Genomic DNA, 144179 nt, shown 5'->3' with positions numbered 1-144179 from the left:
CAATAGTTCCGGCCTTTTGTCGCTCAGAGTTAAGTAAACAAGTAGTTGAGGTACTTTAGTATTCGTTGAGGGCATTGTTGATCGCGGCCTAAGAGGTTACGGCCAGATAACTCCTACTTGCCAGTTGCCGCCCATCGCTTTTGTTTGTTTGATATATTTTTTGTCTTTGTGACTCTAGTGGTCTGTGGTTGTTGGATTTGAGTAAAAAAGGTTTTATATGCGATAAAAAATGTTTTGGTTAATTTTTGATGCGCTGCTTAGGACCATAAAACACTTTTAATAAGATCTTGACCCTGTTTAGGTATTTGAGAATTTCTTACCTATTTAAGTAAGTATTAATTTCGTGACCATGCATGACAGTATAGTTCTCAAGTCAACTCAGATTGTGGTGCTTTATCAATTTGATGTTAACCATTTTTTTCTTGTTTTAGTAAATAATTATGTAGTTTTTTCTAAACTTAAAACTCAAAATAACTTTATTCATATAGGTAAACAAGTACACTTATGAACGTCAGAAAAGAAGTTAAATTAATTGTAAATTTACATTCACTATCAGTTCGCAAGCCAATGGCGTAGAACTCGCAAGAAACTCTCCGCCACTCTTTTTAATCGCTAAGTTTTGAGTCATACAAATTGTTTGAACTGGAGCAAATCAATCCCAAAGATTAGGATCATTTAAGTATTCGTCAAATTTATAAAAAAGCTTTATTTATTAATTTACGTTTAACGAGACGTTGATTTTATTTAGTGATAATTCTCTAATTTCGCTTGGGAGTTTGTTGTAACAACGAATACAATTTCCATATAAGGACTGGTTTATCTTCTGGAGCCTGGTTGGTCGTACACTCAAATTGTTTCTGTTTCGAGTATTTTACTGGTGAAAGTCACCATTTGTTTTAAAATCGTTTATATTTTTTTTGTACATACAACAAGGCTTCAAGAATTTATTGACCAGATAGTGTCATAATATTTAATTCCTTAAAATTATTCCGTACCGACTCCCTTGGGGAAACACAACAAATACCCCGAACAGCCCGCTTCTGCAGCACAAATATGGATTGAACCTCTGCAGCAGTAGTACACAGTAGCTATTATTGCTAAGAATTTTCTTGAGCAAGACGTATCTTTTTATTATAACAATAAAACCGCGTGCAACATTTGAATTACAATAGACGTAACAAACGAAACCATAAAAATTTATTCAAAACGGAAAAGTCACGATCTCACCATAAATAACTAACTCAACATTAACACCTACTTTCCATAATAGCCGATAAACCAAATTTAGTTTTCATGTTACGCACCCTCACTACTTATGTAATAAGCGGTGATCAATGGAGAATAATCCTATTGTGTCGCGAACAAAAAAACCGTGTCGGAATTATTTACGCTCTCTAATATCTCCATTACTGTTCATCTATAGTTTAAATCTAAAGCCTAGGGATTTACATTTTATGCATTAACCCTGACTTACAATATACCATCGCAAATGATTTTATTTCTAAATATATTTTTTTATACTACTAATGGTAAATTGTAATTTATTTATTAAACAACTCATTGGCATTTGTTATAGTTTGATTTTTAAAAAAGGAACGTTCAAAAGTGCCTTTTATATTACCCTAAGGAATATAGAACGGCTAGATAGTCCTATAAGATCGTAGCCGGAAATAGAAATTCTATTATTCAAAGCAACGCAAATGACATTATAATATACGTCACCATTAATTTTATCATTCACACAAACAGACGAAATCATCTAGTGCAATAATCAAGAAAATATATTATATAAATTAGGCAAACGCTGCAGCAACAATCGTTAAAAGTATTGCGACGGTAAAGGAAATAAACAAAAATCCATTTTTACGTTTCAGTCTGATATATATAAATTTATTATAGTCGTATAAATAAATCACATAGTAGATTTTACATTTAAAAGCTTTAGCGTATAAACTCAAGAACAAAAGACTGCACTTCGACTTACCCCTAATAGTTTGTGTTTATTTAATTTCAGTCAGTGGCAATAATGTCGTGTTTTCGCCGGCGTGGCTTGAGCCAGAGCGCCTCCGGGCAATAAATTTAATGAAGCGTAGAGATGGGAGCATTTTACTTGTATTATTCGTCTCCTGCGGGCTGAGACTGAAGCGAATGTCCATTAGTTCTGTTTTAACATGTTAGCGATGTTGAATCGTTGTAAATGCGATTTACTAGAGAGGGTGGAAAAGATGGAATCACAATCGATAGTCATAGTTCAAACGTTTCTTTCAATTTTATATTGTCAAAGGATTTCAGTTTGTGCTTATGTAACATGTAGTAGTATATTATGTAGGTACCATATGTATGTTGTATCTGTAGTTTAATTAAAATGTATCCATATAAAAGAACAAAACGGAAAAATTACACTCATTCCGCTGGATCTGAGACCCAAAAAGTATCTTAGTCTCCGAAACGACAAACATCTGTGTGTGTGTGTGTCCTGTTCCTCCTCCCGCCAATAGCTTTCTACTTTAATTCTCCGATAACAGGCCGACCTACTCGATGCCGCGTTTAGAGGTCTGTAGGCCTCGCTTCAACAAAGGAGTGAAGGCACTTTGCCCCATTTTGTCGAGTTCTCCATTAAATAATTTATTGTGAAACCAAGTATAGATTTTATTATTAAAGTCTATATTGTGGAGCTGCGGGGTTGTAGCCTGTGTTGCCCTCTCCTCCCTCTGGTCTCCCTGGTAGACTAGTGCGGCTCAGGCTACCTTCACCGCCCGACCTTGGGGCATGGGGCACTCAAGATGCAAATACTGACACTATATCAAAAATGTATGACATAGAAAAGATAGAAAACAATTGTAGCGCGATTACGTACAGTCAATGCAAAATCCCACAGATAATTCCCGCAAAGATCGATTGTAACATTTTGCTAACGGAAATTCGAGTACAAGTGAATTGTAAGAGAACAATGGCTGCATTAAGTCGCATTAGCGGTTAACTGATGATCAAACGAACGGCCGCGTGCGCCTGCGCGTCAAGTTTGATAACATCGTAATCCCTTAGTAACCTATGCTAGGATATTGTATCAAAATATGTATTTCGATGAATTCATCGTGATTTTAATAGTTTCATTAAACGCTTTAAAAAATTGCTTTTCGTTGATAAGGTTGCGGAAAACATAACTGTGCTATAATTATTTAATTTTTTTATTTTTATTACATACATACATTCCGCTTTTTACTTTGTTAATTTTTATTTTTGTATTCCCTTAAATATCATATTTGCAGTTCTGTTTTATATAACCGACCAAATGAAGGGCTCAACAGGTTCGACTCTTTTTTTTTTGAGTGATATGACCCGTGTTTTGAACCTGGCATTAACAATTGATTTTTGGTTCGAAGGTATGCTTTCCCAAAAGGTTTTGTTGTTGCAAAGGGCAAGTTAGTGGCGCATATAAATCTATGAAGCAAAACCTAAGTTTAAACGCGCATAACATCGCTTAAGAATTATACCCCTGATATTTCAAAACTATAAAGTGGATTCTAAATTCAAACAGTGTAGTGTTAGCTTATCACAGCTCAAACTAAAACTTGTTAAGCCGTCGCACGCTCATTACGCGTACATTCGCTACCACTATTAGCATATCAAATAGCCTTATCTGATGTTAAACTGCACTCGGCCACTAAGTATGCTCTAACACGAGACAATAACACGATTAGCGAAATGGTAACAGAAGCCGTGGTGTGGAACACACCAGTTGGCGATTGTTATCAGCGATCATGTAATGCTGAATTTTAGAAAGCTTTGTTACAACTATCAGCTGTTCTATATTTAAAACGCCGTTTTTGATTTTGTCTTCATAACATTTTTACAAATTTAAAGAAATATATATATAGCAAAGATACATGTTTTACAAGGAAAATAAGGTTAAATAAGGTAGGTACCGCAAGTTTGCGTCATTGTGCAATACACGAGGGATCTGTCGTCGAGGTAGAATACGAAATTCCACCCGTGTCACCTGGACGTCCGTCGTTCCATAACTGAGCGTTTTATAAGGAATTATAACCGCACTCCACCGCTATGTGGAACCAACTGTCCAATCAAGTGAACATATTCCACTTACGGTCTAGCCTAGGGTCTGGGCCCGTTTGCCTATACAATTTATTATTTTTACAATAATCAGTAAGTCATTGAATATAGAGTAAAACAACTTTCATCGTGCTACCTATATCTTTCATATGTTATCTTACATTTTATTAACAACATATTAGAATCAATCTCAATTTGTAATCAATAAAGTGGAACAAACAATACTAGGTATTAAAATACTTTTGTGATTTTATCAATAACCGTAAAGTGAACTCGGTTTAAAAAAAAAACATCGTACAAGCTTCTAAAAATCTTTAAAAAAAAATTGTATATGTCGTAAAATATGTATATAAATGATTAATGATGTGTAAATAGTTGAGGTGCGGTAGTTATATATAGTTGGTATATTTAGCAAGCGTAATATCGCTAATATCTGGCAGACAATCGGTAAGTATAACAAATGATAAAGTTTTATGAGTCCATACAACAGTAACAATAGGCAGAGATTTCGCCAGAGGTTCAGAGCTTTAGTGCATCCGATTTCCATACAAAAACTTCTATTTCCCGAGCTAAATGGCACGTGAGAGCACATAAAACTACGGGAAAACTGCGCACATTTGTACATAATACGAGTAATAAAATAATGGGTACTTTGGATTTAGGTGTGGTTTCTGGCTATTTTATTATATTAATGCTTGTACATTGTAACAATGTCGGCCTAGTGGCTTCAGCTGGCGACTCTCATACATGAGGTCGTAGATTCGATCCCCGACCATCAATTACATTTTGTACTTTCTGTCCCTATGCGCATCTAACACTCGATTTTAAGGTGAATAAAAACATCGTAAGGAAGGCAGCATGGCTAAAATATTTTGAAGCTGGATTTACAACTCTGAAGTCTAGTCTAGCTTGCCTTAAATATGTATTAACGAATGCAGATATAGATTTTCAAGCTCTTTAGATTCAACTAAAAACCTAACTAGTTAGCCGTATCTTATTTTTATATGTAATTTGAGTATTTAGAAATGTATAAGAATGTCGAAAATAAAATGTGTAGTCGAAGCACACTGTAGCGCCTAGCGGCTGCCATCTCCTGAGGAAGTGATTTGTCAGCTCCACCCCCTCTCGATTGAATAATTCAAATAATCGAGGTATTTATATGTAAATAGCGATCTCCATCTCCATTGGAAAGGGCCGATGGGTACATAAATTTGGCAAGACGAGAAAACTGCGACACACCAAACTGATTTATTCGCAAACTTGGAAAAAGTGGCATCAGGAAATGTTTGTCTAATCGCATTTATAACGTATAGGTTTCTAGCGGGTTTACTATGTTCAACACAAGATTATAAAATACATAGTTTCAAATAGAAAAGAGTACTATTTAACGAGTAAACATATAGAATATAAAAAGAAAAATCGATCGTCAAAACAAAAAACCGTTAAAAAGGGATTTTTTTCCTACAGACTAGAAATTAATATAATCTATGCAAATCCGTCATAGAACGTAGAGATTTGTCAAATTTATTTCAAGTCTTTATTTTATGTTCATACTTTGTAAAATATTTCAATTGTATGTTTATTATACAACTCGGGTTTATTCAACCATTGTTAGACGACAATTAATTAGAAAATTAAGTATTAACACGAGAGAATGGAGAATTCAGGTTCAATATCAGTTTACGTTCCCGTAACGAATATCATATGTTCGTGGCACACTATTAGTCATTGTGAACGGGTAAACTCATCAATCATTCCGCCGCTCGGCTAAAGTGTTAATAATTGTATCAACTATTGTACTATATTAGGAATTTTATTCGTTCATATTAGACTTTAGTTATTCCGTAGGTAAACGTTGAATGAAGAGTGAACTGCATTTTTAATTTTATTCAGTCCTACATGTCTGGAAGAAACTGTTTTTAGCAGTATCACCCCCATTTACCTCCTTTGATTTTTTTTTGTATTCTATCCTATTTTGTGATATTGTTTGCGATGTAAATAATGCTTCATTGTTCATCAATAATGTTCATCTGCAGGACATTTGCAGGTATTGTTAAATCATCGAAAATAATTTAAAATCAATTTTGGTAGTTGTTCGTCATTTGGGTTTGTTTTATATGACAAGAAAAAAGAGACTTTATTTTCCAATTTTTCCCTAGTGAAAAGTCTTTCATGAAATTGACTCATGCGCTCCGAATACATCAATCAATAATTATAATTCTAGATAAATTTAAAATAAGGCGTGTTTATACACAGAAGCAATATTAAGCAGGCTCAGAAATTGCAACCGTAGACATATAATTATGGTATTCACACTGAAAGTAATATAAGAAAGTATAAAACAATATCGGGTGAATTAGAAACAGAGAGAAATAAGTAAGTGAGCAACAAAACGCACTTTATCAGGTGGCAGTCGCTTTATCTCGCTAATGACCAACCCCTCCACAGTAATAAAAGTCGATATCAACTCTCATTCGACCTCGGTTGAACTAATTTTAATACTTTGTCGTAGTTAATTTTGTATTAAGTATCATAGTCCAATCATATAAAGCCAAGTTTGTTTTATTGATACTTGAACTTAGGCTTATTGAATATTTATGTTATCCTCCATTTAAATATGTTTCGACGGTAAACAATTATTTATTGGAGTAAAAACATGTCAACATTTTACATGTGAACTTTTTCATGACAAGTGTTATATTGAAATATTAATGCCATAAATTTATTATATTAAAACACGTCTGCCAGCTTAACGTGCTATTCAAAATTAAAAATGATTTATTCATATAGGTAACACAATGAACTTCAAAAACAGAAATGTATATGAAATGCTTCTAATTTTACATTTACTGTCAGTTATTAAATCAAGGGCGTAGAACGGAAAAGAAGAGCTGGCAATAAACTCTCCGCCAATCTTTTTATAACAGTTACTAGAGAAATAAATTTAATTCAAATTAATTTATTTAATTTTAAATATTCTTCAATAGTGGCTACGAGGTTTACTACTCCCAATAAGAATGTTACGACTTAATATTTAATAATCTTAAATAGGTTTGAGTGAAATGGTAAAAGTATTATTGAATGTAGCGATGCTCTCTTTTACGAGAATTGCGAGGATACGTAACAATTTATGGCTGGATTAAAGTGAGTCAGTCGCAGTACAGGCTCACTGAAGCGCGGCCGAGAATTAGCGGCAGCGGGAAAGAAAAATGATTGTGACAGTCCGGCGAACACTGCTAATGGAGTCTGCGTCTACGAAGCGTTCCACTTACATAGAGGGCGCTAACGCGAAGCCATTTCCAAATAATTAATAACGTCTAATAATTACAATAATAATTCGAGACGATTAAATGTATCGATTTGAGTTTTTGTTTATTTGTTTCGTCGGAGAAATGGGCTTTTTTGTGTTTATTTATTTTAAAAGATTAAACTTCGAAATAAATTAATAACAAAAAGTATGACGCGCTGTTAACGCAATACGGCCTAGCTTCATGTTTTAGCATCCGAATCTAAGCGACAGACAAGACACAGAAGACGAATTAGCAGACAGACACAAAACTGTCTTTGGAGTATCCCAAATTTAACAGACACATATTACAATTTATCAGTTTGAAATTATAACTCCCGCTGTTAGACAAATTGTAACTCGATTATATTTGTAAATTATCCTTTGATACATTATACTAGTTCACACCAAATCGTCGATAACATCTCCAAAATTCAAATCACCAATGGGGATAATAAATTGGAGAGCTCAAAGTAATAGGGCTCCACCCCAAAGATACAATGCTCCCCTCACAAATTAAGTGTAAAACAAACCTAATGAAATTTAAATATCTTTCGACGAGACTGTAATAACTGCACAAATAAAATCATGTCGGGGGAGAACAATCGTACCTACATTGTTAATATGCAACCTTGTCAAAGTAATAACGTATATTATAAGAACTTGCGGCTGTGATCATTTTGACAAGGGTGGATGGGGAGTTATAATTGGCTCTTCGTCTTATTGTCTTGTTAAGATAATTCAGTACATTAGTGTAATACGTTTAGTGGTCTCATGCGAAAACATGACAATCTGGTAGGGTTTGAGTTATGTAAATCTTTGATGGTTTTATTACTTGATTAGTGTGGATATTTTGTAGTAAATAAGCATGTGTAATAGAAATAGGGTGTTGAATTACTTCTTTCATTAATATAAAGTAGATTTCACTGCACTCGTTTAGTACTAGTTTTGTCAGGACTCCATTTAAATCCATAAAATATAAATTGAAATATAATATTCAGCGAAAACGTAGAACAACATTTTTGCAAAACGTCAACTATCATGATTGTTTACTTGTGAAATAAAAAAAAATATGACTATAATAAATAACGTAGTGGCCCTTTGTATCAATTTAAAAACATATTGCTCTTAATTATAGAAATCTGATGCAAAATTGTACTAGATCCGTAGTAGGACACACGACCAAAATTACATTTTTAGTACTTTCTCCGACAAAATGTATCTACGTCTAAAAAGTAACATGCATTCTAATGAGGATTTTTCGTTGTATGCTCTTCTTGTAATATTGTAGTTTCGTAGCATGTCTTAATATTATAATATGGAATAAGGGTCGCTCAGGAATGCATCAAACAGCTTTATTCCACCAGATTGGGTATAAAAGTGAGTAAATTCTTCAAAACACGTTTTCACCCCTCAAAGGGAAGGATACTAATTTCCTTGGAAGAAGCTTCTTTCAAGAAAGAAAAAAGTTACAATCGAAAAGGAAATTTGCGTTTTAAATCCTCTAATGAAGCCGAGAAGTTTGTAATGGAGGGGCGAAAGGCTGCAGACAAATTGAGGAAAAAACTCGGCGAGCTTTAACGAGAAATGTTGACTCGTCTTTGCAAAACATTCCTCTTAAAATTAGTTTTTTATTTATTCCTTTATAACGCACTTTGTGAAACGTCATTCGATTAATAGGGCTTTTTTCGCTTGTTTTGCTTAAACATTGGGCTATGTTATAAGCAGCGGTTTTATTTTCAATTTATATTATTAATTTACCGTTTATATATAAATTTAAAGTTTACACTATACAAGGATTAGATTATGTATAAAATCATACAATTCACACAAAATAAATACTTGTAAGATTATTTATATTTAACTAACGCGGTTGTCTCCTTATTCGATCATTGTTTCTAATAACTACGTCTTGTATTAAAAGATTTGCATTTCTAAGACATTTCTTCTGAATAAAAAATAGACTTCATTAAAACTGAAAGCTGGTGGTGTTACAGTACTAAATTTTCACACGTAACACGACTTTTTACGACTATTATACTTGTTTGTATTCCGAGAAATAAATAAATGTTAAAAAAATCCTACTGCACGTTTATCATAAATAACAATATGGATGTTTTATGAGAATTGAAGTAAAAAAAACCTTCCTTGCTATTTTAGAAAGTTTGATAGGTACTCATAGACGTACCTACTTATCTTATAATAATTTGTCGAAGTCCAAGTCATACGAATAAACAATCTAGTTTAATTTAAAAATAATAGTCATTGGTTTTGGCTTCAGCCTTTCTATAAAGAAAAAAAAACTAAGGACATTAACACTAAGTAGGTGATCACATTTTATGCATATATTTATGCTTCTTACGCGGCTTCCACAAGATGTGTACGAGTGTCCTGTATCGTATGTCTTACTTATTGCACACATTCAAAATTCATTGATAAAATTCATCCACCTAAGCTTTGAGAATACAAAGTCTAACATTGCTAATCTCTGGCAATGATGAATCATTTTAAACTTGCTCAAAGAAATGCAACGAAAAAGAAAGGCGAAACACCGCAGTCGCTGATTAGGACGGGATGCGGTCTTTCTTTGCATTACTCTACCCTTGGGGGCCTGTATGCTTTTCACCGGGAGCTCCAGATTCCGTTACTTATCGGTATTCCGTTCTATCTCTGAAGTTGCTCTGCGGGGCATGGTACTCTTTATTTCATATTCTGCGGTGCCGATTGGGGCAAGTCGAAGCCCTGGCTTAACAGTTCTTTTAAGGCGGCCTCACGTCAGCTACAATTCTTTGAAGCGTTGGCGAAAGCGGCGACATCTCGTGATGGCAATAATAGCGAACTTTAAATACGTATAAGCCTCCACGTCCTTCAAACTGGAGATTTCTGAACGAAGCCTGAGTACATTGCTTGATTTGCTAGAGATTGGCCTGCCTCCCTCCTGGTTTCCCACCAAAGTTGTGCAACGAAATTTCTATCTCCGTTCCATTCCTGTACCGCAAAGGAGAAATCCGACCTTTTTTTTCAATCTCTTTGTATGAAACTCGACATCGGAAGACCAAGGGAGAACCAGCACCCATTTAGCGGTTCGATACGTCGCAAGTTCGGACAGTTCTATCTTTCTTGGACATTCATAAGTCAAGCGTGACTGATGGCATCTCACAAATTGTGCTGCGCGCTTGTGCTTCCGAGTTGGCTCCGGTCCTAAGGCGCCTCGTCGGGTACCTGTCCTTGCTCGGCACTGTCCCAAACTGCCTAAAGACCGCTTCTATTTATCAGATCTCTAAAAAAGACGATCACTATCGTCCAATAGCCATAACCACCTTGTGCTCCAAAATATCCAATAGTCCAAAGTTTGGTCGTTATCGTCTCTTCGTCATCTTTCTTGTATACCTTACCTTACTCATAGACAGACTTCTTTACACAGAGGCAAAGGCAATTGAGCTTTCGCTTTTTTCCCAAAAACCACCTTTTTGCCGCTACTCCTCTCTTCTAAGAAACTCTCTTTTAAGCCACAGCCACAGGAAAGAGAAATGATGGGTCTCTTTGCCTCACCTACCATCTTTTACAATGGAGTGTTCGGATAATACCAGCTAAGTTCATCAGCATCACATCAGGCGATCGTGTCGTTCCTCAACTGAGCATATAAGGCATTTTTGCCGCACAGTCGAGGTATTTCCGAACCGATAAAGGGTTCCGACGTAGGGTCCTTCAAGGAAAAAGCGTAGAAATTCTTGAAAGGCCGGCAACTCACTCGCGAGTCCTGTGACATTGAGAGTATGCATGAGCGTTACCTAATATTAGCTCCTTACATATGAAATTGGCGTTTTGTCGTACTAGCCACTTTGACGTCAAATACCTCCTCTTTGGTTAGGAATTTCAAATTCAAATTTGTACAGCTATTTACTCATGTAGTTGTGCTTCGATAACCGTCATTCATTTGTTTTTTTCTTCTGTTTTTTTCTGTTTGCGTCACTCAAACAACAAAATGACAAACTTTACAAAAACAACAAACTTTACAAAATGGAAAACTTAAAGTATCGCATTATTTACGAGTACGAGTTCCGCCGTGGCACTAGTGCTGCGAAAACGACTCGAAGGGTGAATGATGTGTATGGCGGTCATGTTGCAAAAGAAAACACAGTTCGTTTTTGGTTCGAACGTTTTCGTTCTGGAAATTTCGACCTGCAGAACAAGCCCCGTGAACGGCCTGAGACCCAAGTTGATAATGAAGTATTGAAGGCTATTGTGGATGCGGATCCATCGCAAACCACGTCCGAGTTAGCTGCAGGCTGCGGTGTCAGTGATAAAACTGTTTTAATTCACTTGAAGCCAATTGGGAAGATTAAAAAGCTTGAAAGGTGGGTACCTCACGAATTGACTGAAGCAAACCGGCAAACGCGCGTCGACTGCTGCGTTAGATTACTGAACCGGCACAATAATGAAGGTATTTTAAAAAGAATCATTACCTGTTATGAAAAATGGATTCTTTACGATAATCGGAAGCGCTCAGCGCAATGGTTGGATCCTGGCCAGCCCGCCAAATTCTGCCCCAAGCGAAAATTAACCCCAAAAAAGTTACTTGTAAGTGTTTGGTGGACTAGTGCCGGTATTGTTCATTGCAGTTTTCTCAAATCTGGCAAGACTATTACGGCTGATGTCTATTGTCAGCAATTGCAACCCATGTTGGAAAAGCTTACGGCTAAACAACCTAGGCTGGTCAATCGCTCCACGCCACTGCTACTTCACGACAACGCTAGACCACACACTGCACAACAGACGGCTACCAAATTAGAAGAGCTTCAATTGGAATGTCTAAGACATCCTCCGTACTCCCCGGACCTAGCTCCAACAGATTACCATTTTTTTCGAAATTTGTACTACTTCTTGCAAGGGAAAAAATTTAACTCTGATAGGGCAGTCCAAATCGCCTTCACAGATTTTATTGATTACCGTCCGACTGTTTTTTTTTAGTAAAGGGATCAATGACCTACCTATGAGATGGGAATAGTGCATAGAAAACAATGGTTCATACTTTGATTAATTAAATATATTATATTTAAAAATATTCGACTTTTTGTTCTTCCCACACAAAACGCCAATTTCATATGTAACGACCTAATATAAGGTGCAACAACAGCATCTCTAGCAAAATACGCGTGACATACATTTCACCAATCACAATCGAATGCAACATTCCGTCTTGCATCTTTCTGCTTTATATTCTCACCTCCCAGGTTTCTTTACATTAATACTAATTCAAACCTAAGATATAATAAAACACATATTTTGTAACAAAATTTATTAATATAAATATTGGAAGATAAACCTTACATGACGTTTATGTACAGTTTGCAAACATTAATATAAATATAAATAAATATACAAACTGTACAATATAAGACAACCAATACGAGACATAAATTGGTTAAAATCTTGCATTTTATAAAAAAAAAAATATTTTTATTTTCAATGGTGAATTGGGCAGACAAGACTAAGTAGTCGGGAATTGAACTCATGATAAGCGAGTAGATAAGCCACTATGAGGCGTTTATTAGAGCTATCACGAAATTTATTTGTTAAAAATTTAAATTTATGAACAAATACAATTTAAATTGAGTTTATTTTAATAACATTGGTTGATATTTTTTACATTTACTATTAAAAATCCTTTAGACATACCAGAATTATGTATCAATATTATATTTCATTACAAGCACGTTTTTTCTTTAATTTATACAGCACCAATATCTAAATAAAACTTTTTGACTCACGTATTACAATATTATTTACATGCTTTTTGATGGATTGGATGTAATAAATACGCGTTTAAATCCGTTAAAGTTATATTTAAATGTGTAGTACTTAGATGTAATCTTATTGGAGAACAGCAGCGTTGGCGATGATGGAAGGAGAGTTAATAGTTTCGCCAAGACTTTCGAGAAGCTCCTTACGGTAGGCGTCGAAGTCACCATCCACCTAGAAAAAAAATTAATAAATGGAAAACCCAGCTATTTTTAACCGACTTCAAAAAGCAGTTTTTCGTGTGATATTCGAATTAGATGTTTCAGCATGATGATTTAGGGAACTAAGGAAGTGATAAATCCTATGCCGGGCCACAAACTCCTCAGAAGCTAAAAATCATATCGAGGTGTTCCTCGGAACATTGTAAATTAAATTTTCATACAATTATCTGTTTAGTACGTTAGCGATTTCCGGACAAAAAACCTGACCAAAGACATATATGTTTTTAAGTTTTCCTTCTACAAATAATGGTTTAAAGTTACGTAACCCAATATATCCGTAAAATCCAGATTTACGTTGTTAAAAACCAACTTAACGCAAGGCTCAATCCACGTAAAATCAAAATATGTTCTATGGTTTTGTGCACTAACCTCATTAATAGTCTGGTCCTCGATAACATAGAGGGCGCACTCCGTCTCACGAATAAGTCGTTCGTCGTGTGATACGATCACGACTCCGCCCTTGTATGCGTTGATTGCTTCTGCCAGCGCGTCTATACTTTCTATATCCAAGTTATTTGTCGGCTCGTCCTAAAATATTAAATAAAACTATAAGTAAGAACCAGAAATGCTGAAGAAAAGTAATAGAGTACTTATCTCCCTTTATCATAGTGTAGACACAATTTGAAAGAAAGAGAGGAAAGAGGCCCATTGTATGAAAAGAAGTAGTTCGTAAATACAATATTCTTGTTATAAAACAGAATTGTATTTTTAGACTATAGTCTATTTTCAAGAAAATTATCTTCATCAATCTTACAATTTCATTTCATCTATATAATTAATATTTTATTTACCAGAATAATAACATCAGGTGCCATCAATGTAAGTTCAGCCAATGCAACCCTGGCCTTTTGCCCTCCACTGAGATCCTTCATTTTGATCGTATGCGCATGACTAGCGAGCCCAAAAGTTCCCAGGGCTTTACGAGCCTTCTCGTACTGCAGACCGAAAAGCCGCTGTAGATATTCCACTGGCGATTCTTCAGCCGTTAAATGTTCTCCACTGTGTTGGTCAAAACGACCGATTCTCTGCATAAAAAATATAAACTCAAGACTCTTGTGACATGAATACAATTTTACATATAATTAAGGTAATTTAAAAAAATGATAGACTCAAAATCAAGGACGTGTGTGTGTTGCCAGAATATAAAAGAAGAAAAATGATTGTTTGATTAAAGCACACACACACATACATATATATAAAAGAAATACAAACACAATCAATTTAATAAAAAATGGGCCCAACTCAGCTTTAAGTTAATCAGCAACACCGATTTTCAGTGGACCCATACTATTTTGGAGTGACGGCTATATACACCAAACAAAACAACAATTAAAATGATGTATATTTAAAAACAATAAGAAAATGAGAACCAAATAAGATTCATAAATATAACGCTAAGGATCTTTAAAGAGATTGAATTGATCAGAATTAGTTTTACAGACTCGCTCTCCCATCGACATAAATTGCTTTATATGATAATTTTAAAACAAATAATAGTAAGAAATCGGAGGATTATTTGAGTTTTTAAAGACAACTTAAACTTAATATACTAACCAGTCTATGATTTCTCAAAAGCTCGCCTTGAATAGGACTCAATTCACCAACAAGCAGTTTGAGGAAGGTGGATTTTCCAACTCCGTTGGGTCCTACAATCGCGATACGGGAATTCAGATCTATACCAAAGTCGACCTCTATGAATAGAGGCTTTTGTCCAGTGAAATTGAAGTTAACATCTGAAAGAAATAAAAATATTAATTCGCCTAAAATTAACACATTAAACAGAATGGGCTCAACTCAGCTTTAAGTTGTTGTCACTTGCAACACAGAATTTTAAAAGTTCTCATCAACAAAATGACAATTTTATTTTCATGAGAGCATAATTATTATGCCAATTACACGTCGCCATCGGACAGCATTATTGGTAAAACTGAGCTTATTAAATAAAAAATGTGTGCGTGTAGTGTACAGACGTAAGAAGTGTAATTCTTATTTTTCGAAAAATGATCTACTATTGATACAACTTTACAGAAATTGATTAAATAAAGTTTAACAAAAGGCTTTTATTATCATAGACATGAATACAAATAATACAATTATTTCATTTTACCTCATTACTACTAGCATTATTACAGAATTTAATTAATTGTAATAGAATTATTACTATCATTGTTATCGTTATAATATATTTTTGTTATTAGTGGCTTCGAATCTCTTCGAATCAACCGTGGTAGGGACAAGAAAAATATGGCGCGTAACGGACTAATGTGACGCGTAACCGGAAAATGTGACGGTAATTTGTTTGTTTGTTTGTTTAAATAACCCACTATGGAGTCAGTTATTTATGACATTTTTATTTAAAATACAAATGTTTATAATAATACGTTGTTTTATTGTCATTGTAGATTTTATTAGTCCGGGCTATAAATGTTACCTAAACAGTGCATTTATTAATTTATTTTATAGTGTTAGTTAAGAAGATTGGTTTTTCAATTTCAAATTTTGTGGTTTTATGACCATTTTATAAGAAACATCAAATCTATCATAAATGTTTTAAAATTAAGAGAGCGTAAGATTTAAATCGAAAAATAACTTTCAGAATTTTCAACATGGCCAATTTAATGTAAATTAAAAAAATTAGGCGTTTCCACGTAAATTATATAATATTTAATCACCTTACAAACCACAATACACTTTATATTCAATAGAAAACAATTTGTAGTATTTGTGATATTGTGAATATAAAAGAAAATGATCTGATGTCAAAAAACAGTTTATAAATAAGATTATTTTGTCCATTAGCTAATAATGAATGAAAGTTTGAACGAAGGAAATACATACTATGTAATCCAAGGATCGGAGGCTGCAATGGCGGTGGATCTGGGAAGTTAAACTTGACAATGTACTCTTTAGGCCGCTGTAAGAGAGTGACAGGAGCAGCGTTGTCTTCGTTCTCTTCTCGCTGAGATTTGCTGCGGTTCTTCTCTTGTTTACGCGTAAGGGCTTCTTTTTGTTTCTTTTCCTGTAAAATTACAGAGTTTATATAAAGATCTTTAATTCAAATTTAAAATCACTCGTCCACGTGTACGTATGCATCAATTTACAAGACCCAGGACCAAAGTAAAACATACTCTACAAGACACATCACTCTCGCGGAAACAAATAATTATTTTCAAAATTTTGTTAGTTCAAAAAGGCACATTTACAACGCCTTAAGACAAAGCAATAGGACAGCATTTCAAATTCACGAGAATTCGTTCAAATTACAATAAATAGTGGTTTAAGCAATACAAGACATGTTTGAAGTGAAATTTCTGTATCAGCGTTGTAAAAAAAATTAACGTCACATTTTTCGGTTACGCGTCACATTTTTCCGTTACGCGTCATCTTTAACTTGTCCCTACCACGGTTGATTCGAAGCCATTCATAACATAATAACGATAACAATGATAGTAATAATTCTATTACAATTAATGAAATTCTTTAATAATCTCAGTAGTAATAAATTAAAATGAAATAATTGTATCATTTGTATTGATAATAAAAACCTATTGTTAAACTTTATCTAATTTAACTTTATTTAACCAATTTCTGTTCAAGTTGTTTCAAGTTGTATTGTAAAGTTGTAGTTGTATTCTTCTAAAAAAAAGGTCATAAAGAAGTTTCACTTCTTACGTGAGTACAATAGTACACGCACATATTTTTTTCATATTATATATAATCTCTGAAATAAAAGATTTATGCATCAATAAAAATATAAAAGAACTTACCGCTGCCTTCTTCGACTGTCCATGCGACTTCAAGTCCTTTAACCTCTTCTCCTGTTTCTCATACTCTTTTATCATTTCTTTCCGCTTTTGGGCGTACATTTTCTTGAACATTGAGTAATTGCCCTTGTAATAGAACAACTTTTGCTGGTCTAAGTGAATGATTTCGTTACACACGTTGTCTAAGAAAGACTGGTCGTGGGATACAACGAGCAATGTCTTCTTCCATCCTTGGAGGTAACTAGAAATTAATTTATATTAATATTTTTTTTAGTTTTTGTAGATAGACGAGCTTGACAAAGTTTTATAATAACGTCTTCGTAAAATATATGAATGAAAAATCCTAGGGTAAGAAGATTCAGAGCCTACATATAGCGCAAACATGACAAAGTTCTTTAAGTTTTTGACATACTCCGTCCTGTAATCTTTCATACAAACCCAGCAGTATGTTTTGGAAGAAATTAATAAACAGGAATTAGCAATTTTTATTCAGAGCTAATAAATCTGGTTTACTGACATACGAAATCGCGGATTGGTTTTATAATAATATCGCATGATAGGAAGAAAAAAATGTAACACTTACTTGTCTAACCAAATAACAGCGTTGAGATCTAAGTGATTCGTAGGTTCATCGAGTAGTAGCAGTGATGGTTCGATATATAAAGCTCTGAAAAAAAAGGAAGTAATTTACTGTAAACAAAACAATTTTAACGAGTTATAGGATGTAGATCTCAACTAAATTACTTGAACTTTAGTGTGGTTTTAATCTGAAGATTTTATTTTTTTTCTTGAACGCACTAGTTACAAGAACTACTGGGTCGAATTGAAAAAAAAAACTATTTTATCGGATATAAACGTGAATTTATTACATTATTTACTATCTATATATAACTGTATTTATTCACCTTGATACATTAGTTAACTATAGGTACGACAGATGGCGTTCATAGTAAGAATTTGTTACTAAAATATAACATTCTTCAGCAATCATCCTCACTGCCTCATCAAGTTTACAAATATCTATTTAATATTATAATAAGAGTTTACTAGAGAAAATATACAAATTATAGAAAATACATAACATCAAGACACACGAAAGCAGTAGTTTTGACCAACTACGCCGAAAATGGGTCACACGCTACGGAGAAATCCAAGTCTCATTGTCAAGCAAGCTGGAATCCCCAAGGCAAGCCCAATACAGACCTGACAACGAAGCATCATTGCAGAGGCGAAAAAAGCTGGAGTGAAGTGAAAAGAGTTGCCCAAGACGGATCAGGTTGGTGTTCTACGCTAGCCCCAATAATAGGACTTCAAGTCAACTTCCCGTCAATAGATGGCATTAATATGGCAACATTTCGATATTCTAATCATAACGACCGAAGGACTTGTATACATCCTCAAGCAATAAATTTTAAAAAAATATCATATCATATTGAAGACTCTCTCTATCCACAAAGTAAAATACTCAAAATAAATTCGAATTTATATTTGTTAAATATACTTATAACGACCGAATTGACGCGAATAAAACCGTAGCGCAACTAGTCCTAAAACTTACCTAGCTAACGAGACCCTCATACGCCAACCACCAGAGAAGTTTTTCGTCGCTCTGTTTTGCATCTCCTTACTAAATCCTAGACCGGCTAGAATCCTACGCGCGCGTGGTTCAGCGGAGTCAGCGCCAATCGCTTTTAACTCTGCATATACCTAAATTAATTGTGAGAATCTGATGATGAGTTTTCAAGCACCGTAGTATATCTCACGTAACGTGAAAATTCAATAAATTTGTTATTTATTAATATAAAAAAAGAAACTCAAGATAATATGATTAATAGGAGATAATTTGACATTAAAAAAAAAGGTGTCCTTAAATTGCTCAACAGATAATATATTTTTTTAAAGAATAAACAACACTCACGTCAACACGCACATTGTTAGTGAGACACCGAAGACGTTACAAAACAGCTATATAAAGGGTGAGTTCGAACTAAAAACCTTCACACATTTTTATATAAGTGGGAAGTTCGAGCCATAAAATCAGTTTCTTATGATAAAAAATAAGGAATGTACGTAGCGGCAGTTAACTACGACTCGCAACCATAACAGCATACGTGTAAATAAATATAGCAAATCAGTGTTGCCTAATGGCTGATCATGACTGTTCCCTGAGGTCGTAGGTTCGATCCCCGGCTGTGCATCATTAGACTTTCTTCCTATGTACGCATTTAACATTCGCTCGGTAAAGGAAAACATCGTGGGTAAACCGGCTTGTCTTAGAACCAAAAAGTCAACAGCGCGAGTTACCAACTTGCCTATTACATTGACAATCATTAAACAGATACATAAATCTGAAGCTCAGACCTAAAGATTGGTTGCAGCGCCACTTATTATTATTACAATAGATAATAATATAATCAGTTTAAACATAAATATACCTCATTTAGCTTTTCCTGTTTAGATAGATCTCCTTTTTCTATGATCGCTTCTAACTCCTTACACTCGTCCAGAAGCTCTGAAAATTGTGTTGATTAATAACAAAATGACTGAAGATTCTCGGCCTCAGCAATAGACTACAGTTAGTACGGTATTTATTTAGTTACCAGCCTTTTTAGACGACTACAAAACAACTTAGGAGAAATAAAAATAAATTTGTAACCATGGTAACAAGCATGGTTATAACTTTAATTCAAGTTTTATAAGTAAGTGTATGGTTAAATATATTTAGTTTAGTTTAAGTTTTAGGCCTAAATAGAAATAATTGTTACTTTTTAACGTGAGCACCAACATATAGCTTTTACAAGATTGTCGTTTTATTATATAATATTTTAATAACCGAAAAATACCGTTGGTATGGATATTGAATACTCAAATAGTAAACATTACATTTTTTTATAAGAAAAAAGACAATAATTATTGTTATGGCAAATCAGAGCAGCGCCCCTTAATTAAAAAAGGTTCCGTATAACCAAATAAAAATATTGTAAATCTATGCGTTTATTTAATATTGCGTCATACAAATACGTGCCTTATAGTTTCAAAATAACGATACTTCGACTTTACGTTTCGTAGAGTACTTGACAAAGTTTATACGATAATTTCAGACCAGATACAAGTGTTTTCAATATATAAATTTAAATCGTACATTAAAGTAAAACTGCTTGCTAAAGCGTATTAAGTATAATATAAATGAATATTTAAACGACCCTTGTGCTTGGATATAAATTGCAACAGGTAACACTACTGAATCTCTCAGCTGCATTTCCAGACTCTGGGGCGATCATCAACATCCACTACTGTTTTAATGTAAAGTGGGAACAAACCGTGATATGTGGTATCAAATTATTTCGGTATAATTAGATTTATTATTATTTTCTTATGTAGCCCAGTTCATTTTGGCAGCTTGAAAGCTTCGGTTTTCCATACAATTTGCTTAGTTTGCAACTAACACTATCGATATTTGTACGTGCTTCAGTGTACTTTAAATCTATATACTGCATAGTTTCTATTACGATAAGAATTTATTTAAAAATAGACTTACGTATTCTATGTATAAAGGGTATAATTTATGTATACAATACTTAGTGCATTCGAAAATACACCTTATCCTACAGCAATAAGATAGACATTACAATTCAACAACCATTAAAAACAATGAAACAAATTGCTTAAAATTTCTTACCCTTTCTTTTAACATCAGATTCCAATAAAGTATCGACCGCACTCATATCACTGGCAGTAACTTCCTGTTCACAAAGCAATATATCAATATGGGGCGGAAGTGGGAATGCTCGCTGTGCCAAATGTCTCAATAATGTAGTCTTCCCATGACCATTGGGCCCAACAAGACCATATCTCCGACCATTTGCAATCAATAGATTTGCATTCACAAATAAATCTTTTCCTTTCGCACTGATTGAGAAATTCTCTACTTTAATGTCGACTGCGTTTTCTAATGCTGCCATTTGACCTGAAAATTGAGTTTACGAGATATTATGCCACTATTTTGTTCTGAAGCCCGCAATGTATGGGACATAAATGGAAATAACATAAGTGTATACATTAAACACAGTTACGCAATGAATTGTAATATAGTTTTTTAAACTTTATAGTAGTGATAGAAATTCTAAAGTATATTTATGCCTCCGCTTGTAAGTTCATTTTGTAATTTTGTAAGTGACGATAATTTGAATCTCAAGAGACTTATTTAAAATAACAAGCGTTTAAACAAAGTGGGAACTCAAATAAATAAAAATTTTATCAGTAGTTATTAAATATTAACAATAAAATACATTATTCATAACTTTTTATTCGAATAGAAGTCCGTAGTCTTTTTTTCGAGCGACTAACGTCTATCATTTTTCAATAAATTTAAAACAATGAACAGTACATGGATGTATGCGAACGACAGCTTTGGGGATGAACGCTTCAAATTATAGAGAGTAGAGAAGGACGGGCTACATGTTTAAATAATGCCATCAAAATACAATCCCTGAGCAAAATCTTCAACTTCTACCGAGGGGACCAATTAACATTTATTTATTCAATGTATCGAGTATTTTTCAAGGGACCGGAGAAAAATTTAAAATTGTCGAAGGTCAACTGTACTTCATTTCTTTTCAATGAGACTTGTATTTCTAATAAAATATGTAAGCTAGCAATTTAGTATTTTTGCCTTTTCTCGTATCGATTTTTTTAATTAACGAATATATACATCACAGTTATTAAATATATGATCTATATAACTCGACGTTTAGAGTGCTTTTAATGGTCAACCTCGCTAACCTATAAATGTTTGTTTCTGTAAAACATGTTCTCTATGCATTAGTTTCACAGATCAAGAAGCGCGGACGTCAATAGAAGCCGACAATGTAACTGTTAAACTGTCCTGCATTTTCATACCACGAACGAGTTAAGAGGCCAACGTTATGTCGTAATCCAAAACATCTGGTAATAGAAGGCTGATTGCCTACTTACCTATTATGAAAAATGAGCAACTACTACAGAAATTTGATACCAACAACTAGGGTTGTAGTACCACCACTGGCCTATTTATAAAAGTAAATCGTTAAAAATATTTTAGAAGAGAAATACCGTACATCCATGTTTTGTGCCATGGATGTGCTCATTAAGTGCTTCATTAAATTACAGTTCATTTAATTAATATTGTTTAAATAATAAAAAAAACATACCAGCCGATTTTTGAGCTTGACTAACTGTGAAGTTTGCATCCAAGTCACTGTGACCCTGGCCACCCTTCTTTGTTAACATTTCCACTTGTTTCTCATACTCTTGCTGTTTCTTCAACTTCTTCTTCTCTTTATGACTCATTTTCTTTTCTTCCGCCTTTAATATCTCTTTTGGTTTCTCTTCCTAAGCACAATAAGTAATTATTAAATGAGGATTTAGCCAATAAATTGCAAGGATTTGATGTTTATGCAAAAAACAAAAATTGCTGTTTAGTTGTTACAAAATAATAGGTTAAATAAAATTTGTCTAACCTTTTCTTCATTAACATCTTCCTCTGGTTCAGGATCTTTAATTTCAAACTTTTTAAGTTCTTCTTCTAAATTATCCATATTATTTTTCTTTCTACTTTTTACTGTAAAACAATTTCCTTAATTAAACATTATATTATAATCAATATTCACTATTTTGAAAGGTTTTTTTTCTTAGTGTGTCCACTTACCGGAGCAAATATACTGGTTGTACCAGACCAAATTTTTATATTATTCACTTCTACAGAAAATAATTAGATTCTACCCTACCTTATCAATCTAGTCTCACAGGCTCATAGTAGGCTTGATTGTTGACACTCATAGTATGTGCCTCTAAAAGCAGCCTCTAGCAATATTTTACTATGTTTATGATTAGCTAAAATTTATTTTTACTCTTCTATATGAACAGTTGATGCCTATGTTCTTACAAATACGTTCAGATATATTAAAACAAATTTTCTGTATGTATTGTCCATATATTGTGTATCAAAGATTCAATTTAGATACTTACATTTACTTTTAACTACAGGTTTTAATTCTTCCTCATCTTCCGATTCGATTTTTAGTTCTTTATCACTTTCTTCTTCATCTGGCCATTCCTCTTTTTTCTTACCTAATGGAGAAATTGGACATACAATTTATTTGATGTAGCATTATTGTATTTTTAAATGTACTAATTTAATTTGTAACACTACCTGGATAAGTTTTAGTCCTCACCTAGTCATTCTATAAAACTAGGAGGTTATATGTTTGACCAGTTTGTAGGTGAAATTGTTAGAATTGGATATTTACAAATTTTGATTTATTTTTTATATTATTAATTCTCTTACATAAAGATGAATGATTACTCATCGTGCATTAACTACTAACATTTTATGAAACCCTTCTTAAACTAACCTTTACTTTTTGATTTCGGTGGTGGTACATTGTTGCTACTGCTAACTGATTCTTCATTGTCTGATTCATCATAAACAGGAGTAATCTTTTTATTTTTTTCTAGAAAAAAAGTTTTTGTGTTCAGTCAATATAATAAATGGCTGGTATAGTTTTTTTTTTAATGAAGTTAAGGTGTCAGATTTTCAAGGTGTGATACTACATTTTTAACAACAATTGAAATAATCAATTGACATAGAAAACCCTATCTCACAGAACATGTTTCCTATTAAAAATATTGATTAACAGACAGAGACTAGGTATTCCAGACTTATGCCAGAAAAATATTTACCATTTTTAGATTTTGGTGCAGGTGCATTACTTGACACATTACTAATAACAGATTTTGTATCTTCATTGTCCGATTCATCAGATTCTGCTATTGCTTTTTTTTTATTTTTTGCTAAAACAAAATAAATTATATTTCTTTTCAAACATTATTTGATGGAATGATATGGGTCTTGGCCACCTGAGCTTAGCAAACACAGAACAAATTAAAAATCACATGCCCTTCACTTTATAAAGATTAAATAATTATCAACATATGTTATATGGAACTACAAATAAAAGACCTATATTATGAAATTATAATTTCCTGAAATCAGTGCACAATGTTACTACTACCTAAAATGAATATAATAGAAGTGATATGTATATATATATATATACCTTTCTTTTTCATAATCGGTTGTGCTATTTCTTCTTCCTCAGATACTTGTTTAAGCTCTAAATCACTGCCTTCATCAGACCAGTCATCACCTTTTTTACCTTTACCTACAACAAAAGGTTTTTATAAAAAGACATTTAAATAATATAAAATCTATAAAAACTTAGAACAAAATATTTACTGACAAGGATGATCCATTATCACATTGTACTATATGTAGGTACACATTGATAAAAGCTTCCACAATCCTCTCACTAGAAGTTACTTAAAAAAAAAACAAATTTCTTGCATCCCTAGTGCATGGCAGATGCATTACTTTTAACATGAATAAAAATACCTTATATAAATATTACATTTAAAATACCTTTTTTCTTTTTATTCTTTGCTGCAGGTTTTGTATTCGTAGTATTGCTAATAATTGATTTATCATCTTGCTCATCATCAGATAAATCTACCCCTTTCTTTTTGTTTTTACCTATTTAAGTAAGAATATAAAACTCAAATAAATAATAACATCATTATTGCATTAAAATGCATACTAATTTAAACACAAATATGTAACAATATCAAATATTACATAAGTAAAGTGGATTGATATTATTATTTTTTATTTAAAAGGATTAAGTTTGAAAAAAGAGAAGTACACAGTGTCAGTGAGTTAAATGAAGATCCCAATACATTATACCTGAATAAGACCATAGATTCAACAATTAAAAGCAAAAGGTCAAATTCAATTCAATGAAACTTTAACCTATGTCAAATAATCAATAAAAATAAATACTAAATATAAAATAGTACCAGACTTAATTTATCATCTTGCCCTCTATCAGATCTTGTATATTGTACTTAACTATATAGTTTAGGCAACCGTTTAGTAATTTTAAATACAAAATTAGAAAACTTTACATGACCTAATCATTGTCATCTACCTTTCTTTTGAGACTTCTTTAAAGCTGGTTTAACATCTTGCTCATCCTCTGATATGTGAGCTTTGTTCAAGTCTCCTTCTGCATCACTGTCCACGACATCTCTCCCTTTCTTTTTGCCCTTTCCTTTGGTCTTTGAGGTTATAGCGTCGTTGGCAACAGATTTCTTGTCCTCAAAATCTTCATCTAAGTCTAAATTCTTCTTATTACCTCTTTTTTTGGACATCTTTTTAATGCAATAAGTCTAAAATATAAAATGTATTAAAACAGAAGACATCAAATAATAAAAATATTTAAGCAATATAGTTTGCAAAAGAGATAGGATCACGATTGTATTCACATTTGACACTGATCGACACAGACCGAGTAGAATAAAGATTGACATTTAATTCCTAGACTACGATATATTTATATCTTGGTATTTGATCACTTTTCATAATGGATATTTACAGACTAGGAATACAGATTACTTAATAAATTAATATTAAGTAATCTGTATTCCTAGATGTATCTAAAATTCTAAACATTGACATTTAGATGGTGTAAGTGTCTTGGGAAGTAAAAAAACTTGATGTCATTCAGTCAAAAGCTTTGAGAATTGTGACAGGAGTGATGAAATCTAGCCCAACCAATGCTTTACAAGTAGAATGCTGCGATCCGCCTTTAAAATTAAGAAGGCAACTGATCGATTCTTGTTCAAATCTATGCAGTTTTCTAACCTATTCATACATCCCGTTAATGCCTACACAAATCATTACCATGTCTAATAATAAGCTTTCGTAAACTTTTAACAATTCACAGCCGCATTCATCGATCTCCATCATTACCCATGTATGTATGTATGTTTGTGTGGACTCTGTTTCCGCACTTAGACGCTCAATAGGTCCATTGTGCGTAAAGTCCTGGCTAACTAAGCCAGCCTAACTCCAGAAGCACAGAAGTCTCCTGGGCACCTGGCAGGCTTCACGGAGCGACCTCACTGTTCCGAGGATTTCTACACGTTGCTTAGTCACAGCCTCGCATTCCAGGACTACGTGGGTGACTAATTCCTCTGCGCTGAAACAGCCTCTGCACAGGGGGCTGTCTGTCGCGCCTAGGACATAAAGATGTTTATTAAGGAGACAATGGCCCGTAATTGTCCCTATCATTGTTTTCAGATTTATTCTATCAAGTTTAGAAGTTGTTTGGTAAGCTGTCGGTTGACTGCTGGCAGAGCCATTTTGGACTGTCTGCAGCCCGCACCTTGTGACCAACGTTGATATTGGAGCTCTGTGGATCTCTGGCATACCCAGGCTCGCACCTGCGAGAAGGATAAGGGAAGGAGCGGATACGGACCTGCAGGCCTCATCTCCGAACCTCTTCTCGCAAGCTCATCGGCAGCATCGTTGCCAAGTGATCCACTATGTCCTCTGATCCACTGCAGGGTAACTCTGTTTGTCAGGGTTATTGCCTCCAGTGCATCGTGACACTCCAGTATCAGTCTACTGTTGGTCTTTTTGCTTACCAACGCCATCAGCACAGACGCACTGTCGGATACGAACTTAATACAAAAGTTATTAATTCCTAACCGCTGCACGGCTCTGGCTGCTTCAGTTATAGCGACACATTCGCACTGAAAGATCGAGCTGTATGTGCCCAAGGGCAGGTGTATGTTGATGTTGAGATCAAGAGAGAATATGCCAGCTCCAGAGCCACAGCCTGTTTTTGAACCATCGGTGTATATGCGCAGCTCGTTCAGGGATGATCTATCACATTCCTCTTCTCTCATTTGCACATGGTATCTTCTGTTAAGTATGTTCTGATTTGCGATCCTATCACATGGAGCGGCTAATAGAGGTTGGTACTCTGTCACCCTGTTAAGAATCGCTGTGTGTGTGCTGTAGTGATTTTTGCCCCATAGATCTAGCACCTTCAGCCTGATGACAGCCAGTGCCGCCTCCTGCTGTATGTGCAGGTCCAGAGGCAAAACTTAGGGCTATCTCCAAAGCTGCAGTAGGCGTTGTTTTCATGCAGCCGCTTGCAGCGGACAACGCAAGCCTTTGGAAGCGTCCAAGTTTGATTACTGCCGTTTGGAGCTCTGTTCTCGGCCACCAAACCAGGGCTCCGTAAGCTAGCATTGGCCTGATTACGGCAGTGTATAGCCATAAGGTAATCTTAGGCGATAGACCCCATTTCACGCCAAGCATCTTTTTGCATTGGTAAAGCGCAATCGTATTCCAGGTGTTTATTCCAGAGCAGTTTACTGTCTAGAATCACACCTAAGTACTTCGTGTTTTCCTTTAGTTTTAATTCTATGTCGAAGAGTTTTGGTAGTCTATGCGGTCCAAGGACTCTTCGGTTAGTAAAAAGGATCAGTTCTGTTTTTGATGGGTTGACAGATAGCTCATGTTGACTGCACCATCTCTCAATCAATCTGAAAGCCTTCCTCATGAGGTCACATAAGGTACTTTCAAAGTTCCCTGATACGAGGATTGCTATGTTATCCGCATACCCCACAGTGTAGAGATTGATAGCGTTGAGTTTTATGATGAGCTCATTTACCACTAGATTCCACAGGAGCGGCGAGAGGACACCACCCTGTGGGCAACCTCTACTGACAATACTGCGTGTGGTGGTATTCACGGTAAATTGTATAGCTCGCTGTCTTAACATGTTGTTGATCCATTCTGTAAGGGTCGATGGTACTCCACATGTCTCGAGTGCTCTGGTAATGCTTGTGGAATTGGTTTTGTCAAAAGCACCCTCAATGTCAATAAATGCGCCTAGGGTTGACTGCTTTAGTTTCAGGGAGTTGCCAATGCGAGATACAACGCTGTGTAGGGATGATTCAGTTGATTTGCCGGAACTGTAGGCATGTTGATTTGGATGAAGGAATTCTGATAAGGTTACCCGACTGCGTATCTCCAGGTCCCCCAACCTCTCCAGCGTTTTAAGAAGGAATGAGGTGAGACTAATGGTTCTGAAGGATTTTGGCCGGGTATAGTCGTCTCTTCCTGGTTTCGGGATAAATATTATTTTTACTTCCCTCCATTTCAGAGGTATATAGCGATGTGCTATGCAGGCTCGGAAGACTGAGACAAGATAGTCTACTATTAAGTTCCCACTCCATTTCAGTAGACCAGGGAAAATGCCGTCCAAGCCGGCCGCTTTAAATGGTAGGAACGAGTTGATTGCCCATGCTACCTTTTCATTCGTGATTATTCTGTCTGCTACTTGCCAGTCCGAGCTGACCGTGGCTCTTTCCGAGTAAGGTTGCCATGACTGCTCATTAGCAATTATACAGTCTGGAAAGTGGGTTGCCAGAAGTAGTGATGACATCACAGACTCCGGTCAGGCAGCTCAGTGAGAATGTGTCCTCGCACCAAATTTTGAGGACACCATCTGAGTGATGCGCTTTACCCCGGAACCTGATGTCATTGGGTTCTTTTGTTAGGGAAGCTTCAAAGTTCGCCATGAGCTCATCGTGAAGCTTACCCTGTATTTGTAGGCGGATATTTTCCGCCTGTTCCTGCGTCATGTCTAGGAAGGGCTCAGCCATCACAGCAACACAGAATTCGTTATTCCTGTACGATGCTGCGGCCTCCGCATAACTGGCCGAGGTCCCTCCCACCGTTCGGGGTCTATTAGATTTAATCCTTTTTCGTTGCCCCGTTGGTGTCACGGAATCCTCTGGCCGTTCGCGCTTTTGGCCCTTCGTTTCCTGGTTGACTCTAGTTTTCTTGGGATTGTTGTTGCTGTTAGGGTTATTGTCGTGCTTAGAGCCGTCTGGCTTTAGCGCGGCATTAGACCCTAGTGGCTTCGGTGCCCCTTTCCTTCCCCCAGATTCCTTTAAGGCTCCAGGGGCAGATTTTGGGGCCTCAAGTAGCTTCTGAGCATTGGTTGCCAGCTTCTGCTGATCCGCCGCTCTTCTGGCTTTCTTGAGCCGTCGCCTCTTTGATGAACTCATAACTGTGGTCATGGTTGGCTCCTGAATTGCGGATTTCAGGGCCGTCATGTCCATAGATGAGGATGGTGCACTGAACGTATCCTCCGTTGAAGCCTCGGTCTTCCACATCGGTCTTACCGCAGATGCCTCACCTTCGGACGCAGACAGTTCTGTAGCATCGTACGGAGTGGCCTTCTTTGGTTCAACCGGCGCAGTTGACCCGGCCGCAACGGTGGTCGCGTCCCTGTGCGGTGGTGTTATTGATCCAGTCGGAGAGGGTACGGTCCTGGGCGCAGCCCGGCTTGGCGTAACCCTAGTCGCTTCCCTCTCCTTTGGAAGCTTAGACGCTGCCCGAATAGGTGCATCTTTGCGAGTTGCAGGGGCATCACAGTGTCGTGCCACTGGTGACTTGCACCGTGACCCGTCCTGAGACGCAGCCCTTAGTTTTTTGTTAGTTGGCGCATTTTCAGGTGCAGCCTTGTTTTCATTCTTTTGTTGAGCCTCTTTATCCATGAGGTAAAAGGAAATATTTCACCGTCAGAGCTCTCCACCCGCCACGGAGTCCTCAGTCGGGGACGTCTCCTACTCAGCAGGTAGACGCCAGAGCTACTCCTTCGGTATAGAGCCAGGGCGTGGGCAGACAGACGCGTCCGCACGCTGCGAGGAAGTACGGAGCTGTTCGCATCACGAGACGATGACGCAAACTCACCCCGAGACCCGCGCTGCGCCGACGGACTTCTTTAATTCTCGATCCGGATATGATATAGGCGTCAATAAGCAAAATATTCTGGAGACAAATATTCGTTTCATGTGTAGCGTTTTGAGGAACAAAATTGGAATGGTTGGGATTATATTTTTACCTATGCCTCAAAAATCTCTGTTGATGATTGTGTTGGAGTTGGTCTAGTTCATTGGCAATATAGAATAATACAAAAGATTAAACTTCCTCCTGAATCCTCAGTTTTTACTGGCGAGTGTTTTGGTCTTTTAAAAGCTTTAGAACTAGTTATTTTATTAAAATCTAAAAGAGCAATCATTTTTTCAGACTCAGAAAGTGCACTACAAACTATTGAAAAATTTCCTTTCGAAATGAAACTTTATTATCCTATTATTTTCGAAATACGTGATAAGTTTTTAATATGTTTTCAAAGAAATTATAACATTATCTTTACATGGATTCCAAGTCACTGTGGGATTAAAGGAAACGAAAAAGATGATGAGCTTGCCAAAGAAGCTATAAAGAATGCAGGACATAGGCGCACACATGAATTATTATTGTTGTTGAGTCATCTCCTTATGGGCCAGGATTAAATTAAACGAGTAATTACGTGACTGTTATTTATTCCTTAACACTCGTCTAAGCGCAACGGGGCCCGGAGACAACTGACTCGCGACTCGTAATTTTCACACGTCGACAGTTGTCCCCACAACATCCCCCTTCTTTAAAAAAAAATTACATAATAAACATGTTTTAATCTTTTCTGTTTACACAAAAATGAATAAGTGTAAAAATGCATGTAGAAATAACAATAATATGGGTACAAAAAATGTGTATAAAACATAACGTAGTAGTAGTTTCACAAAAAATAATAATAAAAATGTTATTCGATTGCTTAAACACATTTTGATACAACGGGCACTTAAAACTTAACATCAGCAAAACGTACAGGTCTCCGCGTAACACGACCTGAGCGTGTCGACGTAGTCCGTAAGTCGGTGTCATGTTCGTCGTCATGTTTAACTGTCGCACTTGAATTCGATAAGAAATATGCTGGTTTCAATCGGTCAATAGATATTTGAACATTTCTGTTAGGAAAATCAACTTTATACACCTTAGATTTACGACTCAACACACGGTACGGACCATCATACGTTGGCTTTAATGGTTTATGTACCTCGTTACGAACGAAAACATATTCACAGTCTTTCAGATCAGAATGAACAAAAAATGACGAATTACTATGAGACTTGTGATCAGGTCTAAAACTGTTCAAAATGCCACGCAACTTTTGAACGTAGGTGAAATCATCACCTGTTGTGATTTCCTCCTTATTAAAAATATCGGACGGCAGGCGAAGTGTTTGACCGTACGTCATCTCGGCTGCACTAAGTTTACTGTCCGTTCGAATAGCTGCTCTAAGAACTAACAATACGGTTGATAATTCGTCAACCCAGGATGATGATTTTTGAATTAAACGCTCTGCTAATGAAACTTTTAAACATCTATGCCACCTTTCTATGGCGCCATTGCTTTGTGGGTGATATGGAGTTGTTCGGATTTTATTGATACCTAGCAACACCATAAGCTTAGCAAATAAGTCGTCCGTCTCAAACTGGCGTCCCTGATCGCTTGTTATCCTTAAAGAACAACCGAAACGCGATATCCAAGCATCATACACATACTTGGCTACAGTTTCTTCCGCTTCTTTCTTTCTTATGCTTCCGGCCAGTGTGTGCGTCTGTCTATCATAGTCAGGCAATATCTGAATCCTTCTGACGTTATTGGAAGAGGTCCAACGAGATCTATGTGCACGAGTTCATATCTTCCACAAGTTGGAAAGGCTTGCACGGCTGAATTAGTGTGTCTAACTACTTTAGTGCGTTGACATGCTAAACAGTTCTTAGACCAAATCCCAATGTCACGATTCATACATGGCCAAAAAAATTTACTAGACACCATTTTTCTAGATGAGCGTATGCCTGCATGTCCTTAATTATGTATTGTGTCAAAAGCTAATCTACGAAAATGCTTAGGTAAGTACGGCCTAATGTTGTTTGTCGATATTTCACAGAAAATAGGTTTGCTACACATGGGCATAACTATTTTCTTGAATTGAGTTCGCCTATTAACATGATGTGATGTGTCAGAGCTCCTCATCCCCACCTTGAGCGTCTGCCAACTCCTCATAATTAATAGAGGTAGGACTGTGTATTGTCTCTATGCGTGATAAGGAATCTGCTACCACATTTTCGGAACCTGTAATATGTTTAATGTCGGTAGTATACTCGCTAATGAATGCTAGCTGTCTTACCTCGTTTTTTTAAAAGCGTAAATTAAGGGCTTATGATCTGTGTAAATATGTAACTTACGGCCTTCTATTAAATCTTTAAAATGACGAATCGCTAAGTAAATTGCTAGTAATTCGCGATCATAAGTGGAATACTTGGTTTGAGCATCTGAAATTTTTTGCGAAAAATAACCTAACGGTTTCCACTTATTATCTACATATTGTTGTAAAACTGCTCCAACGCAAGAATTTGAAGCGTCAGTCATTAATGAAATTGGAACCTCGCAACGTGGGGCGGACAAAGTGACCGCTTGTTGTAAACACGCCTTGCACCGATCAAAAGCTTCATCGGCACCGAATGTCCACACAATGGGTGTTTTGTCTTTTTTTTCGCACCACGTAAATATTTATTTAAAACTATTTGATATCTAACTGCGTTGGGAATATGAGACGTAACTCATCAATCGTTTTAGGCTTAGGATAATTTTTAATAAATTAGATTTTGCTGTCCAAAGGTCGAATGCCATTCTTACATACTGTATGCCCTAAAATTCAATTTCTGATTTTCCAAAACAACATTTACTGAGATTAATAGATAAACCGAATTGACTAAAACGTTCAAAAACTTTGTCTAAATGTTCTTTATGTTGTTCTACTGACTCCGAAGCTATGATTACGTCGTCGACAAAAGTAAATAAAAAATCAAAACCTTGAAGTACCGAATGACCGTAAACCGTTGATAAGTTTGACTTGCGATACGTAAACCGAAAGTCATCATTGGAAATTCAAAAAGTCCAAAGGGTGTCGTGATCGCTGTCTTTTCAATGTCATCCGGGAAAATAGGTAAACAATGGTAAGCTCTAATAACGTCAAGTCGAGTAAAAATCGTCTTACCATCCAACAGATAAGCAAAATCGTGTAAACGCGGTACGGGATAACGATCCGGCTTCGTTATTGCGTTTAATCGCCTATAGTCTCCACATGGCCTAATCTCGCCATTTTTCTTAGGAACTACGTGCAGCGGACTAGACCATGGGCTTTTCTATGGGCGGCATATCCCCATCTCCTGCATTACCTTGAATTCTTCCCTTACACGTTTGTACTTATCTGGCGGAAGTTGTCGAGCACGAGCGTGAACTGGAGAACCTGTAGTTTCGATGTAGTGATACACATTATGCTTAGGACTATTCTTATAATTAACAGGTCTAGTAATATCTGGGTATTTACAAATTACATCCCAGTATGGATGACTTTTGTCAATAGTGGTCACAGAAGCTAAGTTACAATTCACAATAGATGCTGAAATATTTAAATTAGTCACCTTATCTATCAACTTGCGTGACCTTACATCCACTAACAAACTATATGCGCTTAAAAAATCGGCACCGAGAATTGGCTGTTTTACCTCGGCTACGATAAAATCCCAACGGTACGGACGACGTAAACGCAAATTGAGCTCTAGTGACTTAACACCGAAGGTTCGAATTTCGGTACCGTTAGCTGCGTATAGTTTGTAATCGGATAACTTAGAATAATTATTACAAGAACGTTTTCTTACCGGAAGAACAGAAACATTCGCACCTGTGTCTACTAAAAAATTGTAACCACTATTGTAGTCCATAACACGTAGGCGATGCGTTGGGGAAACAGCACAGATATCCGCCTCATATACCTGCGCACATTCTAGTTTCCCTTCGTCCAGGAACAGGGCTGCACACACTTGTTGGCGCGCTGCTTGAAACGGAAGTGGTAGAAACAGAGCCAATCCTCGTTCTGAGCGCTGCGGGTCTGGCTATGATTGCGAGACCGGGAACGTTGACGAACACTACTGGAGTCTCTCCTCCGCGAAGTGCTGCGAAATCTCTCTAAGTTAGCTAACCTAACACTCAGTTTCGCAATTTCAGCCAAAATATTATCGTCCACTCTAATAGGTTAAGGCGATGATAACTCAGAAATCTGTGGCTGCGAAGTCTCCATGATTTTGTCAGCCACAGTGGCCAGATTATCTATATCCTTAGTTTCCGTTACGGCTAGCACGGCTCGCACGGCAGTGGGAAGATGACTCTGCCACAGTATACTCAACGTATCGTCAGGTATTTTCTCCCGTCCCAGATCGCGCATACGGCGAAGAAGTTGTGACGGTTTTTGGTCGCCAGCTCCATTTCGCCAATCAGTTTTTGTATCTGGCGATTCTCCGATTCCTCATAAATTGTCAGCAACCTACTCTTAAGCGCTTCGTATTTTTTACTGTCAGGGGGCTTTATCAATAAATCAGCAACCTGCTGAATAGCCTCTTTACCTAGTTTTGACACAACAATCTGGAACTGAGCTTCATCAGCAATCTTTTGAGGGCCTATTACCGCTTCCGCTCTGATGAACCATACTCTTGGCTGGTCACTCCAAAATTCAGGAATACGGCTAGTCACAGAAATTGCCGACACATCACTAAACTCCGGCTTGAATTGCGATGGCCCCTGCTGGGCGGCAGTCTGAATGAAAGTCCTGGTACCGGATTCATCATCAAAATTGGCACTTAATTTGTCCACTGAAGTTCACTAAAGTCACTTGATTTTTAATATATTAGGGGTCTGGGTTCGTCAGGGTCACCAATGTTGAGTCATCTCCTTATGGGCCAGGATTAAATTAAACGAGTAATTACGTGACTGTTATTTATTGCTTAACACTCGTCTAAGCGCAACGGGGCCCGGAGACAACTGACTCGCGACTCGTAATTTTCACACGTCGACAGTTGTCCCCACATTGTCATGATTTAGAGAGGCATTCGAGGATGAGAGGAGAGATGAGAGGCAGTACTCAGCCGTATCCTCAGAGAAAGTCAACTCAGATAAAGATTGGAAAGTAGAGAGTTCCAAGGACGACTTCTTGGCGATTCAAGATATGTATTGACTCCATATATATTCACACCAATTTTAAATCCGAGGTTAACACAATAGAAGGCATACAATCATTCCAATATAAGAACAAGGAATACAATAGAACCGAGTTTAATAATAATTATTGTTATTTTTGTTCTTATTTTATAAAGATTTTTTTCAATATAATTTTTAACCATTGTTAGTATTAGTTGATATGGTTAATCTATTTATTGACACCTAACAGCAGGCGCTATGAAGCGTAATGTTCTTGATTCTCGTCTCAATGGAGCGAGGGCAACTGACGAAGTGACTACTGACTACGTGTTACGACTAGTAGTGTGTACTGGGTATGCTCAAACTTCGCATGACGATACGCTGTTTAAAAATGAAATAAACGCCAAAAACTTAGAGGTGACTTTGTGTTTTTTTATCGAGTAGAATTTATATTGTATTGTGTATTTAAATAAAGTCAACCATTGAAATTATAGTGAAAGATCCATACATGTTTAAAGTTTTTAATTCAAACATAACATACTTAGATAAAATAAACCTACGATTAGTGATTTTGGTTATAGCCCGCTCTTAAATTAATGGAACATTGCATTATAAACGGCCATTTTGGCTTTGCGGTGGCCATATTTTGTTCAGCCATTTTGTTTTGTATTCTTGTTTACTACAAATTACCACCCATCTCGTAGATGATATATTTTTTGGCAAACCAGACCTTCGAACAGCTCAGAACATTGTAAAAGATCAATGTTATTTACCACTTTCAACAGAACCGTAAAATCTGAAGTGTTAAAATTGTATTTTTTTCATACGACGCGGTCAAAAGTCCCTTTTGAGGGGATATTAGGGTAAAAGGGTCGCATCACCTTTCTTTTATGTAATAGTAGTCAAACGAGCAGGATGTATTTCCAGAGGGATCTAAAGTGCTTTGCCGGCCTTTTAAAAATTGGTACGCTCTTTTCTTGATGGATTAAAATTCGTTCCGAAATATTTCAATGGGCAGCTTCACATGGTGGTGGTGCGTGGTAAAAAATCGCCTTAAGAAATGCACAGTTGTGGAACGACGGATATGGAGGTGATTCGATGGTATTTTTTATTCTGCCTTGACTCTAAACACGCTCCATGGTAAATGCGGTAGAAGAAAGAGAGCCCCTCATCTCTATGCAAGCCAAGGGAAGCTCAAGCCGCTCGGAAAGTAATAGGATGATTTGGAGCTGGTTCAATGGATGGTTTGGGATCTGCCGCCCAGAGGTGAGAAGAGTATCTACCTACTCCATTTGGGGCTGAATTTGCGCTTTATAGAGTTGCAAGCGGTGGCCTGGAGTAAATGACCGTCTTGCCTTGCTGAGCACACCAAGCTTCTTAGAGGCTAAAAAGAGCTTTAGCGTTCCCTTCCAACGACCCGGCCAACGGAATCTCTATCCCTAGGGGTACTATATAGTTGGACCAAAAATTTCAAAAATTTACCCATGCAAAGGACTTGGTCTCCCACTGGCTGTGGGATCCCACAGCGATCATTCATCAATCACAGGGACATTTTACTTACATGTCTTTTATTTGGGTGTGTAAGTATGTATAAGTTTCTTTTTAATTATTTACAAGTTTATTTTAGTCGGTAGTAATTTCAACTTTATTTTAGATAATATTTAACAAATTATCTTACAAATTCCAGTAATGAGCTTCCATCAGAAATGTAAATGTGAAAGAGCCAGGTTCAAAATCTCAAATATAACTATAACTTAAGACAATTAATACGTATGTACGTATCGTGACCGTATAGCAAAATTATACATTTCATGAAATGTTCGGCCATTTTACATAACTTCAAAGTGTGAAATTTTTTCTATTTGTAGCTTAAATGGGAACTTTAGTTAAATATTCCTTTTATCTTTCAAGAAGGTTCCGATAAAATTAATAACTAAGCAGAAAGTATCTACTTACTGGCTGGAAATTTTCTATCAAGACTTGTCATAAAAATTCTATTAATGAATATAGAACATAAAATTCTCGCAGTAAAATAATATTCACCATGGGTAAGAATATTTTAATGGATTTTTTAATTTGTGTTCTTTTGTTGTTTAATATTTTACAAATTTGCGCAAGCCAACTGGATAAAAAAAGCGCCGATTACAATGAGCCTCTGGAAGATTCTGCAATGAATGGATTGGATATCGTAGACCAGGATATGGGTACGAGTAATAACGTTTCAATGTGTGTGAGAAGACAGAATACTCTGATGCATGAAATCCAGACGGCTAGCCCGAAACAATTCCCATTTGTCGTAGCACTTATGTCTCAAAGGAATGAATATGTTTGCGCAGGATCCATTGTTGCCAATGGTATAATTCTCACGTCCGGTCACTGCACTCAATTGGCGAGCTATGCTCTGGTAAATACAACTTCTGATAAAAAAGACGAAGCTACTATACAGTTGCACGTGATAAAAACTGAAAATTTCCCAACTTATACTGGACCAGATGCTGCTAAAAATGTTGGTGTCCTATTTACCGAAAAACACAATAATACTATAGCTTCAAAAATTCGCCTGAGTAATGTAACAGACGGAAAGAATTTAAATGAAATGGAAGCTATAGGATTTGGGTTAAACACTGAGGTTGGACAGCCAAAAACCTTGCAGGTTATAGGAGTAGAACAAAGGTCAATTAGTGGAGATGTAATACAGGGTTTCGTTGATTGCATTGAAACCAAAGTACCCACATGTTTCAAAGATTTAGGAGGGCCTGTAATTTTTGACAGTGAACTTATTGGAGTGGTAACGAAAGGGCAAAATGAATGCACTAAAGAAATGACCACATCATACGCAATAAACAAGCACGTTGTTGACGTTCTACCAATCTATACTTTCAAGGCATGGCTTGACGACCAAATTCTTAAAAACCAAGAGCAGGTTAAAGAACCTCTGGAAATATATCCCTCGAAGCCCATATTCCGTGAAGCAGTACACGTGATGACAAGTTCTGGAAATGGATTTAAAATTAGCTTGTCGTTATTTATTTTTCAAATTTTATACAAAATATTGTTGATTTATTAGTTATGATAATGGAATTTTATTTAAATTTTGTGTAAAAGGATGTCAATTTTAATTATGCCAATAAAGCTATATAACGGAAATCGCGATTATCCATTAATGTGACTGTTAAGGCAAAAAATAATTATTATAATGTTAAATACAAAGTCCGCTAAAAGGTCTAAGAAATTGCAATTGCTTTCCAATTCTACACAACTGCCGCTTAAAAACTGTCGTTTCTTAAAACTTCAAAAACTATTTGGAATTTATGACAGAACATGACAACAAATGACTGTTCCGTGTAGTGTTTCCGATTATCAACTACCTAATATTCATTAGCTACTTTCTAAAGACAGCCCCAATACTTAAAGAGACAAATTTGCAATTGATAAGCATGTCTTAAACAAAAAATTAGTTATAAATTATCATTACAAAATATGCATAAATTTTTAAATCGAAATAACGCGTATTTGATCTGTGCCCAGTGATGCCAACTTGGGGGTTTTCCTCTCAAATTTATGGTGAATTAAGATGTCCAGGATTTTTGGGGGTGTATTTCTTTCGGGGGTTTTTTGAGGGAATAGAGAGTACATAATTCAAGATTTAAAAAAAACACGATTCTATATTTATATTAAGCCTCGAATGCAACCAATTGCCAATGCCGAGGATTTATTCCTGGGCTTTGTTGGTTGGTTGTATTTTTTAAAACTAAATTTGAAGAGAATACTGAATACTGAAACTGGCATAAAGTTAAAACTATTGCCATATAATATTTAAAAAAAAAAGTATTTTATTACCAAAAATACGATTTATTTTATAAACTTTTGCTCACAGTCATTAATGTTATGTGGCTTAAAGGTCTCGTTACCAGGCCATAAAATTATTAAAAAAAAAAAAAAATTAATGTTATGGAATAATTAAACAGTATTACTTATAATTAATTAACACCCGCTTCATTAAATAGCTTTAATGTTTGATCATCCATGTGGAGGGGTGAGCACAAAATACATACTTTATATACATTCTAATGTACTGTAAATAATAAGTTTTGCTAACAGCAATCTAAACACGCTTGGAAATGGAAAAACAAATTTTTTTCGCTATGTTTCGTATAATTTTATGGAAATATTTCAGAAGGGGGGTCCTTGAAGGTTGTAATTCCAAAAGCCAGAAGAGGAATCCATGATCTTAATCCTATTATGAGGAACACACCAGAACTTAGTACATCCAGAAGTCAGGAAACCCGGGATGAAGTTGATAATATTATGAGGTACATGATATTACTTTAAATCGCAGTCACATATATTCACATAATTAACATATTAAAATAACTTTTATTATGATCCTTCCGATACTTGAAATTATGTTGAACAGTACCAAGGGCTTTAGAGGTCTTTATAATAAGCTAAAATTATTAATAAATAGTTTAAATTCTGATTTATATATATTGAAAATTCACTTTCCTTTTTCTAACAGCAAACCAGCGAGATCTTCCAGTCCTATATCAGTCCGAAAGCAATTGCCGCGAAGGTCATCAGTTGATGCTGAACTATCAGATAAAAGTGTTGATACTGATTCTGAGTAAGCTTAACATGTTCCACGAATATAGCAGATCCAGAATGTTTTGACTTAAGTAAATTATATTTTAAAAACCCTTAGTTTGTTCTGTTAGTCGAGTGGTATGATTACAAGTCAAGACATAAGATAAGATTCTGAGTCAGATAGTAAGATTTAGCATTAACTATGATTCCTGTATGACAATAATGTACAGACATACTATAATCCAAAGCATTCTTACATAACTGCATGGTAAAATAGTGGAAACAATTGGTCTCTGGTGTTTTGCTCAGTATTATGGTAAACTTATATAAAAATTGATGACTGGATCTGCTATCAAACTAATTATTACCTCACAGCCACTTCATTGCTACATTGCAATTTTAACACTGCTTGAATTTAAACTTTCAAACTTGCTTACAAGCTTACTTGCCAACCATCTACATTTATTTTGAAGTATCAGTTGTCATTAATCTTTTTGAAGTGATGTTAAAAGGTAATAATTCTATTTCAGAGATATTTTATCTAAATCCTCTCCTGCTGATTTTCAAATACATTCCTATTACAGAGATGAAAATTATCAATACATACATTCTCATAGGGATGTTTCACTTAATACTTCCTGGCAAAACTATTCAAGGAGTTCAGAAACGAATATCCCTGAAAACCAAGATAAAATAAACAGTGGGTTAAATTCCAAATATATAATACCAATTGTCATAGCCTTATGTGGAATATGCTATATTGTTTATGGACAGTACAGTGATAAGAATATTAGCTTCAAAATTTATGATAGAATCAATTTTTATGATGATTTAAAAAGCATGGCCCAGAAGTATAAAGTTAAACCAGATTCAATGTTGCAAGTGCGCACAGGTAATTACAATATTTGTTATAAAGTTGCAATGCTTAGATCAATTCCAAGTATAAAAATATGCAGCAAGTGTAAGTAATTGGTTATCTCTGACAATTGTGTTGTAATATTCTAGTCAAGTGTTCATCATGGTTATAATTATAGTATTTTTTTTAGGAGTAGATACAATATTTCAAAAGGAGGATGCTGGCTCATTTATTTTCACTTATGATAGCAAATCATTTGATTCTGAGCTGTTTTTTAATTTCATAGATAATATCTCTTCTGCATCTTCTAGATACCTACGTATGTATACTTCTTAATTCCATTACCTTTTTTATTTTTCCAGTGGTAAATAAAACATAGTAAGACAAAGCAGCTCCAGGTTCAATTCCTAGCAAAACTATCATGTTAGGAACTTGCTGACTTAAGCTATCTTTGTAAAACATGATTAAACATATATCAAAATTTATCTACAAGATACCATCCTTTAGGGAACTCAATCCATTCATTAATCACATTCCAAACATGTATATAAATTCAAAACCAATTCAGTAAAAAAGTGTTAACTCTTACCTAATTTTTCAGGGAATGACACAAAAGATGTCCAGCATGTTGTATTAGACAGCAGTAAAGTAATTACTATCAAATCAGATGTCGATCTTATTTATGAATTTCGTGATAATTTAGATAAAACTGGTGTCTTACTAGTGAAAAACATTGAAAGGGTTCCAGCTAAGCTTGCTATGGCATTTCATTATTATTGTGATGAATTTAATCCATTAGTAAAAAAAAGTGCAATTTTCTTTACACTGGATGTCTCGAAATGCAAATCACTGTTAGGTAAGTACTTTTAAAATAGGGTTTACCTTTCATATACCTTAAATTGAATGCTTTGTTTTTGGCATTCAGAAGTCATATTAATTAAATAGTGCTGAATCATAATCTTTGCATACCCTTGTCTTAAAAGAGTTTCAGGCAAAACTCCTCCATGCATCTGTGTCACATATATACTCTATAATAATTCCCATGGTGACTGCCAGTCTCAGGGGGGGGTAAAGTTGCAGTGGCAAATATATGCAGTGCTATCACTGTAAATATCCTACAAGTGCCAAGTTTTATATGAATATGTTATTAAGTAAAATGTTTATTAATATACTACCTTATTTTGTAGGTAAACCATCTCTTGATCATGATTATATTGAGAGGTGTCTTAAAGAAATATGGAGAGAAGTTGACAGGGACAAGATAGCACCACTTTTAACCAGAGTAGTTGGTGTTATTGTTGATGTTACAAACCTATGAATAATACATTAAATTTTGCAGGATTAAATTAATCTTTGAACCTGCCACTTAACTTTTAGCATGCCTGTTTATATACATATTTTTTTTCATAGGTTTTAAGGACTTTTGTACTTAAATGTTATAAAATTAATAATGTAATGTACTGTAATATAATATAATTACATACCTTATAACAGAGAAATAACAGTTTTTGGAGTAACAGTAAAATTGTATGTAATGGAGGCTTTAATTTACAGCGGTACTAATGCTACATGAAGAAACTAAATTTAATATTCATGTCTTTGTTATCTCTTTTTCAAAGTTGCAGTCAGATCCATCACAGAAGTTTTACATATTTTAACAGAATTCCATATTAAAACAAATTTTATCACCTTTTTATTCTACATGTGACAATTTAATTTCATAGTAGTAGTAGTGTTACAAAATCATTTATTTGTGATCTTAGCCTTTTTGTAATTATTGTTTAAAAAAGGTATTCTTTTATAGTTTAAAAAAAAATTGTTGTCTACATATACATAGTATTATTTAATTTTTTTGAAAAATATATGATTGATTTAATTTTGTTATTTATGTTAAATGTTATTTATTTTTTTAATTGTTTTTGAAAAACTGTTCCTTAATTATATGGCTTGCTCTTTCAAAATTGAAAGGTTTATGTATCAGTAAAAACTATTGAAATAACACTAACAAAATAATTATTGATAATAAATTATACAAGATATTGTGAATGAAATTTTATTACTTTAGCAGGAAACACCCCTTAACAACTTATTCTAATCATTGATAAAATAATAACTTAAAAATATACTTAGATTTTTATAATTTAAATTTATTCCTCTGGAAGCTGGAGGTCATCAACAGAGTCACCTATTTCATTGTTATTATGGGATGGTGAATATGGAGCTCTTAATTCTTCATCTTCATCATGAGATTCCTCTGTATCTTCTGATTCTTCATTACCTATAAATTACATATCATAATTTAGTACCCTATAATAAGACAAAAGGTAAAATATAATTTTACAATTTTTAAATGATGAACTAACGACAACTAGATAAATACTTGTCTATATTGTTAATAAAAAGGATATTTTAATGATTACTGTGTATCTATATGGGTATGAAAGTTTTTTATATAGTTAAGTGAATATAATACCTTCATCAGATTCAGCCTCCTCTTCCATTGTCTCTGGTTCAGTTTTGCCAATGGGTGCCCTTTTAGTAAACTTTTGAATAACAGAAGTTAACTGAAAAAGATTTTACATTTGAACGGATATATTTTATATAAAATGACTCTTTTAGGTATATAAGGACTCTTACGTTATATTGATGTTCTTGTTCTAGGCTGGTGAGTTCGGCTTCTTCATCACAAGGGCTATCAGCTTTAAACCATTTAGTATCTACCAAACGAGGCATTAAAGTTGGAAATGGTATATTCATTATAAATTACTAGTAGTGAGTAATGTATAATAATTATTATTGATTGATGATTCGTTCGCAAATATTTACAAATTCCAAAATAGTATTGACAGCTGACGAGTCAGTGTTGCCTATATCCTATAGTCAAAACTAACACAACACAAAAATCAACTCGGTTCAAAAAGTAACATTATCATATTTGTTAACTACTCATAAGCACTAGGCACTTTATCTTCACAAAAAAATTAAAATTATTTCCGAAGTAATCTTTAATTTATTTGAATAATTAAATGGTGCACCTAAAAAAGATAGACTTACAGTGTGCAATAGTGTATAAGTAATATACCAAATAACGGAATAGCTAATGCGATCTCGATTCTGAAAAACTATAACAATATTTATTGTTGTGGACACTATGAAAGTTACTCAGTATGAATTGTTTTATTTTATTTAAGCATACACCATTGCATTTGATGTTAATGAATTGCGTCTTTTATATTTGGTTTAATATCCATCAAAACAGAAATAGTGTTAGTATTGAGCCTATTTCGCTTATTGGTTTTTATCAATTTTAGTGACGTGAATGTCTTCCTACGCATGCACGAGAAATGCCAAATTTTTAAATTTATGAACATATGCGCAACGTCAACATATTTTTTTATGTTTGTTAATATAGTTATCACATGAGTGTATCAAAAGTTAGATCCGTTTTACGATTATTTTTAGTTTCCTAAAGTTCCTTCAGACAAGTGACTGAACGAAACGTTTAATGAGTTTCCTAAACGTTCCTAGGCAACAAGTCTATCCTAAGCTAACCCTTTACAATAAAGCAAAACACGGAATTTCCAAGTTCTCAGTACTCTACGATCACACCGAATTAACAATAACAAATGAAATAATCATGGCGGAGTCTTGTTTTACATTGTTAATCAACACGCTGGCTTTCGATCAGACAGATAGTTAAACGTTTTGGACGCTGCTTTATTTAAATCCAAAATGCCAGCGACTTGATCGAATATCGACATCTAATTAACTGTCTAGAGATTCAATGAACTCTTTGATTTTTAACTTTTTGCTAATTTATAATACATATATAGAATAAATTATGTAGAGTGTAGTTATTACTTAGTATTTTTTAAATAAGTAATAAATTCTTGTCATCCTAAATGACATTGACATTGACCTAATATTGACAAATAAATCATTAACTATATGCACTGTCAAATATAACGGACAATGAAAAAAATACATTGGACATGAATAACGTAAAGGATCGTATTAATGGCCTATTCAAAAGGCTAGTTCTTTGCTGAAATTTGCTGTATAAATCATAATTAATAAGGAACATGTGTAAACTTAGATTTATGACTGCTTTGTTCATAAAATATTTTGTAAACAACGAAGTAGGAAATAGCATTTTTTCATTTTTTAATTGTCGTAGAGCGAAATGCGTAAGTGGCGTGAAATTATTTGCCCGCTGAAAATTATTATAGTTTCTTGGGACAGTATAATATAATGAAGTTACATGATTTTCTAAGTTTTGTGATAGTTATTATATTGGTAAATATTTCAAAAAATATTGTAATGGCTCTGCAAAATCGGTAAAACAGAACCGAGTCAAAATATTTAGATTAGAATTTTGAAATTTCAGCTTTAAAATATTATACATATTTCGCAAGCTTTTCATTTAAATTTTTAACTTATTATGTAGTGAAGAGACTGAGACTTTGGACATAAATTTACACCCACACAAAAAATACTGTTAATTGTTTATAAGTGCTCCTTTTCTTCTAAGGTTGCCAGAGTATTTTCAATATCGTCCATCGATAAAACAATTTATTTTATGGATGATGAAGGTCCAGATAATCATGTAGCTGATATTTTATCATCTAAGAGTTATTTGCCCGATGAAAATAACTTACCAAAGGCTTCCGTTGTAAAAAATGAAGGTAAGTAGGCACTTAAGTATAGGAAACTTTAATGTATACATGTCACAATTATGTTTTTTTTTGCAAAAATATAATATTCTTTTTGCGTTACCCCTTCACATAGAGGGTCATCTGCTTAATTAATCTTATATAATCGTATCCCTAACTTTCTTACCAACGACTAACTGACGTGAGACTTATCTTAAATTATCGTGATTTATGTGTCTTGTTACTTTTTACTTTCTATTTTTAATGTATCACCTTTTTAGTTTAGTTTGTTTTTTTTGTTCCTGTTTAGTTTTGTCTTAATAACTGTGTATAACATGTATTTTTGCACTACTTGCCTATCTTATGTAATTTAATACATTTTTTTTCTTTACTCACATGGTGTAACATAGTGTTAATAAATAAATATGTCGGTGCGATATATATATAAGTAGTCGGTTATATTGTGGCTACCTTATATTAAAATATACCTATACTAATATTTTGATAGTAATATAGAGATTTTTTTATTGAACACGCATTATTCCGTTAAACTATCTACATAAAACTACGTGAAGCCATATAAAGCCAAATTAAATTAATATCTTAAGAGATATCACAATTCCAACTAACGCGAGAAAAGAAGCGCCTTTACTTGTTACTCGATCCCGCATTTTATTTCCGTTTACTTAATTTATTAACCATACGGTAAGTACTTAATTAATAATTCACTATTTACAGGAGATGATGTAACATATTTGTTATCAAAATTGTCAGATGAAGATTTAATTAAAATGTTAAATGATCAACCATCTAAAAATGATTATGATTTAAGCGATATTGCCAAAGTAGCTGCTGGATTCAACCTGATCAAAGAGAATCAAGCATTGAATTTAAAAGAAAGAGACTTAAATAAAAAGAGGCTTTATGAAATTTCTGAACATAAAGATGAAAGCGTAATAGACAAAAAACAGAAACAAATGCCATTTTTTAGGCTTGAAAATAAAAAGATTAGCTTAGATGCAAAAAATGACGCTAACTATTTTGCACTGAAGAAATTAAATGATCTTCTAAATTCAAAACGGCATTCAATTCAAGATGATAGTCTCGATGACGAGAAAAGGGAGTTACTTTTTAATGTACTTGTCAGCCAATTAAAAACTCTTTGTTGTAAAAAGACAGAGAAACAGATCCAAAAAGAATTTGACACTCAGAAAATTAATGACAAAAGGCCGATTGAATATATGTTTCTTATACTAAATGAGGAAATAAAAAGTAATGGAAGCAATGAAGTAATTTTAGTAGATCCTGAAACTTTACAGCAAAATAGTAGCGTTTTATTGTTAGGACCAATCACAACAACTCTAACCGATCGGCAGCTTAAATTAATCGTATGTATTTATAGGTTACTAGCGGAGCCGACTGGCGTTGTAGTGGTTACAAAAAAACATCTAATTGTAAATCTATTAAATTGACTTGTACACACACAAAGATATTCATCAAAATCGGAGGCTATTATTATTCAGGGTTCAGCATGTGACTCTCATTCTTGAGGTCGTAATTACTAAGCAAAAATGGACTTTATGTCCATTTGCGCATTTAAAAACACGCGCGCGGCCTGGAAAACCTCATGAGGAAACCGCGCGACGCATGCCTTAGACGCCTATTAGAAAAAATCAATGATCACGAAAGAGATACATAAATCTGAGACCCATTCTTAAAAAATAGCGCGCCACTTGTTTTTTTTATTTATAGTGTATACATTATTCCTTACTTCTAAAACAAGCAACTTAACATGCGGTCGTACGGAGAAGGAAAACATCGCGAGGAAAACGGCGCATGCCTTAGACCCAAAAAATAGTTGGCATTGTGTGGTCACCTACTTGTCTCTTAAATTACCAAAAGATCATGAACAAGATACAGAAATCTAAGAACCCAGACCTAAAAGTTGTAGCCTTTGATAGATTTATTTATTTAATAACTATAACAAGCACTTCTTAAAAATTTCAGATGAATCGAATCACAATGGAACTATCTAAGCCTGAATATATCACCCTTCTTCAGCAACTCTCAGAAGGCAGTTTAGGTAGAAATAACGAACGCCTAATAAAGAATTTTATTAATGGGTCTGAAACTCGTCGGTATATAAAACCACATCGATGCAACCATCAATCAAAGTTAGCTAGAATTTATGGCGGGCCGAAGTGGCTAATTTGTACAGGATACATAAATTTAAATACTCCAAGCTTATACGACTGACGTATAAAGAAAAATAACGTATTTAAAAAAATTACATCTGTAATTGGATATGATATATAGACACCCAAATTATGGCTTATAGTTTTAATTTCTACATTTTCTAACATACATTTTGGTGTGACATTTTGTAACGAGACTTAGCGCGAACCATAACGTCCGTACGTCAAAATCCATACAACTTGACGTACGGGTTGACCAACTCTGCTTACATAGACACATATTATAATATTACTTCATAGTTTTAACAAAGTTACTTGAATATTTCTGTAGTTCAATTATTAACAGTGTTAATAAAAATTGTATTTCATTTAAAAATTACTCGAAAATTTTTGCTAATACAATCTTTAAAAAATACATTGCATAACACTACGGTCTCATATATTTTATTTCGTAATTTTAAAACTACATATTTTCTACTAACTAAAGAAGTAAACAATTAAACAAAAAAAAGTAAGAGTAGTCGTGAACAATGATTATTTTCTTGGCGCGACAATTTAACAGTTTCGCGGCAAAAGCAATTCCACTGAAAAAATTACATGCATAATAATTGCAGTTTTTCCCCTTTCTTGGCCTGCACGGTTTGTGCGTCAGCCATGCAAAAAAGTTAAGAAGTGTGTTATTAGATTTATTTTATTGGTTTGGAAATTGGATCGGAATTTTGAAAAGGATCAGATAAATTAGGTATATAATAAGTACATAAATGATCATAATTTTATATTGTTATGAAAATGAAACTGGCTAAAATTCTATATACATACATCAATATTTATATTAGATAGAAAGATAGAGATTGAAAGGAATTTTAATGGACAAAGCGAGGAAATAAAAGCGGAACGGTCATGTTGAGGACAGGTACAGAATATATGATTAAAATCCCCAACGTCATTGCCACAGTGACATATATCGTTAGGTAAAAGGTTATAATTGCCGTTACATTTTTTTCAATGTACATTAATGACAACTAAAACAGGCAACTATAACATCCAACTCTGTACTTTATGTCTAGAAAGATAAACAATATCCACAGAGTAATTATATTTAGTGTAATGTCATTAATTATTATTTAAAAAAATACCAATTCATATTATAATTCGTATCTCAAGTTAGAATCTCCTATTAAGTGGTCTCAAATAACTTATGTTATATTGACCTTCTAGAATACAGGCTTTAGAAGTAAAGAAAGGAATAAAGATTTAGAAATTAGACTGTAAAGTGTGATGTGTGGGCTGTGGTTACAATATAACCTTAAAAATAAAATTTTAAATATTACTTTTATATTGTATTCAAACCTATTAAATAGTAGTTAATATATTTGACAATAAACAAAGTACAGCTCTGGCACTGTAGATACGAAATAGAAAAGCTTAATAATTATTTACAAAAGAAAATGAAACGATGTGGATGGGTTACTAAAGATCCTTTGTATATTAATTACCATGACAATGAATGGGGTGTACCTGAATTACGTAGTCAAAAACTTTTTGAACTTCTTTGCTTAGAAGGACAGCAAGCTGGATTATCATGGATAACAATTTTAAAGAAAAGAGAAAGTTATAGACAACTGTTTCATCACTTTGATCCCTATCAAATTGAAAAATTTGATGATAATTGTATTCAAAACTTTTTAAGTGAAACAAGTATAGTCAGGCATAAAGGTAAAATTCAAGCCATAATCAACAATGCAAAATGTTATATAGATATGGAGTCAAATAAAGAAAACTTTTCGGATTTCATATGGAAATTTGTCCATTATAAACCGATCATTAATAATTGGACATCTGATAAAGAAGTGCCAACAGAAACTGAGGTTTCAAAAGAACTTTCAAAATCATTAAAACAGAGAGGTTTTAAATTTGTTGGCTCTATAATATGTTATGCTTTCATGCAGGCTAGTGGTCTTGTTAATGATCATATTACTGATTGTGTTTGTAGAAAAAAAAAATATAGTCATACTTTCAATTATACATCCTTTTTCATTTACATTTATAAGTTTGTATTCTATTTTTTGTTTAGGTTTCTATATTAAAAATAACCTGGTAATCTATATCTTCCTAAGGTGCCTATGTCCTTTCATGGTCTTGTACCCAGTATTAAGATTTTACCAGTGTGGTTATAAGTTTGTATTCTATTTTTTGTTTAGGTTTCTATATGAAAAATAACCTGGTAATCTATATTTTCCTAAGGTGCCTTTGTCCTTACATGGTCTTGTACCCAGTATGAAGATTTTACCAGTGTGGTAAAATATGATCCGTACATGCAAAGCTGTTACACCAAATGCACAGGTGGGCAGATGGAGTATAATGTATATGCATATGTGTTATTAATTTACGTAAGCCTAGTCTAGCCATAAGTTCTGATTTTTTTTTAATGAACTAATGTAATATTATTCAAATTTATACCTAAGTACATATTTATTAAAATATTAGCAAAATACAAAAAAAAATATTCTATTCAGAATGGCCACATTTGGATTTTATACAGGCCTATTATCTGATTGAATCTACGGATTTACGAACTTCTTGCACCAACATTTTTTAAAGAGAATCAATGTCGGCGTATCCATTAGAGCAGGCCATGTCCTCTAAAAGTTTTTTTTTATGTAATAGCAGGCAAACGGGCAAGAGGCTCACCCGATGTGAAGCGATACCGCCCATGGACACTCACATTGCCAGAAGGCTCGCAAGTGCGTTGCCGGCCTTTCAAGAATTGGTACGCTCTTTTCTTGAAGGACCCTAAGTCGTATTCGTTCGGAAATACTTCAGTGGGCAGCTAGTTCCACATAGTGGTGGTGCGCGGCAAAAACTGGCTTAGAAAACGCTCAGTTGTGGAACGACGGACGTCGAGGTGATACGGATGGTATTTTGTATTTTGCCTTGACGTCCGATAATGAAACTCAGCTCAGCGGGTATTAGACCGAACAACTCTTCTGAACACTCCCCATGGTAAATGCGGTAGAAGATGCAGAGGGACCCAACATCTCTACGCAACGCCAAGGGATCAAGCCGCACGGAAAGTGATTGGTCGTCGACGATTCGAACCGCTCTTCGTTGAATACGGTCAAGTGGAAGGAGTTGGTACTGGGGAGCTCCCGCCCAGAGGTGAGAACAGTATTCAATGTGGGGCCGAATTTGCGCTTTATAAAGTTGCAAGCGGTGGCCCAGAGTGAAGTACCGTCTCGCCTTGCTGAGCACAGCAAGCTTTTTGGAGGCTAATTTAGCCTTCCCTTCCAAATGACCGCGAAACTGGACGTTATTCGATATGTCAACGCCCAATATTCCGATGTTAGCTGAGGCTTTAAGGAGAGTGCCTTCAAAGAGGGGAGTAGCGACAAAGGGATGTTTTCTTGGGGTTAAATTGGACTAGATTTAGTCTACCCCAGCCCGAGACTCCACGTAAAAGAGTTTCGACTTCAGACACAAGTTTGTTCCGGCACTCATCAACAACAGCCCGAGAAATACCTGCCCGGCCTGTGTAAAAAGTATCCCCAGTGCTGTCGTCCGCATAGCAATGAAGGTTGCTAAGTTGCAACATATCATTAATATGCGGAATAAACAGGGTCGGGGATAGGACACAGCCTTGTGGGCATTGACGGGCTTAAGGTCGGAGCATGCTCCGTCGATGACGACCTTAATGCTCCGATCAGCGAGAAAGCTGGAAATCCAGTTGCATAATTTCTCGGGGAGCCCATAGGCTGGAAGCTTCGAGAGCAGTGCTCTATGCCACACCCGATCGAAGGCTTTCGCTATGTCCAAACTTACCGCCAGCGCCTCCCCCTTGGACTCAATTGCCTCTGCCCACCTATGTGTAAGGTATACAAGGAGGTCACCAGCTGAGCGACCACGACGAAAGCCGTACTGAGAATCGCTAATCAGCTGGCTGCCCTCTAGATACCTCAAGAGCTGGCCGTTAATAATGGTTTCCATTATTTTGGAGAACAAGGAGGTTATTGCGATTGGGCGATAGTTGGACGGATCAGAGCGATCGCCTTTTTTAGGGATCGGATGTATCAAAGCTGTCTTCCAGCACTTCGGAACAGTGTTGAGGGAGTACAGGTACCGGAAAAGGCGCGTTAGGACCGGAGCCAACTCAGGAGCACAAGTACGCAGCACAATTGGGGGGATGCCATCAGGCCCGCTCGACTTATCGATGTCCAGGGAAAATAAATGTTTACGGATAGCACGTTGCCGGAATGTAACTTCAGGCATCGTAGTATCACACCGCAATAATGTCGGTGGTTCCTTCCCCTGATCATCCAAAGTTGAGTTCGACGCAAAGAGACAGCCTAGAAGATCGGCCTTCTCTTTTGCAGTATGGGCCAGTGAGTCATCCTCCCTATGTAGTGGTGGAATAGAGGGCTGACAGAAATTCCCTTGGACAGCTTTGGCAAGAGACCAGAAGGCTCGAGTTCCCGAAGGAAGGTGGGCCAATTTCTCACCAAACCTGGCAATATGCTCCGACTTTGCCTTAGCGATTTCCCGTTTGAAGTACCTAGAGGCTGAATTGTATGCTTTTTTACGTTCGCCGATACCCGCATCACAGGATGTCGCCGCTTCTGCCCAGGCTTTAAAGCATTCACGCTTACGGCGCAAAGCCTCTTTGCACGAACGCCTAAACCAAGGTTGGGACTTGCCACCGACCGGCACCGCAGAGAATGGAATAAAAAGTTCCATGCCCTGCAGGACCACATCAGCGACAGAGCCAGCGACGGCATCCGGAGTACTCAACGAAAAGCAAATGGGCCCCCACGGGTAGGACGCAAAAAAAGACCGCATCCCGTCCCAATCTGCTGACTTATAGTGCCACACACGGCGACAGCCCGCAAAGCTAGGTCGTAAAGGGCGCGTGAGCGGCACAATGCTCCGTACTACACAATGATCTGATGAACCCAATGGCGGGTCAACAGAGACTTGGTAGGTCTCCGGATGTGAAGTCAGCAGAAGGTCCAACAAAGAAGGTTTATGACCATCCACATCTGGTATTCGCGTAATCGCAGGGACCATTTGCGTCAAGTCGTAGGCTAAAGCAAAGTCGTGAAAGGATCTTCCCTCGTGATCGGTGGTTTCAGAGCCGAGCCAATCGGCATGGTGGGCGTTAAAATCGCCAAGTATCACGATTTCAGCGGTAGCAATCCTTTCGAGCAGGGAATCTGTAGCCATTTGGATGTGCTCAATGAGTCGGTCAGTTTCGGTATTTAAAAAGTGACCATAATTTGAAGTCTATAGGGTTGAGGTCTGGGCTAGGTGAGGGCCAGTCTTATAAAGTCCGAAACGTTGCTTCGAGCCAGGCTTGAGTAGTTCGTGTCTTGTGACGAGGTGCGGAATCCTGCTGCAAAGTCTACAATATATTTAAAAAAAGTGTATTTCTGAGAGGTTTCATAATATCATCCAAGACTGTATCTTGATACACTGGCTGAAGTTCTCTATCCTTTTTCACAAAATTAAAGTTTTGTGACTCCTTAATAAGACTCGCCAACTAAATCATCACTGACGCAGGATGAAGGCCAAATTGTACCTTTCAGACCACTTGAGCAGCTTCTTAAGAACTGTGAGCGTACACTTTATCATTTTGCTTATTGTAGTGCTGTTCAATGTCGAGAATTTTTTTCATCGGTAAACAGAATTTTTCTGCCCTTTTTACCTGCGTATCGCGACAGAAGGCATGTTGATCGATCCACTATATTTTAATTGTAAAGATTGTTTTAGCTTCAGGGCTTGTTTTATTATTATAAGATGTCTTGCTTCCTAATGAGGTTTCGACGAATTCTGGCGTTAACAGCATTAACAACCTTTATAGTTCTTATGTAGTTTTTTATATACTTATGTAATATAAATATTCATATACTGTGATGGCACGTGGATAAAACTGCAGAAGCTACAGTCACCAAATCCTTAACGTAATGGTTTACCTAATAAGAATTAATATGTTTCAAAAGGTATAGAAGCCTAGCCTAGCCTAGGTTGTGCTCGTTTCTTTGCCTGCACCTACTCTGAAAATCCCAATATCAGTACCTATCCGATGGTTTGAAACGACAAACAATATTAAATTAGTGGCTAGACCTATCGTTTAATGAAAGAAGAGAGCTTTATTTAACCTTATTTCTTCTAAATAGTTTCTTATTATAACTGTCGTTTGTCATTTAAAGTTAAAACGCCTACTGTAGACTATTAACGCTGATTATTTTATGGCGCTGGCGCTTTTAACGCCTTTAAGGAAATTGCTTGCAATGAAATATAAATTAGGCATAGGTCGAGTATTTAAATTTTTAAATTACGTACATACACTTTAAAGTTAAGGGCCTGCAAATTCTAAGAGGCCTGCGTCAATGCTTTTGCATTTTTTTATGAGGTTGGCGCATGCGTAGAATCACGTTAGTCAGCTGATTTACTCCGCCCTCGGTTACCCATGTTAGCTAATTTTATTTTAGTTAATAAAGTAATTGTACAACTGCCATTATGTTAATTAGGACGTAGTGCACATTTACAACAATATATTAGGTAAATTAATAAACATGAAGGCTGCAGCGATGTCTGTGTGGATTTTTATTAACCTCTTGTGTTTTGGGATGTGTGGTTACTTATATTTAATATGGTCTCAATATTGGATGAGTATTGAAAGACAGAAATTGTTTAGTGATTCGCAATTTGGTGCTGCGCGGAAAAGTTCAAGATTACACTTTCAAGATGCCTATCCAGAAAAGTTAGAATCATTTAGGATAAACAAGTCATCTTTCTATGATTCCATTCTGAAATCGCGAAGATCGGTTATGCTCAAGGCTGGCCATATTTCACAGTCTTCCAATACAAAACTGTCTTCAGATCGACCGTCCGTTAATATAATTGTAAAAAGTCATGGAAAGCCTCGTTTTCCTAACTTACATAAGGCTATATTAGAGTTCGATACGGATAAGTACGAGTGCGCAGATTTTACAACAACAGAATGTGAGGACCAGTCAAGGGAATTTAGAGAGCTTGTGTTAAAAGAATTCCACCGAGTTTTAATGGGTGATAGCAAAGTTTTTACATCGGGTTTAGAAAATCAAAATACCTACGATGTGAAATACGAGAGAGATGGTCCGTTACGAAATAGTCGCAAGGATATTTTGTGCGCATTAAAAAATGTTGCAGTAAAAACGGTGACGGCAAATGATGAACCATTTTTAGATTTAGGTTATTCAATTCCAAAATCTCCGTTGCAAGGAAATCGGCTATATAACACGTGTGCGGTTGTGACAAGTGCTGGAGCATTACTGGGATCTCGATTCGGAAAATTTATTGGTACGTAATAATAATTTCAATAATATACAAACTAGTAGTCAAAACAAATAGACGTCAGTCTTAGTTAGATAAATCAGTCATTGAGGCTAATTTTATGATAACGAAATTTATTTCTATCAGAAACAAATTCCATCGATGGATTACCAATCCGTTCCTGAAGCCTACAACGAATCTACTGTCTCCTCAGCCATTTAAATGTGGTTAATACGAAAGAAATTATGCTGTTGATATTTCATATGTACGTGGAATGTAAATACTTAGCATTTATATTACAAGTGTGACTATGCGCGGGTGAGCGACCGTTATCGCATCGGGATCTGTGCTTTGTTAACACATTTATATGCACAAGGAGTTTCAAGGATCCAAAAGGAAGGAAGGGCTCAAATCATATATGAAGTCGGGGCTTTACTGACGTTACTCATGCTAACCTAGTCATTTTGGGCGCACCTATTGGTATTGTGCAATTGTTATTAGTATTACGAACGACATTAGAAGAAGCGTAGTTAAAGTATACAAGTATTTAAATTGGAAGCCTTACTGTATTAGGATAATGTTTCTTTAGAAATTAGGTAGATTAGGGTGGGCCTTAGAATACAATGGAATATTTTGCCTTAAAACTACATAAGATCGCACGATGTTATTTTGGTTATGGAGACACGTTTCAAAGATTTAGAATATGAAATCTATCATTTTTCCTCGTGATTTAGACAATATTTTAGTACTTGTTACTTATAATTAAAAATAAATTATGTATTAAATCTAATTAAGTATAACATGCTAGTAAAATTGGAAGATATCTAGGCTAAACGGCACACCGAAGAAAGAAATATTTTAGTATAACTACTTTATACTTGACTAAAGTATATTAATACCGATACAACTTACAAAATATGTACTATGTATATTAAAATGGCATAACTAGCTACTAAATATTTAAAAATTCATTTGATTTACCCAAATAATTCAAATTTATTTACAATAAAAACCAACAGGCGGCCTCGTCACTACTAAACAGTCTTTTCCAAACGAGCTGAATTATTTACCTTTATGCCTACGAATGATCAATGGTAATATGCTTATGGTTGACAAATAACGGATATTACTTCGAAGATTACACAAAACAGAGATTAAAAATATATTCTCAGACATAAAAACCTACTTAATAAACAATATTACGCGATAAGACATGAAAGACAACTAAAGTCAAGTAACGTATGTAGTTAATAGTTATGCAAAGATAGTTTGATTTATGCATTATTATCGAGATCTCAGTTCAGAAATGCACGGCTATCTTGTATGCTGATATGGAAGTTCGAAGCTATGTTATGGCGCCGAGTCGTGGTTGGCGCCAGTATTTATGTATAATTATTGCATATAAAAATCACATCAAAGCGGCAATGACTTTATAGTTAGTGTTGAAGTCAGTTAGATGAATACAATAAATAATGTTATAGAACATTTTAAAGTCACCGATTTTTAGGAAAAGCGTAATCTAGTTTGGATATTACAACCCTATCAATTGGATATAGATTAGCTAAAATCGGAGACGTTGAGTAACCTGTATTGAATACATATAAAAACTCGTACGTCTCAGGAAGAGTCCACATATTTTTCACCATTTCCATCCCGATCTCATGCCATTTTCCTACATATATTTGCAGGCCTGTACGCATATTTCTGCTTTTCGCTTCGCTTTCAGTGTTAAAGATTGATTTATACTATTAAATACGCAACAAGTGTGATATTGACGAAAACATAGTCCACAATCATATTATTATTAACAGATATAACCTTGAGCGAAAGCGTATATAGTAGGTGGGATGACTAACTCCACAAATAATTTAAGTATGGTATTAGTCACCTAACCGCACGCGTGTCTTTGTCCTTTCTCGAAAGCTTTTTGTAACCTAGAGGTAAAATTGGCAATGAAAATGATCACTTTATTTTATGTTCTAAGAAAATAAAGTTTGTATGGATTTTTCAAGTGCCCTTCGAACAGGGAAAAGCAAATGTTAAATATATGTGTCGTCGAATATACAAATATTTCATGGAAATGCAAATTCACGTACTTATTGATAAAAGGAAGAAGGTGGTTTATACCAAAACAACCTTAATATATTTAAAAAAATACATGAGCAAAGAATTCCTGTAACAACTTATTCGAACTAACTGCTAATTAGTCGCAAGGTTGTACGGTCAAAACCCCGTGGACTTTCTTTAGATTGTGGAAATAATACGGAACATGAAAAATGTGCTCTCGGGAATGAATGGGCTAATTGTATGATGTATAATAAATGTCAAATGGTGACGATTTCTGCAAACAATAGAATTGCCTCAGTCAATTAAAACCATTAATAATGTATCACAAACATTATAGCAGTTTAGTTCTATTTGTGTCAATTTAAACTGTCGTCTTGCACGTGTTGCAACAAATAATTGGTTAAATTATGATGGATATCTCTAATCTTAAATAGAAAAATAAATTATTATTAATTATCACACCTATTGAAGACTTTAAAAAAAAACTTCTATAAAACCTTTTTCTTCAGTTTTGCGTTGTTTTGCATTGGACTGTTGCAAAGGAATTTTCTATTATCGTAAAAAAATATGTATAAAAGTAAACATTGTGAGGAGACCGGGCATGTCTTGACAAAGAAGTCAATGACAGGCACAGGAGACCATTTTGATAAACGTCAACTACTACGTTGTAGTGCCACCTTTTTTTCAAATTTGATTAAAAAGTTAATTATTACATTTAAGTTAATTAAAGTAAAGTTAATTTTCGGTAATAATCTGAGCGATATGCCTACATATAAAGATTTCATTAAGCGATTTAACATATTCACAGTCAGTATTATACTGGCATAATTAAAGATCATATGAACTGATATCTGAAGTCCATATATGTATATATATTTAGTAGCCTAGTAGCTAAGAGGGTACACGACATAATATACGTACCAGTATTATTCAGTGGTATAAACATTTTTATCAATGTATTGAACTTTTTTTGCAAGAGGGACTCCTGCAATTTTCTTAATTACTCTTCATTAAAGGTCAAGGAAATATTCCTAAGAAAAAAGTGAACGTTTTGCTCAATAATTGATAATAAGTACACGTAATTATTAAGTCTTTTATTTCTAATCGTGTTGTTTACTTCCATTGTTCCGCTTTCCTGTGTACTAATATAGGAGTCTGTTGTTAGTTTAAATATATTAAGGTTAAAGTTAGACTTAAATAATTATTAATTTGATCTACCTTTAGTCAACTTATCGATTTATATATTACAGAAGTACACTTTGCGCGCGAAATAATAATGTAAAACGTATTATTTTGGTAAAAATATTTTTTTCAATCAAACATATAACGTAAACACTTCTGTAGCTCAGAAGAGCGGACGTTTTGTATAACCGGATGCCTTTTTGCCATGTTCGACACCCGGCAAAAGCAAAAGTAAGCCTTGATAAACAATAATAAAACTATAATTTAATAATGAAACTATGGTGAGATAAACCTACTAAAAAAACTGACAGAAAATATGTGTAAACGCTCAACAAAGTATAAGAAAAACTTAATTTTAAAGCAATAAATATAAATACTATAAGTCAAGAAGTATCGAATTGTGTATAAGAAAATTGATTTATAATTCCAAATATAATTGTAAAATTAAACATTTTTTTTCAGATTCTCATGAAATGGTGCTTAGATTCAATAACGCTCCAACCGAAAACTATACTGATGATGTGGGCTCAAAGACGACCTTTCGAATCCTCAATTCTCAGGTTTATTTTTACACCAATACACTAACTAAAATTATATATGTCATAGAGCTCATGAATTAACAACATCAAAGTCAAATTAGAGCAAAACTGTTAATTCCTGTGATTTATTCGATTTGCTAAGATCAACAAATTAACGACTATTTGATAGTCCATAGTCACATCTACAAATTTAGGGCCCTTTTTAAGTAAATACCATTTACTTGTGCCATTAGTGTCACAACATTTGTAATGATAGCATGGAGTTCTAGCTTATACACTTTTAATTATTCAAAATTTATTAAAAATTAAGTTAAGGGACAAGCTAGGGCTATGCATAGACAACTGCGTAACTTACTAACGCTAAAAGTAATATAAGTCTTAAGATCGGTTTTAAGCAAAACAATAATTTTGATAAATGCAGAATTGGGTCACTTATATAAATAAACATTGTGATCGTTTCTATTTTTCAGGTTGTCTCAAAGCCACAATATAAGTTCCTCGAAGACCCTTTATATAGAAATGTATCGATATTAATATGGGATCCCGCTAATTACTCATCAACCCTTGAAGACTGGTATAATCACCCTGACTTTCCTCTGTTTCCTGTTTACAAAAAGTAAGTATATTCTAGACTATTGGGTTTACTGTATTTTACATTTGATTTCTCCCATCTCGGCATCATCGAAAAGATGATCATCATTTTACATGAGCGTGTATATGTATAGTGAGATTAGGTACTGCGCATTCAATGGGTATGCTGTCAAACTTATTTGTTGGTGAATTAAACACTTACATTACAATAATCAATGTTATCCTAGTAGGTTTTAAATGATTTAAATCCTTTGGCTTTATGTTGAATAAGTATGTTATAACTCTGTAATTAATTAGCCTATTTATAAAGTAAGGTAAAGTGAATTTTTGTATGTTGCTATTTTTTTAAAATAAATAATAAAATACAGCACCTCCTTAAAGAAGGGAATCCACAGACAAATGTTCTACTACTACTTTCCAGGTTACTCGACATTCTACCAGATTCTGATGTTCATTTGTTAAATCCAACGGTGCTGTGGCGTCTATGGAATTTATTACAACATCTGTCGCCTTATAGATTAAGGAAGAATCCTCCCTCTTCAGGTTTCATAGGTAAAGCATGTACTTTAGATATAACTATATAGATTAATTAAACACTAAACATTTGCGAATTGGCAATGTATATATTTTTGTGGGTATAAATAATCATATTACCATAATATAATATGTACGTATGTTACATATAAGGTAGGCTTTTAAAATATCTAGGAATTTTATACAAATAATTTAAGATAGTTTTGAATTATTCTTATAAAATCTTCTATACTAGCATTATTTTAACATCTTCCACTACATCGAATTGATTGAGGTTCTTACGTGAGTTGTATTAAAGCAGTATTTAATAAATTAGGGTTAATATACGACACGAAAATATTTGTGAGAATAATTAATTAGTATGTAATAAGCCTTTGCAAATAGGCTTTCGGCGGACATATTTATTAGACATTCGGGTATCAATAATTAACCCCGTAATTAAATTATTTTATGCGTGAATTAAAGGCTGTAGGCTTTTTCGTTATTGGGTTACATGAAAAGAAATATGAATTTTCAGGTATCTGGTTCGCCCTACATCGATGTCACCGCGTACGCGTCTTCGAGTACGTGCCATCGGTACGTGCGACTAAACGATGCCACTATTACTTGACAGGTGACGACCCTGGATGTACACTTGGTGCGTGGCATCCCCTAGCCCAAGAAAAGGCTTTGGCGGATAGGATCCGTGATAATTCGGATGTGGACGTCTTCCAAAGAGGCTTCATTGATATACTGGGTGTTAGGAAGATGACTTGTGATGTTTAGGAATTAAAACGATGCGGTGAAAGCTTCGAGAAACATCGGTTAGACAAAACGTAAATTAGATGCCTGAAACTGGAGAGAATTTCCTGAATGTTTGTTAAAAAAATGGTGAAATATGACTTGCAAGTATTGTATTGCAGGAAATTATCAATAATGAATTAAAATAGCGTTATTCATTTGTTATTACCGAGTTTTTCGGCGTCCTATGTCTATCTACTTCGGGCGTGAGTATCGACAATAGAACACAGGACACATTAAAATGTTCTGCATTAGAGTTAAACTATATAATAATATAGTAAAAAGTAAATCTCGCCAAAACAGCCCGAGCTGTGCTGCCAAACCCCCTTAAGCGCGAGATTCCAAAAACATTAAGTCTGACTTGGTCTGCTTGGACAGCAAGGAAAGTTAGGCCAATTAAGATATAAAAATTAAGAAAGATTGCACACATATATACTATTAACTAGTGTATTTAAAAATAAAATATATAAACCGGTTCATGTTAATTTATTAATAAAACAATAATCTTTGTATTAAAATGAGTAGCGAGCTAATGAACTGAATAAGGCATTGTTAGATATCAATTAAGTCGGTCCTATTTACGAATATAAGTAGATTCCTATACTTAATACTATTTTTAAGACAGAAGCTGTATTTATTAATGAGAAGTTTGCTATGGTCTATATTTTGCATCAACGTCTTCCATGTACTACACGATATTTTATGGTAGAGCCGCATGGCCGAATAGTAAAATACTAGTAGTAGTACTTGTTCTCACCAGGCAACTATCGTTTTAGCTGTGAATTTAATTCATCAATTTCATGTTTGGCCGCATTTTTAATTTTACGATTAGCCCACAAAAGGTACTTAAAAACTGTACTTTTATAACTCAAAAGCTTTATATTTCAGATATTTTACATTTAAATATATTTATAGTTATATCATCTCATTTATATCATTTGGCAAAGCTCTCTTTCAAATCCCGCCATTTCTGATTGCACAGTGCCACTCTTTACCATGTACCACTTGCTGTTTTCTGAATCTGGTCTATCCTTGCTTCTTAATTTATTTCCTGTTTTGGGTTTTTTGTTCCTTTCACACCGTACAAAATAAAGAATGCATCATTAAGATGAATAACTAAGATAGCAGATGTCACATTGAAAATAAATAAACTTAAGTGGAAACATGACATGAGGAAGAGAAATGGAGCATGAAAGTATTAAACTAAATAATTGAACATAATAAGCAAAACGTAACAAGTTTATGTAAACCAGATTGCACTAAATCAGTGGCATCACAGAGTTAACCTCTACGTTATATCGGTGTCACTTAACTTATACTATTTGATAGATTTCGTCCAAGAAACTATCCTATCACATGCTCCAAATTTAACGTTCTGAATATACTACCTTAACAATTCGATTGTGTGTATCACGTATGTTTGATTGAAAGCTTTCTATAGAATCTACTAAATTGTGTATTAAAAATTCACACAGATTCTGAACAAAGTAGAATTTAATAATATTTCATATGTAAGAGACGTTTCTAAGGCTTTTTATTATTATATAATTGATATTATCGCTTGGGAATTAATTGTATTGATAAACAATTGATAATAAAATGTATAGAATCGAACTACCTTCACTAGCAAGTTTTATTATTGTTTTTAGAATGCAATGTCGTTAAGATTAATCTGAATAGTGTTAAGAATTAAAGTAGAATAGGTGGTAAAACTCAGTCATTAAAGGTTTTTACATTTGTTACTGAAGAATATGGCAATAAATAAAAGTATGTTATTTAAATTGACCGAAATACCTTACGTTTTACGATTCTACAAATATTGCGTAATTAAAATGCCTAAGTTTAGGCTGTCATGAGTTTGCGTGGGTCACTTAAGCCCTGGTACTTCAATTATCCACCATATGATTGAAGCGTTCACTAAAGTGAACAATATATTATTTTATGATACTCTTTACACAGATAACATACGTTTTGTTATATTGCGGAAAATTGGCATTACTGTCAGCTGCCAGTGTCATTATATGTCACAGGGCATAATTAACAACGTCAAGGTCAAAGCGGTTTAAGACCGTTAATACTAGTAGTTTATTTGATATTAGAATATTGGCAATATTGCTCAGAAATATATTTGATTCAGAAATATAATAAAATCTTGTCAAAATAAAGAATTGCTTACGTATGTGAAATATTTATACGATTTTTTTCTAAGGTATCATTTATGCAAGTATTTATGAATAGTAATTGATTTATTCAATGCGGGTTCGAGAAATGTTCCTTTTTTTAGCAAACACATCTATGTTAAAATGCAATGAACCATAGATAATAAAATCTTTATCGAAACAGGAACAGAGATTTGGTAGTTATTTTATGTGATACAAGTATGGCCATGTGATTTGCCCTTGTTATATTTTTAGCGACTGAGTGGACAAGCTAGAGGAATATTGATGTTCTAATAATTAGTGATTCAACACAAGCGCACGGAATTAGCGACATCCGAGATCTGCGCACGCGTAGCGCCTAGTACGAGTTTACATCAGAAAACTTACGCGGAGGTTTAGTGTCCTAATAAATAACATGCGATTGTTTCAGACAAAACAGCTTGCTTTAGTTTTACGTAGAACTAAAGCAAGCTGTTTTGTCTGAAACGTTAAATGTTTTACAAAGGTAACCTGACCCTAATATCATAGCCTTAAATGCGTAAAATCATAAAGGCTATATTTAATGATGATTTACTTTTTAAAATACTGTTAATGTCTGATACGAAACATTTGACTTTATTTATAAAAGCTTGCCAACGACATCGAAACCTACTCGGCACACTGGCTGGCAATATCTTCGAGGCTGACGTGAATACACAGTATACAGTCACCAACAGCACAAGACACAAAAAAGCTACTACAATTACTACAGCGTAAAAAAGAAATTGCATGACACAAAATCATTAATTTGCTATTTAAATACAAAAACATGTTAAAACTCATTTTCGCAAACGTGATACGTTTGTTTTACTCGTCGGCACCTCACACTACGCATACATAATCACTTCCTCAGAAACGCCCTGTAGATTTTAAACAATCTTTATAAAACATTAATATGCTGATCGTATTTAAATTGGTCCGGAAAACACCATAGCGTAAAAATATTTTGTATATTTGAGGATAAATGTAACAATGGGATATAAAATATAATTTAATTTGTCCCTTGTTTATATATTCAATACCTACAGTTGTTCAAAAATTCACACAATTTTATAATTTCTTTAGTTTTTCCTAAAAAAGGAGATCCAGTCGTTAATTATGTATAGCTGGAAACCCCAATGGACCATGATCGCTAAATCTCTACATCTAATCTATTTATCTTTCGTTTTTCTTTAGGCGTGTGATTAGCCTTAAGTTCCTATTGGTAGATTTCTTGTTCGTAGACGAGTACGATTTCCTTACGATGCTTTCTTTCTCGCTCCATGTGGGTTATTAAAATATTATTTTTGTACATGGCAGAATTTGAACTAACTTTAAAAATAGAACTCTTCATCAGATTATGTATAACATGTAACATCCTTTGACGAAAAGGTTAGAAAAAGGAAGAAAAGGAGGGGCATAATTATCATATATTGCTACTTAAAAGGATGCACCATAAAACCCTTTTAAATTGTGCTGGATGCCTTAGGATTTCTGCACCTAACGCCTGTAGCATGACCAATTAAGAAGGCAAAGTAAAAATAGAAGATAATTAAGTGTTCTAGGAAGTGTTGGACACTTGCCTAGCATACCCCTGGCTTTTGTCCAGCGATAGAATTGATGGTTTTATCTATACGGCGATTATAAAGCCTCATTTACCTATCATTTGTATGAAGGTTGCATATGATAGTGTTTGTATACATTATTCAGATTTACAATTTCAAGTGTAGACATCTGTTGTGGAAACAAAAACTGAAAATCTTGTTCGAACGTGTCTTTACCTACCGTGAAGTGGGATACAAGACAGATTAAATAAGAACTCAGAGGCTCTAAGGGACCCTTTATTGGTTGGGGGAAGCCCGAGTGGTTGTAATAGGAATTAGTTATCTGCTTCGGAGAAACAAGAGCTTGGAGCGACGACTCAATGCCGCGCAATAGATAAGGCAAGGAATAGTTTCCTCTTCCATAACTCTCATTTAATTTCATATATACTTAGTCTGGCCATAAATACTGTTAAAATTGAAAATTAACACAATATTACATTTCAATTTAGAATCTGTCATTTTTATATCATTGTTTCTCATTTTGGTGCCAATATATTGTACAATATTTTGCGATATTTAAATGAAGTGTGGTGAGAACCGAATTAATGTGATTGCATTACACAAAGTAGGTATGCCCTTCATCAGAGCTGAAGACTTGCCGTCATCTAGTCCGGATCTTAGTCCGCTGGATTATGATTTAGAGAGTACGACTTGTTCTTAATGCCATGATAATTTAGAGTCCCTAACACAATCCGTAAGTAGGCATTAATGAATTTTCCCGTGGAACGAGTGCGTGCTTCTATTGATATCTGGCCTCAACGTTTAAATGAATGTATTGCAGCCAATGGAGACCACTTCAAATAAGCTTTTTATATTTTAAATTGTTATATATTTATGTATTAAACTAATACACTGTAAAAGTAATAAAATATACATGTTATTTGCAATAGATTTTTTTTACTTTATTTCAGTATATATGTAAATATTATAATGTGTGATTGTTTAACCACCTTACGGCGCTAACATCTTTATGTCTATACCATCTACTATAATACATAGTAGGGTAATAAAATACAACAAATAATATTTTTAATAACTAACTTTATCATAGTAATGTATTATAAATATTGAGATGAGAGTAGAATATGACAAATAGCGGTCATACATTCTGATTCTGGGTCGAACAACTTCTTTAAGCTTAAAACAAACATTTTCATGAGTCATAGTCACAAGCGGCCTACGCGAATTATTTGCGCACTTGCTACCCAAAGGTCTGATAAAGCGAATCTGTTGCGGGATTTACAGTATACCGATCACCTACTTGATTCTAAAGAAAACTTTCATTAAAATTAATCAAGAAATGTGACTTCTTTCAAATTGAGACTGTCACACACATAGAGTTCTTAAGGAGACAGTCCAAGTGGTGACCGATATTTTGACTTGAATATTTTTAATACTTTTTGTATATTTTTTGTATGACCGTACATTGCGACAGTTATTATATGCCTAACCCCATGTATGATACATTTAATTAACGAGTTTATCTAACGGGAACAATTGGCGGTCATGAATCATAACACCTAAATTTATTTCTCATAAATCATTTGAGGTTTCATTGGCGTCATAATGTTTCTCTTGTAACAGATGTAGGTTAGAGCTGCTTAGAGCTTATATTTTCGTTTTTGCGAAGTCCATTACAGACGTGGGCGGTAAAAGCACAGCTGGTTCAGGACTCATCGAGGTATATCGTAGGTATGATGTGTGCACTTTTCTTTGGACTCCAAAATATATATTTCCCTCAACAGTGTCCTTTTTAACCACAGTCATACAAATTTCATCGTTTCTTGCGTGGTTTCCGTAAACGTGTTGTGGTAATTTTGTATGAAAAATGAATAGCTTCGAAATAACGTGTCCTTTTTCACATTAGTTCGACATATAAGGAATATTGTATTGCTATATAAAAGATTAAAAACTTTTCAATAACCTAATCTGAGTATTGGCAATTCCGACAAATAATTCTCAATAAGTTGCCTTACGTAAATAAAAGTCGAAAATAAAAACATATAATACATTGAAATATAACACTATTTTACCGGATTTAAACTATGTATTATTATAAACTTATAATTGTTTTACATAATTTTATATTGAAATTTTTCCGACGTTTCGCTTGCTATACAGATCTTTAAATTTAAAATTATGTAAAATAATTATAAGTTAATAATACATAGCTTCAATCCGATAAAAAAGTGTTTTCTTTCACCGTGTAAAAGACAATACAATATAATACATTATTTATAATTTGCATAAGGTAATGGTATCACAAGGACGATATTGAAGTTCAAATATTTTAGTATAGCGTACATCAGGACCAAGCTTAGGATGCGAGACAAACTTTTCACTAGACATTGTAGGCTTTGGAATTAAAAATACTGTAAAGGTTTACTTAAATGCATAATATTGTTTTGTGAGCAACCCGATAAAAACTTAATTTTTGCAATGTTATAAAGATTGATTTACTGATTTAATTTATTCGTAATAAAATATATATGAAACAAATAGACATAGATAAAATATTCCTGCAAATCCATCAACCTACAGAGGTTGAGTACAGACTCAATGCACATAATCCATGCAATCAAATTGGAGCGAATTGGTTACATGACTCACTACCTGCGTCATTTAGATATTTTATACACATAGGCAATTTTAATAAATATTGGAATCAGGGTTTATTTGTGTAGAAATTTATATTTTTGTCACCTCTTCCCGGTGTGTCTACCACTATGTGACACTGCTCCAAAATTGAAATTGACTAACCTAACATTTTTTTTACTTGGTTGTCAAACGGAAAATTATGTTATGCCGATATTAGTACTGTTACTTCCTTCCTAATTTAGTTATAGGAAGGAAGTAACATTGGAATATTAAATTGGAATTTGTTGGAATTTCTTTAACATTATTAAAGTCTGTAGTCTCTGTCCATAATAGCGTGAATATAATTTAATAGCAGGATATTAAGATTTGACGAACAGAGGGTCATGTTTTGCAGTGAGCTTCGCCTTAAGAAAAATATAACGTGTATTTTCATAACGGGAGTATGAGTCACCACGTGGCAGACATAGTTTTCTTTATGTAACAAAACTGTTACAAAATTTACAGTTACATATAAGCGTAACTTCCTTTGTTTGATTCTGAAAAACAACGATGCAAATACTATTGTGAACGTTTCGAGGTCATATTTTGTACTGATTTAAGCTGTACTAAATTTGTTTTTCCTTAAGAATACTTTGTACCTAATTCCTATGGTTTTTTGAGACTGTGACGTCGATCAATTAGTCAATGCGTGCAGATGCACCAGAACACTGCACTTCCTCTACAACTCCAAAAGCGATCCATATGATACATATCCATACATATCCCGGTTTCAGTATTGAGTTATTATTTAATTACTTATTTTTGCCGAAGTCCCTATCAAGTGTAACTGCTTGAATTTACAATAAAAACTATTTTAAATGCACTTGTTTATAAAAATATAATAACATTAATATAAAAACGGTTGTTGTGACGTTAACTCGGACTTTTATTCAAACTTTTATTTTATGACTGTATTTTATAAATATTAAAACAATGGTCAAAGATTAATGCAATGAGCGAAGGGTTGTGTTATTCGTAGAAGTGGCTGTTGATATGACAATTTCGCTGGTTTCCTTATAAAATGATGAGTGGAATCGGAAAATACAAACGTCAATCGCTTCCTTGAATCTAATATACGTATAACTATGTCGATTAATCTACATTTAAGCTGTCAGTACAAAGTCTTTCTGATAATGATCTTACGAAGAACTTACTCACTTGGTAAGTTTCCTTTGGGTTTAAGGAAATAAAGTTTGTAATCATAAATATTTTCTATTGCTTGTTAGTTTTCTTTTTATTTCGATTACCTTGTCTAATATGTCAGATTTAGAATAAATGCGCGTTTTGTATCAATGGAATTAGAACAAAAATTTAGCATTTAGTATTGCATAATAAAACATTCATTGATTACAGAATCACTTTTAATTGGCGGCTTTGAGAAGATAACCATCATAGATTTTCATTTCAATTGCAACTTTAGATGATTTTAGATGTTCCTAGACAAGCAATCCAATCGTATTTGTTATACACTATCATTTTTATATAAAGAAGGTAATAAGCAAATATTCTATAAAGTAACAATATTTATCAGCAGTGTTGGCCTAGTGGCTTCAGCTCGCGACTCTCATCCCTGAGGTCATAGGTTCGATCCCCGGAGATGCACCAATGCATTTTCTTTCTATGTGCGCATTTAACACAACGGTGAAGGAAAACATCGTAAGGAAACCGGCTTGCCTTAGACCCAAAAAGTTGACGGCGTGTGTCAGGCACAGAAGGTTGATCACCTACTTGCCTATTCGATTTAAAAAAAAATATCATGAAACAGATACAGAAATCTGAGGCCCAGGCGTAAAAAGGTTGTAGCGCCATTGATATTTTTTTTAACAATATTTAACAAAACTATGACTTTTTATTTTATCACACTTCTTCTTTTAGTGCCTCTGGTATTACTGGAGGTAGGCCGTCAGTCTCTTAAAGCGTGTCTTGTCCTGTGCCAGATGCAGTTGCAATACCAGTCCACCCCCTAACGTTGCTCAGCCATGATTTTTTCCTTCTACCAACACGCTGTTTAGCCTGGATTTACCCCTTATAACACGTGGCCCAGGTACGGTCTTATTAAAAAGATTTAATAAATTATTAACTAGATATTATCTAAATCTACATTAATTAAGCAACGTAGTATTAACATTATTTGAATCTAAAACTAAAAACCTTTAAAATGTAATATAATAACTAAAATATCACACTTATTAATAAGAATTAATAAATTATTAACTAGATATTATCTAAATACTACATTAATTAAGCAACGTAGTGTTAACATTATTTGAATCTGAAACTAAAAACCTTTAAAAATATAATATAATAACTAAAATATATTATTAATAGGAGTCTCTTAGTCTAGGCAAGGTTCCGAAGGTACTGGTAGCGTTAATAAAATATATCTAGGTTCTCTTTTAAAGAATATGTTTCTGTTACTTGGACTAAATGTCAAAATTAATACGACATAGTTATTTTTGTAGGTTTTAACTAACTTGAAATGATCATGACATCACAATAAGAAACTTAAAATGTTCTGTAAAGTACGGAATCAAAAGTATAAAAACCTTATGTCAAAAGTTTATTCTAAAAATATCATTTAATAAATGTATACAATTGAATAACATTGTGTTCTTGTAATTTTATACGAGCAGTGTTGGCCTAGTGGCTTCAGCGTGTGACTCTCATCTCAGGTTGTAGGTTCAAACCCTGGCTGCACCAATGGACTTTCTGACTATCTGCATATATCTGCGTGACAAAAATGCATATTACGTTAAGAATATAAACTTCACACTTAAATTATGAAATACACGATTGTAACGGTTCATTGGTGTGGGCGTCACAACCTCGTTAATTCTAACCTAGATTTAGCTTTAAGATTCCGTTGACGACTATCTAGATGATTAATAACTTGAACATATTGTAAAGAAATACAAACCAGACATAACGTCTAGTGCTCAAATAAACCAAACATTATAGACGGAGTATTAGAGCATAAATAAAATAAAAAATACACAAATATTTGCCGTCCCTTATAAAGCATCGTCGTTGAGTGATCGACGACTTGATCTTTCAAACTTTCGCTATGACTATTTGAAGAGCATGAATTTCTTGCTAAATTATTATATATTATATTGGAAAATATGGATTGAAAGGCTTAAGCAAAAGCGCACCGCAAGCATAAGGTATGCAGTGTGATTTAACAATCAAACTTCAAGATACTAAAAGTAGCGGACTCTGGTTCTAGTGCAAAATCCAGGCATGAAATTCGCTCGTTGGTTAATGATGATGATTAATTTATTCCTAATGGGAAAGGGAAAGGACTTTAGTCCATATGGTTAAGGTAAATTCGACATTAAAATTTTAAATTTCGAACGAATCATGTTCATAGGAACTAGTGACGAATTTTAAAGAACAGATTATATCAACGAATATTTTAAAGTGTAGACAATTGAATGACACAGATTGTATTGTCGTATATGTTCACACTGAACTTGTCAAACAGTCATTCACCCGTAACCGCAAAACTGATTGCTAATAGGAAATGCACCTTTGACCTTTGTACCTAACTTTTGACTTAGCATATGTATATAGGATGTATACAAACACGCGTGAATACGTATGGGCTAAAATCTACGATTTTAGAGTAGGTAGATTCTTATGTCTATGTAATGAAATTTTAATTATTAATAACAATTAATAATCCCGAATAATGAAATTCCGGATGATTCCTGTTTAGTTTAAAGCCAACCTTGAAACGAGATTCATCAATATATATTTTTTTTACGATGAGTCTCTGGCAAATTTATTGAACAAAGCCTCGAAATAAAAGTAGTTTTTAATTTCATACAACAATTTGAAGAATTATTTTCTTATCATATTAGATAGTAAATCGTAAAAATAACAGACACATTTGTATTACATACCTAAAGTCATATTGTTACAATGTCTGACTACGGACTATTATTTAACGAGTTTTTTTTGGAGAAACTTACAAAGTTTCAAAGACTACAAAGAGATTAGATAGAAAGTACTAATATAAGGACAAAGAATTAAAAAAAAGATACGGTCAATTTCGTAAAGTACACATGTATATAAACTATTACTTTCAAGGAACTGATTCTAATGTCCTTGCAAAAAGTCGGTTACGTGTAGAAAACTAAGGTCTAGCCGGCTTTTTAAGTCAAGGTCTGTGGCCCTCCTAATGTAAGCAAAACGTTCATTTGATTTATGATACGCGATAACTTAACGATTTTAGTTTAAGCAATATTTTTAAAATTTCACATATACATATTATAGTATATAAGTTTTATATGTAAGAAATATGTAGATGTAAATAATGCGTGCGGAAAAAGAACCGGTGTGGCAATTATAGTAATTCTTTAATTTTTTTCATATTAAGATACCTAGATGATTATTACTGTCTAACTATAACGACGCAATAGTGTTGTTAATATAACATAATTTTCACAGCAGCTGTCTCAAACGTAACGAAGGTTCTCTTTCCACACATACTCTAAATCTGGCAACTTTGTTTCGGCGAAAGTATTAAGGACAAAAACTATTGATTGTTAATTAAAAAAAAATCGATACATATAATTGTATAGACACAATGTAATACCCGTCACACCTCCCTCGAAGAAGTACAGAAGATCAAGTGAAAAATAATAAACGGCTAACATAGATAAGTCTTTCCTCCAACTATAATTTTGTCTCCAAGATTTAAGTTGGCACCTGGTCTGGTCCTGGCCTGGAGAGAACTAGTAACTCTAGAAAAGTTGCAGTCCTCGCGCTCTTTTTGGCGTTAATGGAACACTGACACAGGGACCAAACTTTTTAATTTGTTTAAGTTATCTAATTGTTTAATTATTTTTGTAATTTTTCTTTGCTCCAGTTCTATAACAGTAAATATATTTATGAGTAAAAGATTTTTACTTGTATTTAAGTAATAATCAAAATGACCTCATAATCTAGACAGTCGATATTATTCACGTAATATATATTTGAATCACCTGTGTTTGAAGTACAACAAAAGCGTCCTTGACCCTACTTAGGTCATGCCTCCACCAGTTCAGGGAAGCTTCAAGCCACCCTGCTTAGTCAGCGTAGACAATAGTCATGAATATCAGTAAGGACCTACGAAGGTTATATGCCTTTGTTAAAATGTTACTTGAGGAAGTTATTTTACATTAGAATGAATCTACTGTCTGTTAAGTAATTAACTGGATAGTTACATATAGTTACTAAGTAACTTTAACCATGTTTTGCACACTAATTATTTGTAGTGAAATGGCGTTAAAACTGGGGATTGATTTATTTTTCATTTTTGGTATAGATTAAGGTAAAGGATGATGACATAGCGTTTGAATCTAATAGTGTATTAGGGTTTTTTTTAAGAATTTTTGCGATGGGACAGCTAAAAATCTTAATTAACGTAACAAAGTTGGTACGCATATAATCAATTCTTATTAAACGTATAAACTTAGATAACATTTTATTTTAATTCATTAATATACATGCATTCTTTTTAAAACATTACACATGTCAGGAAGGACAAAGGCTTGGTGGAAGGTGTGAAAAGTCAATAATTATGAGCAATCTTAATACAAGGTAACCAATGTTTAATATTTATAATAAGCAGTTACAGTCTAGGCTTTCAAACAGAAATTTGTTGATAACGACAAAAGCCCCTTTTTTTTCTTTTCTTTTTTTACCATCTGTCCTTGGTTAGGTTTTCATTACCAGCTCTATGTTCTCCTCTCCTTTATTAGATTTTTCGTGTTAAGTGTATTTGCAAACAATGTTTATACATTTTCTAAATTTAAATAAATGATCACCTACTTGCCCATTAGATTTATTTTACCACGAAACAGATAGGTACATAGGATATAGATCTATGCCCAGATTGAAGAGATTGTAGTGACATTGATATGTTTATTTATATTGAAATAAAATTAAAATATTAAGGGCGTTTTAATATTTACCTACTCATTCTGGATTCCAAATGTTTGCAGAAAATGTGGTCATAATTGTCTTGCGATGATTCGATTTTAATTGTTTGTAAAAGCAGCAACTGCATCTTAAGTGAACTCTCTGAGGAGAGTGACTAAAAACTCTATTAGTCACTCTCCCTCTTAATAGTTATCTAATTTTGTTTTATTTATAGGCATAATATACTCTATATTTATTTATATGGATGGTTTTACAAATTACCACTCTAATTAAATTTACAGAAATAAAAAAATAAATCTAAAGCTTTATACAAAGTTTTGATGAAAACAACTTGTCATCCACTTTGAGCTTATCGAACAAAATTTGACAGTAGTTAAAATAGTGCAATAAAAACAAATTAGTATTTACGAATAGAAGAAATAGACATCGTAGCATTAAACGTATATGAAATAAATAAATAGTCATAACACTTTATACCGTGTATAATTTTATAGTATCAAATCAAAAATAAAGCTATCAGCAAAGGAAAACACGTGTAAAAGAACTATGTTCTTCTCCGACGCATTTAGATTACAGAGCAATTTATTCTAGTATTGTTTATTAATTAGCTCAATAACCAATTGATAACCTGAATCAAATAAGTTATAAGAGACTATTATATATAATTCTTAGATATTTCTGTCATAAAATAAAGTTTTATTATATAAGTAGATAATAAGAAATATACCTTTTTTATATAAAATGACCATTATATAACTTAATAACAAATATCTCTTAAACTATAAAGAAGTTTATAACCACTGTCATCGAAGGTAAATGGTTTGATAAAATTGTTCAAAGGTTTTTAAGGTATGTGAATGTGCCTTATAGGTCTTAAAAAGGTCTGTATGCTATTGTTATTAGAGTATTCTTGAAAAAAAAATTTTAAGGATCCATTGAGTTTTAAAGTATTCAAACATTGCATATACTATTAAGAGGTTATTAAAACTTTCTTTTAGGTGCGTGCTTTTAATTAAGTTCAGTTGGGCAAAGGGGCGGGCGGACGTAGCCTGACTAGGCTTTTATAAAGCGCTTGAAACTCGCGGCACGACACACGTTGTTTGCCGCGTCGTGCGATAGGTTGTGCCTTCGAAGGCACTACGATCGCTCGTGCCGGTCACCAAGACATATTTTCTTTGAAATTTCGTGTAATTGCAAAGAAAAGTGAACCTGTGAGTGAACTTCACATATCGAACGTGTTCATTAGTGAATTTATGAGGATTTTGTGAGCTCGGAATTTTATACAGGTGAGATATTTTTGCGGCAAACTTTTGGGTACCAATGAAAAAAGTAAGTATAGGTTAATTATTCTCATCAAATTAATAATAGCATAAAATAATGTACTGCAATATAAAAAAAAAACATTTTATAAAAACTTAAGATGTATGCGACAATTGTAAGATGTAATTGTCATTAATTGAATTGATTACTATGACTAAGAATCCGCAATTTTTATTAATTAAAACGAGAAAAAACATAATAGCTCTTTTGTTTAAACCTCTTATGTTTTAGCTCAAAAATTTGTATTAGTTTCACGATTTCCTACTTGAACTTGACTAGGGATTAGGATCTAGCTTAAAATTGCACATTTGTATTTATTACATGTATATAATAGCAGTGGTCAGTCCCCTGGGCACTTGAGTTGAATAAGTGATGACAAAGTGATCGTCTCTATGAATTATTTACGACGAACATAAACAAATGATCGTGTCCATTATTATATTGTTACACAGACTTGATATATATATTAAGCTAAAATAAATTTTAAACGAATTTTATAGGACATTAATATTTTTCTCGCTTTCATTGACTATAATTGGTATCAGTATGGCGACCTTATCAGATAACATTATATGGATAAGACATATACTATCTTTCTGATAAAATGGATCTTCGTATGTACCAAGTGTTTTTCATTTTAGGTTTGTGAAAAGCAGTTCTTATCATGTTTTTGGTTAAAGTGTTAGCAAACCGGAAAAATGTGATTGAATTAACGAAGTTTGAAATGTACTAGTACCTATGTGTTTTTTAACAAAATGACCTCTGAGTCACATGGACGTATAAATTATTAAACTTCTACAATTAAAATTATAGGTATATAATTAGATGTGTGATTAAATGGTTTGTGGTGGAATGAATAAGCAAGGAAAAAACAGGTAATAACTTTATCATACATTACCACAAATTGCGGAAAATAGATGTAATGTTGGTCACATCTGTCACCAGATCTTACAAAGAATATAATGAATTACATAGGATCAAAATTAAGAAAAATTAACTTCATAGAATTTATAAAAAAATACATTTACAGTAAATTTTTAGCAGGTAACCACTGGCAAGGCAGGACTTTCGCTTAAATAAGTAATTTTGAAAAAGCTTAATGGTAAAAGAAACAAGATTTTTTTATATTTATATTTTAAAGCTATTCTACTTATACTTAGTAATAGCAGTATGTCAATTATATAAAGCAACTAAAATGCACTTAAATGTAGATTGAAAGAAGTAATACAAACTTTTTTGAAATCACAGTTACTTGAAAATTATTAGTTTTTTATTCATTATTCCGTAAAAAAAAACGTTTTCCGGTGTCATTCAAAAATGCTTTAGATTGTTGTTCAATTTGTGTGGTTTTGTAGTTCCTCAATAAATCACAATATATTTTCGTACTTTCCGGTGTTCCACAATGACTCACTATGTCAGACATAGGTCTTTGTCATTAGTATGACAAGAAAATTCCGGAAGAAGGAAAGCTTTCAGGGTCAAAAGATGGGAATATGCAGTGCATACCTACATACTCATTACTATGCATTCTATATCTTTGTAAATTGTATGTTTGTAGGAAGTAGTATCTTTTCAATACGCGTATGACATTAAAGAGAATGCAAATATATTTTCCATGTCAAGATCACTAATACATTTAAATATATATAGTATCTATAGCATTTTTTTATATAGTCATAATTTAAATTTCCCTTGTCCGGTATTTAACATTTTACATACGTCATAAGTTTGTCCAACATTGATGACATATACCAACAAATTTAAAACACGTAGATATAAACAGGTTTAAAGTCTACGCAATCAAGCATGTCGTATTGAATATATTAAACTCCACAAAAATAATAAGAGGAAAACCCAGCAGTATCTTGACTCACAAAATAATTTTCCTTCTAAGATTACAAAGGGCCTAGTTACCGCCAACGACAACGTAATCACAATAATGAGTTTACTTATAACTATTAGATAAGTATTACGATGCAATAATACAACAGAGGACCGCAAGTTCAATTGGGAATGTAGATTAATGATAGAGGATTAGGTAAAGTTCTTTAAACTGAACTGAATGACGATTTTTCTAATTCCCACGGTCTTACAAAGGTCTTATCTGCTATAAATCTAATTTATATAATAATGCTTTTATATTCTAATTTTTGGACGAAAACGGAGATATACCTCTCTGTTTCGATTGCTACTTACGGTCGTTTTTTTTTCTCTTCTCACAGTCACCAGGAGGAGATCGCTCGAAAGCGATTAAGCCGCCAGTTGCCCTCCTTTTAATTTAATTATATTCAATTTTAATATTGTAATGCAACGAAGTGTTAATAAATAAATAAAAAATAATTTCAGAATCTAGTTCTCTATAGAATCTAGGAAATATGCTCTGTGTCATTTAAAAGGCCTAAGAACTTGATTCACAATCTAAGGTGGACTTATAGAATTCTAAAAGGTTTAATAATATCTATGTAGAATGTATGAAAACAATTTTAGCAAGTACAGCGTAACATTCGTCTTTATTATATTACTATGTACAATACAATTTGTAAAGTAATATTCAGTTTTCCTCTATAGGTAGTTAATTTGTGCTATCAACTTTCCATTATAATCGGTTTGTTTTTACGCACGACTGATTATTCAGTTAAGGTGACCTCTGTCAATCATTTACTCCCCACATTTTGTATTGCTACAGTAGAGTAAAGTAATAAAGCTTTAGTATTGCTGCCGTTTATATAGATATATAACATAACATGAGATCAAAACATATTGGGGCTGGTTGCAAATTGGAATATATGATAATTTTATTATCCGATTTTATTTTTTTGGGTCTGTTAAGGACATAATATCCGTTCGGTTCTATGCATGGGAATACAACTTTCTTTATGAAATAATCAACGGAACAAAAATGCATATACCCATTACGTCATTGGGGACTTCAAACAACAACCTATTTGTATAAAACAATCTAGAAACTATAACTAGACATTTCATTTAAATTGATTGAATTTCACAAAGTAAAATTCGGAGCCAAGATTATTATTGCAATAGTAAAAAAGTTCAAATAAACGTTAGGTAAGATCCCAATGTCGGAGAAACCATGTCACGCTCTGCTGAGCGCAAAGTTGTCGTCATCTTTGTTGTTTTTTAAGAATTTGGGATATGCTTACTTCCTTTATACAGCAGTGATAGCGTAAACAGGCGTAAGCGTAAATATTTATCAACTCTAAGGTCATGTATTCATACCCTGGCTGTGTGCAACACTAAGATGTAGGCAAACAACGTGAATCCGATATATGTCCCGTAATATACACAGACGTACAAGATTTCAAACATATTCCGAGTATGTAAATTGTTGCTAGGTAACAAGACTACACGAATTTGGTGAAATTTATTATACTAGACAAAAATGCGACCTTTTACGGAAAAAATGAACTGATTGGAAAATTTATTTGGCACAGTTAAATAACCAACTTAATTAGTCAACTTTAAAAATATAGTTGTATCGTCACCCGAAATCTAATTTAAATAAGATCTTTAATGTATGCACTGACACAAAAATCTAGAATCTTATATAGTATTCAAGCTATATTTTTATACATTGAACAATACTTGGTCATATGATCCTAAATCCCCAACATTGTTTAAAAATCTAAGTTTACTAACAAACTAACATGGTCAAAGAACAAGATCGATTTTAAAGAGCTCTTACGTGCTATAAGTGTTTGTATAAGCGGAGCATTCAAGTTATATATTTTATATGTCAATATTTTCAATTGTAAATATAATAAATGGAAAGATATTAACCTTTAGTGAAATATGTTCCCCCTTCAATTGTACGCGTAGCAAAAGTAGATTAGCAAACAATCTATTGATAAGTGTAGACAAGTATGCCGTCAATGTAGGTCACTGTGCTATACACATCACGTTTAGCTGATCTTTATCTGTTTAGATATTTGAATTTGTTCTTAACCAGTCATAAGACAAAAGAAACGAGCAAAGAAGCAGAAATTTCATTTGAATAAAATAATATTTGAACACTCAATGGTTAGTGCGTTAAAAAAGATGAAGATGGTTTCGTACTACTTCAGAAACATAACATAACACTGACAAAAATATTACTATTATTAGACAATTTGTAACTAAACCAGTGATATTTACATTTTATAAACGATAATTGAGGTAATTAAATTGTGTATTAATTTATATAATATAGTTATTCATGTATTAATAATACTGATTTTATTAAACCTTGAAACGATCTTCAGATAACTAAAAATATATGTGTAATTCTAACTTTAAAATTACTTGTTACAGATAATAAAACTCCGAGGCGCTACATATCGAAATATAAATGACTACTAGATATTTATAAGAACATATAAAAATATTAGTAACCGTATTGGTTAATATACATTTTTGATAAGTATGAGATATAGTTAATAAAAGAAAGAATAGCAAATTACTATTAATAGAAATAAATGTATTCAGCAAGAGAGAGCATATCATCAAATATGGCGTTCATAAGCAAGAATAGTTTAAGAATTTTGTGGACCTCAGTAGCGGCCCTAATATTCCTAACAAGAAGTAGTGCAGCACCTACGTTTGGCGGCACAGATAAAGCAATGGTGAGTTTATTTGAAAATCGAATGTTATTCATAAAATGCTTTTCATCGCATCGCATAATCAAAATTTTCTTCAATTTTGTGACGACTTATATTTACGATTGTATCGCACATATGAATAATTCATTATATATTTTATATTAACCAACAATTTGGGCTAAAGCGATATATATAAAGGAAGACATTACAACAGTACATTTTTTCAGATTTACACTTACGTTAACGGTAAATATTTTGTTCATGGTAGATATCTATTACTTCTAGTGGGCCTACTAATATAATGAACATTCTGTTTTAAAACAATCACTTTAAATGTGATATTAATCATTTTTACAATGTTTCCCGCTCGTAATACAATCTTTACTTCGATCACGTGCCAGTTTAATCATCCATCAACTGCATATGTACATAATATATTAGTAGATATATTTATAAGCTTCCGATCTCATGAGTCACCAGGTAGTTCCTTTAGTGATTTATCTTATAAAACGGAAATCTCGACGAGCACCCAAAATTAGTCATCATTCGAAGAACACTACTCCATAAAAGTCTGTAGTAAACGTATATTCATTCATAAAAACCTTTCGGATACTTTTCATTGACTCAATATGTGAGTCATATGTTACCTATTGGTAATTCAACTTAATGACTTGTGTTATTTATGCATGAATGAATCAGATATCGATTTTCTATTTACTTAGTAATTGTACATAAAGTGATGGAGAAGAATCAAATACTATATTAAACATAAATCTTATTGAATATCTGCTCCAACACCGCAATAGTATATTAATGAAAAATTTAGGCGTCTTATGTCTACTCGCCACTAAGTAGAGATTTCACAGTTTTTTATAGCATATGGATGTTTTCTTTCATTTGTTACCTATTAATAACTAATAAATAAGTTATTTGCTCAGTTCGTATTTCTGTTTGTGAGAAAACAGTACATTTGAGTATTTTTACGAAAAAAATTTCTTTAACACATAAATTAACGATTTCGATAATCTTTCGTCACCAATAAAGCGTCCAAGCAACCTGTTGATCATCTTCATAGTTGTATATAACGGTGAATTACGCAATGCAAAAGGCATTTAAAACTGTATCATTTTGAGGAACAAGAGATTACATAAAGATACAGCGGTCAGCGGTTCGTGAATCAGAAGGAAACAGTAATAAAGTTATATTATGTTTCTTTGAAACAGTAACGTACTGTGACTCATGAACCAGTTGAACTCGATTGCCGCCAAGTTCTAGGCCATAGTGCACCGACATATGTTTATTATATTATTGACACGCAACCGTTTCAATTATATTATATTAAAATCAAAGTCTGCCTAATATGCTACTAGCCAAGAATTTACGAAATTTTACATATACAATATTTAATCAACAAAAATCATTGGTTAAAAGTGTTTAATACGCTACAGTATATTCCTGAGTTACGTATTTATAATCCGATGTTTAGCAGTCTATCACCCTACTTATTTTTTTAGTCACTTTCTTCTTTACTGAAGATCGTGTTGGTGTTCCATATCTTCCTCACTGTCTTCGGCAAGCTTTAGCGCCTGTGTAATACTAAAGCTGTTAAAGGCTCTCGTGCCTTCTACTCTACCAGTCACCTTATCCTCTTCTCCAAGTTATCTAGACATCTGCGTGCTATATGTCCAAAGAAGCACAGGATTGCCATTATAATCTATCTTTTGTAGAAAGAAAAACTAACGTTTAAAACTATCTTATGTTACCTAATCTGGAGAATAAAAGTTTTCATTTGTCTTAGCAACTTGTAAGTTGTAACATTGAGTCAATTATTTCTTTTTATAATTAATATAAACACAATCAATTCGATTACCCTATTAAACTAATATTTTGCAAGCTTGTACTATTTTCTATTATTACCTCAAAATACCAATTATCTTAATATAACCTTGAAGATTATAGAGAAGGTTCTATTCAATCTGTAATAACGATATTATAACGTCACGTTGACAAGATTTTGGCCCCATGTCAAGGCTTAGTTTACGCTTTCAAATCGATTTTCACTTGTTGAATACCATTAAATTTAATAATTTATCAATTACATTCAGTAGGCATGAAATTCGGAATTAAACAGATCTGAAACCGTCGTTAAAATATATTTAAGATAAATTTGTTGTACAAACTATATAGTATGTTTTCATTTACATGACATTTGTAATGAATTACATGAAGTGAAGGCATTTGTACTATTTTAGATGTATGTAGTTTAAAGTGAAGACTGGGAAAATCGTTCTTTGGAAAATGGTAAGTTTCGTAACCTTTCGTTTATGAAAATACCGGAAGAAGTATTGAAATGCAATCGTTACTAGGATACGCTCAGGCTGCAAAAGTCTTGTCACGAACCATTGTATCAGGATAGCAAGTTTTTAGGTCAATGTACTAGTCACGTGACTTAATGTCATCTACCCTGCAACTCACAATATGGTATTTCCTGTCATTTTCAAAGGGTACAGTTATGGCACACACCCAAATATAGAGGGTCATTCTCCCACTAAATACCACCAGAACAATGCCCTGCAGAAACTGTCAATACTTTGTTTTCATGAGATTAAAGCGTTATAAAAATTCTACGCATGTCTCTACGAACGGACATATCTCGTAAAAAATTTCTTCGAACAATGAACTTTTAGTACCAATGACCAAGGAGCTTATTTTGTTGTGACATTCTTTTGTCTTTTGCGTTTTTATATATGCCGTACGCATACAAAAGTATTGAGTTGTTTTTATGTGTTTAGGAAACGTTAATCATATGATCTCACGATCTAAGCCTTTTTGAAAAGATAAACGGGTCTCAAACAGCATTTTTCAACAACGTACTCTAGTCACGATCGTGAGAAGTAAATTTTGAAGAATTCCGTAGAAAATGCAGATAATCTGTAGCGATTAGTGAATAATGTTTCCATGAATACTTAAATAACAACTGTTTAACAGTGAATTTAAATAAAATACTATCTTAATGCATACGAAAGCGAAAGGAAAAATTAACTTATTGGATTCTGTAATATTTACGTTTAAACTTAAATAACAATATCTCTTCGCAAGTGTCTTTAGAGTTTTCGCTTCCATGCGCGAACGTAGGATGCAACTTATAAGACAAATATTAGTAATTTTTGCGGTTATTTGCGTTATGCTGTTTGTGGTGATTCTCGTCACGCACACAGGAAGCACCCAGCGACCTTCAGCCTGCGCGCCACGGCCAGTCTCCTGCTCGTATTGTTCATCATGTTCCGTCATTTTAACAAATCATACATATAAACAAGAAACGACAAAAACCTGACACTTTTTTCTCTCGGCCTAAAATATAGAATCTGTCTTTTTAAGACTACTTTCATTTTCCTTTATACACTAACTAGCTTTATAAAACAAAGCTTTTTTAGAGATTACTTTTAACATTGTGCCATCAACTTACCTATATCGTTTTTACGTGATAATTAGAATAAGTTTATTACAACATAGATAATAAATTAAATAAAAGTAAATTATCTTATGTTTATACCTTAAGTGACCTAAATTAAGCTGTGGAAAAACACGTTTGTTCAAAGGAAAATTAACTTGAAAAATCTTACACGCGTTACAGTAGATTGGCGGCAATCTGCGGAATTGATTGCAAGTTATAACTTAGTGAGTTGTGAAATACACGTGACGAACGTGATCAATCGAACAAAGGGCAATGTGAATAAACAATGTAATTACTAAAAAAACAATACAAAAATACTAGCCCTCTATAAAAATATATTTAATTGACTTCAACCAATGTACTCTTGCGTCTATTTCTATCATATGTGTATGCAAGACTGATAATTTTCTCCTAGCAGCGAAATATTACCCGATCAAAAGCCGATAAACAGCCATTTAAGCTTTATCATTGTTTTAACTTAAATACTAAAGTCTCTTTCTGCATAGTTAAGTTTACGCTGTCATAGAAAGGGACAGATCAGAGCTTTGTAACATTTAAATTTTAATGGTTTTGTATTAAAAAGGAGTTACGCATACATTATATTAGCAATGATTTATGACAACATTCTTGTTATATATCTTGACTTGAATAAGTATTATTGCTGAATGTAAATAAAACATAAACTGCTTTAATTACTGTAATTTCATCTTATTGCGTAAAAGAGGTGGTAAGTAGTGATTAGTTTGAATAGTTTTATAAAAATCAATGTATCTGCCGCCCCCTTCATTACGCAATGCAAGTCATTTCCGAATAAAATCCTGAAAAGGCAAAATGTACACAAAAAACAATTGTTCAGATAGAGAATTTTAGCAATATTGTTCAAATCTAAATTATAATATAGCTAAAGCACTGATCGGGCATTGAGAATTATAGCAATAATAGAGTGAAATTAATGAAAACATATACGATAAAAAAATGTAATTGGTTAATAATACAAATTTATGCGAAAATACTCGATGTATTTACGATCTTTGCGCAGTAATCTTGAATAATATCGACGTAAATAAAATATTAACTACAAATTGTGATCCAATTATTCTTATATTATGAGTCCACGCGTTTGTGATTGCGTTTCAATCTTTAATATGTTAACAATACACGTGTGTATCCCATACACGAGTTGTTTAGTATTTTCACGTAGTAGATAATTTATGTTTTGTTTACTTCGTAGTTGATTTTTATTCTGTGGCCGATCGCGTTAAGGCTTATTGAGTATTACGTTGCTATTGTCATTTAAATTCTCTATGCTTTTATTGTAAATGGCTAGTTTTTGTTTTGTTTTTAAGCGACATTTAATTTGCTTGTTTATTACCTGCCTGTCATATATTTTAAATGTAAAATAACGTGTATTTTCATAGTTATTAGATATTATATTATATTTATAATAAAATAATATTTTCGTTTACATAATAAACTTTCGAATAAAAAATAGGTTTTTTATTGTTTATCCTGATAATGTAAGTACTTCAAGTAAATAACAATTTATACACGTAATTTTATACTTAACGATAATAATCTTGCAATGTGTTGCTAAGAAACCGCACAAGAAAAATATTTATTACATATTAAAATGCAAGAATACATTTTCATCTTAATACTTTTTGACTTTATGGACATTTGTAATATCCATAATGATTATCTTGCTACCAGATGTTGTAAGATCTTAACAGTAAGCTGTAAAATATTGCTTTAACGTCTTTGTTTATTACAATAAGCCCTAACTTGTATGACTTGTAGAAAAAAAAAGCTTTTCAATTGCGAATATATGAATTCATTATACAAATTATTTTAGCGAGTTGTGGTAGACTAAATAACGTGAACATGAGTATGAAAATGTAACCTAGTAATCGACTGAAAATGTTTCGAACTAGTATCAGTATCTATGTAAGGATGTAGCAACAAATATTGTTTTTTTTTTATATGTAACGTAACTACGATCGCGAGTGCATCTTGTCTATAAATCTATTAGGGGCTATTATTTCCTGTGCACGTGTTAAACCCTAGAGGCTATCAGTGTCATTCTTAACTTCCTAGAACAAAGGACTCATCGCTTTAAAATTCGTTTCGATACCCAATATGGACAGAACTCACCTTGTCCTTATCATAACGATAAAATAGGAATGTAAACAACGACACTTTATTATTTTATCTATACGAAGACTTGCACCTATGTCTTTATTTCATTACACGTGAATTGTCTTAATTATATATATACCGTCAAATTACAAAAATGGAACTGGAACATTTTGTAGCATGAATCAATCAAATTCTATAGAGCATGTCAAAGACAACGTTTAAAATTTTAGCACTAGCAATGAGGCCCGTACTGTAGTTATTGCCCGCATATATCTTATTATGACAAGTTTTAAATTACAATACATGCATGTTATTTCCACGTTCTAATTCTTTTAATAAAAATTTAAAATAAATTAAAATCACAAATTCATGTAATTGCAATTAATGAATACAGCTCTTAGTATTTAGAATAACTTTTTCTTTGTAAAACTGTGGACTTTTATCTTTTGTGAATAATCTATAATCTATCAAGTATTCTAGTGCTCTTGAAATACATGTATGACTTAGATGTCTCATGTACTAACATTGTATGATTAGGTCCACGATTAGTCATTCTACAAATAAAACGAAAAGGCTGGCAGAAATATTATTTTTTAAATAAAAAGATAAACGAAATGGAAAAAATTATCATCATCACACATACATAATCTACAAAACGCATCTGTACTGACGGACTGCTAACTATACGCAATGCAGAACAATTTTAGAATTAAATACCTAAAGTTCGCTTAAAGAACGAGCTATCTCTACTTACGAGAAATTTCAATGCGATCTTGTATACGCGGTGACCTCTAGGATTTTGGCGAAAATAACTCGTTTAATTGTTATAAGAAAATTTATAAAAGTTACAAATCATAATTTGTGTTTGTAATATACAAGACGTATAATAGGGGAAAAATAAGAGATCAATTTCTTAATCTTTTTCGTTTTTATGTCTTATAAAAGACTATGTTCCATATCATCCCCATCCTCTAAGAATGTTTAAATTTTATTATTATTTAAGTTTTCATACACATCATATAGTTTTATTAAGATGAATCAGAATTTCTTACATTAATAACTGTTTGTCTAGGTTTGCAAAATAATTTTGGCAACCAGTTGGTTTTACCTGTGCTACAAAATACCCAATGGAAGAAAATACTTGTAAACACAGATTTTTAAATAAATACTTTCAATATATCGAAGTGAACTTCAAAATAACAGTGTAGAACAGTAATTTCGGCACCTCATTTTGGCGCGCGAAAGTGATCTGTGGCATTTCCGATACATACTGACAATGACCGGTCTCAAACCCGTTAGTGGGACACACTAACCTCGTTACGCCTGTAAGAATTAACAAATCCTCACAAGATGATAATGAGAATTACAGTTACGTGAAATTGACAACATTATTAATTTGCACTATATGTATAACGGTTTACTGACCATAGATTAGATAAATAAGGATGATAGGTAATATAGGCACGGCAAGCATACCTCAATTATAATGCTAAACGTGTGCCGCGTAATAAACAATAATGTTTATATATTATGTGTCAAATGTCAATGTCAAATAGCGGAAGCGGCAATACTAGTTTAGTAAAAAAAAAAACATTTTTATTTCAATTCATTAATGGAATGCTGTTTATATAGGAAATCCTAGAGTAAGGTCACGTCCTAGGTTTTTTCACACACTTAGAGGTTGTCTGTTTCAAAAACATTTGTTTCAGTGACGTAAATTCCTCAACCTAATACGAAACCAACCCTTAGACATGAAACCAGGGATGTCAAAGGCACATACTAATTATTTGGTGTTATATAGTACATATACCGTCTATCCAAAAAGGGGCTTTTTACTCTCATATTACTTCTAAAATTAAATAATTTATTTAACGGTAATTGTCAGCTTTAAAGAATAAAAACCAGTATAACTGCTGTGACTTTACAAGGACATTAGATGCGGTAATTTTTATAACGTCATATTTATCATTATACATTAATTCCAGTTTATAACCTCAAGTATTTATGTAATTAATGCATAGATTATCACACTGATAAAAATTTTAAACCAGTAATAACATATTATGTCATGAATTTATGTATTTTCCAGCATAAGATTAATATAAAGTGTTATTAAACTTTTGATAAATGTAGGTAGTTTTCTGTAGAAGAAAATTATTTAAACTCCGTTCGGTAGTTTAGCCTTAGTAGATTCAAAATAATTCAAAATATTTTAATATAATAACGCGCATATAGTACCGCTACCATGCAAGTCAAGAAACTCAGCTGGGTACAAGTTTCAACAAATACATACATTAAAACATATACATTTAGATAATTCTAAATGTAATGAAGAATGACCATAACATCCCATGACACGTATCCCTTTATACATGAATACCGTAAAAATAAAGGTGAAGAGTCTCGAAATTAATTCAATCTTTTCAATGCAATCGTAAATTCTTTACAGAACAATACTCCATGCAATGTCAATGTCCCTTAGGTGGTACGAGTACCTGGGACTAAAAACAATTACTAACTGTTTACACAGAGTTGAGATTTTAGCTGTTTATGTTTGATGTACAAACACGATACTGCTAATTGCTTAATTACACTTATATTAACGTTAAAATAAGAACACAACTTAAGTTAATCTTTAAGAATGTTGTCAAATTTGGTGGGGTTGGGTGGTTATTGCTTCTAAGATTTAGAATTTTCTATCTTATATCACTTTTTGTAATTCATCCTATGAAACCATTGAAGAAATCTTGAATTAGTTTAAAATTTCGAAATCTCCTATTAACCAATTCTTTACCTCGAGAACTCCACGTGTTATCTGATACCGATTAAGTGAATTCAGTGTCGACCCAGTAAACTGCGGCCGTGGTCAACTCACATTCTCTTCACACCTTTAACTTGACCCTATATAACGCAGGCAGGTTTCTTAGTCTTAGCCAGATAAGAATATATACGTTGCAATGTATAAGCGGTTAATTTTGTTTAAAAAGAAAGGAACTGGGGTCTCATCGCGTAACTGAACTCGATTAAGCATTTGCAATTGCTTCGATATTTATCTACGGCACATTACATGTGTCGCACGTATTGCAGTGATTGTTGTTAAGGAAAAACAATACAGGGTATTGACTGCGGCATATATAAGATGAAACAAAGAAGTGCCAGTCGGAGATGCGTGGCACACATTATGATGCGTACCATGTGCCGACGCCCAAGGTCGCTGCATACTTGTGGTTATTGGTTAACATAAGAGCTGTGTCGTTCACATATAAACTGCATACAAACTCAAACGTCTGGCTCAGTGATAATGAAGGTATAAATAATGCGTTGTTCTTCACGATTTCTGTCTTGTTCTACATATACACTGTCTCGCTATTATAGTTACAATGGTAAATTTTAAGAGCTTTTCTCATACAATACAGCGAGGCCTTTTTGCTAAAACAGCATTCAAGTTTTATTTGTGTAAGTTATTATTTTCCTATTAATGTAGTTGTTCAGTCTCGCAGAAAATCTATGTTGGTTTAAATTGTGCAATAAATTACATGTTAGAAACATGTTTTATTTCATACTAGAGGAAGCCGCGTGTAAATTATCTATCCAACATTAAAAATATTGTTCAAACCTCAGAATTCCAAATTTAGGAATAATAAATTCTAACGACTGAGTTTACATACTAAAAACAAGTTACTATTTTAGTTAGTAACAAGAAGTGTAAAAAGTATTTTTTTTAATGCGCAAAGCAAATGGAAACGTATTTAGCAAAGTTGGCAAGTTATTGTCCGATTATTCTTTAAAAATACAGTACCTAAAGTCGTGAAGGGTTAATTGAAATGTTTAATCGTGTAATCAGAGTTGAGAGTAAACAGTATGGTAGCCTTGCGCACGCGCTTACATTAAACCTGTGAAAACACCATAACATGATGTCACGAACACGAATCATCATAGTATATGATAACCGAGCATATATGAAGGTTATATTTAGTAATAGAGTATCCTTTTAGCCTATATTGGTACTTAATAAATACCAATTTTTCTCTCCTTAAAAACTACTGAGACTTCAAGGAATAAATAAAATCAAATACCAAATACTTGAATTGGTGCAGCCGTCTATGAGTAGTGCGATTAGTGATTCATTTTTATTTATATAGAGTAAAAAATTGCTATAGAATCCTGGTTTTTATTTTGTTTTGTTCTCGCGCAGTTAAATTGCGTAAAAGGAAGTATTACTCATAGGATGTGCTGTTTTTTCTCCTCTGAAATACTTATTCATAGGTGCGAATACTTGACTTGAATTTAGTATCAAATACAAGATTTGAAATAATCTTTATCACTTTTACCTCTGTTAGCTCTAGTCATAACGCTAAATAAGTAAAATTATTTGGTATACATAAATAATATGCTACTACATTAAAAGGAAATGCACAATTTGATTACTTAATTCCGTAAAGTGTATTTTCTTTCATGTGATATTCACATGAATAGATGACAATAATCCTGGGTATTTTCTTCATTTAATGCAACATATTTTTAACGAACAATGCTTAATCTCTTTTCCTATACCAAGCTTTTTCATTATACCACAATAACATGAATTTTGTACTATACTGTTAGAATTATATCAACCTGTAACAGTGGCAAAAATGGAATATAGTGAATTGTAATTGAATTATATATTAAAAAGTATGGGACTGACATAATTTTGGTCAGGTCACGTAACCAATTTCATACAAATTTGGCATATTCGGTTTTGTCTCAAAATACTGTAACGCTTAGGTTTGTTTGTGGTTAATGAAAAGCCTCTTAACATTTCATGCTCTTGTTATTAACAAAGGTCCATATCCATTATGGATACGGCAGTCTAACTATGACATTGACTTCCAGATGTACTTAGCTCAATATGGCTACCTCAGCCCATCTGTGAAGAATCCCTCCAGTGGGCATATTATGGATGAAAGTTCTTGGAGACGAGCAATTGCAGAGTTCCAGAGCTTTGCTGGATTGAATACGACAGGTATATTTAGACAATAATACTTATACAACAATATTAAAATGCGAGGTCCACACCTGCGCTTGGAATCATTTTCAATATGTTCCTGTATCTGATAAAAATCATTATTCTTCATACAAAAACGCCAAATTTAGGTATGTTTACATGTTTCACAGCAAACCCGTGATATAACGAATATAATGGGGTAGACCAATGACAATATAGAATAAAGATATTCAACAACTACTATTTTAAATGAAACGATACCGTATGTATTGTTAAACAGATAACATTTACACTAATAAAAAGTATATTTATTGGCGACAGGTCTAGAAAAGGTGGATGAATCATTTCCATTTTATTACTGTACACGCGCTTATATTATTTTAACATCACATCCAATGATTTATTAGGTATTTAATTTATTTACATAGTAATTTAAGCTATGTGTAATTTATTAAAAAAAACATTTGTCGTTATACAGTTGCTTTTGAATTATTAATATTAATTTAACATGAATCATTTATCGTCCATATTAGGTAATCAAAGTATGTAAGTTATATTGCTACCATATGGCAACTAACGTATATGTATTCGTGACCATAGTTTGACGAATCGTTTGACGTAATTAGTGTAATGGTAACCCATAACTGTTTGACCTTGCCACTACGACCGCTATTGAATCATATCCATAATTATTTTAAAATTTTATAAACCTCAAATATATAGGTTTAAAACTACCAAAAATAATAGTGGAAAATGACTGCAACTTACGTACTGTGTAATGAAGATTATTTGATAAGTAAATACCATTGAAGCCTTCTTCGAAAACATGTCCAGCCCTACAGATGAGTGAAAACCACAAAACGATTTTAATCTTTTTTTAATGTACATAAAACGATAAAATGCACTTTGAACCAACAAAGTACCTTGGCTGTAAACCTGACGACAGAACATGATTTGCAGAAACGTCGGCATTGACAATGCAATTATATAGAGATACCTACACGCCTTGCAGAATAAATACCATACTATTACGTGTTTTGAACTTGAATCAAATCATACGTGATTTGACGAGGAGTGTGCATATTGGCTTCTCAGTATTCCTGTGAATAAGCTTTAAAGTAAATATAAATCTTGATGTGCTTTGATTACTTGAGTAAAAATGCTGTCTTTCTTCGGCAAGTCCGAGGAAATGTCAATGACGTTATTACCATGAACCATGAGCAGTTACGAGATAAAGCACTTTCACATTTTACACTGTACTAAGTATTTAGTAGTTTTAATATTATTTCCAAATACAAATTGATTCTTTAAATAAGACTTTCATATCTTTCTAGGATCATATCCGTGTATTTATTATGTTATAATTTTTTCCTTGCGCTGAATACAATTGGTAATAAAATCTTTATAATTGTTAAGAACTATACAATTGTAACTCATATCGTAATTAATTTTATAGGTGAACTGGATGACGAGACGATTAATGTGATGTCATTACCAAGATGCGGTGTTCGTGATAAGGTGGGCTTTGGTGAAAGCCGAGCGAAGCGATACGCACTTCAAGGTAAGTAAATCCTGACATGGCTATCTAGATTATTTCCCCTTTAAGTGACATAGACTAGATAGCTAGCAAATGGGGCTCAGCCTGACTTAAACATGGAATCAATTCTATCATGTGTTCTATTTGTTTGTTACTAAACGCTATTATTTCACTATCGTATGAAACATAACTTCTAAACAATTTTTAAAACATTGTGTTGTACCGTCTCGTTTAATACACTGATCAATGGAATATAAAATATATTTTAGTAACACGTGTTGACAGGATATTGAAATCCTGCTTCAGACCAAAAAAAATATTACATATGAGAAAAATGGGAACGAATAACAATAAAAATGGTGATTAAACATTATACTTACCTATATATAATGTGTGTCTGTGATAGTGTCTCGACACGAAACTTAAAAAGGCTGTAGATTGGTTCGCGAACGAACTTTTAAAATAAGTTTCAAAAACTGACTTCTAACATCAAAGTTCGCCCTGCTGTAGATTTTATTTCTGTGGAAGTGATGATTAATTGATGGTTTTCTACTAGATTTTTAATATAATTTAACCATTTCCGTATTTTAAGTACTATAAAATATAATGTTTTAATTAATTCCAGGCTCCAGATGGCGTGTGAAGAATCTAACATACAAGATCTCAAAGTACCCAGCAAGGCTGAATCGCGCTGAAGTGGACGCGGAATTAGCCAAAGCTTTTTCTGTTTGGGCTGACTACACCGACCTAACATTTACTCAGAAAGGAAAAGGACAAGTACACATTGAAATAAGGTAATTTATTTATAATTAATTATTATTTGTTTGTATGAAGTTCTCAAAATTACTTTTTTATATTAACTTAATTACCACGAAATTATATCATTGGATAAATGAATAATTTATAACTATATTCCAATTGATGTCTCAAGTCACTAACTTGTCCGGCTCAAATATGTCCTTCATGTAGAAAAATCAAAATTTGGACTATATCTGGATGGATATCTAGCTAATAACGATTAATCTTACATAATAATAATAATGAAATCACGGGCAACGATATAAGAACGTGGAAGTACAGTAGTATCTGTCATAAAATCTGAACACAAATTGTTTCGGTACAATGGTGATCAGCCTGGCGTAACACAAATTGCTGGCATTGAATGTCGTTTAGCTGTTTATGACAGCCCACATTAAATGTTGACCTTAATAATATATTTTTGTAAGTGTTGGTTACAAAACACTGGTAACTTTCGGGTTGTTAAGGACTAGTAAGTGACTAATGAAACAAAATTTAAAATTCAATTTTTTATAAATAATGCGTTGGAGGTTTTAAGGCTATCTCAATATTTCCGCACACCTCTTTATATCTTAAATGACGCATACTATGATTGACTCACTAGTTAAACAACACTTCTAGTTTAATTTTATAACTTGGATCTTATTTTCTTTATCTTAATACAAACGTTACTGCTTAGGGACAATATACTAATTTTATAAAGAAGAAAAGTTTGGGACGTAGTAGGGGGTAATCTTTGGATCAACTAAACCGATTTTGAAAATTCTTATATCTTGGTGAGCTTTCGGCGGAAACAATAATTGTTTTGGATTGGTAGGCACAGAAGGTATGATAAAATTCTAAATCTGATAAACACAGTAAAGTGAGTACTAATAGTTCTAATTTTCTATATCTATTCGTAATAATTTCGTCAGGTTTGAGAAAGGTGAGCACGGTGATGGTGATCCCTTCGACGGACCTGGTGGTACTCTTGCCCACGCCTATTTCCCTGTAAGTATATTTTAGCAATTAAGAATAGTAAAAGTATTATTTTACTAGTAATATACAAACAGTTATACTTTTTAGGGAGATATATCATGGTTAATATCGATAGATCTAAGCACTTTTTATTATTAGTTCGAATCTGGGTACAAATAAGTTGAAGAGTACAGAATTTGTTTAAATAGCCACCTGCCACCTGCCTTTTAAGAATACCTCTTGATGTATTCATCAAAACATTGTTTTGATGAATATCATTGAACGTTTCACAGAACCTTATATGTAAATTAAAATTCTAACTAGTTTTTTTTTATGTGATTTTATCGCATATACATTGCTATGGTAACGTGTAGCAAACAAAAGCCTGCGTAAAGGGTTTCATAATGCAATTTTTATATTATTTATCAACGGAAGTAACAGATTATTAAAGCAAAAAGAGAAATTTCATGTTATAGTAATTTACATAAATACTTAATATGTTTTTGGTCAATAGAGTCAATGTTTTATTAGGAAATAATGTAAAGTATTCAACAATCTAGCAACCGCTTCTATGGTTTTGTTTATAACGCACAAAATAGGTCATGTGAACAAATATATCTAGTATTAAAAACGAATTACGTCGTTTAATTGTGATTGGTCATCTTCTGTATAATCATAAACCGGCGATAACTTTCTCTAACTTTCTAGACTGTCAGAATTTAATTTTCGCCTTAAAATATTTTTTTTAATAAACACCTGGGCCTAAAACCTATTAGTTTGATTGTTCTGCTTACAAAGCTGTTTCTGTGGGCTCTATCTGTGGCTAAGGATATATTTCTTAGGGGTCGGAATCCTTCAGGGCAAGACGTCGCAGTGATTTGTAGCCATAGACTCTAGGAATCGCTATAGTCATAATGATACAATCTTAATAATTATCATTTATTATATTTACAATATATTAATTCTGTACAAATATTTTTTAGGTGTACGGTGGCGATGCCCATTTCGACGATGCGGAAGTGTGGTCTATCAATTCAAAACGAGGAACAAACCTTTTCCAAGTAAGATTGAATGTTAATAATTTAAATCTATAACCAAACTAATTTAACAAAAGGTTAATATATAAATAATTAATAATTAATATAAATAATTAATAATTAATATATAAATATATATAATTAACATATTCAATATATGTTTTCTTTAGAATTATTTTTCTTCCTAATTCAACATCTATTCAATGACATTATTTACCGCCTCACAAAAACATTGAGTAACTGAATTTAGTTTTAATTGGGGTATTTTTTTGTTCATATTTCTATAAAAGATCTACCATATACTTAACCTTATAAAAATACGCCAATATATTTTCAAGTTCAATCATAGCAAAACCATTTTGTTTATGTGAAGGATCTAGGGCACTTTTGCTAAAGTTTCAGCAGTCAGTCAGTTCAAGGTCAGTTTTTTTTCTTAGTAATACTATCAATATCAGTGTTGTCATTTTAAACAAATTAGAGACCCTGTCCCCGTAGACTGGAACTATAACTAATCCCAACTCTACAGGTAGCCGCCCACGAATTTGGTCACTCGCTGGGACTTTCCCACAGCGATGTAAGATCAGCTCTGATGGCACCCTTCTATAGGGGCTATGACCCCGCCTTCCAGTTGGACCAAGATGATATTCAGGGGATTCAGGTATAAATAAAATGATTTATTATGTTTGATATTAATATGTTTACTTAAGTACGTGAAAATATTATATTAAAAAGTTACAAGTATATTAGAATACAAAGACTACAAGATAAAAAAAAAATTTCAGGCTCTATACGGGCACAAATCCCAAATCGACATCGGAGGTGGTTTCTCCCAAAACCCGAAAATCCCTCGCGCTACAACTCAACAGCCGGCATCAGAAGATCCCGCTTTGTGTTCCGACCCCAGCTTTGACACCATCTTCAACTCCGCTGACGGCGCTACATTTATTTTCAAAGGTAAGTAACTCGACAAACATTTCATGGTTTTTGTTTTTTTTTATATTCCTAATATATTTATTTTAATACGTAACTCAATCTCAAAATAACTTTTTCATATAGGTAACCAAGTTCACTCATGTACATTAATAGATGATAAATTGATTCAAAATTTACATTTACTACCAGTTCGCAAATCAAGGGCATAGAGCGGGCAAGAAGAAAGTCTCCGCCACTCTTTGTTATCGTACTTAGATAATATTGTTTATATTCAAACCCAACATTAAGTAAACATTTCTACATCGTATTTATTTACTTGAAAGGTAAATACGTACCTTAAATATCTCCTTAAAGGAAAAAAAATGTTTAGCCCGAAATTTTGCTTTTCCTTGAATGTACGCCGAGTCTCACTAAATTAGAAGTAGATTAAAATATAAATTAAAATTATAGATACTTATTTGATTAACAAAACTTTAAAACTTAACTTCCTTAGGAAAAAACAACATAAAAAAATCTACAAAAACTAAAATAAATTGATAAAAAGGCCGAAGTCTAAAAATAAGAATCTAATAATAATAATTGTTATAAATCAAAACATACATAATAAAAGTTTTGTTTTTATCTTAAACGGTGACAAATAGATAAGGAAAATGGTGTTAAGTTGTTTTTGTGTTGAAACATATTTGCATTGGTATTTAGTGAGCTAGAAATTTATTCAAGTGCGACTTTTTACACTTAAAACTTATCAATAATGATTATTTTTGCTATGTTCGAATAATTCATTTATTTATATACACTTTAACTTAAAACAAAGTGCAAGGGGAGGCCTCATCTATCAATTATAAATTCCAGTAGTCATGTATTCTAACACTGTACACAAATCGTTTTCTTTATCTCAATAAACATTGTCTACCTGCCAAACTTCGGGAAAGAATCTTATATGATATATCAGATATGGTACATTTAAGACAGGCCTCAGGATCGAAACATAGCCCTATCCTATGACAGAATAAAGCTAAGACTCTGTACGTACCTTTAAATCGACGATGTCTACCAGTTCTGGAAGTGATACTTGCCCTAAAAAAATATTACTGATGAAACACAAATAATTATAAAAACCAAATAATTTATTGAACATGAGAACACAATAAATAATTAATTGGCAACACTCGCAGCGGAAACGTGAGGTAACCTCAGGGGGACAGTGACCAGAAACATTAAAATAGACCCAGAAAAACTCCGCAGTCAGGCTATTCCATAGCCTTAGCCTTTTCTTTCTCTCTCTAGCCGCTTAGTTCTTCAGTCTTGATTACTTTCTAAGCGATATATATTTTAGTATTCCAAAAACATGGTATTCATTTGTTTTGTGTCATAACCACTACTTTATTATTTAAATTTGATTATTTTGTGAGTTAAATTAAATACAGCAAAATTAAAAAACAATAATCCTAATCTACATTATTTCCGAGACTTTTCAGTACTAAAAAGTTCTTTCTTTAACATTCAATATTGTTTAGGCGAACACTATTGGAAGCTAACAGAAAACGGAGTAGCAGCTGGCTATCCTCGCCTCATCTCTCGGGCATGGCCTGGTCTCCCTGGCAACATCGATGCTGCCTTCACATACAAGAACGGGAAAACCTATTTCTTTAAGGGATCTAAGTACTGGAGGTATAACGGACAGAAAGTGGACGGTGACTATCCCAAGGACATTAGTGAAGGTAAGTTAAATCTGATTTCATGCTTATATATATGGATTAAATAAGAATTTAAGCAAGTTTTTTTTTGTTAATGTGTACAAATCACCTCCAAAATTTAAAAGACTTTACTTACTTACATTAAGGATCTTACCTTAGTTTGTGGTCAATCCCACCTATCAACATATATTATGTAAATATATTATAACATATGTTATGCAAATTTTAATACATTTTCTAATAAAATATTATTTCATTATTATTTTAACAAATAGAAGACAAGAACAGTGTAGTTATAGAGACTGTAAATAGTGTTATGGGACACTTAGGTTAAATATTCTTATAAGTAAACTAGCTAAATTGTTAAAAAGTAGAAATTTATCAATAAAAGAAATAAAAAAATGTCACCCAAACATTTTTGCGGTTTATACTGGCATCCGGTAAATCAATACAAAATATCCTTTTTACATGGCAAAATGCAATCACCCACTAACGTCAATAATAAAAGATAAATAATATTAATTTTACTACAACAACAGCTAATGAGAAAACATAGCAAGATGTTGCCAACGTTTACTTTAACCGTTCAAAATATTTCCAGGCTTCACAGGTATCCCAGATAACATAGATGCAGCTTTAGTCTGGTCTGGTAACGGCAAGATTTACTTCTACAAAGGCTCCAAGTTCTGGAGATTCGACCCAGCGCAACGGCCACCTGTTAAATCCACTTATCCAAAACCCTTATCCAATTGGGAGGGAATACCAGACAATGTGGACGCGGCTCTGCAGTATACTAACGGATACACGTACTTCTTCAAGGGTGGCACGTACTGGCGATTCAATGATAGAACTTTCAGCGTAAGTGTTTTTCTGAAGTTTATAGTTTTAAATAATCCAATGTGTACTGTGGTGTGACTAAGCACCAAGGTTAAACCCCTTAATTTATTGGAGTGATATGCGATTCGATCATTTATATACACATAGTTTAAACAATACATTCGTGTTATTTATAAGACAAATAAATGTCTCTTTCAAACTAATTTCTCGCTATTAACTGTACTACTCTTTCGTCTTTTTCGGACGAATTGTGTTTACGTTATGATAAAAGAGACAGATGAGTACCTAAAACTTACCAATTACGCTAATATAATTATTTTAATGAATAAGTTTGTTCTTCGGTCGTTTCTGAAAACAAGCCTTTGACTGTGCAACAATTCTGATAATACAATTTAAAATAGACACTTTATTTATGTATAGGTCTTGATCTTATTTTAGTATAACATACCAATTATCAGTAAAATTAATTTATAATAGAGAAACTATGTAATCTTTTCAAGTTTATTTGAACTATCGTGTCATATATTCAAATGTCATTCCAGGTGGACACAGACGATCCAGCGTTCCCCAGGTCAACAGGTTACTGGTGGCTGGGCTGCAGCAGCTCCCCACGAGGGACTGTCGGAGGTAACGCCAGACTCATTGTTCCACCCGCTGATGATGAAGACGTCGGAGATATACTCTTCGACGCAGGTATGTTCCGGCGTCCAGGTGCCTTACACACGAAATACACATTTCATAATAACATTTAACCTCTACACAACACATATAGTTAACATAAAAACTATGTCTACAGATTTTTACTAAGTTACTGGTTAGGCAACTTTTTATAGTCTATCAAACATGCGTTTGATTGAAAATTTTACGACTCGTAGCTATTACGAGTGAATATAAAACGGGATATAATGACCGGTTTTATAAATTAATTATCGTAATTGCTATGACCCGTAATCTCTGGGTTTAACCCGTAACTAACTGCCGAATTTGTTTTTACAACATCGACTCGTGTTCATTACGAGTGGTAATCAAATATAGAACCCGGGCTAATAAATCAGATCATAAAATGTAATCATAAAAAAAGGTCCTTAAAGAGCACCCCAATTCTGAAAAGGCCGACAACGCACTAGTGAGCCTTCTGACAATGTGAGTGTCCATGGATGGCAAGTATAACTTTGCGCCAGATGGCCGTTTGTCTCCTGTTACATTAAAAAAAACTTATTAATTACCGTAGCATTAAACTTAAAATCGACTTACTTTAATTTAAAATAACGTAATATTATTGAAAATTCAATAACTACCATATAAATATTACAAAGACACACAAAAAGACACATATAATAATTAGGACCGTGACCAACGCCACTGTATTTTGGATGAGTCCGCTTTGTCTTGTGTCTTATACCTTGTGTTCCATCTATTAGATTAGTCTATCAATATTCGTTATGTGTTCTTCTTTTTTCAGCGTTTCCCTTTTTTCATAACCATTTTTAACTTTTAACCCGCGACGAATCGCTAATAACAATTTTATAAATTTGCTATTAACCGCTTAATAACAGCTCTAACATATATTAAAAATGCTATAGCCGACTTCAAACTTATAAAAATTGAGGGAGGCCTTTTAAGCCTATACCTTTTATATCCAGTTATATTAATCTGTAACAATATCTAGTTCAGTTAATGGATATTTTTTTTAAAGAATTCCTATAACCCTCTAAAATCCCTCAAGTATATCTGGATCTGTTACATATATTAAAATATCCACTACACGACGTTATATGCGTTCCGTCCGTTCGTCGGATCCGTTAAATGCTTGACGGATTGGATATTTGAAGTCGGTTAAATAATTAAGTTATGTCGCTTTCGCTTAAGCAGTGGTTGACGGTTGATGGTCCATCGAAACGGATAAATTGGCTTCTGGGCGCCTACGAACATACCTGAAAGAATTTAGACGTAAAGTTACTCGTATATTGAATTAAAAGCACACATGCTTTGTGCACAAAAATGCACAACCCAAATGAAATAACTTGTATATTATTAGTATATTTGTTACAAGTGCACAGTGCTATATAGATAAGCACATTTACCACGGTCACCTTGTGGTGGGTCGTTACAATCTGTGTTTTGTGTTTGTCTTTTAGGTGTAAAATCATCCGCTCCCAGATCGTTCTTCTGGTTCAGGAAATAAGTGGATGTTCCTGAAATGTACATAGAAATAAAAGACTCAATTAGTTGTAGGGGAAATGAAAACCAGTGAGATTAATTAGCGGTGAATTTATACCAGATGTCATGTCACGCGTTCTGTGTACGTTCTTTTTACCTCACTTTTGCATGATAGTTAAGTTTGCTTTGCTTCCTAGATTTATCGGCATGCTTGGGGTTACTTTGCGCTTTTATCATGTCATAATTTGGCGTATAAGGACGTAGTTATGCAAATTAAATGTACATAGATTTGTATTGCTTTATTTCGAAAATAAATTAAGGAATTAGTTAATTTTTAGTGACAGTAAATTAAAGAAAAAACATATTGAATTACATTCGTGTGCCTACAAGTTTCGTTGGGTAGCACAGATTAACCTAAGATACATGTGATGAATGCATATTTTTAAAAGTGTGACTAACAAGAGAGCATGTGTTTACTGTTGCTAGTTTTTATTACAGTACATTGTACCGGAACAGTATAATACATTTATTATTATATAAATATATAAAATAATATCATAATACTAAAACACATTTTTAAATTGTAAAAATAGAAAATGCACGTTTTAATACAAGTAGTGTGAATTGGGGTTCAAAGTAGTTAGATGGTTTTGGCAACTCATAGACAGACTGCTAAACCAATTTAATGTTTCAGTGATCCACGTACAGTCAGATGGAGCTAGAGTGTAGTATGTACGGAATATTAGGGGGACAAACACGTCCTCCGTTGCGCCATCATTCACTCGCATCGTAGGTTTATTTTCATTTCTTTTGCTTCCGCTGATCGCGGTTTTTTTGCATTTTCATCACTCATTTGTATCAATCATTTCACATTAGGATAGACTGAGAAATCGCTGTCAAAATATATAAAGAATGTGTATATTTTGTGACTGAAATTTTTAAAATTAAAATGTAAAACAAAAGAAGAAACGATGTTGTGTTTCGTTTCATTGTGAGTTGTCAATCGGAACGGTGGATCGCATGTAATTGAACTAAAGATGGCAAATCACAATCAAACAAAATGCGCCAACGTTTAGTCTTTTATTTTTATTTCTTAGCCCAAGTCATTTTTATAAGCGTATTACTTAGTCTATTCTTATGTAAAAAATGATTCAGATATGTTGTTAATTTTAAGTGTATTGGACAGATGGAGCTCATGATGGGGCTGGAAATAGCGGATTCGTGGCGAATTCCAATATCTGGACTCTGGGTCTGGCTCTGGCGGTAGCGCTATGCTCCCGTTGCGCCTAGCACTGCTGCCAGACTGTCTCTCTGTGTTCATCTGTCTTCTGCCAAGTGATTAATGCAACTGTCAAGTGTCAAACGTCACTAGTGTATCAAACGCATTCGATGTATAGTGTATAGCGAATGCCGTGCTGTGATGAGTGCGAACTTTTTTATATCGATGCGTGAACAATAATTTAATAAAAGTCATAGTTTTTATACTTAATAAATAGATGATGTAAGCTTGTGTGTGATATTGACGTTAGTGATTTTGTATTAAAATTTAAACCATTTAAATGACTATTTTGGTTTTATTTTATCATTGAAGGTAAATAATAGCCGTGATTGTATTTTAATCGGTTTATTTAACATTTTTCTGTTCCTCGAATAATTCCACTTAAGTTAGTAATTACAAGTTTATCTGACAATATTTCTCGTTTTTATTATATTTTCATAAACGCATTTTTTAATAAACTTCTCCACATCTTTATAACACGGTTGTGCGACCTACTGTCTCGATCGTTCTAATCTTAGGACATTGCAAATGATATTAAATTTTAAAATCTGTCTACATTTATACGAACGTGATTAATCTTACTTCAAGTGTCAAACGTTGCTAATAGGCATGGTAAAGGGCTTTCTGCTTCAAAACTCGAACAAGGATACACTTAAAAATTATACGATTCCTTAATTATTCAAATAGCCTCCATCGTGCAAAGTTTTTCTCGAATCTCAGACCACAGGTTTAAAACGGCTATAAACGCTGGCTGTAGCGTAACCTTGTTCAAAAGTCCCGAAGTGGTCCACCCTGGCTGGAAATATTATTTCACCATGCTAAATAATATTATGTGGGAAGATTAGGGCGACAGGCGCTACGCAGAAGCCAGGGTGCCCTTCGTAGCCAGGCACCGTTTCTCCCGTCCCCTCGTGTTACGCCGATTTTATGTCACTTGAACTTATTCCATTTCTTATTAAAGTAACAATTCCTAACTCGTAATTTACGTAAAAATCACCGAAATTTACGATAAAAAATGTTGTATATATTTTTATTACATTTCGGCAGTATTATACATATATATTCACACCTAATGTTGCCGTGACTCTAAAATCGATCAACAACGAGGAAATGACTTATACGACCACTACTCAAGAAACACCTACGACACATTCTAGATCATATTAATATAAAGAGCCCGTACCAAAAGGCAATCGCACTTGGCAATCGTAACAGGACACGTTAAATTATTAAGGAATATCGTGAAAAATACCCCATATTCAATACACGTCATTAAGTGGAGCTACAGTGATTATAATGGGGGCACTTTTCGCGTTTATCTCATATTTTACACTAAACTACTTCTCTCACTATAATTTTAAATTCTGCCGTTTCATACCTATCTGGCAGGTTTAACACGAAGACAAAATCGTTGCGATGTGACTTAACAATATATTTATATGACCTAGAACTATTAATATTAAAATTAGACATAGTGGAAATTATTATAGTAAACGTAAAATGGACAGTTTATGATAAAATAATAAACATTGAATCACTTAGATGAAGTAGGTGGTAGTCTAAATCGAAGTTAATTGTACTGAGTAGGTTTTGTCGCGTTTCGTTGGTACGATGGTAAAAATAAAAATTACGCCTCAAGGCACTCGGAACAAGGAAGAGGCTAAGAGAATAAAAAGCTGTAAGTTTTCAATTTATTTTATTTTTTTCTAATTAAACATTAAAAATCCAAAAATAATCCCCAATCAGACTAATTGACTGATCTCAGAATAGTTAAAACTGTTTTATTACATTACATCTCGTAATTACCATAATGCTAATAACAAATGAAATAATTAGCTAGCTATAGTCAGCTTAGTTTTGACAATTGACACTTAAGCGCTTCATGTCTCGGTAGAAAATAAACACGTAAAGCTTTGACATAACATTATTAGGCTTGTGATATTTCTTAAATTATGAGTAATTACGAGCGTATTAATATAATAAAACAATAGTGCCTGATACTCGCAAAATACTCAGAAAAAAGTATCGGCATTTCCCGCTATCAAATGCGTTTCCAACATCATGTATAGTTCACTTAAAACCTTAATCTTTTTGTCTCTTAGTCACTTCGTTGTTTATGATAAAAACGAAATTTTAATGAAATATTTATGTAAGTATTTTAACTAAATCTTTCGGGGCATATTTGAAAGAACGTTATGGCGTACGACATATTTCGCATTTCCTTTTTTATTATACCTTAATCATAAGACTTATATGCACCTTTTTCAACGCTTTGACGAAACGGTTGGAGACTGCCAGGTCGAAAGTCATACAAATTATTATTATTGAAATGATTTACAAGATATCCAAAATTTTCCCATGGTTAATCAATGTTTATAAGACTCTGTATGTAAGTTTTCAGGATTTGCGCGATTCTTATTTGAAGACAAGAATATCAAGTTTAGGTTTACAAAAAATTGTGTTTATTAGTTTAACGCGCAATTTTAAAAAATCCATCGCTTATAAATAAAAGATGTCGGTAGACATAAAGTTTATTCTGTCCCCAGTTTGGTGTAAAAAAATAATTTTGCTTTTTAATCGATACTCTCGTATGGAGGATGTTACTATCTCTGACTTCTAACTTTTCATGACAGTGCCCTTTCTGCTCTTTATTCTTGCGTATTTATTCTCATATTTATTAGATATGCCCTTACATTCGAGATATACAATCACAAATGCTGAAAAAGCGTGTAATGGTTCTATTAAAAACCCATTTGGTTTGCCCCGGAAAGTTGTGCGCATCCCAAAAATAACGCAAAATCTATTCGTGATAAATTACGTACAAAAACCAGAGATCATCCGACATAAAAATGACACTGAACTTGAGAGTACGCACCAAAATAACTACATTCATATGCCTATACTATTTATTCCCAGTAAACTTTATAGCTAAATACATATTCATACATTGTTAGCAACTTCTTTCATAATATTTGTGCGTTAAACATTTACACGTTATTATGTACATCAAAACATACGTATTCATAAAATAATATACACTATCACCAAATCTTTAACGGAACATCAAAATACACACATTATATTAAAACTACTAAAGACACTATTTAATGAATTTTGTTCATGAGATGGCCTATGTAATCTCTACATGGGTAACAGTTATAACTACCAATTATTGCTAAGTGTTGCATAACAAAAAATTTAACCTTTTAAATGACTGTAGAGAACTCTCAAACTGAGATATTTGTTTTTCAAATTAATGGTTGTTCCAAATTAGCGGGAATCACACATTTAAATAAGCTTCTGTTAATCATATAATATCCAGCATACTCTCAAATAATTGTATTGTTACGGTCAAATAATTCGTGGTGACGTGCCGAAAGCAATTTCCCGCGAATATCGTAATTGGTGCTCGTTGTATAGCCTCCCCCTTATTTATAAAAAAATAAATCAGTCTCATTGCACTGTATTAACAAAAGTACACTTTTGTCTCTGTTCAACACAGCGTAAACACAATATGTCAGAAAGAGACGCAAGTAAAGAGAGTCTAATTAAACTGATTTAGTTTCTCTGAGTAGGGGGTATATTTCCAACATATTTATCTGAGATTGACCTATTTTATGCTTCAGTACAATGATAGTAACAGCATTTTTAAATGTGTGAGACTCACTAATAAGACATACCCCAATATAGCATGATCACAAACAACATTCGAACCGAACTCCTCGCTTTTGGTCATTTACTCTACACTAATTTTAAAATAGTGGACAAAAGTGAAGAATATTAAGAGTGAGAGTAGAAATATCCAAAAAGAAGGAATGTACGGTCAATGTGTAAGTTTTAACGAGTGCGTGAAATTGATCCAACTAATTATGTTCTAGTAATTCATTTTCTAATTCTAATTTTTTGATAATTTACACATAGATACATGTATCGCGATAGATTCCCACACGAGCTGAGATATACTGCACCCAATTTTTTTCAAATGTTTAAATCATCGAATGAGTGATTAGTCTATTGGCAAACAAAATATCTTAAAGGAAATTATATAAAGTGAAACCTTCGGTTACATAAAGAAGCGGCAATGACTAGGTAGTTTCGAGATATTGAACGTAAAGTATCTTATCTCTAATAACTGTTTTGAATCTAATTATAAACTATTACTATAATTAATTCTCATATAATTTGCTACGGTTTGACGTTAACGTATTCATAAGTTGAATTTATCTATATAAGATAGACTGGCAGTTAATTCCATATTACTATCCATGCTCGCTTTCACGTGATGAGTGAAGGCACTGGGCATCACGAATTAATAAACTCTTGTTAAGACGGTAAATTATTTTTGAAACAATAAATATTAAAAACTCTTTCATTGCCTGTAATATAAATTTTTAAACGAAATTATTTTTGTTTGGAAGTATCATACATCATAGGTTACAAGAGATTTAGAGATTCGTCCTTTTTTGAGAAAAACTTCGTTGTTCAGATGTTTTTTTTTGACGAAAAAGTTAAATTTTAAAAATAAATAACCACTGTTATTCTTAGTGGTCTGGTCGGTGAAACCGATGATCGGAAAGTGTTGATTAATATGTATTTGAAAGGCATCCAATAATAGTATTATCGACATTTAGAAACAAAATACTTGATAAAATTTCCGTGATATACGTGGGTCATAATTTATCGGAACTATAGATGTGAATTTTGTTACGTTAAACACAAGACAGTGTAACATACCAATTTTTTCGTCTGATCTGAAATACGACGCAGTAAAATAAGAGTTTGGATGAACTTTACCCGATTGTATGACAATATTTTTTTGTGACTACGACTAGTTTAGTGTCTATGATTCATGAAATTTCATTAAAACAAAACTCTTAAAATTATTATCCGATATTTCAAGAAATTTTTATTTTTAAATATTGGTGAACTGGTTTCACCGAAACTTGGTTGTATTGCGATATTGAACTTATCGTAGGATAAAGTAAAGCCTAAAAAGCATTAATAGACAATTAGCACCCACGGTGGTCTTTGCTCAAAGACAGGGAGTGGAAACAACAAACCGTACTTTATTCTCACGCATTAAAAACGTAAAAAATAACTTACTTAATATTATTATCATTTATCATTTGAATACAACAACTACATTCCCGTTTAAGGAATATTAACAAATGTCCATCCGATAAAGTCTTTATAATCATTGATTTTGATCACATAATCTTCAACGACGCAACTATGTTAAGAAAACTAACAAACACTGTTACTAATATAGGGCTTTTTTATTTCATCTGGAGATTTTTGAGCATTTCCAAGTTAAAATCATTTTTTCATATAAATGAGCTTTTCACCGACTTGATTCTATTCGATTTATTACTTTCATAGGACTATAGCCTCGAGAAGTGTGAAAGCCGTCAGTTGGACTATGACATAATTCAAGTTATTTTGTGTTACCTAGGTTGTGTAGAATAAAGTTACGAAATAAGTAAATAAATAACTGTAGCTATCACTTACTCACTGGTTATCGTTAGTTTATTGCTTATGTAGAGGTACAGTTGTAGTCGACTAATAACTAAGACATTTTAAGGCATGTGTTGAGGGTTCCAATCTGTTTTGTACAGATTTGTCAATACGAAACAGCAAGACACCTCTTATGTCCTTAGGCATTAACATTTTGGAACTGAAGAACTTGTTTTCATGTTACTTGAAAATCCCCAGACAAAATTCAAATAAACCTGTATTTTAAATATGACGTCACCTTTTATGGTATATGTCTCTGCCATATAAGACATAATATAAATGTACATTATATATTATATACTATAAAACAAATATCATATAAAAATCATGTTCAACCATGTGTACATCTTGAATACCTTACATTCATAAGACGGATATATCATTACATATAAGTAATTTATTTTCTTTACTTCTTACAAAACAACAACTACTTTAATTAACCCTAATATTTTTCCAATGTATCAATACATATTATATAGACCAGTGTTAGGCATTCAAAGACCGATGGACATAGAAGCAATATCCTTTAATAATGTAAATTACCGCTACTGTTCGTGATTACAATCAGCTTGTCAACTGTTATTTTTATTTAAATATATTTATTGCGTAGTGATCTTTTCGTTGTGAACAAAATGTTGGATTTAAATTAATAAAGTATGTAGTCTGTATCCTTGCTTCTATGCCTACGACAGCCCATCAACTTTACAAAAATAATTTTCTAAAACTCATCCAAATAATACTATTGTCAATATTATGTTCAAATAATTTATTTTGTTAATACAGCTAACTGCATTCAAATTTTGATTTCTTTTTATATAGTGTTACATATACCATTACCTTCGACTTGCAACACAAAAGCTTATGAGTTAGGATTTCCGACTCCCGGCCTAGTATTTAAATTTCATATATAAAGTGCCGTGCGACTTCCAACTCAGCGTTTTATGCACCCTGCATAAAATTCCAATAAAACGGGTTCGGCTACGACACAATTTTTGTGCATATAAGACCACCACAAACATTTGGGAAGTTAGTTTATCGTATCTATTTTCATTTTGAAGGAAAATAAATTTTATTTCAACCTTACTGATATATCGTGTAGAACCATAATCAATATGAAAATAAACAACTCTATAAATGTATTTATTAAAACCTCAACTATTAAATGTATTATAATGGCCGGAGCATCGTCAACGGCAAAAGTTTTCATGTGAAATCTTAGTAACGATATAGAACTATTGGTGTTTTTTCGTTTAGTATTGAACAATCGGACACAAACATTAACTTAGAGTCTATAAGAGCGGGGGCCCGCACCACCCGGACCGAAGGACCAGAAGGCGCGTCCCCCGCCATCGAAATCGTCATCGCACGAAATTTATTATCATAAGTACATCACTAATAAAAGTTTCGATTCGACGGTCGCGGGCCGCGATGGTGCGACGCACGGAAACGTAAAACTATAACCTCGATTCACGCACATTCACTAGAGGTACAAATGTCCAGTGAGTCCGCACGACAGCAGCTAGGGTTGTGAGAAGGGCCAGGGCGAGAAGGGCGGGCCTCGGGCAAGTGGCGGCGGCCGGCGCCTGATATGGCACAGAGCAGGTGGCAGTTCGCTCGACAACTGGGGTGCACTGCTCTGCTGCGGGCCGCTCTGGCTCGCTGAGCCGAGACTCGCAGTGGTAGCAGAGCCGGCCTTCACAGTACCAGTAGCAACAGTCGTCAGGCCCGTAGTTTGACTTGTTCGCCTGAGCACCCGTCTCTGGTATTCGCGGATCTGAAACATTTTTATAATACAACGTGGTATGCGATTTACCGAAACGATATCAATGAAAGCCTTTTTTATTACCTGTATATTATTTTTATTTAGAAATCTATAGTATATGAATAGATCATACCTCTTTTCTGTTGCAAATAATTTCTAAAGCAAGTTTATGCTCGTTGTAAAAAGTATAATACATTTTTATAAACGTAGGCTCTAAGAAAAGAATAAAAAGGTCAATCGAAAAAGCTGAGAAGCAACAATTGGTCAAAGATACAAAGAGTGCATACAATAAGCACCATTTGTCACTACTATTCTCAATTTGAACTGCGGCCAAGAGCTAATCGAGCCTAAAGCGTCCCTTTTATTGCAGTATACATGAAAATACAAAGAAAAACCTTTTACGTTCATAGGTGAGTAATGAAAAAATTCGAAATACTAGAGCTCGGTTTCATTTCTGTAATGCTACCGAAGGTAATCACGCTGCGCCATCGAAGCAGCACAAATCCTATACGGTATTACATATTCTAGTTTAATTTTAGGACTCCTAAGTGTTGAAATTCTTCCATCAATCCATTGATTCTATATTTTTGTATATGTGGTTGAAATTATCTTATCTATATTGATTTTATTATGGCTTTGCAACCGTTTTGGGTCTTAGCCTTAGGTTAGGTTAGGTGTGAATATGTGCCGCCGGCGTGTCGTGATACGTTGTCGACTTGTGGGTCAAGGCATTGTTTCTTTCACGTTAGCAAGCGCTGATGGTCAGTAAAATTCATTGGTGTACGGTCAGGCTTTAAAAGCATAACGGATGCGACCGCTGCACGTCGAACCTTGCATATTATATTTTATATACGATGCAAGGTTCAGCAGGGTCCTTTTTTATGACTCAAGAGCTTACACTTTTTAATCCATAATTATTTATAATATAGCCATCGACGTATGTAACAAGAATTAGCCCGCATACTTCACTTATGATAAGTATGTTGTTTTATGTACACAATTTTATAGATTGTTGATCATAAAGTAATACCTAGTAATAGTATCATAAGGTAAATTATGACCAAGCCACTCCCAAAGTGTTTTGTGATTATGAATATTGCCGACTCCCGACATGAAAAATATAGTTAGTATATTTTAGAATATTGTAAAAACTCGAATTATGTAATAAACTATGTGTTTTTGTTACATATTACTAGCATATAAGAATATTGAGGAAAGGTGGAAGATCTCTTGTCGATTCCAACTTAGGACATTTCCAATTACTTTATAAATCATGTGTTTCCTAGCAAAAGTAAAATAAAAGGTTTGATATTAATTTTAGATCATACAAAAACTCATTAAAATCTATATACTAGTAAACATAAGATAAGTAAAGTACTAGTAAATATTAGACAGAGTTACATTGAATTTGAATAAGAACTTTTTTAAAACGTAAATCTATTTACCGAGACATAGGAACGTGGGTTCGCCAGCATACTGCGTGGGATAAGCTGGTGCGCGGTCCGCGGGCAAAAAGTAAGGGCAGTGTTGCTCGACCAGCTGGCAGACTGACAGGCACGGCTTGAGCCGTACCAGGGGTCGACCAGGCCCCGCGGCGGCGGCGCGGACCCAGCGGCCTACCACGCCGCCGCCGCGCCGTCGGTCCAAATGACCGACCCGCTCGAGGTGTCGAGCGCGCCATCTTGCCCCATGCTCTGAAGGGGCCCGTCGTGACCGCCCACCCTCCTCATTGTCTTCAGATCCTTCTTCCACCCACAGTGGAACCATTGTGCTGCACGCCCAGCGTCGGTACGTCTCCTGAAACGGAGTTATTGGTAATTTAGATATATTCATCATACATATCTTATTGTATAGTTATTGAAATAAAACATTTCAAATGTAATCACCATGCTCAACTTGCTCTATGTTTAAAATAATCATCTAATAATAATTTAAATTAACTTTATAATCACGTTTATATTATTATTAAAATATTTTGTTATTGAATAGGTTATTAATCTTACGTAAATAAATACACGATGGCGCGTTGTCCATTGCTAGTTTAGTGTACCTAAATGAAATAGGTTTCCAGTTAGTGTGTACAACCCTTCAAGTTGCCAAGTTCAACATTTTTCACAAAAACCGCTGGTGACACTGATTAATTAGCCGGCAAGTAAAATACTCAAGCTTGAACAAAACTTGCTCTTTTATGATAAAATCGATGAACAACACTTTGTCGTACGTGACCAAACAATGGACGATATAATGTAGGATTATCAAGCTAATGATGTTTATCCAATATTTAAAATTTTAACATTAAATTAAATTTGAAGAATTTATTTTCTTAAGTACTTTTATAATACAGTTTACCTTGATTTGTGATCACCTGTACAAAATGAACAAATCTAGTTCTTAATTGTTTTAATTCTTGGTCATTAACTTTTTAATAATATATACCATGTAATAAAATAACTATTAATAAAATATTTTTAAATGTTATCCAGCTTCAATTTCTATCTCTAAAAGTACAAATTATACTTTTTTATTCATAATCACTTATATTAAACGTATACAAGTAATTGAGGTCATAGCCTATATGTATAAAATATGATAAAACCAACTCATGATTCAAACTATTAAAAGGGAAATCGCCTATTAATTGATGCAATCTCAGCATCCCTTTGTTGCTGGTAATTATGTTACTAGGCCATATCTTGGATCAAACCATTGATAAACCTTCGACATAAGATAATATGGCTTCATCGTGTTAAGTATATGAAAACTAAGCGAGATGAACGTCGTATTTAATTAAGTATTTTAATCATTGTTAAATTACTTAAGTACCCGTTAAATCTTACACTTTTTACAGCTTTTAGTTTAAAATTAAGCAAGGCATATTCTTCGTCTACGTATATAGTTGTTATTGTTACAAAGTTATTGTGTAAAAACTAGCAGACCCGGCGAATGTAGTTTTGCGTTTATAATATTCCAGGAAACATTTTTTTAGTTCAATAAAAATAACCTATCTTCTGTTACTATAATAAAAAAATAGGAGTTGATCGTAAAGTGGTAACAATTAAGGGTTGTATGTATTTTTGTATGATGTATAATAAAAAATTAAATAACCAAAAAACCGGACATGGACACCGCTTATCACTTAGGGGTTTGAAATATAGATAGTATATTCAGACTTACTGAATATACATTAAAACCATTTCATAAGAATCGACCGAGCCGTTTCGGAGGAGTATGGGAACGAACATTGTGACACGAGAATTTTATATATATAGAGATAAGGAGTGGTGTAATTGACATACAAGAGAAACTCGTTTAAAGGAAGATATGATACAAGTGTTAATTTTGTCTTTCTTTTTATGGAACAGGAGACAACCGAGCAGGCACTTAAAGGTAAGTGTTTACCACGACCTGAAACACCAGGAGGCGGCCAGTGCTTTGCCGGCCTTCGAGTTAGTACGCTCTTCTCTCGAAGGCCTCTAAATCATAACGGTTCGGAAATACCTGGAACGGCAGTGTTGGTGCGCGGCAGAAAGTGTCTTAAAAAGCGCTTTGTCGTGAAACTCTAGAGGTAAACGTGGAACGGATGGAATTTTGCCATAGCGTCCCATGATGAAATTTAGCCGTAGAAAATAATTTTTCTTCTAATATGCAATAGGCATAATAATGTAATAAGCATTTAGGATTCTTCAGGTGAAGTTATTAGAAAATTAAAAGCTGAATCGCCTAGCTCGTTAATGTTGAACAGAGTGACGTCACAATTAAAATCTCAGTCTAACCGCCCAGTTCTTTACATTTGTCCCATTAACATCTGTAGAGTCTTGAAAAATTCCACGAAACATTTTCATTGAAATAGTCGCATTCAGTGTTAAATAGATCCCATTTTGTAAAGAATGCATTCATAATACTAATTTAATTAGAAACTAAGAACTCGAGTATTGCTAAAATTTAATTATTTCGTGTTTGAATAATGGGTCGGAAAGAGATGGAAGGTGATGTACCTGCCTACTCTATCCTGTAGTTTTATGTAAATTGATGATTAATTGCGCGGGAGCTAACTGACCGAAGACTGAATAGGTATTCAAAGTTTCGAATTATTAGGTACAATTTTATAATCTATAGATTATCTAATAAACTTAATGTTATGATAATATAACATAAACATAACATAACATATTGACAAGTATAAACATTTTAACGATAATGTACATTTTTTACCACAACGCATTGATTTTACCTATAATATTTATCTAGTACTGCGCGAATACTATTCGAAAAATCAACATGGCCACACATACATATTTTGTTCCATCCGTTTAGTAACTTTTACACGGATCTCAGCTGAAGTTATTCATATATATGTATATTTTTATGTAATAGGAAGCAAAAGGGTGGCTCATCTTTTTCTCATTCTTTTCATTGCCAGAACGCTCGCAAGTGCGTTGCCGGCCTTTCAAGAATTGCTACGCTCTTTTCTGAAGTCCAGTTGGTTGAATTGGTAAAAAACATCACACGAGGACAATCATTTAGATATGAAATCTGTTATAGAAAAGATGTACACGTGTGAAAATGAAAAGAGGACTTATGAAGGCGTAGCGCTAACCAGATCCATGGCAACTTGCTCACAATCGAGTACCCCGCAATATCGCAACTCATGCGGGGACTCTTTGTATTCAAGTAGTCAAAGTCGTACATTATGTATACTTATAGCTCATGATAAGTTTATTGCCATACCACTTATTGTAGATTCCAACAATACTTTATTTAGTACAAATAATAATTTAATCTATGTTATGAAGTTTATTTTTACTTCATAATTATGTATCTTGAATAGACAGAAGAAAGAGTCTAAGCAATTGCCATTCTTACTTTTCTTTATAGTTCTACATTTCAATTTTCTTTTGACAGCCTCTGATATCGCAAATGTTCTTGAATTTATTGTAGTATTATTTTATTTATTTCCTCTATTGGGTCAGAAACGCATTTTTTATGCACCGTAATAAAGTTACTTTTTCTTCTCCCATTTTGAGTAAAGTCTATGCTATTTTCATTATTGGCTTCAGCGCGCGTCTCATCCCTGAGGTCGTAGGTTCCAACCCCGGCTCTGCACCAATAGACTTACTATGTGCGCATTTAACACTAGTTTGGTGAAGCTAAATGTCTTGACATACAAAAAGTCGACAGCGTGTAAACACAGAAGGCTGATCATCTACTAGCCTTATAAAAGTAGCACCGCTGGTTTTTTTACACTGAACAAAGTCAAAGCGAGCATTTTGAAGTTAAAACCTCTTTACTGATAAAAAAATCAAATAAGTTTCATTGCACCGTTATAACTAAAGTACACAGCTTAACCACAACTTGTCACAAAGAAACGAAACGTACTTTAGTTAAGTACAAACTGATTTATTTTTTATATAGAGGGTTAAAGTCTACAATTTGTGAAAACAATTTGAAAAGTATTAAAAGTTATAAATCTAACCGCTAAGATCGTTATCGTTACTGTTTTAATCACTTAATTGTCGGATTCGTTTCCCGATTGGTCTGTTACCTTTACGGGCATTTATCAAAGATCAGCTTTGATTGATTATTATGTATAAGACTAGGGAGGGGTCGCTAACAAAGCCCCAGGGACTCCCACAACTCTATTTGTTCGGATTTCTTATATAATAATGAGTGAAACTCATAATTTGATTTATCTTGCGAGAAAGGCAAGTCACTGTTCACTTTGTTCAAACAAATATATGAGGTTTGGATATATAGATTAAATGAAGTGGCTAATATCGTTTGTGAACTCTGCGCTATTTTATCCAACTTGAGTAGGAAATATTAATGGCAATATACGGAAGAGAAATAGTGTCTATGTTATCTTGTATACATATTTAAGAAAAAAATATATTTACTTATTTAAATCAACATACACAAAACTTTTTTTTTTTTAATTTAAAGTCAAGAAAAGCAAAACCCTTTAATGAATCTACATCAGTTTAAAATTATACTACGATTGAGTATCGAATTCACAAAATCAAAATTGACTTAATCATATTAGTAACTATGCACACTTATGGATGTCAATATTAAAATAAGGAAGTTCTTAATACATTTACAAGCAGTTCTCAAATCACGGGCGGCGAGAAGATCACTTTTAATGTGTTTCTTTTAAATAATCAATCATTACTTAATAGTAAAAAAATGTGTTGAAACATATTTTCTAATCTTATCAAAAGTAATTTCAATTCGCATTGAACATGGATTAAGAATAAACTAATAATACAGATCTTTCTCAAATAGGTAATAAAATAATTATGCAAGCAGTTACTGTCATCGATGTATAAACAAAAAGAGAATTGCTACTCTTCATAATAAATGAATTTTATCTTGCATTAAAATCTTGTCTTACAACTTTTCTTTTTACAGCCAATCTTCAATACCAGCAAGCATGTAAAGGTCACCGAACACTTACAATTATTTGCACATAATTACCGCAGAGCACGTGTCAATGGGCCATAAGATAAAGGAATGCTCGTAAAAGGACGTCGCATTGGCTATTAACATTAAATGGCATTATTGGAACAACAAGCAATTTACTAACAACAATTAGTTGTATTATTGCTTTTAAAGAAATCGTATAGAGTTAATTTCTTAACTATGGCCAAACTAATTCCATTTTAAGTATGTGTTTTGTCTCGTTCTGTCAAATAGTGTTTACGCTGTGATAAAAAGGGACAGATGAGTGAACAATTTTATTTTATTTAGTTTTTATGAATAAAGTGGGATATAATGTTGACCACAAGTGAAAACATTTGCGATTAAAATACAATAAGTCGGAGTAACTTTAGCGAAATAATTCAGAACAAAGATAAAATATAATAAATGTTACAGAATAATCAAAATGGCTCTCAAAATATTGTAAACTAATTGATACTGTTGAGTTTAACAATGTCAGGATGCACTTCAGTTTGCTAGTTCATCGGAATGCAACAATAATATTCGCCGAGATGACTTATGCAAACAATCGTTACTCTGTATCATTAAAATTGGAGCTTCGAGTTCAATTCTATGTTTGAAAATATGGAAATTTCTCTATGACTCGCGAGATATTCAAAACATGTTCATTGAGCTAAGATTCATGGAAATCATGAAACTGTTTGTATGAAGCATAAATATATAACGAATGCGCGATTCATACAAAATGAATAGCAAGATCATTTTATATTTGTTGCGAATGTCTGATAGAATTTTTTTTCTATAAAGCAAATTCTACAATCTCCTGGGAAGTAAAATAGCAACTACTACTGTATAAAAAAACTAACACTTACGGTATCCATAATTTTTTGAGAATAACTTTTATATAGTTATACTTATTTTGTATGGAAAATATATATTTTACTAAAACATAATTACATACATGAAGATAAGAAATTCTCGCCTATGACTGAAATTATTATTAAACATATATACCCAATTCTGAGAGAGAAACGCCTGTTACAAAAGTATAAAATATTTGTACATATCAGGCTTAAACATCGATAATTTGTTTAAACGTCCTATAACTATTAGTAATAGTATTTCCATATAAGATTTCCCGAAGTTCCAACTCAGTAGGTCAAAAGAATAACATTAGACTTTATTATTTGAGTTCGTTAAAAAGTTAAGGCAGTTTTATCGCTGCGGTTATATATGTTCTGGTTTATAAATACAATAAACTACCGAATGAATCTATTAATACAACCATTCGTTTCATATCAGAGCTCCACGTGTATAACATTGCTACTTATATAAAGTAAAATGTTCATTGTAATTTACCAAAATGTAGTTGACTTACTAATAAATAATGCCTTATAATGTAACGGTAAATGAATCAATAAAATATTTTTCTCGAAATTCATATAACGTAATTAATAAAGCTAATAAAGCTGATATTAATACTAAATTTTATTCAGATAATCTCCTTAGAGAGTAGACTGAAATTAACTAAATAAACAGGCCGCTAACAAACAGCGCTGTAGTAATCCTCTTATCGGAAAACTCGCTGATCATGCGCTTCCGCTGCGGAACTCAGATACGCCGCTTGAAATTAATATCAGGCGATAATGTCCGTGTATTACGGGTTTTATAAAGTTGCCTAGATTTACGGAGAATTAAAAAATACTGGCCGGTCATGGCCCGCAAACTGAGCATTCATTTCGTTAAACAAAGCGGGACTGCACATTTTAAATACGAGACGATGCAGACAGAAAATAACATTTATTACAGTGTATATAATCTATGAATAACTATACACAAAATAAGCCATAATAAACAACGATATGCAAAATATAATAAGAATATATTAAGCTTATTTTCAGATTTCCAGAAAACGAAGCAAGATGGTACCTATACGACCAATTTCTATTTATATAAATTATTAATTTACCACAGTTTAAATAGATTTAGGTCTAATGAAGGCGAGATAATGTAGTCTCGTATAGAATAATTATATATTTATGAAAATTAACTTAATTTCAAATTTATATTATCTATATTCACTGCGAGCTCAGACAATAGAATAAAACAAAATGTTTCCTAAACATAAAAGTGTAGGTGGGTAGTTCCTATATATTAAATAACGCAATGTTAATACTTTAAAAAGGCTACGCCCTACGTAAAAAAAACCTTTGCCGTAAGCAAAAATAAGACAATAAAATACATTACATTTCTCTATTGAACTTAATCACAGACTATATAAGAGTACCGACTTGCAATTAATCAAAATGACTTCGGAGAATAAAAGTCAATACGATTTCATATAGAAAGCAATTGTTTCAACCCACGCCACGTTAGCTCGACATACAATAGACTCCGATAGTCAATATTTATGCGTATTTACATTACGGGGTAACCAATATAAAATAGTTGCATTTGCGAACAAAGACAGTAAAAGCCAGTATCGTGTGAGCAAATTGTTACTAATGTTCTAAATAGGGTTGCCGGGATCGATTGACCGTTGCGCAAAAATTTAAAGTAGGATTTTTATTTTAAGAATTACGTGACAGGAAAGCTCGGTCTTTGAAGATCCCTGGCAGTAAATACCTTATCATCAAAACAAGCTTGATACATCAATATTTTGCGCTTTGTATCGCAATGTGAGATGTGGATTTAGAGTAATAATTTATCAAATTTCCTAGTGTAATTCAGACTGAATCGCATACAACATAATAATTCCGATATTATATATTATTGTTTACTTCATTAGGTTAGGACACTAGTTTTAGTCTAGCAACTCAATATTCGATAACAGTATTGCAACGATCAAGATCGGTGTCGGGAACTCAAGTTACAATGCCAGCGTTATTCAGTCGCCTTAGCCGGCGCAAATTTCCTCCCAATTCCGTTTTTCTATTTTTTTCCTTCAAAAGCATTGAAATACGTTACTTGCCCTCGTTTTTAATGATTTCGAATTGTCGCATAATTTTCCTTCAGGTACGCAAATGATGTAAATATTTTATGAACGTATTAAGAGCACTCAGTTTGGTTAGATTACAATGTAATATTCATTGTTCGTTCTAGATATTCAAAACATGATAGGCGTTATAAATTCCTAGTCTTAAAAATATATTTTTACTTAAATTTTGATATCAACCCGATGATATAATGAAAATGGTCTTTGGTCGAATTTAGTAGAACCTAGGTAATACTGAAATTTTTTAGAAAATGAGAAACGGCTTATTATAGAAAGTTTTTATTGTTTTTCGAAGTAATCTACGTTCCTCTTCACACATGGTCGCATTCGATGGAACCACTGAGAAAAGCAGTGAGCCCATTCTTCCTTAGGAGTCTGCTCTATGGCATTTTCATACCACCGCATCACCAGGGCTCATAAAGCGAATTTCTCGAATTTTATCTTTAGCGCGATGAAGCATTATCGTGGTGAAGGAGGCTCCAGCTTCGAGGGCACTATTGTCGAATTTTTTCCAAGACAACAGGCAAACAGCGAGTGACATACCAGTTTGCAGTAACTGTCCTTCCATCTTCTAGCACAACTGTCTCGAAATGACCTTTCCGACCAAAGAATAAGGCAATCATCTTTTTTCCTTGAATTCATCCTTTCTTTACCTTAGTTGGCCGATCCTCGAAAAGAAACACCCACTGAGCTGATTGTCTTTTGCTTTCGGATTCGTAGCAATATATCCAGCTTTCATCACCTGTGACGATGTCAAACACAGCATTTGAGTCAGCGCCGTTGAACTTCTCTAACATTTGGCGACCATCCATGTCCATGCGAAGTTGTTTCTGGTCGTCGTAAAGTATGGGAATCCATCCGGTACAAAGCTTCCTGACGCCTTAATGTTCGTGTAATATTTTTTTACTTACCAATGCCTGCCCGAGTCTGCTGACACGTCACTCTCTTATCTTCCTCTATCATACGTCGCATAGCACTGATGTTATCTTCAGTAGTCTCTGTTAAAGGACGTTCTTCACGCGGATCATCATTGAGATTGCTGCGTCCACGCCTAAACTCGTTAAACCAATTTTAAACAGTGGCACGAGATGGGGCTTCGCTTAGCTTACCAAAGAATTCTAAAATTGAAATTCAAAAAAGTTTTCATTTGCCATGTTACTAACTGGCCAGTTCAAAACATTTTCAGTGTAACCCACGTATTTGGATTTGACTCCCGACACCAGTAGAACTCCCAGTATACTTGCTTGATGTCAAGTATAACGGTTAAGTAAATGCGAAACAAAAAGAACACGTTGTGGGATTTTGCGTTTAATGTCATCACCTTTCATAGTTTATTCTGAATTATAAGACCTATCCTATCCTATGCATCCTACATTATACTAATGTGTCTATAAAAGTATTTTATTACGATGACACATGTTTACCTGGATTGCGATATTTTGCATTAAGCCTATTATAAGAACAGTAGATTGATGGATGGTGATAACAACATAAAAACATGTTCAGTAAAGATATAAAATAACATAATACATCATTCATATAATTGTTATTCGTAACGCGTATTTCCCAACTGCTGGGAACATCTACTAACCACTCTTCCAACGGTTTTTGTGAACAGATTGTATAGTTTCGTACCGCTTTTGTATACATGTTCTAGTTATTTATGGATTATAACAAGACCTATATCTGTGTTAATAAAGATTTTCAAACTGAACATAACGCATACAATATAAAAGATCCAAAGGCGTTATGTGTGTGCTAACGTTTTTTTAATGCTAAACCTTTTTTGACCATTGTTCGCTGCTGGGAGTTGGCTGGTTCCCTGAATCATCAAGGAAAATCGTAATTTGATCGCTAGTATTTGAGAATACCACGGAATGGTAGTTATTCAGTTTAAATTTATTAATGCACACGTAAAATATACCTTAAAATGTTCTTATAAAGATGCCGTCCATAACTCATGGTGATTCAAAGTTATAAAACTATATATATATATATTCTTTTTTAATATCTTGCATAGTAAGATAGTTAAAAGATGTCAAAAGAGTCATGGTAAGCTTTGGCCGTATTTGGAATTTTTTGTGTTACCGGCTTTCTATTTCACATCTGAACAAATGTTGAGGCTTATAATTTGATAATTTCTTTTGAAATAAATGAACCATTTTATCTATTAATACAAAACATTAAGTGAAAATAAAATAGTCAGCAATATAATATTATTACAACAAGCGCTACTTTTGCCTACTAGGCCTACTAACGAGGCGATTTTTGTATTTGTTTCGTTGTTTATTTTTCATAATAGACAAGTAGATGATCAGCCTTCTGTGCCTGACTCGCCGTGCACTGTACACTGTTCAGTTGTAAGGTATGCCGGTTTCCTCAATGTGATTTCCTTCACCATATGAAAGTGTCAAATGCGTATATATGTCCATTGATGGACAGTAGGGGTTAGAACCACAATCATGGATGATACTCTCATGAAGCCACTAGGCCAGCACAGTTCTAATCACACACTAAAACAAAGTGGTAAGTAATTTATTGCCGTGATGCTATACTTATTGAGGGAGGAAGCACCAGCTCTGCGGTCACTTATCCTCTTATTTACATAAAACTTATTTAACATAGAGACTCGGTGGTGACAACTATTATGTTTTTGTTGCACTGGAGGCGTCCAGAAATGTATGTCGCATGTCTATTAGATAAGTTTTATCTGACAGTACTCGCGTAAACTCATAAAAACATTATCACCTCAATAATGAATAACAATAATCAAAAACAATTGTTTTTCAACATACGATTGAATCAAAAATATTTATTTCGCTGCAAATAAAATACACAACTATGTTTATTAAATAAAATGCTTTGTAGACGGTTATAAAACGTTGTGTGGCAAATGCTTTATCAAAATAGTTATGTTCTCGTTCTTTGCTTTTATTATTTTTTTCACACTTTGTCTTTTCCTTTGTTCTTTTACTCCACTTTAAAACGGCTTAGTTTTTCTTCAAATGGACTGCAAATGTTTTCTTCACGTATTGTGAATGCTCAATTTGAATGTTTCAAACATCGCCTACCTTTCTTATATCACACAATTATTAAAAATATGATTTAAAACATTTAATTTACAAACTGGGTGTAATTTAAACAATATATCGATGTATGGTACTATAATTTATGTAACTATTAAATTATTTTCGGAATATAATGAGTTTGTACGGGTTTCAAATCATCTATTTTATTAAAACATACGCTTGTGATTGACACTTTCTCTGCGAAGAATTTACTAAACATTATTTGTTAATAAATTGCATTAACTTAAATATATCTATTTCCATAAAATTTTCAAAAAAAATATGCAGTTACCCTTCGTTTAAATCATACATCCTTAAACTGTAAATGAAATAAAAAACTGTCAATTAATTTCTAATTCAATATAGCATGCGTTGAAATGGCCATCAAGAACCTTGTTAAAGTGAAATTTATTTATTTACCAAATACATTCCATTGTACATTTCAAAAATAATAATGAAATTACATTCATTCAAACAGCAGATTTGTAATATTACAGTGGAAATATTTCCAAACGGTAAATATGGACAGTGAAGTCTCTATTGAATATGTTAAGATTTTCAATAACAGGAGAGCATCTGTTCCACTGACAGCAGGTCAGTGCTATTAATTTGCAACTACACTTCAATAAGCTATATTGCATACAAACTTGAAACTAATATCATAAAATAATTTCTAAATGCTGTATAATAATATTATATGATTTTAAGTTGTATAATACTTATAATATTTTGTTGTGTTTTTGGTACTTCTTTGTATATCTAATTTCGGTCTTCCGTCTGTCTCATAAATATAGACGCCCGAGACCCGAAACAAATATTTCACGTGGAAGCAAACCCGGGTTTGTAGGTACTGTTACCTATTAAATTACGAGTTTAATTATTAATTAATATTCATTATAATGTAAATCTGTGGCCATACTCAGATGCAAATTGAAAAAATGCCGAAAAAGTGAAATCCACGAATGTACACATCGAACGCATCGCACGCGTGTGCGATAAACGTACTATAAACCTATGGCCAAATTACCAACGGTGAGAACTTTGATAAAATCTAACACTTTAACTGTTCTAAAGTACACAACTATTATATCTATTTAACAAACTATCACTATGAATTCATGAGGCTAAAAAAATAATTAAACAATATCCACTAAGCATGTTACTAAAGAAACAAAAGCTGTATAAAGAAAGCTTGATAATATGTGGAACGGTTTTTTAATATATCTGGGGCATGCATTATGAGTTTCATTAAAAATGTTTAAAATATTTCTTTACAATATATTTCATGTAGGTTTATTAGTTCGGAATAAAACATTGTAAAATTATGACCTCAAACCAATTAAATATCTGTAAAATGATGGCAACATATATTTTATAATATACATGAAATGATTCTGACTGTGTGTATAACTGTTATGGAATAAATTCGAAAAGAAGAATCATTCGAACGGAACGAGACAGGAAATAAAGTTTCAAGTTGTTCGTCTACATTGATGAATATTATAGAACCCAAATAGCTACCGCTCATTAAGTAAGTGTCGACGTAATTGTTCGTTCATCTTAACATCAAATATGCAAGGGATTCTTAAGCAGCGTCTAAGCTTGTTGCATACCTAAAGCTAATCTATATACATAAATTGAAAGCATATTTATTAAAAAAAATAACACACAATTAAACCCTTAATATAATCTTCATTAGTTATGTATCAATACTTTTAATAAGACTAAAGTAATACTATTATAATGACTAAAGTATACAATAACTCATATTTATTTCAATCGAAAATATATACGCTCCTTATATGCGTTTCGTGTTTATTGAAATAATTGGTAGTAAAGTATGTATAGACGATATTGTACGTCTATACGCTATAAAGAACCCTTGGATATTAATAAAATAAAATTTTACATAAAAATACTCTTAATAACTTAGTCCAAATCATTTCATTGACTTGGCCTACGGCAAAAAAATGCAAAAGAAAAAAGACCCTAGAAGATGTCTAAATAAGAAGGATGAAGGAAAGTCACCATGATCGAAGACAGAACTTAAAGATTTGCTGGACTTACCACCTTGATAAAATTGGGATGTTGAAAAGACATTTCCTGGGATTTCGAATGAACGCGGACCAGTCATCCCTCCCAGATATCGCTGGAAATACACAGCGGGGGTTTTCCTGGTCATGGGACTAACTAGCTAAGACTAACTTAGATAAATAAGCTTCATTAAATAAAAAATACTTATAATAAATATCTTAGCGTTTAAAGTGTAGCGGACCTAAAAGTATTAGGTCTTCGTCGACATAGTTAATCCATGACAGCGACCCAAAACTATTTCAGTTTGATCAAAATAGAACTTGAACTCTTGCTCTTATTTTAGTAAACTTCAAATCATGTTAGAGGCATACTATTTTAAGAATGAAAAATGGTTTAACCATTATTCAGTCAACGTTATTTGGAGCAATGCAATTGATTTTATAACATTAACAACGCGTCGCGGAATCAGGAATAGACGGTGACAATTAGCATTACAAGCAGCCATGTCAATATTGTTTATACAGCCAAATAAATAATTTTACTTTCAGTTTTGGACGTTTATTCATTTATTTACAAATGGCTTCCGGCAAACTTAGAAAATGTCTACATAATAATTTAGCATTTGTAAGGTTAATATATAAATCTTTTTCGCATCGGGTTTTAATAAGAGGATTAATAGATGTAGATTACAATGCGCACGTGATGCTGGTCACGTGGGTCACGCGGCCGGTCGCGGGTCGTATCGACCAACCCTTATTTACTGCAACCCTATAACCGGAGGAAAACAAATTTTTGTTCAAATGCTTGCTGGGATATCGTAAAGTTTAGCCAGATAGCTTTTCTTCGAAGCTTTGCACTAGTCAGTATTAAACTTGGGTAATTTTATAGGTAAGCTCCACAGCTTACCTATGAACATCGTACATGTTTCGTTGAATATTTATTCCATATTTGATTTACATAGTAAGGTTACATTTACGGAATATGGTGCAAAGTAGTTTGATTATTATATAAAAAATTGTATTTTCACAATCTATCTTAATATAGATACAAATAGCGAGCGATAGTGGATAAAAATTATTTCCCCTTTTACGCAGTGAAAATGTAAGTGTAAACAATACCTTAACTTTGTTTTGAGGTAACAAAAGGGTCTTTACGTCCCAAATAAAATATGACGTAACGATTTCCTTTCAAACATTTCAACTGAGTACAAATACTTGGCAACTGAAAAACAATGTCCACGCTTGAAACACTTTACAAGAGGCCAATAAATAAAGGCTGTCACTACCACAGTGAAAATTGCTTAACCACACCTACTATTAAAAGCAGCTTACTTAGGTTAAAGGATAACACGTGAAAATCTTCAGTTTTCAGATACAAATGCTTTGTTATACTATAAGCGGAACTTTTTTAGAATGTTATCTAAGCTAAAGGCGTAATTAATGAAAGCCTTTTAAACATCCAATGGTGCCCTGTATCTCTTATTTGATAATAGTTTCCTTAATAGGCAAGCAGGCGATCAGCTTTTTGGGTACCAAGTCTTAGTGTGGCAATTTCCTCGCGTTTTAGCATAATTACTTAGTTAGCCCTCTTCAAGAATCTCCTATGGTCTTTGTTCTTTAGCATTTTTCCGTATACCAAGTTAAAGACTACACAAAAAACGTATACGAATCGTTAATGTCTTTTAATTTATTAGGTAATTCTTAAGGATGTTTTAAAGCAGTATATTATTCATATAGAATTTTATTTCGTTCACAACGTCTATCATTTTGTAAAAGTAGACAATTTTTCATGCAATTTGTCGCATTGAATGCGGATGCTGCGGGTGCAGGTGTCCCTAAGTTGGACATCTGCCATTTGCAACTTATGTAATCACAACATTACTGAAGTGAAAAGGTTTTATCCTTCCTTTATTTAAGGATTCCAAATAATTCAATTACATAAATCTGTATTAATATTTGAACTAAAGAAGTATTTTATTAATAATTACTATATTATATAGTAGGATGAACAAGCTTATCTCAGGAACTTCTTCGAATCTAAAATTATATTTATGTTAGTTAGAATCACGTTACAACCGAATAAATACGGTAGATTCATGTCTTATCATCTATATTATATACACAAAGCTATCTGCAAATTTGATAGTTATTCAGAGGTTTTTATACAAACTTTAACACATGACAGCTTTAGATACTAAGGCGCAAAGGACATCAAAATATGTATGATTGAGCTGTCCCATAATATTCTTAAGATTTCATTCTACTCCCTCTACAAGGAAATAACTCTTAGTTAATATAATTTTACGAGTGCTGCAAGAACGAATGACTAGTATATGTTTATAAAAAAACATTTTGAAACAGGTACCCATAATTTTAGAAAACTCAACTGTCTGGGTAATTTTGGCTATATAAATTTCCCTTTATATAAATATGATACATAATTTCAATAACAGAAACATCTTACATAATAAATGAGTAAACAAAACCACTCCCCGTAATTACTCTCACTAGAACAGAGCTCCCCTGTGACCAAGAATAGTGGAGTATTGTAAGTAATAAAGGTAAGTTGATTGTTGACCTATATAAAAATCTAGTGGGACGGATACATTTTTGCATCTGTTTAATTTTGACGAGGAATGCTTTTCGTATATTATTTTTAACTTTTCATTTCATTATATCGCCACCTCCGTATATTAAGTTGGTTACACGGGTCCGATTACATAAAGTCGGTACGGAGTCACGTGCAAAAAATATCAAACGCCGCCCCATGCCTAATACCCCAGTAGGGGGTTACAAATAGTTCTCGAAGTAGCTCGTTTTATCTGAAGAAAGTACAGTAGCCTCAAAAATAACCATCCATTTATATGAGAAAAATTAATTTCACTCTAAAATTGAGCACTATAAAGAACTCGTGGAAATACATGTATATTAAAGCGAGAATTTTCAAAATTAGCTGTAGTAAAAATTTTGCTGTAAGAACTTTCTATTGTCTCGCCCTAGAACGGTATAATTCGCACTCAGCTTCTCAACCGTATCTCGAATGTAGAGAACAAATTTTTCCAATAAACCTTCACAGCGTGTTAGAGGGAAATAAATCTTGTAGCAAATACTTAAGGTTGACAGTCGTTTGTATACCGGGAAGTGTGAGGGAGTAGGTCAACGCGCCCTCCCCGCGCCTCTCAGTTTCAGACTACGAAAGGAAAGCGATGCGCCGTACCGACTAGCGTATGTCACGACCAATTCAAATATATTGAAAAATTCTGGTATATTATAAGTTTAATTGCTTATAAAGCGTTAAAAAAAGACTGTCTTCTGTCTGCACTCTGTGGTTTACTGAATCTTTTATTATCGCAATTTAGCGAAATCACGCAAGAAATTTTCAATATGAACTTCACTTCATTTACAGCTGCTTGCTATCGTGTAAATGTCCCATGAATATATTGGTTTTATATCGAAATTATGCATTATATATCATAATAACATAGACAATACAAAAAAGAACAATTATAAATTACTTAATGACACGTAACTTGTTGTTTTAATCATAAGAAAGTGAATTTTTCAATATTTTTTGTGCTTTACATTACTACTATAATATAAAGATGAGTTTTCTCAAAATATACGTATTATAAGTTATCAAAACCGATGCAACGATTACTGTAAAGCCACCATCACGTACCCACAAGTAAGCAATTTAATGATTGCATAGTTTAGAAAATCGTGTGTCTTCTTGGCCAGCGACAAGATGTCTTATAATATACAGTGGGTGACACGTGAGTGCTATAGAGATAATTAGCATGGATAGTGTGGAGATGGTGGGGGAATGGGGGGCAGGCGCGGGCTATCGGCGCGATCGTCCACTTCAAACCTTTTTGGGTCAAGCGGTCCGGTCCGGCTAAGGCCTTACAGCGATCACTCATTCTTACAACTTTATAAGAACATAAATAATTTTCAATACAATTTTATATGAGCTTTTATGTAAATCGCTGGCCTATTCATGAAATTCAATGGGCTGTTGTGGACAAATCGTATAAAATTTGGTTTTAAAAGCCTCGTAAAGAAATATAACTATAGAGAATTGTAAAAAATATGGGTACGTATAGTTCATCCCATTATTACTGCTGAACGCCACGCCTCGCGCTAGTAACCAGACATCATGCTGTATTCTAGAAATGTGAAAGAAAAAACAAAGTACAAAATTTAAAAAAATATTCCTTTGTTTATTAACGTCACAATATGTGAATCCCGGACGCGAACGCTAGACCTGGGTCCTAACTCCGTAGTTCCAATAGCGATACGTACTCTTGGTAACTCTTGGTCACGGTGTTGAGGTATGTGCCAGTCGATTTTAACTAACAAGCCGAACTAACACACAAAACTAAGAGTGCTGTATCAAAAATAAGTGCAAAGAAATTAAGCTGCAGGTGGATTAGCAAAGTGTCGATTTGAGAACAGACTCGTGAATGAATTCGTTTGATGCGGACCTAGTGGTACTCGTACTTTCGAGCGGTATCAAAAAGGTGACATGGATTTAGAGTTTTGAGTTGTTGTGAGTGTTGAATCGTCATTAATCCGGATTTGGAGATTCTCAAGAAGTGGCTCCAATGGCTTTCATGATAATACTGAAATTACTATTTTATCTAATGCTTTTTTAAATGAGAAAAATAAATGAAACAAGTACACGCCCTGTTTAATTTTTTTTATTTATTAGGAGGTCATTTGCTCGATATTTAATTGAGATACTAAGTCATTAAATTCAGTACGAAGTGCTTGAATATTAGACGTTTTGATTTGGATTTTTTTTTCGTCTTCCTTATTAAGGTTTAACGTCAAATCATATAATGATTGAATCTTAGAAAAATACGATTTTTGTCGTGCTTGCCAAATAATAATATGGAACTTGGAACATGTTCCAACTCGTTTGTTGAACATTCAGCGGCCTTTGTTTTTTTATCCATGTTATCTACAAATAATTATTAATTATTCCACAAAATAAACTTTATAAAAATATTAAAATAAAATTAATTATCAAAAATACGATAAATTCAACCATAAAGAGATTCCTTACTAACGTTAACTGTGAAACAAATTTTTAGAAAAAAGTGATGTAGATAGATATTAATTACGCATGATCTTTCTCACCAAATCAGGCACAATCTATTATTAAATAGGTAAATACGAAATACGGATAATAGATTTATCAATACATATAATATTTTATTATCTATATTAAATTTGTCGTTATACAGGTAAGAAAATACCCACCGGCAATTTAACTTCACGAACCTAAAATACGTTAAAAAGATACGAAAAATAAATATGCCTAACTGATGACTGATGATACATATACGGCTCGAGAAGGGCCAAAAAAGCTGTGTGGGCCTGGGTATCCGGAAGCTATATCCAGGATGCTCCCTTCCCTCGGTGAAATAATATGCGCTGGTTCGGCTGTCGCGTGTCAGTATAATAAAAAAGGAATCCAATAATCGATAAGACTAAAACTAGCACTTACCATCAACGGTGGCGTATCTCACTCCAAACACTGGATCCTTCAATGATGAATCAAAAAAAGTAAATGCTATACGGTATGCGGTACACCACCTACCATCTCCGGTTCATGTGTCAAAGTCTAATCGACAATTGTCATCCTTCTTTGATTGACACCGATTTAGCGCAAACAGGCCCCTTAGTCAAATTGGTTCGAAAATACTTCAGTGGGCAGCTGGTTCCACATAGTGGTGGTGCGCGGCAAACACTGCCTAATGTAAATTAATCCAATTGCTTCATTAAACTACTAAGTGCTCTGTATAAGCACAGCGTTAACCGAATTTGACACGAGGAAACAAGAGTAAATCCCAAGTTGTGGGCCAAAAAACATAAAGACTAGATCTATGAATCAACAGTATTTTTTCGTAATACTTAAATTATATCAACATTACACAACGATATAATCTGTGCCAACATTTTTGTACGTAATCGTAATCTCCATTCGCATGGTTTTACCCTTTCATAATTTGTTAGCGTAACTTAATAAGTATCTTTTCCATCCGTTCGAGAGTTAATTACGTAGAAATTTAAAGCTTTTGCATATTTAGGTACAGTGGGATTGAGTTTCGCATTTGAAAAGAAGGTAGTTTCATTTATAAAAGTTCTTTTCATAATATTGAATATAAGTAGTGTTTCTGTTAATAAAATAATTTTAAATGTATGTAAAATTGCTACACAATTGAGTGGGGAAATCAACAGAGTCTATAGCTGGTATTATTAGAATAAATAATTTTAAATGCAGAACTTGTAAAGCCGGTGAACGCGTGTTGTGTTTAGTGACCTATATTTAATGCTATAAATTAATGACAAATCGATAATTATGTATAGGGGGTAGGAACAATTTAACCGTTGTAATTTACAAATTGATCAATATTTTTATTATGTGATAAAAAATTAACTTTCAAATTGAGAAATATGGGTTAAAATACAATGCAATGTATTTAATACGTTATTGTGATATTATATAACACCTGATTTTTAAGCAGGAGTAGGACAAAATAGCACATTTCAATAAAAATACATAAAAAATGTAATAACAATCATTATAATAAAATATTATATCTATACCAATATAGTAAAATCAAGATACTATCGAAAACTTTCAAGTTAAATCTGATTTCTATACAATGCAACGGTTTGTAATGTTTTTTTTAAATTAATATCTACGTATATTTTTATTTGCAGAAATAACAGATACAAAATTCCAACCGTATCACCTCGACGTCCGTCGTTCCACGACTGAGCGTTTTTAAGGCAGCTTATGCCGCTGAAACACCGCTATGTTGAACCAGCTGCCCACTGAAGTATATCCGTAATAATTTGACTGAGGGTCCTTCAAGAAAAGAGCGTGCCAATTCGGGAAAGGCCGGCAACGCACTTGCGAGTCTTCTGGCAATGTGAGTGTCTATGGGCCGCGGTATGACTTAACATCGGGTGAACCTCCTGCCCGTTTGTCTCCTATAATTAAAATAACACACACATAACCGTGTTTTCATAATATTAAACATTAAGTATAGAAACTGACCCATTGCAAAACAAGTAAACTTTCCCCTACAGAGAGTTCAGTTTTAATCTCATTAACCTAATAAACGTCACATCTCGAAAACACATTTAAAACTCATACTCGTAATTTCTAACTTGCACAACTTCAAAGAAAAACATCCACTTAAAAAGTTCACATAGTGATAAGAGCTGGATAAGCTTTAGAACTGTGACAACTTGTTCTTGATAATTAACGATCCTCTCTCGGGATACCAACATTATTAGCTTCGATGGTCTGTTCTCTTTACAATATGAGGAAATAAAGAAAAATGATGAAAGAATATTATTTTTCCGACTATTCAATGGATATACAATAAATACGAAAACAATTTTTTTATTTCTTAAATTTATTTTTTATTTATATTTGTACCCGTTGCACAATCAAATTGTTATTTATTTTAATCGTAACACAAATATGTGTAAATAAATAACACGGCGTAGTACTATGCTACACCGTGAGCTTTACTAGGCTACGGCGTAACTCTCTAAAACGTAAAACTCAGGTTAATAAATTAGCACATAAAATACAACCTTCGTACCTTGCCTTGCCTCTGCTCAATTAAATTTCATTTTAAAATAAAACGCAGAACGTTAAAATTACTTTTTTAATATTATGTAAATTAGATGTATAACCTGGATGTTATTTTTTTATAATAACGGTGTATGACTTGTATTTTACTTAATTTGTATCTACCTCTGTACAAATACATCGTGGTATTCGTAATTGAAATGTAATTGCTAGAATGGTTACGATACGGTTCTTGGTGGAATTAGTTATAAACAGTGTAAGCATAACATATACGTTAAAATGAATGTTGGTTATTTTAAAAATTGTATGAGTAGAAATAACAAACATAATATGAACTTATGACTACGAACACTCAACAATGAATGAAAATGAAAGTCAAACCAGCTGTATTTTCCACGAATTTCCGAGATATAACTTCAATCTAGGTGCTGCACTGAGGATTACTTTGATGACGGCCGTTAAACATGAGATATTTTTGCAACATTTTCTTTCTAATCTCACGTAAATTGCACGGAAACAAAACCATTGGATATATTTTACCGTGAGGAAAAGGAAATAAATTTTGACTTGTTAGAATAACTGTTACGTATAAAAATTTAGAAAATATATAACGAATTGCCTTGTTTTTTAATGTCCTGGTAATTTGTAATAAAATATTCTTATTTAAAATAAGTTTTTAGAACCACGAGTTTGATAAGTGTTAAAGAACATAGGTTGGCGTAAAATTATAGTGGCAAGGTATAATCGTATCGTTGTTATAGTGGCAAGGTATTATCGTATCGCTCGCGTTTAATATTAGTCATAAGTAACAACAAGAAAGTAAATTATCATTAGGAAATACCTTTATAGCGCTAAATCAGTCTTGTCCAATAGCTGGACACATTTTATGGCTAAAACATTAACAGTTAATCGATACACTCAAGTTATTATTTTATCACACAATCAGAGAATTGATGGATCATGTAAACACTGTTAGTGCTGTTAATTAATTAGTGCCGTTGTTTGTGGTGAGATTTCATTTGAAATATTGTTACACGATGACACGTATACTTCAACAGTTCGTTATTTATTCCGGCACTTAATCTGATTTCGCTTTACTCTTAAATTACTGAACTGGAAGTCTGATGATTCGTGTCAAGGTTTTTGATAATCTTTCATGACTTTTTTTGTTACATAAATTCACCTGTTTATGCATTTATAAAACAACGAGACTAATTTTACGAAAAAATGCTAACTACCTAAACATATGATAAATGACAATCGATTTTAAGACCGAAAGTGTAAAAACGTTAAAATCTATCGCTATATGGCCTTTGAAAAGCGACAGCGCCCGTTTTTATTTAAGCTGCATTCTGGGATAAAAAGGTAAATATCCGAAGTAAATCATAACAGTCAAAATTACATTTATAAAGTATAGAATTGTTAAGTGAAAAACCTAGTCGAGTCAAATTTATCCTTATTTAAAAAAAGGAAAGAGTAAAATGGTTAGGCGATGAATTAACTCGTGTAGGTGCGGGGCGCGGAATGCGGGATGAGGTCACGGATCAGCTGTGCCGCGGCCATATTGATTCCGCTCGTGTTTGATCGGCGCCGCCCGCTCGCTACGGATTAATATACGAACAACTTTTATGATTTCAACTCAAACAATAACTTGTATACCGCGAAGTACTATGTATATCGTGTGCTAGGTTGTGGTTAAAAATAATGTATAAAATCTGAACACTTCTGTAATTATTAAATACCAAAATACAAATTGGTTTTGTTAAGCGTAATTTGGAGGTCGTATGGAGTCTTCGCACGGTGGAATACTGCAATATAGACTTTACGGTTGCATTAAAGACTTACAAAAACAGTAAGTATTTAACCATAATAAATATAAGATGTTTTGTTGGTGAACTAAGTCTTAATTTTAAATTGAAAACTTTTGAAAATCTAGTCAAAAGCTTAAACACTGGGTCACGTTCTCGGGGGTTTCGACATCAAAGTGACGACAGGATAGAGCACCCTTTGTCGCCATTAGACGCGCCTTTTCTTAGAAAATTTTGCACATGCAAACATTTTTCAAGAGCTCAGTTTTATACGAATTTAACAGTTAAAAGTTTTTTTTGTTTAAATTAAGATCCTAGATAATCATTCAATGTATTATTGTTTATTATTCTTATCGCCCTCAAGTAATATTATGATAATCTTTTTTTGCATCAAATGAAATGTGTTATTATAATCCTGTATTGCTGGAAAGGACCAAGAGAAAGAAGGAGAAGAGGGCGCCCCAAAAAAAGGTGAATAGAAGAAATAGAAGCGGTAACAGGAAGCGAATGGAGAAAGAAAGCCATGGACAGAGTCACCAGAGTCATAATTGGAAAAACTGGAGGAGGCCTTTACTCGCAAAGGGTTCCGATCGACGGTACTGAATTTAGCTAAGATATAGGATATATAGGATAACAAGATAATGAATAAAATGTAAAAAATCCAAGCTGTATATTATCTTTTTTGTCATGATTGGAATTTAAACGGGCTTTATTATTATTATTATTAATCCTGTATTTATTATATGTAGGTACTGCGCAAAAGTCTATTTATTCACAACTTAATATAATTTTAGGTTATTTAACGTATTTTACTTTGCATAAAAAATTTATAACTGGGTAGAGCGTAAATCTAAAGGGACTTCATGATAATTTGCGAGGTGCAAACTTTGTAACCCGGCTTTATTTCCTGGCCGTATGCAGTTGGCAAGCTGCCAACGCTCGCACTAATTCGTTGACGTACTTACATAATTACTCCGTTTTGCAGACCCCTTCGCAGTGATTGTGCTTTTTGTAATACCTTGTGATTTATTAAATGCATTAAAGATTAGTAAGAAATTCTTGCATAAAACTCCTTGCGACGTACGATACAGTATTGTTAATTTTGATATAGACTACATTACACGACCGAAAATTTAATAGTATTATTATGAGTAGTTATTTTGGCCAAGGGCTTTAAAGAGATTCCCCGTTCGCAGTCGGCACAGCACAGCAACGCAATTCTGCCAGATATTGCCAGCTTTAGACGTAGTTTTATCCGTTATAGGATTTCTTTGTCTTTTTGCTACTTGCACCAATTTGACTATAAATAGTTTATATGTATTATTGTTTATATTACTAACAAAGAAAATACGTAATGTAATTGAAATTATTATATAATGCATACAATTTTACAAGCAAACGTTTTATGACTTGTTTCTAAATCAAAATTATATAATAAACCGCATTGTCGCGCATAAGTCGTGACTCGCCACCGCAGAAACGGAATATTAATTTTCACGGCAACCTTTAATTATGACGAAGTTTCGAACTCTCGGTTCATGTTACATACTGTTAGTCTACTCAATTTAAACTTCTTTTTGAGTGATCTCCGCTTTGAACATGCGGTCGCTACTTAATACTTTTCAAAACAATTAGAGTAATTGTTGTGAATTTTTTTTACAAAGACTGTTTGTTTAATGAAATGACCTATCCGGTCGCCAATCTCCAAAAAGTACATTGTATCTTTCTATTTTTGTCATCGTTTTTTGAAGTAGAGCGAATGGAAAAAATATATGGTAGAATTGAGTAGTTTATGTATCCATATTGAAAGATCGATACAAGATTTAAATAATTTCGCTCTATAGAAAAAACCCAAACATAGCCAATTGAATTCATTTTATGACGAAAATGTATATGGAACATGATTTTTAAATTTACATCATATATTTTATAGCAAGCCAAGTAATCCATTTCAGATTTTTTTTGAGAAAATTACATTGATTTAATGTTTTACATAACTAATTGTTATTACGGGCCGCCGCCGCCGCGCCTCAGAGCTCCAGCTCTCCATTGCGCACCGCAGTCCACCCCGAGACACTGACACAGCAATTCGTGCCTTAATCACTTTTCATGTAAAAAAATATTACATCTCCAATTAGGCCGAATAATTTATTTCTATCTCTTTTGATTCCTGGACGTTTCTAGTAGAGTTGCCATGTCGTTATTAAATTGAAACACCACACCTTTTGGCTCTAACTATTTAATGTTTACTTAATGAGAAATAGGTACTTGCCATCTAAACTCTCATATTTAAATAACTCATTGAGAAAGATTTTAATTCGATTTTTCGTTCACGCTGTGTTATTGAAAATAGTTTAAGCAATTTTAACCGGCAAACACTCTACTATCAAATTATCTATGAACACTAGTTTGACAACTAGGCGGTATGTCAATCCGAATTATGCTTGCAATTAAAAAACATTTTTATTTTTATTTATTAGTGTTGTGAGTTATAAATTACATTATTAATATACATTTGTATTTAAACACATGGCAGGCGTATGGCTTAGTACATACACTTGCGTAGCACTTTTGAAAGGCGATATCCCATCAGTAGTGCTACGCGTTGCATTGTGCTGTATTTATGAATTGATTTTAAGATACAATTATTATTCGTAATATATTTTTTGTTTATATTCGGTGTCAATCACCATCTTTCCTTATCCTACTATTTTCAGATTTTTTTTTAATTTAAGAAAGTATCGGGCTGTGCACCAGGGCTTACTATTTTATATTTATATTTTTAAATGCTGTATCAATGACGATCAAACTGTTCTTCGTCGCAAATTTCCTTTTATTATAAACTAGGAAATGACTGCGACTTCGACCCCATTTAATGTTGAATTTCTGTTCTGTTTATTTATAAAAACTAATCAGATGTTTTGAAGTTAATTATAAAAATCCTCTATAGGGATTTCCATTATGCAATGCATGAGATGTCATTTGCAAGTTATAATCACTGTTAGGCTCTGCATTGATGAATTAATTAGGAGCAACCCTTTTATAAATATTAAAGAAAACTAAGCAACTGAATGTTGCTATAAAAATATTCTTTGTCCAATATCATTTTGAATTGGTTTCGTTTGCATGTTTATTGGCCAGACCAAAGACGTTAAAAGCTTTAGAAAACTAAGAAAAATAATGAATGCGAAAGCTTTAAGAGCTACAGAGGCGGGTTGTGATTAATGCTGGTACGACGTACTCCAGCCACCCTCAAAGTGAATTGGAACAGATCGAAAGGGTCTTTTAAGACGTCAAGTCAATTAATAATGTATTTTTTTAAATATTTTTTGAAGTCAAATCTATTGTTTACCTTAAATTTCAGTCTACCCTATTGTTAATATAATTAATCATGAAATAAATAGCGCAATATAGGTGAAGAAAACATTTGAGTTTTAAATAAAAACTCCTTTAAAGCATGTTCGCGCAATTTTTTTAAAAGTATGAATTGCTTTACAGCCAGTCAGCTTCGTAGAGAGAGAAACTGCCATGCCGAACAGCAATTTGATATCAAAGTATTAAAATCTTGCCATAATGATATAATTATAAATTTATATCCGATCCGATCGGAACCCACGATCTGTAGTTTAAATCGGTTAAATAATGTTTTTAATATATATTAATAAAGCGTATTTTCGTAAGACAATCACAATTCCTTTACTATTTATAATTGTAATATATAATTTATATAAAAAAAATGAATCGTAAAATATGTTGCTAAGCGGAAAACTTCGAGTAATTTTTATGGAGAAAAATTTGAAAATACATATATAAAAAAGTCACCAGTTTCTAATGGGTAGCATAGCATAATCTTCCGCATACAGCTACTAAAATGGTAGGCTAATTAAAAAAAAAATGTTATGTCAAACGAAGTTCGCGGGGGCAGCTATATAATAGCAATAATACGTATTTATCAGGGAAACTGATCGATAAAATACAAACAACTTCACAATCAACTATGTCAAATTAGCGAGTAACTGTATTGACAGTATATATTGATATACTTATTAAAAATTTATTCAATAGATACATTTTTAGTATTACACGTTCGAGAACCCCCCTCCAAACTTCTAATAAAGAACCTTATGGTTACATCTAAGGTGATATTCAATCAAAATGCAAAATATACAATATAGTATATAATACAAAAATTTACACGTATATACGTACAAGTTTATTAATGTAAATGTTTTTTATCTTACGACTACGAAAACCGCGTTTTAATTTTATTTAATTCGTAATTAATAATATTTTCTGCTAATAAATGAATATTTTAGCCAATGTTAGCACCGCGGTTGAGCACGCTTTTGCGCGCAAACAAGCCCCCAAGTGACTCTTTACCTTGTGACAAGATACCCCTTAACTTACTCCATTTTGCAGTTCACAAACTGATTCCTATTATTCTAACCAACATAGTTATGCAACGTTTCTGCATTAAGATGCAGAAACTGAGAGTGCCACTCGAGGTTTTCATTGTTTTATTGTGACTAAAAAATATAACTAGCCATAACCTTCGTTCTTTTATTATTTTAAATTTAATGCAATATTTAACGTGCTTATTTAGCTTTTGATAACTAAGATGGCTCTGCAATAAATGGTCGTATTGCACGGATATGATGTGGAAGGACCAATATCAAGGAAGGAACAGGAAATCAAATTCTGATAATATATTTTTTTTAATCATAGAAATATTAAAGAAATAATCATTAAGAAATGTAAAATTTTAACTAACTTAACCTATTTTGTAGGCTACCTAATAACATTAAATAAAATATAATAAATTTTGTCCTAAAACTCAAATGGAATAAATTTAAATTCCCCTTGAAAAATCTTTTATACGTTATAATAACGTATGAAATATCGTCGTTCGACACGCGTTGACTTCTAAGGAAAACTTCCGTGTCGCCCTTTCCGGCGGAGGGACATAACGCCTTAAACAATTTGTCTGCCGTGTCTAAGCCCGGACGTATAAAATTGCACGTTTATACTTCCCTTATATATATCATATATGTCCTTTACCTACCTCTTTATTATGGAAAGGTTCGAAGTTACAGTTGAAAATATTAGTTAGCTTATCTCCAAAACTATTTGAAATTAGTCTATATAAGAGTTCTATCTTTCACTACCGAGATTGTATTAAGTTATACAAAATATCTTAATCGGATTTTACATTTTTTTAATACCATTAAAGCAACTTATCCAATTACAGTTTGGAAGGAAAGACTTCTCTTCTAAATATGGAAAATACTACTGAATTTATTTTATATAAAATATAGGTGTAACATTAGCTAGAATCCATATTTTAAGTCAAATGTCATCAAAAAGTAACAAAAAATCTCAAATAAAATAAGAACTTGGAGGCGATAATTTAAATGTATTTTCATATGAAGCTATGTAGCGAAATCATTGCCAAATTGTGTGTCACATCGCATGCGCGTAATCCACGCATGCGTACAAGAAAGTCCAAACGTGTTTTTGAATGAAACGTAATTCCCGTGTCACTTTGTCACCTGATTTCCCAACCTTAATCCAGAACCCAGTCATAACTCATTTTTCTGACTGAAGGATTTGTATTTTCTATTGCAGCTATTTAGTTATATTTTTGATGTCTACATAACTTCGTTATTGCCTTGGAGGATTACAAAGACCTAAGCGTGGGAGGATCTAGAATATTTATTTCTTTAGTTTATGACTGGCAAAAACTACATTTATATATTGAGTGTGTAGGACGTTAGGGTAAGACTCAGTCAATATTTAGGGCTTATTGTTGACAATGACTCCCACGTCCAGCAGTCTCATGAATGTATGAACATAATCAATGTTCACAGAATGTTATATAATTGTGATATTATTTTAAATAGTTAAAGGCACTAGCTTATTAATTTTATAACCTTTCTAGCATAGTTTCTTTAATGGCGACCCACGATACAATCGAGAGAACAAAAAAGAGTTTTCTTTGTTAAACTTTGGTTAGATTATGTTCAACACGATAGGAAAATGAATGGCGAAATTAGATGATGCCAATAAAACATAACATTCACATCTTTCAAAAGTAGTATACTAAATTTTGTGTATTTATATAGGATTTAATATTGACAGCGTTCGCGTCCGTTTATGCCTCAAAATTTGCTCAAATTTTAAGTATGAGAATGACACAGCATATAATTATTCTTAAGAATTGAAATTATCGAAACCTTAGTTCTAAACAGTGGATGTGAACAGTAATGGATCAGATACGTAATTAAATTTTCTGAGTAGATTATATATTTAAAAGAGTTTTCTCTGAGTCATGAGCATCATCTGATGTTAACTGGTTGACTAGGAAGCACTGGCATTTTTTTTAATAACTAAAATGCAATTTAGTTGAGCAGTGTTAGCCTCGTGGCTTCAGCGTCCGACTCTCATCCCTGAGGTCGTAGGTTCAATCCCCGGCTGAGCACCAATGGCTGGTTTTTCTATGTGCGCATTTAACACTCGCTCGAACGGTGAAGGAAAACATCATTGGAAACCGTCTTGCCATAGACCCAAAACCAAGTCGACGGCCTGCGTCCGGCACAGAAGGCTGATCACCTACTTGCCTATTAGATTAAGAAATGATCATGAAACAGATACAGAAATCTGAGGCCCCGATCTAAAAAATTGTAGCACGATTCTATTTTTTTTTTAAATTACAAGTGCGTAAATGAGGAAAAGACTTCATGAAAACATTATTTATAAAACTAGTTCTATCTACATTTTTTTACTTGGTAAATCGTAAAAGATTATGTTATGTTGCAAAAGAAATAACGTCTACGTCCCATGCAATTGAACTGAGCACGGTTAACAATGTGGAAAACATAAAAGCTTTCAAGTATCTCAAACACAGGTAACGTCCGACTGCAGTCTGCAATGGACAGTTATATACGTATTAGGTACTGACGACTCACCCCTGACTTGCCTGCTACTGACACTTCACGCTGTATAAAAAATAAAGTCTTGACGAAGAAATAATATAACAACCTTATTTTTGAGCCTCAAATAACTTTATATAATTGCTTTGCAAAATTGTTAATGATGACGACCACTAATCATTATTTTGTCTAATACGTTTACAGAAAGGAGTCGACGAATTATCGTAGATTTTTGTATTAAACTTAATAGATTTTCCGTGGGCGTAGTTGGAATTAAATGGACATACGAACTCATCGAATACGAATAGAATTTATATGGAAATCGATAAGTTTGAGCTGCCGAAAAGTGAAATCGTCGTAGACGACTATATGGACGATTGATATTTTTTCTATATAAAGCGTATTTATCAATCGTTTTTCCTTTTATAAAATCTGTGGCCAGCGACTACGACTCGGCACAGATCGCACTTCCGTACATATAAACAAAAATAAAAATCAAACATACAAATATTTTTCAAACACAAGTAATATACAAAATAATATTTCAAATGGCTACGCCATCTTATTCATTCATCGAGTTAAACGTATGACCAAATTATGACAAATAAAGATATATTTTTGCTCTATATAATTAGGTCTAGACACACTACCATAAAATTAATTCGGCCCAGAAGCCGTTCAGATTGTGGATTTCTCTAATTTCATATTACAACAAAGATACAAGACCAGAGAACCCGTATAGTTTGAAAGTAGGTTGAGTTCTAAGAAATTCTATTAAGAGAGTTTGCATCATCGACACGTAGTCCCCCCAATGGCGTCATTTTCAGTGTTTTATGACTGCCCGTAGTTAAGGTGTGAGGGATCAAACACTATTATTGAAGTGGTAACAAAACAGCGTATAATTTATTATTTACCTAAACTAGGAATAACTTTATGTGCCTGTAGCTATTTGAATCATTCTTGTATAGTTAAAACGCGATAGAGGTTTCAACGGTTTAATATTGACTCCTGGTATAATAACAATTTTATTTTTTAAAACAAACTTTTGAGGTAGCTTGGAAGAAATATTCTATTCGACGGCTAGCTGTTATATTTTGTAGGCGTTAGTAAATTAACTTTAATTTAAACAGACTTTAGACAAAATACAATATAATATATTTAAAATCTAGGTTTGTTATTCTTTATTAGAGCACCAACATACCGACTGGATTAGGGCAATTAAGTTTTGGTAAATTCTCGAACCTATTATAAACGTTTGAACGATAGTTTTTGAAGTCGTCAATTAAATTTCTCAATTTTCTAACCTATTAAAAATAGAATTTATACATGAGACAAGTTCTAAATAAATCAGTACCCTTCGTGCTTTGCTTTACTTCAACCTTACCCAACTCTATAGAATCTGGTAATAAACGTTTAGTTTTATTGTGTCAGGCTACCCAAAAACTGTTTTACTGCTTTTACGAGTATTTATACCAATAACAACCTTCCTCCTCTGATTTGTGAGTGTAAAACGATAGTGCGTTTAAGTGCCTCTACAAAAACAAACTTGAGTTGGAGTAGCTATGGTCGTAGCACTTTATAATTTAAATTTATCCGTCTCATAATTTTAAGTGCTAATTTAATGTGTTATTTATTATTTACAGTGTTATTGTATTTGCTTGGCGTCATATCAGTTTAACGTTTTACATTGTTTCTTATTTTCTAGGGGTGGTTTTGTAAAGCAGCGCCTCATCGTGGTTGACGAGGACGAAGCGATATCCCAGCGCAATTCCTCCGCAAAGGGCCGCTTAATATTAGTATATATACCTATATTTATGTAACCATACTTCTGTCTCTGTGAATAAAATGTTTCGTGTGTTTGTTTAGTATCCTCACTCAAACTGAAACATGAATCAAATTATAACATATCCTTCTTAACTTTGCGTACTTGTATATCTGCCTTAAATTATATTTATAATCTTTATTATTTTATACACAGGTAACTTAGAATTTTTTGTACTGTAAATTTATAATAATTTCAGGTTTTAAATACAACCAAATCATGTATAATATCTCAAAGAGAATCTTCAATCTAGTTTTTTTAAGAATCCTGTAACAGTCGAGTATGAAGTTCTCCACTCGGTAGAGGAAGGCTGTGAAGTTCTTCTATAATATGCCTATATTATTTAAAATACTAACTTAGAAATATATAATTATACACGATTTATTAAATTTAAAACTAAACTAAATAATGGTTAATATAGCAAGGATTATATCATTAGATTAGAACTTTCCTAGATTGACGCAACCTTTTTCTTTAGTAAATAAAATAAAAAGAGTTCGAAAATGATGAAAAATGGTCATAATTTATGATAAAGGCGGTACTAAATTATAAATACTATTTTATCTAACTAAAGGTTGGACTGGTTTAACGTCGTTTGATTATATAACGCATACGTGAAAATTTCCTCTCCTCAGACCTAACTTGAATATAAAGGACAATATTTTTAATAGAGACGAAGACCATCTTTAGAAGCTAAGGTTAAGAAGCGTGGTTTGAGAGGGGCGATCGATACCTATATAATCTCTAACCATTGACGTGGGTCACGCGGTATACTCAAGAGGTTATACCGAATACATGATCGAATCAATAACTTAAGGTTAATGTTGCTTTGCTGTCCTTTGCTGTTCTGACGGAAAAAGCTCTAAACGAGCAGGACTTTTTATGTCACCGGTGCGGCTTTTGTCACGAAATTTATCAATTAATCTTGTATATAGTTCAATTTGTGTCAAACTGATTACTGAAATAGGTTATATTATACACCTACAATGTTTGTCCTGTTAGGTATAACCTGGATTTTGCAGGATCATTGAGAAGTTATTCCATGTTCAATAGAAGCTCCCTCAGATAGATTTTGCTTTATGCTTTAGGTGTGTCGAGATACCTTAACGGAAACTGACCTGGCATTCGTTACAGGTGTGAACAGAATAGGACTGGTCGCAGTCGTAGCGCTGAAGGATGGTGACGAAATCGCAATGTACGCGCGCCACCAACGCGTCCAGGGCTAGGAGGTCTCGCAGCGTGCGCTCGCAGCGCGGCCCGCCGGCAAGCACGTCGGCGCGCGCGCCGCGGTCGAGCGCTGAGGCGGGCGAACGCTCGCAGCAGCCGCGCAGCCGCAACGCCGCCAGACGACGCGCGCGCGTTCCTGCACCAAGCGCGCACAGCGCGGGCACGTCCTGCCCCGCCAGCGCGCTCGCGCCGCCGCCGCCGCACGCCGCGCACTCGCCGCCCGCGCTCGCGCCCTCCTCCTCCAGATCGCACGCGCTCAGCCAGGGGTTGAGGCGCGCGAGCGGACTCACGGCCAGGCCCGCGGCCGCCATCAGCAGCAGCAGCAGCAGCGGCGGCGCTCGCATGGCGGGGGCGGCGCCGCTAGCGGGGGCCGGCCCGCCGGGCGCGCCGCTGCCTCATACCGCATCGCGCATGGCGACCTACTCGCGCGGCCCGGGCCGCGGGGCCGCCGCGCGGGGTGGGCGCGCCGCCATGTCGCTCGCTCGCCGCTCGACTGCCGTGGACTCCCCCCGGCCGCGCATCGATCGCCCCGCGCCCCCCGTCCCGCCTGCCCCGCCGCCGTTATATAACCTGCGCGCGCACCCCAACCCCGCCTCGTGACAACTTCACGGAAAACGTGAAAGGCCATCTGTCGGCCTTCTCGGAAACTTATCACCGCCCGCCCAGACTGCTCACTAGAGTTAACATAAAATTTAAGACCTTACAATAAAATCAAATAGGTGGCGCAGTAGAAAATTGTAAGGAACTAGATTATATACTATGTTGCTGTGAAATTGACCTCCCAGATAAAACAATTGTATTGAATTATATGTCTAGTATAGCTTTACAAGCGAAATTAAAATACCTTAAATAGCATTATTAAAATAAAAATAAAAAAATTATGCCTGTCTACCAAGTGTATATACGTAGTTATGATATCCAATGACCCACATCTAGGTCGATGTCCTGCAAGAAACCAGTTCCAGTTTCAGATGACTCTATCGAACCTATATTATGGTTGATATAGATAGATATAGTAGTAAGAAATATTATTATGGTCCGCATGGTCAATTGATAATAGAAATACGTGTGAGGTCCTAATTATAGGCAATTTGTATGGATCATTGTTCTCATAGCAGTACCAACTTGGAATATTAGGCACTTACTTTGATTATTATATAATAAAAGTAATAACTTTATGGTTAGTATTCGTTTGTTTATTTAAAACCTAAAATCTCAGCGAGTATCAGAAATAAATACTAAAAACAACTTAGGCTGGTTTTACATCTATTAATACGAGTGTGTCAGTTATTAAATGTTTACTAAATGCCTTTATTGTACTCGTAATAACTACGAAATTATATCTTACCCTACTTTAAAACCATTTGAATTAGTGAATTACTGTACGTACACGTTAGTCTTCAGTGCTAAACAGTCGTAAGTGAAAAGTAAAAACACAATAACAGAGGGTAATCTTCCTTAATAAAAACTGCAAGTAGTTTTATTGGACACTTTCAATAAAAATATCTTTATTAGGACTTAAATATGGATATGTTAGGATAGATCGAATTGTGCCATGTCTCAGTGAAGAGACAAGAGTAAATGCATTAGAAAAAAAACCTTTAAAGTAATTTAAGTGATAAACAACAGAATAAAATAATTCGACACTTCGACTTTAGAAATATATATATTTTTTTTATTTATAAAACGGGGAGCAAACTTGATGATAAGTGATACCGCCGCCCATGGACACTCAATGCCAGAGGCCTCGCGAGGGCGTTGCCGGCCTTTGAAGAATTGACATGCTCTGTTCTTGAAGGACCCTAAGACGAATTGGTTCTGAAATACTTCACAGGTGTACTTCACAGGCGCGGCAAAAACTTCCTTAAAAAACGGTCAGTTGTGGAACGACGCACGTCGAGGTGTTACGTATGAAATTTCGCATTCTTTCTCGACGTTGATGAAACTCAGCTGCAGGTACTAATCCGAACACTTCCTCTGAACTCCTCGTGGAGGGTCCATGGTAAATGCAGTGCCGCTGCCGCCCAGAGGTGAGAACAGTACTCCATGTGGGGCTGAATTTGCTTTATACAGTTGGAAGAAGAAGTTGTACAGAAGTACACTCTTGCCTTGCTGAGCACACCAAGTTTTTTGGAGGCAATTTCCCTCCAAATGACCGCGAAACTGTCGTTCTATATGTCAACGCCAAGTGTTCCGATGATAGCCAGCATTAAGAAGAGTGTCTCCGAAAAGAGAAATATATACTAGAAACAAAAGGTAATATGTTTCGTCAGCGTTGATAAAACCGACAAAAACATAGGTATATTAAACAGTAAGGCGCGTAATTACGCTGTGCATACGCGTGCAGCCATTATTTCACATGAAGCAAGTTTTGGACAACAGCTTGGTACATTATTATAATAGTATATTTAAAAAAATATTAAACGGGAAAGTGCTTATCCAGAGCATTAGACGGAAATATATTAATGATACGAATAACAAACTTATTATATATACATACTATACATTTAGTTTGCTCACATCGGTTAGTAATGTAAAATATATTATTATATTTTTATAAATAAGCCTGATTTGCAAATATCCAAGCATTTAAAAAAAACACTTAAAGCCACAATACTTCGCAGTAATAGTAC

At 33.6% G+C, this 144179-nt stretch overlaps 10 protein-coding genes across 23 annotated transcripts; 7 read left to right on the top strand and 3 right to left on the bottom strand.

Annotated features, from left to right (window-relative positions):
* Positions 1-12670: 12670 nt before the first annotated feature.
* Positions 12671-25526, bottom strand: LOC123707117 (ATP-binding cassette sub-family F member 1). Its single transcript, XM_045656914.1, has 18 exons — positions 25169-25526; positions 24604-24714; positions 24242-24346; positions 23865-23975; positions 23537-23635; positions 23151-23252; positions 22643-22743; positions 22334-22514; positions 20824-21111; positions 19580-19656; positions 18703-18851; positions 17728-17811; positions 17148-17385; positions 16219-16399; positions 14935-15113; positions 14172-14405; positions 13750-13908; positions 12671-13333 (listed from the first exon to the last, which is right to left on the bottom strand). The coding sequence occupies exons 1-18, from the start codon at positions 25389-25391 to the stop codon at positions 13232-13234; spliced, it is 2724 nt and encodes a 907-aa protein (XP_045512870.1). The 5' UTR covers positions 25392-25526; the 3' UTR covers positions 12671-13231.
* Positions 25527-36956: 11430 nt separating this feature from the next.
* Positions 36957-38109, top strand: LOC123707130 (trypsin-like). The gene has a single exon (XM_045656939.1). The coding sequence runs from the start codon at positions 37013-37015 to the stop codon at positions 38033-38035; it is 1023 nt and encodes a 340-aa protein (XP_045512895.1). The 5' UTR covers positions 36957-37012; the 3' UTR covers positions 38036-38109.
* Positions 38110-38808: 699 nt separating this feature from the next.
* Positions 38809-42227, top strand: LOC123706863. Of its 2 annotated transcripts, none has more exons than XM_045656404.1 (8): positions 38809-38847; positions 38911-39004; positions 39146-39281; positions 39488-39592; positions 40083-40444; positions 40599-40727; positions 41010-41264; positions 41596-42227. In XM_045656404.1, exons 2-8 carry the CDS (start codon positions 38995-38997, stop codon positions 41724-41726), a joined length of 1128 nt encoding a protein of 375 aa, XP_045512360.1. In that variant the 5' UTR covers positions 38809-38847; positions 38911-38994; the 3' UTR covers positions 41727-42227. The 2 variants fall into 2 exon arrangements, with proteins under 2 accessions (XP_045512360.1, XP_045512361.1); XM_045656405.1 differs by having other exon boundaries at positions 40137-40444; positions 41596-42224.
* Positions 42228-42445: 218 nt separating this feature from the next.
* LOC123706864 (anaphase-promoting complex subunit 15-like) lies at positions 42446-43359 on the bottom strand. The gene is made up of 3 exons (XM_045656406.1): positions 43046-43359; positions 42882-42972; positions 42446-42686 (listed from the first exon to the last, which is right to left on the bottom strand). Exons 1-3 carry the CDS (start codon positions 43163-43165, stop codon positions 42556-42558), a joined length of 342 nt encoding a protein of 113 aa, XP_045512362.1. The 5' UTR covers positions 43166-43359; the 3' UTR covers positions 42446-42555.
* Positions 43360-44475: 1116 nt separating this feature from the next.
* On the top strand, positions 44476-47390 carry LOC123706862. Of its 2 annotated transcripts, none has more exons than XM_045656402.1 (4): positions 44476-44595; positions 44940-45093; positions 45799-46448; positions 47068-47390. In XM_045656402.1, the coding sequence occupies exons 1-4, from the start codon at positions 44491-44493 to the stop codon at positions 47314-47316; spliced, it is 1158 nt and encodes a 385-aa protein (XP_045512358.1). In that variant the 5' UTR covers positions 44476-44490; the 3' UTR covers positions 47317-47390. The 2 variants fall into 2 exon arrangements, with proteins under 2 accessions (XP_045512358.1, XP_045512359.1); XM_045656403.1 differs by having other exon boundaries at positions 44562-44704.
* Positions 47391-47854: 464 nt separating this feature from the next.
* LOC123707757 (DNA-3-methyladenine glycosylase 1-like) lies at positions 47855-49810 on the top strand. The gene is made up of 2 exons (XM_045658091.1): positions 47855-49305; positions 49798-49810. The coding sequence occupies exons 1-2, from the start codon at positions 48704-48706 to the stop codon at positions 49808-49810; spliced, it is 615 nt and encodes a 204-aa protein (XP_045514047.1). The 5' UTR covers positions 47855-48703.
* A 4014-nt stretch (positions 49811-53824) lies between these two features.
* On the top strand, positions 53825-60241 carry LOC123707756 (beta-galactoside alpha-2,6-sialyltransferase 2). Its single transcript, XM_045658090.1, has 5 exons — positions 53825-54590; positions 58275-58372; positions 58822-58967; positions 59364-59494; positions 59994-60241. The coding sequence occupies exons 1-5, from the start codon at positions 53825-53827 to the stop codon at positions 60239-60241; spliced, it is 1389 nt and encodes a 462-aa protein (XP_045514046.1).
* Positions 60242-73712: 13471 nt separating this feature from the next.
* Positions 73713-100617, top strand: LOC123707644 (matrix metalloproteinase-2). 12 transcript variants are annotated; one of them, XM_045657887.1, is made up of 15 exons: positions 73713-73891; positions 78234-78544; positions 88962-89115; positions 90554-90658; positions 91260-91428; positions 92347-92422; positions 93373-93450; positions 93953-94084; positions 94209-94380; positions 95877-96080; positions 96658-96914; positions 97436-97586; positions 99032-99195; positions 99748-99842; positions 100240-100277. In XM_045657887.1, the coding sequence occupies exons 2-13, from the start codon at positions 78398-78400 to the stop codon at positions 99076-99078; spliced, it is 1692 nt and encodes a 563-aa protein (XP_045513843.1). In that variant the 5' UTR covers positions 73713-73891; positions 78234-78397; the 3' UTR covers positions 99079-99195; positions 99748-99842; positions 100240-100277. The 12 variants fall into 12 exon arrangements, with proteins under 12 accessions (XP_045513843.1, XP_045513848.1, XP_045513850.1 ...); XM_045657892.1 differs by lacking the exon at positions 99032-99195 and having other exon boundaries at positions 88986-89115; positions 100240-100617; XM_045657894.1 differs by lacking the exon at positions 99032-99195 and having other exon boundaries at positions 97436-97520; positions 100240-100617.
* A 6355-nt stretch (positions 100618-106972) lies between these two features.
* On the bottom strand, positions 106973-142011 carry LOC123707645. The gene is made up of 3 exons (XM_045657896.1): positions 141438-142011; positions 109054-109405; positions 106973-107620 (listed from the first exon to the last, which is right to left on the bottom strand). The coding sequence occupies exons 1-3, from the start codon at positions 141888-141890 to the stop codon at positions 107301-107303; spliced, it is 1125 nt and encodes a 374-aa protein (XP_045513852.1). The 5' UTR covers positions 141891-142011; the 3' UTR covers positions 106973-107300.
* On the top strand, positions 131427-141530 carry LOC123707646. Its single transcript, XM_045657897.1, has 4 exons — positions 131427-131612; positions 132000-132164; positions 140203-140293; positions 141454-141530. The coding sequence occupies exons 1-4, from the start codon at positions 131545-131547 to the stop codon at positions 141457-141459; spliced, it is 330 nt and encodes a 109-aa protein (XP_045513853.1). The 5' UTR covers positions 131427-131544; the 3' UTR covers positions 141460-141530.
* Positions 142012-144179: the final 2168 nt, after the last annotated feature.

The sequence above is a fragment of the Pieris brassicae genome, chromosome 3 (genome assembly GCF_905147105.1).
Source record: "Pieris brassicae chromosome 3, ilPieBrab1.1, whole genome shotgun sequence".
Classification (NCBI taxonomy): domain Eukaryota; kingdom Metazoa; phylum Arthropoda; class Insecta; order Lepidoptera; family Pieridae; genus Pieris; species Pieris brassicae.
The sequence above is the reverse complement of the archived record's forward strand: the minus strand, read 5'-3'. Positions and strand labels throughout refer to the sequence as shown.

Coding starts and splice junctions, on each gene's coding strand:
- LOC123707117 (XM_045656914.1), bottom strand. CDS start 25,391: ATGTCCAAAAAAAGAGGTAATAAGAAGAATTTAGACTTAGATGAAGAT. Junction 23,976..24,241: donor ACCGATTATGAAAAAGAAAG/GTATATATATAT, acceptor ATTTTGTTTTAG/CAAAAAATAAAAAAAAAGCA. Junction 22,744..23,150: donor ACCTGTAGTTAAAAGTAAAT/GTAAGTATCTAA, acceptor ATTGTTTTACAG/TAAAAAGTAGAAAGAAAAAT.
- LOC123707130 (XM_045656939.1), top strand. CDS start 37,013: ATGGGTAAGAATATTTTAATGGATTTTTTAATTTGTGTTCTTTTGTTG.
- LOC123706863 (XM_045656404.1), top strand. Junction 39,593..40,082: donor AGTGTTGATACTGATTCTGA/GTAAGCTTAACA, acceptor ATTCTATTTCAG/AGATATTTTATCTAAATCCT. Junction 40,728..41,009: donor TGCATCTTCTAGATACCTAC/GTATGTATACTT, acceptor CTAATTTTTCAG/GGAATGACACAAAAGATGTC.
- LOC123706864 (XM_045656406.1), bottom strand. CDS start 43,165: ATGAATATACCATTTCCAACTTTAATGCCTCGTTTGGTAGATACTAAA. Junction 42,973..43,045: donor AACAAGAACATCAATATAAC/GTAAGAGTCCTT, acceptor AATCTTTTTCAG/TTAACTTCTGTTATTCAAAA. Junction 42,687..42,881: donor GGAGGCTGAATCTGATGAAG/GTATTATATTCA, acceptor TGTAATTTATAG/GTAATGAAGAATCAGAAGAT.
- LOC123706862 (XM_045656402.1), top strand. CDS start 44,491: ATGTGTAAACTTAGATTTATGACTGCTTTGTTCATAAAATATTTTGTA. Junction 44,596..44,939: donor ATTGTCGTAGAGCGAAATGC/GTAAGTGGCGTG, acceptor TTTTCTTCTAAG/GTTGCCAGAGTATTTTCAAT. Junction 45,094..45,798: donor TTCCGTTGTAAAAAATGAAG/GTAAGTAGGCAC, acceptor CACTATTTACAG/GAGATGATGTAACATATTTG.
- LOC123707757 (XM_045658091.1), top strand. CDS start 48,704: ATGAAACGATGTGGATGGGTTACTAAAGATCCTTTGTATATTAATTAC.
- LOC123707756 (XM_045658090.1), top strand. CDS start 53,825: ATGAAGGCTGCAGCGATGTCTGTGTGGATTTTTATTAACCTCTTGTGT. Junction 54,591..58,274: donor TCGATTCGGAAAATTTATTG/GTACGTAATAAT, acceptor ATTTTTTTTCAG/ATTCTCATGAAATGGTGCTT. Junction 59,495..59,993: donor TCCCTCTTCAGGTTTCATAG/GTAAAGCATGTA, acceptor ATGAATTTTCAG/GTATCTGGTTCGCCCTACAT.
- LOC123707644 (XM_045657883.1), top strand. CDS start 78,398: ATGTATTCAGCAAGAGAGAGCATATCATCAAATATGGCGTTCATAAGC. Junction 91,429..92,346: donor CAAGTACACATTGAAATAAG/GTAATTTATTTA, acceptor TAATTTCGTCAG/GTTTGAGAAAGGTGAGCACG. Junction 94,085..94,208: donor ATGATATTCAGGGGATTCAG/GTATAAATAAAA, acceptor AAAAAATTTCAG/GCTCTATACGGGCACAAATC.
- LOC123707646 (XM_045657897.1), top strand. CDS start 131,545: ATGGAGTCTTCGCACGGTGGAATACTGCAATATAGACTTTACGGTTGC. Junction 131,613..131,999: donor ATTAAAGACTTACAAAAACA/GTAAGTATTTAA, acceptor ATTGCTGGAAAG/GACCAAGAGAAAGAAGGAGA. Junction 132,165..140,202: donor GCAAAGGGTTCCGATCGACG/GTACTGAATTTA, acceptor CTTATTTTCTAG/GGGTGGTTTTGTAAAGCAGC.
- LOC123707645 (XM_045657896.1), bottom strand. CDS start 141,890: ATGCGAGCGCCGCCGCTGCTGCTGCTGCTGCTGATGGCGGCCGCGGGC. Junction 109,406..141,437: donor ACACCTGTAACGAATGCCAG/GTCAGTTTCCGT, acceptor ACTCCGTTTCAG/GAGACGTACCGACGCTGGGC. Junction 107,621..109,053: donor ACCCACGTTCCTATGTCTCG/GTAAATAGATTT, acceptor AAAATGTTTCAG/ATCCGCGAATACCAGAGACG.